The sequence below is a fragment of the Aquarana catesbeiana genome, linkage group LG01 (genome assembly GCF_042186555.1).
Source record: "Aquarana catesbeiana isolate 2022-GZ linkage group LG01, ASM4218655v1, whole genome shotgun sequence".
NCBI lineage: Eukaryota > Metazoa > Chordata > Amphibia > Anura > Ranidae > Aquarana > Aquarana catesbeiana.
In genome coordinates, this window is record NC_133324.1 from 973,570,339 (window position 1) to 973,714,517 (window position 144,179).

The following is a 144,179-nucleotide window of genomic DNA, read 5'->3' on the forward strand; positions in this document are numbered from 1 at the left end:
GTAGGTCAGTGTATGTAGGTCAGTGTATGTCAGGTAGGTCATTGTATGTAGGTCAGTGTGGGTCAGGTAGGTCAGTGTGGGTCGGTCAGTGTGGGTCAGGTAGGTCAGTGTATGTCAGGTAGGTCAGTGTAGGTCAGTGTATGTAGGTCAGTGTGGGTCAGGTAGGTCAGTGTATGTCAGGTAGATCAATGTATGTAGGTCAGTGTATGTCAGGTAGGTCAGTGTATGTAGGTCAGTGTATATCAGGTAGGTAGGTCAGTGTGTGCATCAGGTAGGTCAGTGTATGTCAGTAGGTCAGTGTATGTAGGTCAGTGTGGGTCAGGTAGGTCAGTGTGGGTCCGGTAGGTCAGTGTGGGTCAGGTAGGTCAGTGTATGTAGGTCAGTGTATGTCAGGTAGGTCAGTGTGGGTCAGATAGGTAGGTCAGTTTAGTGGTCAGCATTAATGGGCACTGGTAAGCCAGGCAGCAACCAGCAAGTCAGCCTACCCCCGCCACACAACCACACAACCCCTCCGCCCAATCAAAAAAACCCAGAGCCACTAGAGGCGCCCCCCTGTGCCGGCCTTGGACTTCGGGCTGAAGCCCCTGGTCTTTTGCCACCTAGCAACGCCCCTGCCGTCCTGTAATATGAAATAGTAAAGACAGTCAGTAATGATGAAGAGACAGCCGGACACAGGAGAGACCGTCCTGTAATATAGAATAATAGAGACAGTCAGTAATGATAGAGAGACAGATAGAGTTCCTTGCGTAGTCTGATATGTCTCGGGGGATGGGAACTCTTACCAGTATCTTCTCTCCTGACTTCTCTCTCTCCTCCTGTAATAAACATTCATCATTAGGAGGAACTCCGGACAAGCAGTAAACATATTCAGTAATAATGTGTATGCAGGAGTGCCGCCTCTTGCCAATCTTTATATATAAAATGGATTATGCAAAGTGGGGTGGGATTGGTCACGTTGGTCATTAGTCCTGATCCTGATCTGATGTAAAAGAACTCCAGGAGATAAAACTGCCAGCAGACCTGGCTTATTTATCCAAAATGTGACCAAAATGCAAATATTTGTGCAAATACTGTATTTATTATATCATCCCATTCAGTGAAAATCTGGTATACAGTTCTTGTACCCCCTGTAAAAAAAAAAATTACAAATTGCTGAACAGACCCATATGTATCAAAAAGTCACCTTTCTTCTTTGGTAGACTTATCTTATACTACTAAGAATCTCTGTACCAATTGTAACTGTCAATGTACTCATATGTGCAATCAGCTCCGCCCCTGAGGAGTCTTTTACCTGATACTCGAAGAAATATCAGCACTGACTGTAGAGTGACACACGTCACCAACAACACCATGAGCAGTGCAGGGACCAGACAACCACAGCTGGATGTTCCACGGGCCCCATGCTTTCTTCTGGATGATGTGAGGGCCACATGCCGAGAGATAAATGTTGTGGGAATAGTGCTAGAAGATTCTGGGGCTACATCATCATACACAGAAGATTCCCGGTTCATATGCTCATAAATTGGTGTTGTAAAGCTGGATCCAGAGACCACAACTTCACTGTCATATCCTGGAAATACACAGAGAACATACAGATGAAGGATGATTATAGGAAGAACGATGCACATGAGCAAAACACCAAGAGGACAGAGTCCAAAATTGTTCATTCCACTAAAATTGTTTCCTCAAGATCAGTAGGTTCAGCCAAAGTGTTTGAGGGTCCCAGAACTGCCCATTCTTCAGGGATGCATAGATTGTGTCATAGCATTTGATTCGGATGAGGGTGATTGGGTTGGGTAAGGAAATTTGGGTTAGGCAAGGATATCTCAGTTAGGTAAAGAGATATGTAGGCCTTGTTAAAATATTTGGACTGGGTAAAGATATGTGGGTTCAGTTGGGGTGATTAAGTTGGTTGAAGATGTATATATTGGATGAGGGATTTTGATGAGGATTGTGGGTTGTATAAACATGTTTTGATAGAGTGGGAGATTTGGTTTGGGAGCGACTTTTAGTTGGGTGAGGACATTTGGTGTGATGAACTGCTAGACAGCCTGACTGGGTGCCTCCACCAAGATACAGCTACTTCCACTCTGGAACCAGGAGACAGGTATTATAGCGGAAAATTGCTCCCAAGAACTAGATGACACTAGCTTAGGTGCAAACAGTAACTTACCTTATTGTAAATAGTCAGTAGGCAAGAGGCTACCTTGCAGTCCCCTCCAAAAGCCCCTGTCCTGGTTGGGTCGTCACATTTGGGTTTGGTAAGGATGTCTCAGTTAAGTAAAGATATTTAGGTTGGGTGAAAATGTTTGGACTGGGTGTAAACATTTGGGTCCAGTTGGGGTGATTAGGCTGGCTGAACATATACCGTATATCTTGGAAGAGAGATTTGATGAGGATTGTGGGTTGTGTAAGGGTGGTTTGCTTGAGTGGGGATTTGGTTTTGGAGTTGCTTTTAGATGGGTGAGGGGGCAATGTTTAGGTTGAGTGAGGATATTTGGGTTTTGTGAGAATGTTATGTAGGATGAACACATTTTGGGTTGAGATGATGTGTTTGTAGTAGAGGAAGTGTTTGGTGTAAGTGAAGGTTTTGGATTGGGCAATGGGTTAGGAATGAGTGAGGGGACTGGCTGAGAGATTTGGTTTAGCTTGGGTTTTTGATTGATTAACCGTTTCCCGACCGGATCACGTCTTTTTACTGGGGCAGAATGGCACCCCTGCACAAAACCCCGTACTAGTACGGACTCCCTTTAAGAGTAGAAGAATACATATCAGCCTAAACTGATGAAGAAATTTGTTTTAAGAAAAAAAAAAGTGACTATTTATTATAGCAAAAAGTAAAAAATATTGTTTTTTTTCAAAATTGCCACTCTTTTTTTGTTTATAGCGCAAACAATAAAAACTGCAGAAGTGATCAAATAATACCCAAAGAAAGCTCTATTTGTGGTAAAAAAGGACACAAATTTGGTTGGGGTGTAGCGTCGCACGACAACACAATTGTCAGTCAAAGAGATGCAGTGCTGTATCGCAAAAAAGTGCTCTGGTCAGGAAGGGGGTAAAATCTTCCGGGGATGAAGCGGTTAATAGGTTAATGAAAGTGTTTGGATTGGGAGATGATACATGGGATGGATAAGGGTCATTGGAATGGGTGAAGATGTTAGGAGGGTTAAGTATTCTTGGGCTGGAGAGGGTGTTTAGTTTTCGTTAATGGTTTAGAGTGAGTGAGGGATCTTAGTTGGATAAGGCATTTGGCTTAAGGGTATTTTTTTGAGTGGGTTGGGGGTAATAAAGGTATTTGTATTGCGTACAATGAAATGGGCAGCATGGTGGTTTTTGCATTTCGTGAGGGCATTTGGGATGGGAGAAGGTGTTTGGATTGGATGAAAGGTTTGGAATTAGTGAGGGGTGTTAGTTGGATGAGAGTGGATTGGATAAGTGGTTTCGCATGGGAGTGTTTTTTTTGCTTTTTTTTTTTGGCTTTTGGTTATGAAATATTGAGTGTGTTTGAGTTTAAGGTTGGAACTTGGATTACCTTACAAATACACTGAGGCCACTTAAAAAATTAGAGCTGTTTGCAATAACATTTCATTTGTAAATGTGTTTTGAGAAGTATACAAAAGGCAGAAGTATGTAAACCATATCACTCCTGCAGAGCTCAGTAGAACATTAGATTCATTATAGTGCAATACTCTATATAAAAACACAAATGTAACAAAATACCTCTCATACAATGTATTAAAAGATACAATGTGAGACATAACATAAACGATGTCTCAAGCTGTGGGTTGCTAATAACAAGAATATGTCCATTAAAGTGGATGTAAACCCGATTTTTTTTTTTATGTCATATTGTAGAGTATAAGATTTCCTATCATTTCAGCCCAGTCTTGCCACGCAGAGTTAATCCATCTCTGAGCAATCCTCTTTTATTGTTCAGTGAGATAATTCTTGACAAACTGAGAAAAACTTTGTCAAATACTCCCCCTTGCTGTGAGTGACAGTTGATTTACATATCTCGTGCACTAGCCTAAGTAAGGGACATGCAGTATTTTTTAATTCCCTCCCACTCCTTTCTTCTGCTGCTCTGCCGGGATTGGATGTTCCACATAATCTCAGCCCTGGCTGCAGACACTCCACTGGTCTGATGGGGGGGGTTTCTACTGGACACAGCTATATTATATATATATATATACTGTATATAGCTGTGTCCAGCAGCACTCCACCCCCCCCCCGTAAATGACATGTATAGCATTTCCATCCTTTCCTCCGCTCTCCATCCTGACAGAGCCCGCAGGAATGGAGGGGAGTAGGCAGACACAGCGGGCGGATGAGGACAGAAGGGGGGCCAGGGAAGAAGGGGAAGTGGTGGTGGTTGAGGAGGAGAACGGGTCAGGTGCTGGAGGTGGAGGACACAAGGGACAGTCGGGGGTGATTGGTGCAGCAGAGGGACAGCCGTGAGCACCGATCTCCCTGCATGGCGTTTGATCAGCCGCTTCTCCTTCTCTGCCTCCCGTGGCTTTCAGCAGAAAAGCCATTCAGGGGATCCATGCTCACAGCTGTCCCCACCACCCCGATCATCCCCGACTGTCACTGGACAGTGACACCTGACGTGACCGGAGCCATTAGCGCTCTTCTTCTCCTGTGCGCGCACTTGTCACTCCGGCCAGGAGCAAGTGTAAAGGTGGGCGGGGAATCTGGTGATGTCATGACTCCACCCACCGAGCACCGTACAACGGACCCGCCCACTAAATCCAGCGTTTTTGGGGGCTCTAAATAGCTAGAGGGGAGACATTTTAAAGGTAAGGATACATGCAGGAGGCATGTATATCCTTATAGATCACCACTATGGTAGTACTTTAAAAAAGATGAGAGTGGGTTTACATCCACTTTAAATCTTCCTAGACAGAAATGCATTCTTGTCTCCAGTGTTCCTCTTTCTATAAATAACTCCCCTATAAGAAGTGACAGTTTAAAGCGGTATTAAACCAAAAACGAAAAATGTCATCTATTGCGGCTTACCAATACATAGATGTGATGGCTGCATTTATCGCAATATAATAAATGTTTGCTTTTGGGTTGGATACAGCTTTAACAAAATTTCCTCCAATTTTCATTCAATAATTTTTATTGAAACATAATACAAAGAGAGAATGACTAGTAATACAAGATGTGACATAATTGCAGCTTAGACAAGTTTTGAGGGGAGCAGCTCGCTGCTCAGAAGGCAGCAATGATCAGTAGTAGTAGAGTAGGTATCATAGGTGAACTGGCCTATGGTTGAAGTCTTCTGTCATAATATGTGTGAGCCAAGGGTGCCAAACCTGGTGGAATTTGGACATTTTAGCCATTAGTCTCGCTGTTAGTTTTTCATTGATAAAGGTTGTATGAAGCCAATTTTTATCTGCTGTCATCGAGAGGGGGTCAGTTAGCCACACTTGTGCTATAGCTTGTTTAGCAGCTGTGAGCACATGGGTCATTAGTTGTTTTTTTAGTAGGCCTCAGCTGGGAGCATTGGGATTGAAGTGGTCAACGGAAGGGCTAAAATGTTGTATACCTTAGTCCAGGGGTAGGCAACCTCCGCCCTCCAGCTGTGGTGAAACTACAAATCCCATCATGCCTCTGCCTCTAGGAGTCGTGCCTGTGATTATCAGAGACCTGCAATGTCTCATGGGACTTGTAGTTTCACCCACAGCTGGAGGGACAAGGTTGCCTACCCCTGCCTTAGTCCATAGTCTTTGTACAACTGGACAGGTCCACCAGGTATGGAGGTATTTCCCCAGATCTGGACACCCTCGGAAGCAAGCTCTCGTATTTTCCAAGGTGAATTTTGAAATTTTAGTTGGGGTCAAATACCAATGGTGTAATATCTTGTAGTTCATTTCCAGGGCCATATCATTCTGAGAGCAAGACTTGGTGGTATCCCAGATCAAGGACCATTGCTCTTAGTCCAGTTGGATGGCAAGGTCTGACAGCCATTTGGACATGGTTGGGCCTGGATATTTTCGTCAGAAGCTAATTATACGGTAAGGAGCCCATACCCAGGGCATGGGGGTCATGTTTACATTTATGCGAGGGTAGTGCTGTCTGACGTGCTACAGACCGAATAAGTGACATAATGGTTTATCTGCAATAAATTAAATATCTCAGAATTAAGGGGGGTGTAAGTGTTTTGAAGAGTTTGAAATAACTTAACACCACCTGGTGTAAGAAGGGTGTGTAAGCGAGTGATCTTTCATTGTGATCATTGTTTAACAAGGGAAGGATTCTCAAAACCCAGTAGAAAGGATTTTGTACAAAATGAAAGCAGATAGGGGGATTTGTTTTGACCAGAGTACTTAAGATTATCCCAAAGGTTTAGAGAATGTAATGTAACAGGGTTGTGTATACAAGTTCTGTCCTTCTTAAGAAAATAAGGGAGATTATCTAAGCAGAGAACGGTGCAATCATCTGCCTCCAGTGAGACCCAAAGAGGGATTTCTGTGGTCACATGGTATTTGGGGAGGGAGAACAACTGAACAGCTTGGAAATATATATGAACTTCTAGGGTGCCTTGAGGTCTACTGTAAAAAAAGAGTGTAGCTAGCAAGTCCAGGATTGTGATGGCATAAGATGAATTGTATGATCTGGTTTTGTTGTATATGTGAAATGTGGGAGGGGACTTACAGAGGTAGGACCCAGTGGCGTAGCGTGGGGGGTGCAGGGGGTGCCGTGGCCCCTGGCGCGATATTTAGGGGGGCGCCAATATGTGTCACTGGCTGCCTCCTCCTAATTTCTAATTCTGTGTCCCCGGGCTCCGGCCGCCATGTTAAGTGTTCGGCGCCCTGTGATTGGGTGTATGGGGATCATGTGAGGCGTAGGGCTGGCCTGTCCTCGATCGCTCCTGAAGTCCCGCCTCCGCACATGACCCCCCATACGCCCAATCACAGGGTGCTGGATACTGAACATGGCAGCAAGCAGAGCGCAGGGGAGAGAAGAAACAACGTGAGCCGCCGCTGTGTTCTCCTCCTCATCCGGATCGATGAAGCCAGGATAAGAAGGTTAGTGAGAATCTTGTTACTGGCCGGGGGGGGGGCGAGAGAGAGAGACTGTAGGCAGGACAGTGTAGTGTAGTATAGTATGGAGGTCAGTGTAGTGGTCACTATGGGGGGCAGTGTAGTGGACAGTATAGTGTAGTATAGTATACTGGTTAGTATAGTGGTCAGTATAGTGTAGTTTAGTATAGTGGTCAGTGTAGTATGGTGGTCAGTGTAGTATAGTGGTCAGTGTAGTATGGTGGTCAGTGTAGTATGGTGGTCAGTGTAGTATGGTGGTCAGTGTAGTATAGTGGTCAGTGTAGTGTAGTTTAGTATGGAGGTCAGTGTAGTGTAGTGGACAGCGTAGTATGGTGGTCAGCGTAGTATGGTGGTCAGCGTAGTATGGTGGTCAGCGTAGTATGGGGGTCAGCGTAGTATGGGGGTCAGCGTAGTATGGTGGTCAGCCTAGTATGGTGGTCAGCGTAGTATGGTGGTCAGTGTAGTATGGTGGTCAGTGTAGTATAGTGGTCAGTGTAGTATAGTGGTCAGTATAGTGTAGTTTAGTATGGAGGTCAGTGTAGTGTAGTGGACAGTGTAGTATGGTGGTCAGTGTAGTATGGTGGTCAGTGTAGTATGGTGGTCAGTGTAGTATGGTGGTCAGTGTAGTATGGGGGTCAGTGTAGTATGGGGGTCAGTGTAGTATGGTGGTCAGTGTAGTATGGTGGTCAGTGTAGTATAGTGGTCAGTGTAGTATAGTGGTCAGTATAGTGTAGTTTAGTATGGAGGTCAGTGTAGTGTAGTGGACAGTGTAGTATGGTGGTCAGTGTAGTATGGTGGTCAGTGTAGTATGGGGGTCAGTGTAGTATGGGGGTCAGTGTAGTATGGTGGTCAGTGTAGTATGGTGGTCAGTGTAGTATAGTGGTCAGTGTAGTATAGTGGTCAGTATAGTGTAGTTTAGTATGGAGGTCAGTGTAGTGTAGTGGACAGTGTAGTATGGTGGTCAGTGTAGTAAAGTGGTCAGTATAGTGTAGTGTAGTGGACAGTGTAGTATGGTGGTCAGTGTAGTATAGTGGTCAGTGTAGTATGGTGGTCAGTGTAGTATGGTGGTCAGCGTAGTATAGTGGTCAGTATAGTGTAGTTTAGTATGGAGGTCAGTGCAGTGTAGTGGTCAGTGTAGTATGGTAGTCAGTGTAGTATGGTGGTTAGGATAGTGTAGTTTAGTATGGAGGTCAGTGTAGTGTAGTGGACAGTGTAGTATAGTGGTCAGTATAGTGTAGTTTAGTATGGAGGTCAGTGTAGTGTAGTGGTCAGTGTAGTTTGGTGGTCAGTGTAGTATGGTGGTCAGTGTAGTGTAGTATAGTGGACAGTGTAGTATGGTGGTCAGTATAGTGGACAGTGTAGTGGTTAGTGTAGTGGACAGTACAGTATGGTGGTCAGTGTAGTATAGTGGACAGTGTAGTATGGTGGTCAGTGTAGTGTAGTATAGTGGACAGTGTAGTATGGTGGTCAGTGTAGTGTAGTATAGTGGTCACTATAGTGGACAGTGTAGTATGGTGGTCAGTATAGTGTAGTATAGTGGTTAGTGTAGTGGACAGTACAGTATGGCGGTCAGTGTAGTATGGTGGTCAGTGTAGTATGGTGGACAGTGTAGTATAGTGGACAGTGTAGTATGGTGGTCAGTGTAGTATGGTGGTCAGTGTAGTGTAGTATAGTGGTCAGTGTAGTATAGTGGTCAGTGTAGTTTGGTGGTCAGTGTAGTATAGTGGTCAGTGTAGTATGGTATAGTGGACAGTGTAGTATGGTGGTCAGTATAGTGTAGTATAGTGGATAGTGTAGTATAGTGGTCAGTGTAGTATAGTGGTCAGTGTAATGTAGTATAATGGACAGTGTAGTATAGTGGTCAGTGTAGTATGGTGGTCAGTATAGTGTAGTGTGGTGGACAGTGTAGTATGGTGGTCAGTATAGTGTAGTATAGTGGACAGTGTAGTATGGTGGTTAAGTGTAGTGTAGTATAGTGGTCAGTGTAATGTAGTATAATGGACAGTGTAGTATAGTGGACAGTGTAGTATAGTGGTCAGTATAGTGGACAGTGTAGTATGGTGGTCAGTATAGTGGACAGTGTAGTATGGTGGTCAGTATAGTGGACAGTGTAGTGGTCAGTGTAGTCGTAAGTGTAATATAGTGGACAGTATTTGCAGGGACTCAGGGATAGCTAAAAGTCCACAGGTTAGGGGGGGGGGCGCAAATTACTTGCCTTGCTCCGGGTGCTGACAACCCATGCTACGCCACTGGTAGGACCTAGAAGAGATATAGTGGCTTCAGTTGATAGGTCATCCTAATTGCTGCAATACAGCCTAACCAAGATAGAGGGAAGGTGGACCAGATAATTAACAAATGTTTACATTATGAAAAAGTGGTGGGCAATTAGCTTGATGAAGAGTATCACATGAGGAGGTGAGATTAATTCCTAGGTAGGGGAGGCATTTCAGTTCCCATGAGTAGGGGAAAGAGACCACTAAATGTGGTGGTAAGGAAACATTCAAAATCTTGGATTTGGTGTGGTTGATATGGAGACCAGAGAGACTACTAAAGTGGGACAAAGGGGCTGAAAGGTTAGGGAGATGGACCATAGGGTTGGTGACAAACATTAAAATATCATCGGCTATTTGGTGGCACTACCACAGAAAACTACACCTGTTGATTTGATGGCAAAAAAGATCCAACGATAACTGCTGACATATTTGCACATGAAGATTGGTGATTTGAGCCCCAACTGCTTTAATAAATGTCCTCACTTTGTCTCCCCATCCCTCCCCAGGTTACCTGTTCTCTGAGCGCTCCTCCGTGCAGACTCGGCATCCTCCTCCATGGTGTTCCTGCTCTCATATGATGTTCTGTGGTCTCTCCAGCCAGAGGGGAAGAGGTAATGAGACCTGAGAGCTCCTCTGTGTCTGCAGACTGTGGTCAGACTTGTATGGGGACAGGAGGAACAACAGCATGATGTCTAATAGAGATGATGGGACTGATTTACAAAAAAGAAATGAAGAAGAGACGGAGGTTCACATGAGAGTGCAAACATGATCGCTGAATCCATCTATCTGATCATACAGGGATGCCCCATGTGTACGGAGGGGTTCTAGTTTACTGTTTGAGTAGAACATCCAAATAATGCTCCTTTGTGTCTTTTATCTCTATAAGGTCCTCTTACTCCTTATTCTACTAAGGAATGTGTCTACATTTTACATCGGGTCAGATGGGTCTTTTAATCCCAAGTTTGATACCTCTGTCATTCCTCTCACATCTGTATTTCACCGATTTCTAAAAGGGGTTTCCATAGTGTTTGGCAACTAGAATTACTATTCTTCACCCTTCCAGTTTTTACTACTGGAATTATGTTTTTCTCATTTATAAATCTTGGTGACATTTGCCTTCCTTTTACTCCAATCAGGGAGAAGAGAAGCGGGTAAGAAGAGTGTTACCATTCCCAAGGAAAGGGATGGGGGATGATGGGGCACAATTGCACCATCCACTGGTATTATCTGAGAAGATGTCACTGCTGGTGAGGGAGCTCGTTGATGCCACATCATGGAATGGAGGTGAGTATAGTTCCACTTCCACAACCCATTGCTTATTTTTGGTTCCCCCGTGTGTTTAGCAAAATGTGCAAAAAGGTGAGTTCTGTGTTGGCGGCATGAAGCCCTCTATTTTTTTTTTTTTAATTCTTTTTATTGTTTTGCAAAAAGGAAAAAACAAACACCAACAACCAGACGGGCAACGTACCCATCCTCGAATCTCCACGCAGGGCTATACATTTGTCTAACAAGTTCTACTACTACTACTCCCTTGAACTCCCTCCCCCCCCCCCTTAACCCGACCAACCGTCACGGCTGCAGTGTTAAATGTAGTATTTATACCCTGAACATATACAATTATATTGTCCTCTATGATACACAAAACCATCCCCACTATTATATATGAAACACATAACAGGAGATACTGACAGCTTCTATAGAATTAGGACCTCAAGGACTTATGGCTTCATCTCTCCCCCACCAGGCCTATTTCACAATGCCAATTCGCAAACCTACAGCATATTTGTTATTTAGCCTACCGTTACTGTTGAATCTAACCATGGTTGCCATACTTTTGAGAATTTCTTTGGGCAACCTCTGATTCTATATGTGGCCTTATATAAGGGTATGACCGAGTTGACCAAACCCTTCCAAAAGGAAAGTGTGGGGGCCGCTGCATTCTTCCACTTCAGAAGGATAGCTTTTTTACCATAAAATAGGCCTATATTCAACAGGGTGCGGTGTGCCAAGGATGGCACCACTTCCTCCACCAACCCAATGAGGCACACTCTGGGCGTCAAGGGCACTGGGGTACTAAGCACCTCCGTCAGACAGTCTGTAACCTCCCTCCAAAATGTATGTATTTCCGGACAGTCCCAAAAAATGTGTTTCGCATCTGCCTGGGGAAACCTACATCTCCAGCACTTTCCATCTGTGGATGGAAAAATTCGCAACAGCCGAGCTGGAGTTAGATAGATGCGGTGGAGAAATTTGAATTGGATTAGCCGATCACGAGCTGATACTAGGTTTGTAAATGGGTGATCCCACATATCCTCCCAATCCTCTCCTTGCAATTCCGGGACCTCTCTTTCCCATTTTTCCCTACATTTAACTACCCCACTCGGTGTTTCCTTGAATAGAGATTTATAAACAGTTGATAGTGGCTTGGCCAAGTCTTCATCTTTTAACATAAGCTCCAGTGAGGAAGGGAGATATTCCACCCTTCGATTCCTGAACTGCGCTCCAAAAGCATGGCGCAGCTGGAGGAATCGAAAAAAGGTAGAGTTTGGAAGGTCGTGTCTTGCCTTAAGCTGATCAAAAGGAAGCAGCTCTCCTTCTCTGACAATATCCTCCAGTTTCTTTACACCCCTACCAGACCACACAGCAGGATCTGGAATGGAGCAGAAATGCGGCAGATTTGGGTTAAACCATAGTGGTGCAGATGGTGTGACTCCCACATAACTAGGGGACACCATGGCAGTAGCCACCTCCCATGCTTTAATAGTGGCTCTCATATAAATAGTCATGGGTAACCCCGACCTTGGCCTTCTGTATAGTGCTAGACTTAAACTTTCATACGACCCTATATAGGCTGCTTCCAGAACATTAGCAGAGTCCCCATCCTCCGCCATCAGCCAGCGTCTGGCAAAAACCATTTGCCCTGCCAAGTAATATTTTTGCCAGTCTGGAAGTGCCAAACCTCCCCGTCCCCAAGGTTGTTGAAGGGACTTTAAACTTATCCTTGGTGCCCGTGGGTGCCATAAGAAGGACCCAATAATACCGTTGAGAGTGGAGTAAAAAGATTTCGGAATCCAAATGGGGGAATGGCGCAGAAAATACAGTATGACAGATAAAAATTTCATCTTTAATAGACTCACCCTCCCCATAAGAGACAATGGTAGCCTCTGCCATAGTTGAACTTTGTGTTTAAGTCTAGACACTAGGGGGAGAAGATTTAGTTTCATGTAGTCGTATATGTTATCCGTGACCTTAACCCCTAAATAGGTGATATTGGGAACCCATTGTAGCGGGAGGGTAATGTCTCTTACACCCTGTGCCCCATGTCCCAGTGGCAATATAGACGACTTGCCCCAATTCACTCTCAAGCCAGAGAAAGTTGCAAATCTATCAAGAATCTCAAGAGCAGCCTTTAAGGAAGGCCCCGGATCTCGGAGGAACAACAGCAAGTCGCCAGCGTAAAGTGCTACACACTCCCGAATTGTCCCCACCTGAATTCCACCTACGGCTTCAGATCTCCTTAGTGCCCTGGCTATAGGTTCCATCATCATTGCGAACACGAATGGGGAGAGTGGACACCCCTGTCTAGTGCCCCTGTTAATTTTAAAGAATTGTGAGGTTGACATTCCCAGCCTTATTGCCGTTCTGGGTTCACTGTATAACATTGCTAACCAACGACAGAACACGGGACCAAACCCCAGAGTTTTTAGCACTCTATGCATATACCCCCAATCGACTGTGTCAAAGGCCTTTTCAATGTCTATAGAGACAACAACCCTTGCTGGATACTCAGGTGCCTCCAACTGAATATGTGTAAATAGTCTTCTCAGGTTTGTGTCTGTTGACATACCAGGCATAAAACCTGTCTGATCAATATCAACTATTGTTGAGAGGACCTTTGCTACACGCATAGCTAAAATTTTTGCAAGAATCTTTAGATCCGTATTTAAAAGTGCTATGGGGCGATACGAGGAACATTGCAGAGGATCCTTTTCCGGCTTCAGAAGGAGCACCATATGTGCCTCCATCATGGATGCCGGCAAAGTACCCTGTTCGCAGCAGAAGGCAAAAAGCTTTGTCAACCTAGGGGCCACTTGGGATAAATATGACTTATAGAAGTCTGTCGGGAATCCATCCGGTCCCGGCGCCTTCTTAGGAGGAAATGCCAGAATGGCGGACTCAACCTCCAGTACAGAGATAGGTTCATCTAAGGATGCAGCATCAGCTTCTGATAATTTGGCCATATGGAGAGACTGTAATAATTCGTCCAACTCTTTAACATCATACTTTGGTATAGGAGAATACAATTTTGTGTAAAAACGTACAAATTCCTCTAGAATGCCTTCTGGTTCAGTTATGAGAGTCCCACCCTCACCTTTCACTACCGGAACACTAACCGGTGCCTTTTGGTCAGCAACCAGATTGGCCAGAAGCTTACCATTCTTATCACCTTCAGCAAAAATGATCTCCGCCCTCTGTTGAATTTCTTTACTAGCCATAGCTTTAAAATGTAAATCAAGCGAGCGTCTTGCTTCTAGAAGTGATAGATACCCCTGCTCTGAAGGTGAGTCCGCCTGTACCCGTGCCGCCTCCCTTTCTTTGGCGAGCAGAGCCTCTCCCTCAGATTTTTGATCTTTTCTTGCTGAGCTGATAGCAGAGATGCATTCCCCCCTAATCACTGTTTTGAAGGCATCCCATTCAATGATAGGGTTCACTGAACCTTCGTTACATTTCCAGTAAATTTCTACTGATTTTTGAACATGGGCACACACCTGTTCCTCCAGTAACCAGTCAGGTGATAGCTTCCAGGACCCTTTTTTAGATCCCGAAGGAAACTTCATAGTAAGTAGAAGAGGATTATGGTCAGAAACTCCCCCTGACAAGTACTCCGCTGCACACACGTACCTCAACAAGGTTGCATTCCCAAATGCTAAATCAATCCTTGCGGAGGACCTGTGCGCAGAGGACAAATGCGAGTAGGCCGTACCATCAGGGTTTTTCCACCTCCAAACCTCCGCCAACCCGGCCATATCTGCCCAGGAGCGTAAATCCACTGAGGCCGGTCTGGCGGCATTGGAGGAATCCAGTCACCCGTCCAGAATGGCATTATAGTCACCCATTATAAGAACTGGCAAGTGAAGAAACGGAGCCAGTGTTACCATAAAATCATACAGAAACCTCACCTGGAATGGAGGAGGCATGTATATATTTACCAATAGGAATTTATGACTAAGTATTTCTAAGGAAACCGCCACATACCGTCCCCCCGGATCTGTAACCACCTGGTGAATTGTACAAGCTATAGCTTTACTTATTAGTATCGATACTCCTCTTGCATAAGTGGAATAGGTAGCATGAATCGCCCTCTGTATCCATGGTTTTCGCAGGGACAGAATTTTACTGCCCTCTAGGTGAGTCTCCTGCAGGAGGACGATATGTGGCTTCACCTGTTTTAAGTATTGGAAAACGGTTGCTCTTTTAAATTTGCTGTTCAAGCCTCTGACATTCCATGAGAGAATACTTACTTTACTATCCATCTAAGGATGTCAAGAAATAGAAGATTTGAAATATAACATGTAGTTGAGCATTGGTTGGTTGAAAAGCCCTATATGAGGACATGTGTAACCTTAGATACATACATGCAGCGTTAATAAAGCAGCCGTGACAATGGTCTAACAATACCCCCCCTGCTATCATACCAGAAACCAAGGAACCTACAAAAAGGTTCCAACCAAAAAACAGGTAGAACAACCTTTCAGTCTCAATCTGAAACTGAAAAAGAAAATGAGAAAAAAGAAAAAGAAAAATAACAATTGTCCGGTATGCAGCTTGATCCCAAAAACACATAACCCTTGGAGAGTTCCACCTTGGAAAACGAAGGTTCGGCATCCGTTGAGTAAAGAAAAAATGTCCGTGCATTTCCAGAAGGACTCCGGCAGTAGTTCCAATAAGGGACAGCTTGCACCCGACCACCCGTGTAAAACAAATTGACGCTAGAGAAAACAAAAAAAAAAAAAAAAAAGAAAAAAAAAATTTTCAGGAAAAATCAATCAGGATCACAGCTGCAGTGAAAGTTCCATTCCCTTCTCATCTTGAAAGTCACAGGATCAGTTTGGGAAAACAGAAAAAGTAGACAGAGCATGTCTCTCTTTGGTATGCGAAAAGGACGTATCAATTATCAGGGGGTCACCCCCCCTCAGCTATCCACGTTTGCCATGTAGTCTCACTTCAGTTCAATCAGGAACATTAAATTGGACGATGATGAAATTCGAGAAAACTGACAGTGTTTGAATAATCATGGGTTTGCATCTAACCAATCACACGCCTCTTGTGGGGTATCAAAAAACTTTACAGAGCTTTTATATTGCACTCGGAGACGACTTGGGTATAGCATGCTGTATTTCAATTCTTTTTCTCTAAGCCTTCTCTTCACATCCGTGAAAGATCTACGCCTGCGTTGCGTTTCCGCCGAGAAATCTGGAAACAGCATAATTCTGGCATTTTCATACCTGAGATCCTGGTGCTTCCGTGCTTCAGCCAGTATCATGTCCCTGTCTTTATAATTTAGAAAGCGTACCAGGAACGGACGGGGAGGGGCTCCAGAAGGCCTGGTTCCCGTAGGGACTCTATGAGCCCTCTCTGCCACATACGTTGGTGGTAGGTCCTCCAGTGATAAAATTTGCTTGAAGAATTGTTCTGCAAATGTCGATGGGGATGACCCCTCCACCCCCTCAGGGAGCCCCACCACTCTTACATTATTTCTGCGTTGGCGGTCCTCAGCGTCGTCCGCTCTATGTTGCAGCGCCCTGACCATAGTTTTCAATTCATGTATCTGGGAGCCATGTGTATGGGTAGCATCCTCCACTTCGGATATACGGTCCTCCGCCGTTGTTAATCTGCCTGGAATTTTGTCAAGGTCATGGCGGATTAAATCACACCCTGATGCCAGGCAGTCTATGCGGTTGACCAGCTCAGACTTAGATGCGGCGATGGCTTCCAGAATAGGACCTGTGATTGCAGCAGTATCCAGTTCGATCTCCTGAGGCAGAAGGGGAGATGACTCCGGAGCCTGCTGTGAGAGAGACTCACGCTGCGCCATCTTCCCTGCCTGTGTCTTGGCGCGCTGTGTAGCCGACACAGGAAGTGTGATGATGTGGGAGGAGCCAGGCGCCATGCTTTCTCGGGACCGCAGCTGCCTCTGATCTAACGGCGGCTGCGAATGCTGTTTAGCCTGCTTCTTCTGGCTCGAGGATGGCATCGCTGCGTTCCCCTTCCTTTCCCCTTGATTTTGAGCCGTCAGGCGGCAAGAATTGGGTAGTTGATCGGGTACAATCAGGATAGTAGAACGGATACAAGCCAGAGCTCCTGGAGATCACGTCCTACCGCTTTCACATCCGGCCACGCCCCCAGCCCTCTATTTTTTTAAAGGGAAACTGATATTACATTTTTGTGGACCACATGCATTTTTTTTTTTTCGTGGGTTCCCCCTTGACATCCATACCAGACAACTTTTCAAGGATATGTGTGTAGTTTTGTGTTTGCTTTTTTTGGGTTCCCCTATTACAATCCATAGCAGACCCTCACCCAAGATATCGGCCTGATATAGATGCTGAGGGTAATCCCGGTATTTTTTTTACAAACAGAACAAAGTGACCGGAAAATATCATTTAGCAGCCGGCAATTCAATTTTTATTTTACTTAGTGAATATCACTTTTGCTGTAGTACATCGTACAGATGAGCCACTTCACAGGCAGGTTTAACACATCCCCCAGCAATGTTATTTAAACAAATTTTAGCATTTTTTTTATTTTTTTCCCTTTAAAGTGGTTGTACACCCCTGAAAATAAAAATTACCAAAGCATATTCTTCTATAGCAGGGGTGGACAAACTTTGGCCCTCCAGCTGTTGCAGAACTACAAGTCCCATCATCTCTGCTTCTGGGAGTCATGCATGTGACTGTTATAGGGCGTACACACGGTCGGACTTTGTTCGGACATTCCGACAACAAAATCCTAGGATTTTTTCCGATGGATGTTGGCTCAAATTTGTTTTGTCTACACACGGTCGCACAAAGTTGTCGGAAAATCCGATCGTTTTAAACGCGGTGACGTAAAACACGTACGTCTGCACTATAAACGGGGCAGTGGCCAATAGCTTTCATCTCTTTATTTATTCTGAGCATGCGTGGCACTTTGTCCGTCGGATTTGTGTACACACGATCGGAATTTCCAACAACGGATTTTGTTGTCGGGAAATTTTATCTCCTGCTCTCCAACTTTGTGTGTCGGAAAATCCGATGGAAAATGTCCGATGGAGCCCACACACGGTCGGAATTTCCGACAACACGCTCCGATCGGACATTTTCCATCGGAAAATCTGACTGTGTGTACGGGGCATTAGTCCTGCAAAGCATTATGGGACATGTATTTCTACAACAGCTGCAGTTGACAACCCCTGTTCTATAGTGTGTAATTACCTCAGTCCAAAGCACCTGGTGTGGTTCTTGTCTGATCTCTCTTCCCTCTTCTATTTGCGCAAGGCACTGGTGACAGGTTAAACTGACACCACAGAATTCCAGGATACAGTCCAACCCCCCTCCAACACACAGTAGGTGATTGACAGCCTCAGCTGTTCATGTTTCCCTAAAAGACTGTGTGAGGAGAGGGGTGTCAATTCCCTCCACTTAGGTCTCAGATTACACTCAGCTCCCTGCTCTATGCTGTGCAGTGTATGACATCAGATCATCACCCCCTGCCTTCTGGAGCTGAGAAATGCTGTGTATATCCTGTATTTTGAATAGATATAGAGAAGAGAGGGCTGCAGAACCAAGCGTTTGCAGAAAGTTGTATATCTGTGCACTGAACAGGATGGGAGAAATACAGACATTTATCTCTGAGATGAGCTGAGACTTTCCACCTTGTCTGTGTTTATTATTGACGTAGACACTTCATCTGGTGTCCAGTGGGGATTTAAATGACCCCCCCATTGGGAGGATATACAGATTAAACAGTTGGCCTTCCTTCAACACTACATTGTTAATATCATAGCAGATTTGTACTGTGATTTTTTTTTTAATTATTATATTCAGACCTACTCACTCTTGGCTGGATCATGACACCATCCTTCCATTCTTATCCCATCCCCCCTCTAACCTTATCTATCTTCCTCTCCTAAACCCTTCCTCCTTCTCCCCTCCCCTTCTCTTACCTCCTTTTCTGTTCTCTCCTGAACCCTCCCACCCTCACCCTTCCCCATTCTCTAACCTCCTCTCCCTTTCTTTCCTTTCTCTTTACTTAAAGTGAAGTTCCACCCAGAAATGGAACTTCCACTGATCCGGTTCCTCCCCCCTCACATTTGGCACTTTTCATGGGGGAGAGGGGGGCAGATACTTGTCAAATCCAGGTATTTGTTCAAACTTGCGGTGGACAGGCGTTGCAGATTCTGCAGTGAACTACGTCATGTCTGGCGCCTCCTCCTCCCCCCTGCTGTCTTCTGGGAGACACATAGATCTCAGAAGACAGCAGGGACCATTCGTACCGTGCAGCGCGACTCGCGATTGCGCAGTAGGAAACAGGCTGTGTGAAGCCGCGAGGCTTCACTTTCTGTTTCCCTTACTGAAGATGTCGGCGCCTGCACCCAGAGCCAAGGGACGGGTCGGCTTCGGGTGAGGACATCACGGGTGCCCTGGACAGGTAAGTGTCCTTATATTAAAAGTCAGCAGCTGAAGTATTTGTAGCTGCTGACTTTTAATTTTTTTTGGCAGGCGGAACTCCACTTTATGTTCTCTCTTTTCTTTTCTTGAACCTCCCCTCTTCTCCCTCCCCTCCCCTTTCTCTAACTTCCTCTCTCTTCCTTTCTTAAACCCCCTTACTCTTATCTGACCTTTTCTCCCTTCCTTTCTTGAATCCTTTCACCTTCTCCCTTCCACTTCTGTAACCTCCTCATCTTTCCTTTCCTGAACCCCTGTTCCTCCCCTCTTATTCCTACACCTTTTCTAACCTCCTCTCCTGAACCCACATCTCCTCTAAACCCCATTCTCTTTCTCTCTTGAACCCTCCCCTCCTCACCCTTCCTCTCAAACCTCCTCTTTCTTCCACCCCTGAACCTTCCCCTCCCTTCCCTTCCCCTAGCCTTCTCTTCTTTCCCCTCTTCTTCTTTTTACCCTCTCTAACCTCCTCTCCTGAACCTAACTTCCTTTTGCTTCCTCTCTTAAACCCTCAACTCCTTACCCTTCCTCTCTCTAACATTCTCTCCCTTCCTTTCTTGAACCTACCCCTATTCTCCTTTCTACTTGTCTAAACTCCTCTTCTTTCCTAACCTAAAATCTCATCTCCTCTCCCGTCCACCATCCTCTGAGGATCCCCATTCCAGTATAATCTATTACAAATAACTTCAGCACTGAGGAGACATCTGAGGACGGTGTGAGAAAAGTATCCTTACCTTTAATCTTCCAAGATTCAGTACACACATATTATTATCAATCATTTTATTACTTGACAAATACAGAAATAAACACGAAGGAGCAACAACTACGACTTCATCCATACTTTATATACAATTCAGAATAATTGCACAGAGATAAGAACATTTATAAAGCATTCCTCAGATCAGTGCGGTCACACAGGGTTCCTCAGATCAGTGCGGTCCCACAGGGTTCCTCAGATCAGTGCGGTCACACAGTGTTCCTCAGATCAGTGCGGTCCCACAGGGTTCCTCGGATCAGTGCGGTCACACAGGGTTCCTCAGATTAGTGCGGTCACACAGGGTTCCTCAGATCAGTACGGTCACACAGGGTTCCTCAGATCAGTGCGGTCACACAGGGTTCCTCAGATTAGTGCGGTCACACAGCGTTCCTCAGATCAGTGCGGTCACACAGGGTTCCTCAGATTAGTGCGGTCACACAGCGTTCCTCAGATCAATGCGGTCACACAGGGTTCCTCAGATCAGTGCGGTCACACAGGGTTCCTCAGATCAGTGCGGTCACACAGTGTTCCTCAGATCAGTGCGTTCACACAGAGTCTCTCTCACAGATATAGTTCAGTGCAGCATAACAGTTATCCAGTGTCAGAATAGATCCGAGCTTGGCACAGTTTCCTACCTCTTCAGTGAGAGTTCTAGACAGGAGACAAAATCTGGTGAGATCATTTCCACAGTCATTGTAGATGAGCAGTAATGGGGAGAGGAGAGATAGAGGAGAACATTGGACATATTATGTACAGAGGCCTATACTTATTTAGTTGGGTTGGTGCACACAGCGGCTGCCACACTAGAGGGTCTGGTGATCAATAGGGATGAGCCGAACACCCCCAGTTCGGTTTGTGGCAGAACATGCAAACAGACCAAAAATTAGTGCGAACATCGTTAAAGTCTATGGGACTCGAACTTGAAAAATCAAAAGTGCTCATTTTAAAGGCTAATATGTAAGGTATTGTCATAAAAAGTGTTTGGGGACCCGGGTCCTGCCCCAGGGGACATGTATAATGCAAAATACGTTTTAAAAATTGTAGTTTTTTCGGGAGCAGTGATTTTAATAATGCTTAAAGTGAAACAATAAAAGTGTAATATCCCTTTAAATATCGTACCTGGGGGGTGTCTATAGTATACTTGTAAAGTGGTGCGTGTTTCCCTTGTTTAGAACAGTCCCTGCACAAAATGTCATTTTTAAAACTGCTTGCAGCTGTAATGTAATGTTGCCCTACCCCAGCCCATTACCAGGCCCTTTTGGTCTGGTATGGATATTAGGGTGAATCCCGCACCCAAATGAAAAAAAAGGTGTGGGGCCCCCAGGCCCTATATACTCTAAACAACTGCAGTATAAAGGCAGTCCCCGGGTTACAAAAAAGATAGGGACTGTAGGTTTGTACTTAAGCTGAATCTGTTTGTAATTTGGAACAGGTACATTTTGTAAATGTAGCTGCAGCCAAAAAATCTATTTTTAAGCTTTTTGGAAAACATAGGGAAGGGTTATCACCCCTGTGACATTTGTTTTGCTGTCTGTGCTCCTCATCAGAAGATTTCACTTCACTTTCTGTTTCAATGACAAATGGATTTTGAAAATTTTGGGTTATTAGGGAAACAAGGATTGGTGATAAAGCATCAGTGGAGACACCTTTTTCCCATATTAACTCTTACAGGAGAGAATTTCCCTTCCTAGGGGTAGATTTCCTCTGACTTCCTGTTGTCTTCTTCCATTTCTAAGTAGGAGTCCTTTGTAAGTCAGATGTTTGAAAGTAGGGGACCGCCTGTATATACTATATGGCCTGCCCTATATACTCTGCGGAAAATTGGGCCTTAGGTGTTGGTGGTACCACAACACTGTAAGTCCTCACAGTTACTCTTGGTGGGTGCTGGAACGGGCCCTGGTGTTAAATATTATATCAAGAATTGTAATTACATGTCCCTGTTAAACAGGGGCAGAAAAATTGGGCCTTAGGCGGTGGTGGTGGTGCCCTGAACCGAAAATATTCTTAGAGAAGAGAGGGGCAAAAGGCTAACCTATGTTAAGGGGAGTGCCACATCCAATGATCAAGAGATAAACAGGGTTCCCCTAAATGGACTTTTAAAGCACTTAATTTGTATTGTGTGTGAAAAATATATAGCAAAGTATACAGAAAATTATAATAATAAACAAGTTTTATTTATAGAAACACATTTTAAAAAACAATTGTAACGAAACATTGATTCATCTAAACAGTGCATTTATATCGCCATAAAAAATACACAACGAAACCTCCTCACGCCCTCCTGATCACAGGTGTCCAATCACAGCCATCATGTAATGTAAACACAGCCGTTGCAAGGTGATCAGCTCTGATTCTCCTTACACAGAGCCTATTAGTGAGGAGAAGGAGAGTGGATCTGTGCTGCGAGCAAGGGATCAGTGTGTATGAGCTGTTTTTACAGCTTTTTACACACTGATCACCCAGCTGGTGTCCCCAAACAGTATCCTGTCACAGTGTCCCCAACACAGTGAAAAACACCAGTCACACATCTGTCCCAGTAAACATTTGTCTCACTGAACATCTGCCACATCTCTCTCACTGACTATCTGCCTGTGATCATCTGCCACATCTGTCCATGATCATCTGCCACATCTGTCCATCTGCCTGTGGTCATCAGCGCACATCTGCCCATGATCATCTGTGCACATCTGTCCATGATCATCTGCGCACATCTGGTGGACATATTCCATGATCATCTGGCACATCTGTCCATGATCATCTGTCACGTCTGTCCCTGATCATCTGCCACATCTGTCCATGATCATCTGCCACATCTGTCCATGATCATCTGCCACATCTGTCTTTAATATCTGGGGCACATCTGGCGCACATTTGTCCGTGGCCATCTGCCACATCTGTCCATGATCATCTGCACACATCTGGTGGACATCTGTCTGTGATCATCTGCCACATCTGTCTGTGGTCATCTGCCACATATAATTCCATTGTCATGATACTTTCAGAGCCTTCAAAAACGTGATAGGCACTCAGGAAATTAAATGTGTAATTTATGCCTTTAGAATGCCTGATAGTGCTACCTGGATGTTGGGCCTCTGTATGTGGCCAGGCTGTGGAAAAGTCTCACACATGTGGTATCGCCATACTCAGGAGGAGTAGTAGAATGTATTTTGGGGTGTCATTTTTGCTATGTACATCCTATGTGTTAGAAATATCTTAGAAATTGACATTTTTTTGTAAAAAAAAAAAATAACTTTTCATTTTCTTTCCACATTTTCCAAAAACTTGTGGAAAAAATTGACATGTTCAAAAGACACATTATGCCTAGTAGAATATACATTGGGATGTTTTCTTTCGAAAATATGGTCATTTTGTGGCTGTTTCCATTGTCCTGGTGCTCCAGTGGATAGGTAGTCAGGAAATTATATATGTAATGTATGCTTCTAGAATGCCTGATGGTTCACTCTGCATATTGGGGTTCTGTATGTGGCAAGGCTATGTAAAAGTCTCACACGTGGTATTGCCATACTCAGGAGGAGTAGCAGAATGTATTTTGGGGTGTAAAAGTTTATCTATGCCATGTGTGAGAAATAACTTGTTAATATGACAATTTTGTGGAAAACAAATTCTTAATTTTCCAAACTATTGTGGGCAAAAAATTGTAACTTCAAAAAACTCACTATGCCTCTAACTAAATACCTTGGACTGTCATCTTTACAAAGGGTCATTTAGGGGGGGGGTATTTGTACTGTCCTGACTAGGGATGAGCTTTGAGTTTGAGTCGTACTTATGTTCGACTCGAACATTGGCTGTTCGCAAGTTCGCCGAACAGCGAACAATTTGGGGTGTTCGCGGAAAATTCGAATGTCACAGAACACCCTTTAAAAGTCTATGGGAGAAATCAAAAGTGCTAATTTTAAAGGCTTATATGCAAGTTATTGTCATAAAAAGTGTTTGGGGACCCGGGTCCTGCCCCAGGGGACATGGATCAATGCAAAAAAAAGTTTTAAAAACGGCCGTTTTTTCAGGAGCAGTGATTTTAATAATGCTTAAAGTCAAACAATAAAAGTGTAATATCCCTTTAAATTTCGTACCTGGGGAGTGTCTATAGTATGCCTGTAAAGGGGCGCATGTTTCCTGTGTTTAGAACAGTCTGACAGCAAAATGACATTTCGAAGGAAAAATTCCATGTAAAACTACCCGCGGCTATTGCATTGCCGACAATACACATAGAAGTTCATTGATAAAACAGCATGGGAATTCAACACAGGGAAACCCCGAACCAAAATTAAAAAAAAAAATGACGTGGGAGTCCCCCCTAAATTCCATACCAGGCCCTTCAGGTCTGGTATGGATATTGAGGGGAACCCCGGCCAAAATTTTAAAAAAAATGACGTGGGGTTCCCCCTAAATTCCATACCAGACCCTTCAGGTCTGGTATGATTTTAAGGGAACCCCACGCCAAAAAAAAAAAAAAACGGCGTGGGGTCCCCCCAAAAATCCATACCAGACCCTTATCCAAGCACGCAACCTGGCAGACCACAGGAAAAGAGGGGGGATGAGAGTGCGCCCCCCCCTCCTGAACCGTACCAGGCCACATGCCCTCAACATTGGGAGGGTGCTTTGGGGTAGCCCCCCAAAACACCTTGTCCCCATGTTGATGAGGACAAGGGCCTCATCCCCACAACCCTGGCCGGTGGTTGTGGGGGTCTGCGGGCGGGGGGCTTATCGTAATCTGGAAGCCCCCTTTAACAAGGGAACCCCCAGATCCCGCCCCCCCCCTGTGTGAAATGGTAAGGGGGTACTTACCTCTACCATTTCACTAAAAAACTGTCAAAATGTTAAAAATGACAAGAGACAGTTTTTGACAATTCCTTTATTTAAATGCTTCTTCTTTCTTCTATCTTCCTTCATCTTCTTCTGGTTCTTCCTCCGGCGTTCTCGTCCAGCATCTCCTCCGCGGCGTCTTCTATCTTCTTCTCCTCGGGCCGCTCCGCACCCATGGCATGGGGGGAGGCTGCCGCTCTTCTCTTCTTCTTCATCCTTTTCTCTTCTTCCTTCTTCTCTTCTTCTCTTCTTCATTTTCTTCTCCGGGCTGTTCCGCATCCATGCTGGCATGGAGGGAGGCTCCCGCTGTGTGACGGCGTCTCCCCGTCTGACGGTTCTTAAATAACGGGGGCGGGGCCACCCGGTGACCCCGCCCCCCTCTGATGCACGGGACATGACAGGACTTCCCTGTGGCATTCCCCGTGACGTCACAGGGAAGTCCCGTCAAGTCACCGTGCGTCAGAGGGGGGCGGGGTCACCGAGTGGCCCGCCCCCCGTTATTTAAGAACCGTCAGACGAGGAGACTCCGTCACACAGCGGGAGCCTCCCTCCATGGCAGCATGGGTGCGGAGCGGCCCGGAGAAGAAAATGAAGAAGAAGGAAGAAGAGAAGAGGATGAAGAAGAAGATGAAGAGAAGAGCGGGAGCCTCCCCCCATGCCATGGGTGCGGAGCGGCCCAAGGAGAAGAAGATAAAAGATGCCACGGAGGAGATGCTGGACGAGAACGCCGGAGGAAGAACCAGAAGAGCCAGAAGAACCAGAAGAAGAAGATGAAGGAAGATAGAAGAAAGAAGCAGCCCCGCCCCCCGTTATTTAAGAACCGTCAGACGAGGAGACGCCGTCACACAGCTGGAGCCTCCCTCCATGCCAGCATGGATGCGGAGCAGCCTGGAGAAGAAAATGAAGAAGAGAAGAAGAGAAGAAGGAAGAAGAGAAAAGGATGAAGAAGAAGAGAAAAGCGGCAGCCTCCCCCCATGCCATGGGTGCGGAGTGGCCAAGGAGAAGAAGATAGAAGACGCCGTGGAGGAGATGCTGGACGAGAACGCCGGAGGAAGAACCAGAAGAAGATGAAGGAAGATAGAAGAAAGAAGAAGCATTTAAATAAAGGAATTGTCAAAAACTGTCTCTTGTCATTTTTAACATTTTTGACAGTTTTTTAGTGTAAGTACCCCCTTACCATTTCACACAGGGGGGGGCCGGGATCTGGGGGTTCCCTTGTTAAAGGGGGCTTCCAGATTACGATAAGCCCCCCGCCGCAGACCCCACAACCACCGGCCAGGGTTGTGGGGGATGAGGCCCTTGTCCTCATCAACATGGGGACAAGGTGTTTTGGGGGGCTACCCCAAAGCACCCTCCCAATGTTGAGGGCATGTGGCCTGGTACGGTTCAGGAGGGGGGGCCGCACTCTCGTCCCCCCCTCTTTTCCTGCGGCCTGCCAGGTTGCGTGCTCGGATAAGGGTCTGGTATGGATTTTTGGGGGACCCCACGCCGTTTTTTTTTTTTTTTTGGCGCGGGGTTCCCCTTAAAATATATACAAGACCTGAAGGGTCTGGTATGGAATTTAGGGGGTACCCCAAGTCATTTTTTTTAAATTTTGTCCGGGGTTCCCTTAATATCCATACCAGACCTGAAGGGCCTGGTATGGAATTTAGGGGGACTCCACGTCATTTTTTTTTTTATTTTGGTTCAGGGTTTCCCTGTGTTGAATTCCCATGCCGTTTTTATCAATGAACTTCTATGTGTATTGTCGGCAATGCAAAAGCCGTGGGTAGTTTTAAATGGAATTTTTCCTTTGAAATGTCATTTTGCTGTCAGACTGTTCTAAACACGGGAAACATGCACCCCTTTACAGGCATACTATAGACACCCCCCAGGTACGAAATTTAAAGGGATATTACACTTTTATTGTTTGACTTTAAGCATTATTAAAATCACTGCTCCTGAAAAAACGGCCGTTTTTAAAACTTTTTTTTGCATTGATCCATGTCCCTTGGGGCAGGAGCTAGGTCCCCAAAACACTTTTTATGACAATAACTTTCATATAAGCCTTTAAAATTAGCACTTTTGATTATTCATGTTCGTGTCCCATAGACTTTAACGGTGTTCGTGTGTTCGAGCAAACTTTTTTCCTGTTCGCATGTTCTGGTGCAAACCGAACAGGGGGGTGTTCGGCTCATCCCTAGTCGTGACATTTTAGGGCCTCAAGAAATTAGATTTTCAAAGATACGTAGCATAGCTTGTAGACTCTATAACTTTCACACAAACCTATTATCATACACTCATCAGGATTGTTTTCTACCAAAGACATGTAGCAGAATATATTCTGGCCTAAATTTATAACGAAATTAGATTTTATTGGATTTCTTTTAAAATAGAAAGTAGAAATATAGTTTTTTTTTTAAATGTTTGCTCTTTTTTCGCTTATATCACAAAAAATAGAAAACTTTATTTGTGTCAACATAATTATAAAAATGTCATATGGGTACAATGTAGCATGACTGAGTAATTGTCATTGAAAGCGCGAGAGCACAGAAAGCTGATAATTGGTCTGGGAAGAAAGGGGGTGAAAGTGCCCAGTATTGAGGTAGTTAAACACACTGTATACAGCTGGTTACTAAGGAGTGGGCTGGGAAGCCAGCTGCTGCATCTTTAACAACCTATGAGTCAACAGTTGTCAGTGGGGTTCCTCCCTGACAGCTGTATGTAAAAAAAAAAAAAATGGCCAGCAAATTAAATTAGGGGGAAAAAAAGGCATGGGATCCCCTCAAATCCATACTAGACCTGAAGGGAAACCTGAGGGGAACCGCACACTAAAATAAAAAAATGGAATGGGTCTTCCGAAAACCATACCAGACCCTTATCTGAGCATGCAGGTCAGGAAAGGGAGGGATGAGCAAGAACCTCCCCACCTAAACCATAACGGGATGCATGCTGTGGTTGAGAGGGTCCGCGGGTGGGGGACTTATCACAATCTGGAAGCCCCTTTAACAAGGTGGTCCCCAGATCCCACCCCCCCGTGTGAATGAGTATGGGGTACATTATACCCATACTCATTCACACAAAAAAGTTTAAATAAGAAAAAAAAAAACACAAGCACAGTTTTTGATGGGCGTCATGATATATGATGGATCTACATCAGGAGACATTGTTTTTTTATTTTTAATAAAAGAATGTCAAAAACTGTGTTTGTAAGTTTTTTCTTGATGATACTTTTTTGGTGAATGAGTAAGTGTATAATGTACTATCCTATACTCATTCACATGGGGGGTGGGATCTGGGGAACTCCTTGTTAAAGGGGGCTTCCAGATTCTGATAAACCCTCCGCCCGCAGAACCCACAACCACAGCCCAGGTGGGGGGAACCTCGCCATTTTTCTTATTTTGGTCATGGGGTTCCCCTCTAAATCCATACCAGACCCAAAGGTATAGATTTGAGGGGGGCCCATGCCATTTTATCCTGAATGTTTTTGCCAGCAATTTTTTTTTCATTCAGCTGTCAGCGGGGAACCCTGGTGACTGCTGATGACTCATTGGTTGTTAAGGACACGGCAGCCGGCTTCCCAGGCTTGCTCCTTAGCAACCAGCTATAGACAGTGTTTTTAAAGCAAAAGAAGACCCCACAAAGCACATAAAAATCCACATTAATATTGCAACAAGTGAGTTTTTGGTGCGACTGCATTGAAATCAATTACACACAAAACACAATCTGCTGCAGGGAAAAAAAACCCTGACCCTTTAAAAAAATGTATTGCTGCAAAACGCATAGATGCAAACTACATCCATAGGAAACCATGTTAAATAGACTGTAGTGCGTCTCTGCAAAATGCACCATAAAGTCTGAACCTAGGGTAAGAGTGCAGCCATAAGAGATCTATCATACCCCAACTTATTTATACTTATTAATGTTCAATAAAAATAAAAACCTGTTCTATCACCCAATCAGAGTGTGTGCAAATCTTTGTGGAGGAAGAGGAGGGAGGAGGAAGCCTGACATACAGAGATACTTCTACTGAAGATTTGGGGGGGTTTTCTGTTCAAGAGAAAAAAAAGTCCTGTGATACTTACTCCTCACTGCCATCTGTCCATTTTCCTTTCCACAAAACACCATCAGTTTTATATTTGGTTAATCCAACCCAGAATTCCTTTCCCTGTGATGGTCACCAGTCTCTGGATAAAACAATCAACACATTATTCAATTTATTCCTATCACGTTTCTGGACGTCTTTTGAGAACCAACAAATGCTATTCACCCCACACCCACCCGGTGACACCGGCACTGACCCGTATGGTCTCCTCCTTCACAGTGGCTAGTCTGGAGCCACGTTCTGTACAGTCTCTATAACTGTCTACATGGAATTTTTTGTTCTCAGAGAAGAAATAACATTTATCATTGATGGTGATCCAGAGATCCGGACATCTAGGAGACCGTCCTGTAATATGGAATATAGAGACAGTCAGTAATGATAGAGAGACAGCCAGACACAGGAGAGACCGTCCTGTAATATGGAATAATAGAGACAGTCAGTAATGATGAAAAGACAGCCGGACACAGGAGAGACCGTCCTGTAATATGGAATAATAGAGACAGTCAGTAATGATAGAGAGACAGCCGGACACAGGAGAGACCGTCCTGTAATATGGAATAATAGAGACAGTCAGTAATGATGAAGAGACAGCCGGACACAGGAGAGACCGTCCTGTAATATGGAATAATAGAGACAGTCAATAATAATAGAGAGACAGCCGGACACAGGAGAGACCGTCCTGTAATATGGAATAATAGAGACAGTCAGTAATGATGAAGAGACAGCCGGACACAGGAGAGACCGTCCTGTAATATGGAATAATAGAGACAGTCAATAATAATAGAGAGACAGCCGGACACAGGAGAGACCGTCCTGTAATATGGAATAATAGAGACAGTCAGTAATGATGAAGAGACAGCCAGACACAGGAGAGACCGTCCTGTAATATGGAATAATAGAGACAGTCAGTAATGATGAAGAGATAGCCGGACACAGGAGAGACCGTCCTGTAATATGGAATAATAGAGACAGTCAGTAATGATGAAGAGAAAGTCAGACACAGGAGAGACCGTCCTGTAATATGGAATAATAGAGATGGTCAGTAATGATGAAGAGACAGCCGAACACAGAAGAGACCATCCTGTAATATGGAATAATAGAGACAGTCAGTAATGATAGAGAGAAGAATTTCATATAGTGAGTCACCCAATAAAAGAGCATGTGCATTGTCTCTGTGTGAATGGGGCAAAGTAAAAAACAATGTTATTAGGCTATTTCCAGTGCTGGTTGAATGATGTACGTTGATTTAAAATGGAAAATACTGCCTTTGGCCACTAGATGGTGCTAATTATTATTCGTGCCCTCTAGTGTGCAAAATTATGTATTTTTTGCTATGCTATGCAAGCTTATACATTTTTATATACACCCCTTTGTGTTTACTGGTGTGTATCAGGATCGTCCAGCACTCCTGCTCCTCATTCCAGCATCCTGGTTTTGGCAATGGCATTCTCCTTGTCGGCCTGTCCACTTGCAAGGTGTTTGTTGTGTGTCGAGACCAAACCTGATTTAAGCCAGCCAAGCTTGCAGTCTCATGCTTGTGATAGAGAGTGATAGAGTGTGTAATATGCACTGGTTTGATTTCCCTGTGTATGACCTCGGATCAGATAATGACTATCCTCTGAACCTTGCCTGCCTTTTTTTTTTTACCTGGACTGTCATTGAACCACTCTGCCTGTCTGCAACCACAAGCACCTGTTAGGTTTGCTCAGTTCACGCCTGCCCTGGCGTGGTGACCAGACAGTATAGCATTGTGTATAAGTCCTGGGGGCAACTAAGTACCGGTAGGTCTGCTTTCCTTATGGGAAAAAGGGGCTGCTATAGGTGAAGAACACAGAAGCCAGCTATAGTGTCTGACCACCTGCGTTTGGGGTAAGTGCAACATTGTGGTTGTTCAATTAATTTGTGTGAAATAGCTTTACTTTATTTTTATTTTTTTAAAGTAAGGGGAAAACATTTCCTATTTTCTCTCCTAGACATTTGATAAGAGAAGTGATTGGCTTTCTTTGAGATTACAACAACTTTTGTCACCATACTTCTTCCTGTACCAATCAATGACAGAGGTGAAGCGTACAGCTCTAGAATAATTAATAATTAAGGAACACACCTATTTGGATAAACTATTGTTTGGTCATTTTTATAGTCACAGATTATATTTGAAATGCACAATTACTATTTCACGTAGAACAGTTTGGAAATTGCCCTATCGTGAAATGCTTACATATATGAACTGAATATTTTGATAAGGTAATAATTACTCAATAAAAATACAAATATTATGGCAGTACAAGTAGAAGGTATGTTTTTAGTTGAATCTTGGTGTCTTTGGTGTATTTCCTCTATAGAGGTGTAATATTTAAGCTTGAAACAACCCCTGAACCTCACATCTAGGAAGGCGCTTCTTCTACTAAGTACCGGTCACTGCTGTTCTCTCTCTGTGTGTAGGGTGATTGGTCTTGTCTCCACCCCCTCCTGTAGTTTCCTGCAGGAAGCCTGTAGTGGGTGGATCCTGTTGGGTCCCTCCCACAGCTCTGCTCTCTGCACAGTCCTATGTACAGTACAGCGATGATGTCATTGCTATTTATACAACATAATATTTGAGTTTGCAATGATATGGGGTCACAGAGTGGATTTATATCCTATGTGGCTATTGAGAGATATATTTTAATGGACGTTAAGAAGGGCATACACATTACCCGATGAGTCATTTGATCCGAATGTTTCTGATGGTCCATCGGGTGAAATTGGGTCATTTTTGCCTGGAATTTGAAGCAGAGACTTAATCCAAATCAACTCCATGCTGAATTACAAATGAAGACAGATGAGGCCAACATTTCAGCTACAGCCACCCAACATTTTACTGATCAGCACTTCTATAAAATGTATTTCTTTAAACACAGATACATTGTGTGTACTCACATGTCACCCCCAGAGATATGATGGTAATCAGGAGAATCAGACAGATGACGATCAGCACACCGACCAGAAGCTTCACATGTCTGCTCTCTGTAACTGAAAAGTAAAACTGTTATTATTAATATAATGTAATATTAATAATAATAATAATATAATACAGGAGTCATTCAGTGCCAACAGTTTAAAAAAATAGAGAGAACACAATTCAAGACAAGAGGGTTTGGAGGACACTGCTCCCGAGAGTAAGAGGTCTTGGGAGGAAGGAAGAGGACGGTTTGGATGATATTTTGAGATGAGGTTGGTGATGTAGCTCGGGGCAGAGTTGTGAATGACTTTGTATGTTGGTGTAAGCATTTTGAATTTTACAGTACATATTTAGCAAATGGAAGCCAGTGGTGGGATCAGCAGAGAGACCGTTCATATTTATCAACATGCATTCATCAGTTAATAAGCTTGTGCCTACAGCATCTGATTTTGACAGACCTATATGCAAGCTTTTGTGCCAAAACAGATCCAAAGAGCTGAAGAGATTCGAGTACTCACCTAGTAAAATTATAGATTTGCCTTTCCTTGTTCCCTGTCTTGGATGATCCCTCTGTTACATGTTTACTATAAAATTATTTCATATAAAAGAGGTAATTCAAAATGATATCATCAACCTAACGTGAGAAATAATAGAGGCTGTCCAGGAAAACCCAATCCTATTAAAAAACCCAGTATACTAAAAAAAACCTAATCCAATCTAATCCAAAAACTAAAAAACCCAATCCAATTAAAAAAAAATCAAAACACAAACTTAGTCAATTTTAGAATCCCAACCCAATAAAACTCCTTTCCAATTTAAAATCCAAATCTAATAAAAAAAAACAATCCTAGCGTTCCCTTTGATAGCTCAGCTGGTAGAGCTGAGGACTGTAGAGAAAAAACTAATTATAAAAACAATCCAATAAAGAATAAAAAATCAAAAACCCATTTCAGTCCAAAAACTCAATCCAATTAAAAAAATGTAATCCAATTTAAAATCCCAATCCAATCAAAAAAACAAATCCAATAAAAAAAAAAAATCTATTACAAATTATGCAAAAACCCAATTCAATTTTTTAACTGCTTGCAGACCGCCTCCTGTACATTTACGTCGGCAGAATGGCATGGACGCTGACTCCTGCCGCGAGCTCCGTGACCGTGCCCGTGGAACCCATGGACTTCATGCCCGCGATCATGTCATGGAGCTGAAGAACGGGGAGATGCCAATGTAAATACAGCATCTCCCTGTTCTGCCTAATGACAGGACACTGATCGTCTGCTCCCTCTCATCGGGAGCAGCGATAAGTGTCGTATCACTGCTAGACCCATCCCCCAGACAGTTAGAATCACTCCCTAGGACACACTTAACCCCTCCCCTGCTCCCTAGTGGTTAACCCCTTCACTACCAGTGACATTTTCACATTAATCGATGCAATTTTATAGCATTAACGCCAATGGTCCCAAAAATGTGTCTAAATTGTCCAATTTGTCCACCACAATGTCACAGTCATGATAAAAATTGCTGATCGCTGCCATTACTAGTAAAAAAAAATAAAATAATAAAAATGCCATAAAAGTATCACCTATTTTGTAGATGCTATAACGTTTGCGCAAAAAAATCAATAAACGCTTATTGTGATGTTTTTTTGCCAAAAATATGTCGAAGAATACATATCGGCCTAAACTCAGAAAAAAAATTATATTTTTTGGGGGGATATTTATTATAGCAAAAATTAAAAAAATTAAAAAACCGCAGAGGTGATCAAATACCACCAAAAGAAAGCTCTATTTGTGGGGAAAAAAAGAAGTCAATTTTGTTTGGGGGCAACGCTGCACGACTGCGCAATTGTCAGTTAAAGCGATGCAGTGCCGAATCATAAAAAGTGCTCTGGTCTTTGGCCAGCAAAATGGTCCGGGACTTAAGTGGTAAATAAAAAACAATTCAGTCTAAAAACTCCATCCAATCTAAAGGCCCAATCCTGTCAAAAAAAACGAATTCAATTGAAAAACCCTATCCGATACAAAAAACAATTAATTCCAAAAATCCATTTTAAAAAATTCAGTCCATAAACCCAGTGCCATCCAAATTGCAGCCCATTCAAAAATTCAATCCAACCTAAAAACCCGATCCAGTTTTAAAACCCAAATCAGTCCACAAACCCAATCCAGTCTATAAGCACAATCCAATCTAAAAACCCAATCCAATCCAAAAACCCAATCTAATTACAATCCCAGTCAATTAAAAAACCCAATCCAACTAAATCCACAATCCAAAAAAAAAAATCTATTTCAAAAACACAATCCAATCCAAAAACCCAACCCAAACCAATCCAATTTGGTCCAAAAACCCAATCCATTTAAAACCCCAATTTATCCCAAAAAGAAAACTTAAACAAATTCACAAACATAGTTCATTCCAAAAACCCAGTCCATTCCAAAAAAACAAACAATCCAATCCAATCCATTCTAAAAATCCAATCCTCTCCAGTAACCCAATCCATTCCAAAAACCTAAGTCATTCCAAAGTTCTATTTCATTCCAAAAACCCAATCCATTCCAAAATCTACACCATTCCAATCCTATCCAATCCAAAGCCCAGTACATTCCACTTAATTCTAAAAACCAAATCCACTTGAAAAACCTAATCCATTAAAAAAAATATATAGTTTAAAATTTAAATCCAGTTCAAAAATCCAATCCATTCCAAAATCTACTTCATTCCAAAATCCAATCAAATCCAAAGCCCAATACATTTAAATTGATCGATGCAGTCTAAAAACCGGATCCAATCTAAAAATCAAATTCAATCCAAAAATTAAATTTTATGTAAAAAATCTATTTAAAAAACCCAATCCATTACAAAAAACAATCCAATCTAAAAATCCAATCCAAAAACACAATTCATTCTAGAAACCCTATCGAATCAAAAAAAAAAATCCAATCCAAAAATCCAATCTATTTCATTCCAAAAACCTAATATGTTCCAGAAAACCCAATCCATTCCAAAACCTCAATTCTGTCCAAAAATCCAATCCATTCCAAAATCTACTTCCTTTCCAAAATCCATTTCAAAGCCCAATACATTCCAATTGATTGCTGCAGTCTAAAAACCTGATCCAAATCTAAAAATCAAATCCAATCCAAACATTACATTTTATATAAAGAAGTTCATTTAAAAACCAAATCCATTACAAAAAAACAATCCAATCCATTCCAAAAACACAATTCATTCTAGAAACCCAATCCATTAAAAAAGAAATAAAAATCCAATCCAATCCAAAAATCCAATCCACTCCAAAAACCCAATCCATTTCAGAAACATAATCCATTCCATTTCATTCCAAAGACCTAATATGTTCCAGAAAACCCAATCCATTCCAAAATCTAATCCATTCCAAAACCTCAATCCAGTCCAAAAATCCAATCCATTCCAAAATCTACTTCATTCCAAAATCCAATCCAAGTCAAAGCCCAATACATTCCAATTGATCTGATCAGGTTTTCAGACTGCATCAATCTAAAAATATATTCCAATCCAAAAATTCAATCCAAAAATCAAATTCTATATAAAGAAATCCATTTAAAGAATCCAATCCATTACAAAACACAACTCATTTTAGAAACCCAATCCACTGAAATAAAATAAAAAGTCCAATCCAAAAATGCAATCAATTCCAAAAACCCAATCCATTTAAAAAAATAATCCATTCCATTTCATTCCAAAAACCTAATATGTTCCAGAAAACCCAATCCATTCCAAAACCTGAATCCTGTCCAAAAATCCAAAAACCCATTCCAACATCCAATCTAATCCAAAGCCCAATACATTCCATATGATCAATGCAGCCTGAAAATCTGATCAAATACAAAACTCTAATCCAATACAAAAATCCAATCCAATACAAAAATCAAATTCTATTGAATTCTATTTAAAAAAAAAAAATCAAAAATCCAATCCAAAAACCAAATCCAATCAAAACATCCAATCAAATTAAAAAAAAAAAAAAAAAACACAACCCAATCCAAAATTGAATCCAATCGTAAAATCAAATCCATTCCAAAAATAAATTCCTATCCTCACAAATGTCCTCCAGATCACAATAGAGATACCGGAAAAGTCCCAGACAGCTACACAATATAAGAATCAAACAAAATACAGTACTTGCTCATAGGTTCCAGTAAATGTTACATGTAGCAACTATCATCCAGTTACCAATGACACAGTGCAATTATAAAAGTAAAAAAAGCAGAGCCACTTCCTAGCAGCTCTGGTCCCATCAACACATGCTGGGGATGTTTGCTTTTATGGCTTACACAGTGGTAGCTTCCACAAATTCAGCCACTGACTTGCCTCAAATTAATATAATAATAGATGGAGGAAATATGTAGCTTATCAGAAATTCAGTGTGGAATGATTGCCTCAGAAAGTTCTCACCAAGATATAGTCCATCAGCTACTTACTTACCACAAAATGACATCTTCCAGCTGGTTTTATCACTTGGTAAAAAAGCTGGTGGGGATCCTGGGTGACATCATTGACCATATATGTTGTCACCCAGCATCCCTGGAAAGTTTGTTGTCAATCAACACTTACAGTAGCTGGGGGCTGTAAGTTATGGCTGGAGAATTGATGGTAAAAAATATAATTGTGGCACAGGTCATCATGGCAGCAGGTACTCGGGATGTTGCCTATCATGATTGGCCTTGGACCTACATTGCTGGATGACATGATTGATGTTGGATTTATTTTTCATTAGATAAAGGAATTTCTCTATGGTGTCTGTGTGTTTATTTACATTATTTTTTGTGAATAAGTAACAAGTATGTACCCCATACTCATTCACGTACAGTGGAGGGTCAGATATCTGAGGTCCCCTTAATCTTTGCACCCCACCTGACAGGGCAACCTCCCAATGCTAAGGGAGTATGGCAAGAATAGTTTGAAGCATTGGGGGTTACACTCGCTGCCTCCCCTTTCCTGGCCAGTTAAGAGTATGGTATGGATTTTGAGATGGACCTCACACAAAAAAAAAGCCACGGGGTCCCAATAAAACCCATACCAAATGCTTACACAGGCTGGCCAGGAAATGGTAGTAGAGAGAACATGTGTCCCTCCTCTTCAACCAGCCGACATGTCCTCAACATTAACTTTCAGGGGTGGGGGGCACCAAGCCTCCATCTCCTGAAAGGCACATTGTCTTCATATTGATGGGAACAAGGACCTCGGCTCTACATTCCTGGCCTGGTGGATGTATGGGGTCTACAGGGAGGGGGTGTATCAGAATCTGGAAGAATTGGACTACTTTATTAAAGAAATATAAAGTGAGTGCTGCTCTCATTCCAAGAGGGACTAATGTGTCACATAAAAACCTCTGATTACATCATAAGCTGGATACACAAAGTCACCTAGTCTATGTCAGTTGTCTCCTTGTTTAGGTGAATGTCTCTCTAGTCTAATATGTCAATTGTCACCTTGTGTGAGGAATGTCTCTCTAGTCTGATATGTCAATTGTCACCTTGTGTGGGGAATGTCTCTCTAGTCTGATGTGTCAATTGTCACCTTGTGTGGGGAATGTCTCTCTAGTCTGATGTGTCAATTGTCACCTTGTGTGGGGAATGTTTCTCTAGTCTGATATGTCAATTGTCACCTTGTGTAGGGAATGTCTCTCTAGTCTGATATGTCAATTGTCACCTTGTGTGAGGAATGTCTCTCTGGTCTGATATGTCAATTGTCACCTTGTGTGGGGACCATCTCTCTGGTGTGATATGTCAATTGTCACCTTGTGTGAGGACCATCTCTCTGGTCTGATATGTCAATTGTCACCTTGTGTGGGGAATGTCTCTCTGGTCTGATATGTCAATTGTCACCTTGTGTGGGGACCATCTCTCTGGTGTGATATGTCAATTGTCACCTTGTGTGGTGACCATCTCTCTGGTGTGATATGTCAATTGTCACCTTGTGTGGGGGATGTCTCTCTGGTCTGATATGTCAATTGTCACCTTGTGTGAGGAATGTCTCTCTGGTCTGATATGTCAATTGTCACCTTGTATGAGGAATGTCTCTCTAGTCTGATATGTCAATTGTCACCTTGTGTGGGGAATGTCCCTCTAGTCTGATATTTCATACACAAGATGACAATTGACATATCAGACTAGAGACACATTCCATACACAAGGTGACAATTGACATGTCTCTTTAGTCTGATATGTCAATTGTTACCTTGTGTATGGAATGTCTATCTGGTGTAATATATCATTTGTCACCTTGTGTGGGGACAGTCCCTTGTCTGTAGACTCACCTTGTGTAAACAAACATTTCTTTGGTCTGATATGTCCATTTTCTGTAGACTTCCTTGAGTGGGGATGTGTTTCTGGTCTTATACAGTGAGGGAAAAAAGTATTTGCTCCTCTTCTGATTTTGTACGTTTGCCCACTGACAAAGAAATGATCAGTCTATAATTTTAATGGTCGTTTTTTTTTTTTAACAGTGAGATACAGAATGACAACAAAAATATCCAGAAAAATGCATTTCAAAAAAGCTATAAATTGATTTGCATTTTAATGAGTGAAATAAGTATTTGACCCCTTCACAAAACATGACTTAGTAGTTGATGGAGAGACCCTTGTTAGCAATCACAGAGGTCAGACGTTTCTTGTAGTTGGCCACCAGGTTTGCACACATCTCAGGAGGGATTTTGTCCCACTCCTCTTTGCAAATGAAAAAGGGAAGTTTGGGACTTTGTATGAAGCAATTGAGTAGTGGAGGTAGATTGCAATAAAAGCATATTTATTAGGTAGCATGAATTTGCATACAAAAAAATATAGATAAAAGAATGTTTCATATCATATATACATGAGAGACGTGCACAAAGGCTGAATATGCAAGAATGGGAAAATACATGCATAACATCATGTGGTCAAAACAATAAATACATATATGCATAAGAAATACATGTACATGCCAATAGCAGCAGGCCTACCACCGGCACATGCACCCACATGGTACATCTGTATCCACCAGATGGTATAAAAAACATCATATATTAAAAATAAGTAAATCTCAATCCGTATGGAGTAAGTAGCTGCGGCATCATATGAAGCTCTACGCGTTTCGTGGGTGTTCCCACTCGTCAGGAGCGGATGCGTCAGACATTTCTATAGTATAAAAAAAGGATTTAAGAACCGTACTTCTCAGAAAAGTTCAAAAATGTTGTTTCTATTAGTATGGGTGGTTGACCACTAACACTCACCAACCCAGGCATGGACCGCAAGGAGGAGTGATCGGAGCAGGGCCGGCCGAGACATAGCCTCAACGCGGGAGCTGAGGCGGCATAATACAAGGTTGCAGCATCGGATAGGATGAGAGCTTAAAGTATGAATGAGAGCTAATGTGGCCAAGAAAGTAGTGTATACTCAACGGAGCAAGGATATCTGGGAACAAGATTAAAATAAATATATGTATAATTGTAATATATTAATCATAGTGATGATATATAGTGGGGGATAGTGATAAAAGTAAATGAACCCAGTATAGCTCCATATAGGAGGTGTATGAATAATATGAAAAGGATAAAGAAGATACAAATGATGCCCAAAGATGTGCAAGTATCTGTGTATAAAAATGATGGAAATGAACATACAACAGATTGTGGTATCAATGCTAAAAGGAATGCCACGTGGAAACAAGGGCAAATGGTGTGAACAGAAAACAAATCCACCAAGAGAGAAAAAAAAAAAAAAAAAAAAAAGGAAAAGAAGATAAAGGTTGGAAAAGCAAAGGAGAACACCTACCCTAATGCTGCAACAAAACAACTCCCAGCAGGACGTGTAGCTGGTGTGTGGAAACCCCAAAGGGGAACTGATGAATTGGGCAGTTCACCTGAAAGGGGGATGTAATTATGCCGCCAACGCCACGCTAATGAGCCAATGGAGGCGAGGGAGCCGCACCTGAAGTGAGTGATATACTCAACAGCCGACGCGGAAATCTCACCATACCGGGACACAGGATGTTCTGGCTAGACACCGGCACCATGACCTCATTACTGACGTCACACGCACGGAGTGAAGCCGCCACGCACAGAGCGTGACAGGCGTGGCGCCGATGCGCAAAGCGGCAGATGCCCCGTTCTCCCAAACACACTGGGTGCAGGGGGAGGAGGGGGAGAGTCCAATGAGCGCATCGCAGCTCCCGCGATAGAGGTGGAGCCCAGCCATGTCCAAACATCGACCCATCCACCCACATCAGACCATGGGCAGGCAGAGGGAGTGTACATGGAACATGTGATTGGGGGCAGTCCATGTGGGTACATGAAACTTGGTGAAGAAACTGCTGCCTATAAAGAATGACATGTGCAAAACATGAAAACATAGATGTTAAATAAACAATCTAAATAAATCTTTGTATTGACAAAATTTAAACCTTAATGAAGGTACCCTATGAATGAGGGTGGGCCTCACACTGGGATGGCAGGGGAGCACTGCCACTCCAATTACTCAATTGCTTCCATCCCGGTATCTGTATGAGAAAATGGGGGGAGTTTGGGACTTTATATGAAGCACCATAAGTGCCTCCATCCCGCGGGACTTTAAATGAAGAACCCTAAGGTGCCTCCATCCCTGTAAATAAATGAAAAAGGGAAGTTTGGGACTTTGTATGAAGCAATTGAGTAGTGGAGGTAGATTGCAATAAAAGCATATTTATTAGGTAGCATGAATTTGCATACAAAAAAATATAGATAAAAGAATGTTTCATATCATATATACATGAGAGACGTGCACAAAGGCTGAATATGCAAGAATGGGAAAATACATGCATAACATCATGTGGTCAAAACAATAAATACATATATGCATAAGAAATACATGTACATGCCAATAGCAGCAGGCCTACCACCGGCACATGCACCCACATGGTACATCTGTATCCACCAGATGGTATAAAAAACATCATATATTAAAAATAAGTAAATCTCAATCCGTATGGAGTAAGTAGCTGCAGCATCATATAAAGCTCTACGCGTTTTGTGGGTGTTCCCACTCGTCAGGAGCGGATGCGTCAGACATTTCTATGGTATAAAAAAAGGATTTAAGAAACCGTACTTCTCAGAAAAGTTCAAAAATGTTGTTTCTATTAGTATGGGTGGTTGACCACTAACACTCACCAACCCAGGCATGGACCGCAAGGAGGAGTGATCGGAGCAGGGCCGGCCGAGACATAGCCTCAACGCGGGAGCTGAGGCGGCATAATACAGGGTTGCAGCATCGGATAGGATGAGAGCTTAAAGTATGAATGAGAGCTAATGTGGCCAAGAAAGTAGTGTATACTCAACGGAGCAAGGATATCTGGGAACAAGATTAAAATAAATATATGTATAATTGTAATATATTAATCATAGTGATGATATATAGTGGGGGATAGTGATAAAAGTAAATGAACCCAGTATAGCTCCATATAGGAGGTGTATGAATAATATGAAAAGGATAAAGAAGATACAAATGATGCCCAAAGATGTGCAAGTATCTGTGTATAAAAATGATGGAAATGAACATACAACAGATTGTGGTATCAATGCTGATAGGAATGCCACGTGGAAACAAGGGCAAATAGTGTGAACAGAAAACAAATCCACCAAGAGAGAAAAAGAAAAAAAAAAAAAAAGGAAAAGAAGATAAAGGTTGGAAAAGCAAAGGAGAACATGCTGCAACAAAACAACTCCCAGCAGGACGTGTAGCTGGTGTGTAGAAACCCCAAAGGGGAACTGATGAATTGGGCAGTTCACCTGAAAGGGGGATGTAATTATGCCGCCAACGCCACGCTAATGAGCCAATGGAGGCGAGGGAGCCGCACCTGAAGTGAGTGATATACTCAACAGCCGACGCGGAAATCTCACCATACCGGGACACAGGATGTTCTGGCTAGACGCCGGCGCCATGACCTCATTACTGACGTCACACGCACGGAGTGAAGCCGCCACGCACAGAGCGTGACAGGCATGGCGCCGATGCGCAAAGCGGCAGATGCCCCGTTCTCCCAAACACACTGGGTGCAGGGGGAGGAGGGGGAGAGTCCAATGAGCGCATCGCAGCTCCCGCGATAGAGGTGGAGCCCAGCCATGTCCAAACATCGACCCATCCACCCACATCAGACCATGGGCAGGCAGAGGGAGTGTACATGGAACATGTGATTGGGGGCAGTCCATGTGGGTACATGAAACTTGGTGAAGAAACTGCTGCCTATAAAGAATGACATGTGCAAACCATGAAAACATAGATGTTAAATAAACAATCTAAATAAATCTTTGTATTGACAAAATTTAAACCTTAATGAAGGTACCCTATGAATGAGGGTGGGCCTCACACTGGGATGGCAGGGGAGCACTGCCACTCCAATTACTCAATTGCTTCCATCCCGGTATCTGTATGAGAAAATGGGGGGAGTTTGGGACTTTATATGAAGCACCATAAGTGCCTCCATCCCGCGGGACTTTAAATGAAGCACCCTAAGGTGCCTCCATCCCTGTAAATAAATGAAAAGGGGAAGTTTGGGACTTTGTATGAAGCAATTGAGTAGTGGAGGTAGATTGCAATAAAAGCATATTTATTAGGTAGCATGAATTTGCATACAAAAAAATATAGATAAAAGAATGTTTCATATCATATATACATGAGAGACGTGCACAAAGGCTGAATATGCAAGAATGGGAAAATACATGCATAACATCATGTGGTCAAAACAATAAATACATATATGCATAAGAAATACATGTACATGCCAATAGCAGCAGGCCTACCACCGGCACATGCACCCACATGGTACATCTGTATCAGATATATTTATACCAGATGGTATAAAAAACATCATATATTAAAAATAAGTAAATCTCAATCCGTATGGAGTAAGTAGCTGCGGCATCATATAAATCTCTACGCGTTTCGTGGGTGTTCCCACTCGTCAGGAGCGGATGCGTCAGACATTTCTATGGTATAAAAAAAGGATTTAAGAAACTGTACTTCTCAGAAAAGTTCAAAAATGTTGTTTCTATTAGTATGGGTGGTTGACCACTAACACTCACCAACCCAGGCATGGACGAAACGCGTAGAGCTTTATATGATGCCGCAGCTACTTACTCCATACGGATTGAGATTTACTTATTTTTAATATATGATGTTTTTTATACCATCTGGTGGATACAGATGTACCATGTGGGTGCCTGCTGCTATTGGCATGTACATGTATTTCTTATGCATATATGTATTTATTGTTTTGACCACATGATGTTATGCATGTATTTTCCCATTCTTGCATATTCAGCCTTTGTGCACGTCTCTCATGTATATATGATATGAAACATTCTTTTATCTATATTTTTTTGTATGCAAATTCATGCTACCTAATAAATATGCTTTTATTGCAATCTACCTCCACTACTCAATTGCTTCATACAAAGTCCCAAACTTCCCTTTTTCATTTATTTACAGGGATGGAGGCACCTTAGGGTGCTTCATTTAAAGTCCCGCGGGATGGAGGCACTTATGGTGCTTCATATAAAGTCCCAAACTCCCCCCATTTTCTCATACTCCTCTTTGCAGATCCTTTTCAAGTCATTAGGGTTTCGAGGCTGATGTTTGGTAACTCGAACCTTCAGCTCCCTCCACATATTTTCCTTGGGATTAGGGTCTGGAGACTGTCTAGGCCACTCCAGGACCTTAATGTGCTTCCTCTTGAGCCCTTTGTTGCCTTGGCGATGTGTTTTGGGTCATTGTCATGCTGGAATACACATCCACGACTCATTTTCAATGCCCTTGCTGAGGGAAGAAGGTTCTCACCCAAGATTTGATGGTACATGGCCCGTCCATCGTCCCTTTGATTCGGTGAAGTTGTCCTGTCTTCTTAGCAGAAAAATACCTCCAAAGCATAATGTTTCCACCTCCATGTTTGATGGTGGGGATGGTGTTCTTGGGGTCATAGGCAGCATTCCTCCTCCTCCAAACACGGCGAGTTGAGTTGATTCCAAATAGTTCAATTTTGGTCTCATCTGACTACAACACTTTCACCCAGTTCTCCTCTGAATAATTCAGATGTTCATTAGAAAACTTCAGACTGTCCTGTACATGTGATTTCTTGAGCAGGGGGACATTGCGGGCGCTGCAGGATTTCAGTATTTCACAACATAGTGTGTTACCAATTGTTTTCTTGGTGACTTTGGTCCCAGCTGCCTTGAGCTCATTGACAAGATTCTCCCGTGTAGTTCTGGGCTGATTTCTCATCATTCTCATGATCATTGAAAATTCAAGAGATGAGATCTTGCATGGAGCCCCAGACCGAGGGAGACTGACAGTTATTTTGTGTTTCTTCCATTTGCGAATAATTGCACCAACTGTTGTCACCCTCTCACCAAGCTGCTTGGCGATGGTCTTGTAGCCCATTCCAGCCTTGTGTAGGTCTACAATCTTGTCCCTGACATCCTTGGACAGCTCTTTGGTCTCGGCCATGGTGGAGAGATTGGAATCTGATTGATTGCTTTTGTGGACAGGTGTCTTTTATACAGGTAAACAAGCTGAGATTAGGAGCACTTCCTTTAAGAGAGTGCTCCTAATCTCAGCTTATTACCTGTATAGAAGACACCTGGGAGACAGAAATCTTGCTGATTGATGGGGGATTAAATACTTATTTCACTCATTAAAATGAAAATCAATTTATAACTTTTTTGAAATGCGTTTTCTGTATATTTTTGTTGTTGTTCTGTCTCTCACTGTTAAAATAAACCGCCGATAAAATTATAGACTGACCATTTCTTTGTCAGTGGGCAAACGTACAAAATCAGCAGCTGATCAAATACTTTTTTTCCCTCACTGCATGTCAGTTGTCACCTTGTGTGGGAATGCTTCTCTGGTCTTGTATGTCATTTGTCACCTAGTATGAATGAAGGTCTTTTTATGTCCCTTTTCTGTAGACTCACCTTGTCTAAACAAAAGTATCTTTGGTCTGATATGTCCATTTTCTGTAGACGTGCGGAGCATATTAAGATCTTCATAGGCTGGAGGATGTTGTGAAAAGAAGGGAGACATATGAAGTGCGATTTATAGGAGAAATATGATAACATGCCACAGCAAGTATCATCTTTGGATGTAGTCAAAATGACTGAAGGGGCCTCTGTACACATTACTCTTCTATTACATGAATACAGTACTTTTATATTTCATTGTAGCCAGCTCTGCTGTTTGTTCTATTTCTCAGTCCCTAATAGTTTCCAACCTGCCATGCAACTTGACCTTGGGCTGCCTATAGATTGTCAGATGTCTAACCTGGCTACCCTATGCTGTTCACTGAGCTCTGAGCTAAAGCTAGCTAGAGAATCCCTGACGAGAAAAAAAAGCCAATACCAAAGGTAACAAAAGCTGCAAATAAACTCTATTTTAACAAAGATGCCTTATCAGGCAGCTGTCCTCCCCAAGTCCTTCCCCGCTTCTTTTTCAGATGGTATAGTCACAAACCTGCCTTTATGGAGAAACTCCACCATATTGTGTCACACTCTCCTGGCCTTAGGCCCTCTTTACCCATATTCCTAGCCTGGGGCCTGTTACCTAAACCAAGCCACAGGACGTGCTAGACCAAGGTCAGGGGTGGCAAGGTTTCTCCATCATTCCTCACTGATCACCTTGGAAGTTCAGGCCTCAAGAGCGCCCTCTCTCTCTCTTTCCTCACAGCACATCACTACATTATGCTGATCAGGGGTGTCTTTCTTCCATACCCCAACTCCACCAGGCCCCACCAACAGTGGGGCATATAAAAGGACACTAACTTCACCCACTACATCATCAAAGGAGGGGCAACAAATAAAAGGGCACTTACACCTGACAACACATAAACTGCAACAATTAAACTATAAGAACTCAGAAACACTTCCCTAATAGTCTCTGCTTCTGGTCTGGATGAAATACAGCAGCAGCTCCTGCATGGATGCTCATGTGGTCCAATTATGTCTCTACTTCCTGGAAACTCTCTTTTATAAGTGTAGCACGCTGTAGCTAGTGTGCTATGTAGTTGTAGTATAGGCAAATTGGTTTGGCTGAGAGCTAGGCCTGGGCTGAATCTGGGTCAGGGTTGAGTGATGCTGGGAGGCTGGATGACTCATCAGGTAGCTTTTCTGGTGCCTCTCCCTGTTCTGGAACCTTGGAGAAGCTTCCAGATGTAGTGGGTGGAAACCAGGAGGAGCTGCTTGGCATATTTATGAGGTCCTTGACCAATCCCCAGCAGAAAGGGGCTGGAAGAGGGTCTGTTTACCTCATATAAAAGCATGAGTCAGGTCAGTAGGGGGCAGTTGGGTGGGATATGGAGATGAAGTGCTGAGGAGGCTGTCGAGGGCCCTTGAAGGTGCCCCTAGTCTTTGGGGTAACCTCGGGCCTGGGGCTCGAGTGCTGGAAGGATCCCCCACAACACACGGAGAAACCCCTTTCTGATGGCACAGGAGAAAGGAGAGAGGACAGCAGGGACAGGTTAGCATGTCTGGGAGTTCTCCTGAGAAGTCAGCCGGGTGGCTAAGTGAGTGTAGGGACCTCTGTATACAGTACACTCATGGGGCAATGTCTAGAACAGTTTGGTTGAAGGGGCAGAACATTGCCTCAAATTATGTTACATAAAAGGATTTTAAAAATAATTTTGAATTGAGAAAATAAAAATACATTTATGCACTAACTATGTATAACACACTGCTTTCACCACAATGGCTCTGAGTGATGATGTGATATGACAACACACCCTGTCTTTACTCCATCAGCTCTAAGAGTAATCCCTACGCTGCCAACTTTCACCTCATTGGCTGATTCTCTCCTAAAGATGTATAAAGTGGTTAGTGTGCATCAGAATTTAGACATTGCTCCAACTGTAAAATTAACATTGAGTGGTTTACATTTGAACAACAGGTCCTCTTTAGTATTTAGGTGATGATATAATTCCCACCTTGTTGGGTCTTGGTGGTGGTTGTGTTGTCCTTTTGTGCTGACTTGTTCGGTTTATTGATAGGTATGTAAAGTAAATGGTTATCTTCTGCCTGTGTAGAGACTGGGATAACATGACATGTAAATATTCTATATAGAATATGACATCACACCCTCATACTGAACTTTATATTGGGGTAAAATGACATATAAACCTCCTGTACTGAATTCACACCTTTATACTGAGCTGCCTGCTCAGACATGAAAACTTCCCTTTTACTTCTAGGACAAAGTCCTCCAACACTGCTATCTTTGTGTGATTTGCATCCATATCAACATCCTTTATTTAGGAAAGGGGGACACTACGCAGATACTTTATGATGTAAAAATGTATTGATATACTCAAAATATCACAGCCAAAGGAATGGGTTGTATGATGGATGATAGTTTAACGTGAACTTTTAATCAGAGAAACATTAAGCTGCCATTGCTGACCAGTTGGCTTTGCTACTTTGAGTCACTGATCTACAACAAAAATACAGATGGGTATTGATGCCAGAGGGTCAGCTTGATGGCCAGGCAATTAGGATTTTGTTCCCATGTATTTCTATAATTGGAACTCCATCAGAATGTCTTTTTTTTTAGTTTTTCATGGGAGCAGAAGAGTTATGCCCCGTACACACGGTCGGACATTGATCGGACATTCCGACAATAAAATCCTAGGATTTTTTCTGACGGATGTTGGCTCAAACTTGTCTTGCATGCACACGGTCACACAAAGTTGTCGGAAAATCCGATCGTTCTGAATACGGTGACGTAAAACACGTACGTCGGGACTATAAACGGGGCAGTAGCCAATAGCTTTCATCTCTTTATTTATTCTGAGCATGCGTGGCACTTTGTCCGTTGGATTTGTGTACACACTATCGGAAATTCCGACAACGGATTTTGTGGTCGGAAAATTTTATAGCCTGCTCTCAAACTTTGTGTGTCGGAAAATCCGATGGAAAATGTGTGATGGAGCCCACACACGGTTGGAATTTCTGACAACAAGGTCCTATCACACATTTTCCGCCGGAAAATCTGACTGTGTGTACGGGGCATTAGTATGCCTGTTAGGTTCTTATTACTGGTATTTATTCTCCATTTTTTGCTTCTGGGACAAAAAAGAAAATGATGGGAAAACCAAAATGTTCCTGTTGTCATTAAAACCTGAATAGAGAGGAAATCATCAAATGTTGATTTCCTTACTGTGTTTCTCAGACAGAAAGTGAATCTTTCATCAACAGGTACAAAGAAGGAACACTGTTAGGAAGATGAGTGTTGTTCTGTTGGAGATGTCTATCCCTCAACCCACATTATTACATTCCATTGTATATGTTCATGTTATATTTATACAAAAGCGCTACCTTTCTCTGTCGTGGCAGGATTCTTGTTCTTCTCTTTCTTTAGTTTGTTAACCGATGTGTATGTGGGATCGGAGACATCTGGCTGTGGAGAGACTAAGATACCAACACACAATGAGGAACCACTAGCGATATATCACAGAACATCTAATTTTTGTTGGATAATTGAAAACTACAGTTCAAGAGGTCCAGCTACCTCAACAACCACCTAGTGAGGTACCCCATGGTGACCAACAATAATGGGCACACTTCCTCTGTCCAGTTGTGTGACTCCACCAGTGCTGTCAGAGGGGTCAGCAGCTGGCTAAGTGGTTAGTCTTTGAGGTAGCAGGAGCCTGTGGTACATTGCACCTATGATTAGAAGATCATGGGTGCAATGTCAAAGTCCTGCACACTCTCCCTCCAGCGCCCTTGCCTGTACCCATATAGGCTTTCAGTTACAAAGCTTGAGGCAATGTCAATGAACTACAAGGGTGCTCATCAGTGGGGAGAAGAACCCCAAACCAACGGTTATGGGGGGTTGAGGAGGGTAGGGTGGTTGCTGCATAGTGTCATGTTACATGTTATACCCTAAATACGGGTGTAACATGTTACTAATGATGAACTTATCTTTTAAGTTTTGGATGAAGTGGAGAAGGGGTTATCTATTTCTGTCGGTGGCCCCATTGGGGAGATTTTCATTCACTTCTTGAGAAGCAGGGGATAGGAAGACACACAGAGTTATAAAAAACATTTGGTAGACATTTTCCACATTCACTGCTCTACTGAAGATTAGGGATGAGCTTCGTGTTCGAGTCGAACCCATGTTCGACTCGAACATCGGCTGTTCGATCGTTCGCCGAATTGCGAACGTTATGGGCCGTTCGCGCTAAATTCGTGTGGCGCGTCACGGCCCATAATTCACTGCGGCATCGCAGTGCATTGCTGGCTGATGATTGGCCAAGCATGCACTATGACCCGCATGCTTGGCCAATCACAGCGCTGTCAGTAGAGAGAGCTGTAATTGGCCAAAGCCAGGGTGGCTTTGGCCAATTACGGCTCAGGGCATTTAGTACACACCCCACACTATATAAGGCCGCCTGCACGGCGGCCCTGTGTAGTGTGTGTTCCGGTGTGCTGAGAGATAGAGAGAGAGAGAGACAGTGTCATTTGATTTGAGTTAGATAGATTAGGCAGAACAGTCAGTCAGTTAGCTGCACTTACAGTGTATTGTGTATATATATGCATCCCAGGTGTTGCATATATATATATACACTGTATTCAGTTTAGCTAGATCCGTTCCTGTTATCTTCTATCTAGACTATTTACATTTAATGCAGTGCGTCCTGCTCACAGTGTTCAGCTAGATCCGTTCCTGTTATCTTCTAGACTATTTACATTTAGTGCAGTGCGTCCTGCTCACAGTGTTCAGCTAGATCCGTTCCTGCTATTTACATTTAGTGCAGTGCGTCCTGCTCACAGTGTTCAGCTAGATCCGTTCCTGTTAAATTCCTACTGACCGGCAGGCTTGTCTGGTTACAGTATATAAAGCTACCTGAAGAAAATTACAGGTGTTCTATTTGATCCTATTAGTACCACGGTCAGGCAGCTAGACTATTTACATTTAGTACAGTGTGTCCTGCTCACAGTGTTCAGCTAGATCCGTTCCTGTTAAATTCCTACTGACCGGCAGGCTTGTCTGGTTACAGTATATAAAGCTACCTGAAGAAAATTACAGGTGTTCTATTTGATCCTATTAGTACCACGGTCAGGCAGCTAGACTATTTACATTTAGTACAGTGTGTCCTGCTCACAGTGTTCAGCTAGATCCGTTCCTGTTATCTTCCTACTGACAGGCAGGCTTGTCTGGTTACAGTATATAAAGCTACCTGAAGAAAATTACAGGTGTTCTATTTGATCCTATTAGTACCACGGTCAGGCAGCTAGACTATTTACATTTAGTACAGTGTGTCCTGCTCACAGTGTTCAGCTAGATCCGTTCCTGTTAAATTCCTACTGACCGGCAGGCTTGTCTGGTTACAGTATATAAAGCTACCTGAAGAAAATTACAGGTGTTCTATTTGATCCTATTAGTACCACGGTCAGGCAGCTAGACTATTTACATTTAGTACAGTGTGTCCTGCTCACAGTGTTCAGCTAGATCCGTTCCTGTTATCTTCCTACTGACAGGCAGGCTTGTCTGGTTACAGTATATAAAGCTACCTGAAGAAAATTACAGGTGTTCTATTTGATCCTATTAGTACCACGGTCAGGCAGCTAGACTATTTACATTTAGTACAGTGCGTCCTGCTCACAGTGTACAGCTAGATCCGTTCCTGTTATCTTCCTACTGACAGGCAGGCTTGTCTGGTTACAGTATATAAAGCTACCTGAAGAAAATTACAGGTGTTCTATTTGATCCTATTAGTACCACGGTCAGGCAGCTAGACTATTTACATTTAGTACAGTGCGTCCTGCTCACAGTGTTCAGCTAGATCCGTTCCTGTTATCTTCCTACTGACAGGCAGGCTTGTCTGGTTACAGTATATAAAGCTACTTGAAGAAAATTACAGGTGTTCTATCCCAGCTTAGTGCAGCTACAGGCCATTAGTATGTCTGGAAGGCCAAGAAGGAGAGGCAGACAGTCACAAGCCAATAAGAGAGGGCAAGCAGGCTCTGTGTCTAGTGCTGGTCGTGGAGACGGTGCATCCTCATCAGCACGTGGCCATGGGACACGCTTGGCCTTTTTTTCGGCAGCTGGCCATGTTGAGCCGCAACATGCGGAAGACTTGGTCGAGTGGATGACCAAGCCGTCCTCATCCTCCTCATCCTCTCTCACCCATGCCCAGGGTGCTTTGTCTGGCAAAGCAGCGGCCTCTTCCCTCAGCTCAATGTCATCAGTGACTCCTTCCCTAGCTCCACCATGTCCTCATGAGGATTCCCTCGAACTGTTTGACCACAGTGTTGGGTACATGCTCCAGGAGGATGCCCAGCGTTTGGAAGGCTCTGATGACGATACTGAGCTCGATGAAGGCAGTAACATGAGCGCGGACAGAGGGGGTGCCCAAGAAGGACAGCAATCTGGCAGTCATGCTCCCCCTGCTGCAGCATACTGCCAGGTTTGCTCCAGTGATGAGGAGGGAGGGGATGATGAGGTCACTGACTCAACGTGGGTGCCTGATAGGAGAGAGGAGGAGGAGGAGGAGGAGGAGGAGGAGGAGGAGGAGGAGGAGGCGGCAGCACATCACCAACGAGGCAGGATGCCCTCCAGGGGCCAGCCTAAGGGCAGCACATTGACTGCATCACACCCCAAAGCTCCACATGTGCAGGGCGCTGCAGTCTCTGCGCGTTATTCAAAAAGTTCTTTGGTGTGGGCCTTTTTTGAGACGAGTGCATCAGATCGCACCGCTGCTATTTGCAACATATGTCTCAAGCGTATCTCGCGTGGCCAAAATATCTCCCGCTTGGGTACCACATGCTTGACCAGACATATGTTGACCTGCCATGCAGTTCGTTGGCAAGCGTATCTAAAAGACCCACACCAAAGAACAAAGAGGATCTCTCCTTGCTCCTCATCAGCTGAGATTTCCAACCCCACTAGACCTTCAGTCCTCTCTGAGACCTACAGTGAGAGGAATGAAGGTGTAGAATTAGGTGTGTCACAGCCAAGTACTTGTGGGCAATCTGCTTTTGGTACACCGACGTCAGATTGTACCAGGCAAATTTCCCTGCCCCAGCTGCTGCACCGCCGAAAGAAGTTTGCTCCCAGCCATCCACATGCCCAGCGGTTGAATGCTAGCTTGGCAAAATTGCTAGCACTTCAACTGCTGCCTTTTCAGTTGGTAGACTCTGCCCCCTTCCGTGAGTTTGTGGAATGTGCGGTTCCTCAGTGGCAGGTACCCAAACGCCACTTTTTCTCACGGAAGGCGATTCCGGCTCTCTACCGGCATGTGGAAGGCAATGTCCATGCCTCGCTGGACAGGGCGGTCAGCGGTAAGGTGCATATTACCGCTGACTCATGGTCCAGCAGGCATGGACAGGGACGTTACCTAAGTTTCACGGCGCATTGGGTGACTCTGCTGGCAGCTGGGAAGGATGCAGGACAAGGTGCAGTAGTGTTGGAGGTTGTTCCGCCACCACGCCTCCAAAATGCTGATTGTGACACACCTCTCTCCTCCACCCCCTCCTCTTCTTCTTCCTCCATGGCCTCTTCCTCGGAACCAGCGGTGCTCCGTAGGCGTTCAAGGGGCTACGCAAGTACGCAGGCCAAAAGATGCCATGCGGTGCTTGAGCTGGTGTGCTTGGGGGACAGGAGCCACACTGGGGCAGAGGTTCTGTCAGCTCTGCAGGGGCAGGTTCAGAGGTGGTTGACGCCACGCCAACTTAAGGCAGGAATGGTGGTTTGCGACAATGGCACCAACCTCCTCTCTGCCCTCCGACAGGGACAAATGACCCATGTGCCCTGTTTGGCTCACGTCCTTAACTTGGTGGTGCAGCGGTTCTTGGGCAGGTACCCGGGCTTACAGGATGTCCTGAGGCAGGCCAGGAAAGTCTGTGTGCATTTCCGCCGGTCATATAATGCCAGTGCTCGGCTGACGGACCTCCAAAAGGAGTTTAACCTGCCCAAGAACCGCCTAATCTGTGACATGCCCACCAGGTGGAACTCAACGTTGGCCATGCTGCAGCGGCTGCACACGCAGCAGAGGGCCATCAATGAGTACCTGTGCGACTATGGCACCAGGACAGGGTCAGGGGAGCTTGGTTTTTTTTCCCCACGCCAGTGGGCCATGATCAGGGATGCATGCACTGTCCTGTCACCATTCGAGGAGGCCACGAGGATGGTGAGCAGTGACAGTGCATGCATCAGTGACACTGTCCCCCTTGTCCACCTGTTGGAGCACACGCTGCGTGGAATAATGGACAGGGCACTTGAGGCAGAACAGAGGCAGGAAGAGGAGGACTTCCTTAGCTCTCAAGGCCCCCTTTATCCAGACAGTGTTCCTGCGTGCCCGCCGATCACACAGGAAGAGGACGAGGAGGAAGAGGAGGAGGAGGAAGATTGTGTCAGTATGGAGGTGGAGCCTGGCACTCAGCATCAGCAGCAGTCTTTAAGGGATCAGTCCCAAGAAACACATGGACTTGTACGTGGCTGGGAGGAGGTGGCTGCGGACCATGTCGTTCTTAGTGACCCAGAGGACTCCGGACCGAATGCCTCAGCAAACCTACGCTGCATGGCCTCCCTGATCCTGCAAAGCCTGCGTAAGGATCCTCGTATTCGTGGTATCAAGGAGAAGGACCAATACTGGCTGGCAACCCTCCTTGATCCACGTTACAAGGGTAAGGTTGCGGACCTTATCTTGCCATCGCAGAGGGAGCAGAGGATGAAACATCTTCGGGAGGCCTTGCAGAAAGGTCTGTGCAACGCGTTCCCAGAGACTGGGAGGTTACAAACTCCTGTTTCTGGACAACGTGTTGCTGAGGCTTCGGTCAGTCAAAGAAGGAGCGGTGGAGAAGGTGGCCGTCTGACCGATGCGTTCAGACAATTTTTTGGTCCGCAGCCCCAAGGTATGATCGGTTCCAGCAACCATCGCCAGCGTCTGTTTTACATGGTGCAGGAATACCTAGGGGCAAGATCAGACTTGGACACCTTTCCCACCGAAAATCCTCTGGGTTACTGGGTCTTGAGGATGGATCACTGGCCAGAGCTTGCACAGTATGCAATTGAGCTACTGGCCTGTCCTGCATCCAGCGTTCTTTCGGAACGCACATTCAGTGCTGCTGGAGGCGTGGTAACCGATCACAGGGTGCGTCTGTCCACCGACTCGGTCGATCGGCTGACCTTCATAAAAATGAATGAGTCTTGGATCACCACCAGCTACCAAGCACCTGATGCTGATGTAACCGAATAATTTTTTTTGAAATCTCAGATCCCTTCAAAGACTGCCTATGCTGATGCTGAGTGACTATCCCTGAGTAATTATCCTCTTCCTCCTCAATCATCACGCTGATAGCTTGTAAGAACATTTTTGGTTCTGGGCGCCACCACCAGTGCCTAAGGCACAATTTTTCAGCCCCTGTTTAACAGGGGCGTGTAATTACAATTTTTGATGTAATACTTTGCAGCAGGGCTCGTTCCTGCATTCCAACTAGAGTGTCTGTGAGGGGTTGCAGTGTTGTGGCACCAGCACCAGTGCCTAGGGCCCAATTTTTCTGCCCCTGTCTAACAGGGGCGTGTAATTACAATTTTTGATGCAATACTTTGCAGCAGGGCTCGTTCCTGCGTTCCAACTAGAGTGTCTGTGAGGGGTTGCAGTGTTGTGGCACCAGCACCAGTGCCTAAGGCCCAATTTTTCTGCCCCTGTCTAACAGGGGCGTGTAATTACAATTTTTGATGCAATACTTTGCAGTAGGGCTCGTTCCTGCGTTCCAACTAGAGTGTCTGTGAGGGGTTGCAGTGTTGTGGCACCAGCACCAGTGCCTAAGGCCCAATTTTTCTGCCCCTGTCTAACAGGGGCGTGTAATTACAATTTTTGAAGCAATCATTTGCAGCAGGGCTCGTTCCTGCGTTCCAACTAGAGTGTCTGTGAGGGGTTGCAGTGTTGTGGCACCAGCACCAGTGCCTAAGGCCCAATTTTTCTGCCCCTGTCTAACAGGGGCGTGTAATTACAATTTTTGAAGCAATAATTTGCAGCAGGGCTCGTTCCTGCGTTCCAACTAGAGTGTCTGTGAGGGGTTGCAGTGTTGTGGCACCAGCACCAGTGCCTAAGGCCTAATTTTTCAGCTGCTGTTCAACAGGGGCATGTAATTACAATTCTTGATCTAATATTTCACAGCAGGGCCCTGTGAGGGCTTACAGTGTTGTGGCCACAGCAACACCTAAGGCCCAAATTTCTGCTGAGTATATAGGGCAGGACCCTACTTTCAAACATCTAACTTACAAACGACTCCTACTTGCAAACGGAAGGAGACAACAGGAAGTGAGATGAAATCTACCCCTAGGAAGGGAAATTCTCTCCTGTAAGAGTTAATATGGGAAAACAAGTTCTCCTTTCCACTGATGCTTTCCAATCCTTGTTCCACAAAAAAACCCAAATTTTCAAAAAACATTTTTCATTGGGACAAAAAAGTGAGGTGAAATCTTCTGAAGAGGAGGAAAGACAGCAAAACAAATGTCACAGGGGTGATAACCCTTCCCTATGTTTTCCAAAAAGCTTAGAAAAGATTTTTTGGCTGGAGCTAAACACGTTAAAAATGTTCAAAATTACAAACAGATTCTACTTAACAACAAACCTACAGTCCCTGTCTTGTTTGCACCGCCTGTATACTGCTGTTCAGAGTATATAGGGCCTGGTGGCCCCACACCTTTCCTTATTTTAATTTGGGTGCGGGGTTCCCCTTAATATCCATACAAGACCCAAAGGGACTGGTAATGGACTGGGGGGTACCCATGCCGTTTGTCTCACTGATTTTCATCCATATTGCCATGACCCGACATGACATTAAACCCGCAAGCAGTTTTAAATGAGATTTTTTCCTTTAAAAATGACATTTGGTGCAGGGACTGTTCTAAACATGGGAAACACGCGTCACTTTACAGGCATACTATAGACACCCCCCAGGTACGATATTTAAAGGAATATTTCACTTTTTTTTTTTTACTTTAAGCATCATTAAAATCACTGCTCCCGAAAAAACGGCCGTTTTTAAAAGTTTTTTTTGCATTGATACATGTCCCCTGGGGTAGGACCCGGGTCCCCAAACCCTTTTTAGGACAATACCATGCAAATTAGCCTTTAAAATGAGCACTTTTGATTTCGAACGTTCGAGTCCCATAGACGTCAATGGGGTTCTAACGTTCGTGCGAACTTTCGGTCCGTTCGCGGGTTCTGGTGCGAACCGAACCGGGGGGTGTTCGGCTCATCCCTACTGAAGATGTTTTTTTGTTGTTGTCCATGTCCCAATTGCAGAGATTCTTCATCAATTCTTTTCCTTAAAGGAAGTCAGGGGAATTTTTCCCAGCAAGGACACAGAAGGTAATAAAAACTTGACAAAGGCTCTGAATCTCTCCAACTCCATCCAAACCAAAATAAAACAATTTGGCTGGAGTTGGGCAGCTTACCCAGTAAAAACGAATAACCACCACCACCACCAGTCTTCCTGAGTTCATGAATAGAAATCTTCCTCTGTTATGAGCTGCTGGGGTACATTGCAGTCTAAATCTTTTTTTCCATATTACAACCCAACTGTGTCTTAGTCATTAGGACATTATATAATAAATCGTCTATCTGTAGTATAAAAAATCTTCACTCCCAACTCTTTTTTCTACAAATCTTTTATTTATTAAAAGGCCAAAGATACACTGAATACAATATCCTTAATTATCATAAGAAAAAGATACAATGGTGTAGGGTGATATTAAACTACATAACATGACAAAGACAGGGTGTCCAAGTACACCTGAACCATCAATTATACCTATCTGAAACAACTAGCGTCTCCAAGTTAGAAAAACGTAATAATTGCAGTCCAACCCTTCCCCTGCTGGGACAGAGGGTATCTTACTTCTGAAGGTCTTCTTGGAACCCTGGACAGTTCCGTGGATCCCGTCCCCGTTTTCAAGTATAATAGAGGAGCAGAACAGTGTGGGCCTACGGGGGAGTATAGCCGGTCATATAGAAACAGAGAGAAAGGAAAAAGAAAGAGAAAGACGGGAGGGGGGGGGATGAAAGAGGGGGGATGGGTACGAAGATAGGGGGGGAGATGGAGGAGAATTGGGGCACATGGAGGCAGCGCAACCTCACATCTCGGGTTACGAGCACAAGCCTACTCGGTCGGTTGGCATCAGCGTACTTCTCCGATCTTCCATTAATCTATAATGAGGCTGATTTGGTGTGTCACCTTCCAAAAGGGCCCGACCCTCACCCGAGAAGATAAACATATTCCAAATGGACCATGTTTTGGTGAACTGTTCATTTTGATGACGGGCCGTTAGGATTAGATCCTCCATTTTTTTAATGTATTCCACCTTCCTAGCCACAGGCTAATGGTTGGATATTGTGTGGATTTTCAACATAAGGGAATGCATGACTTGGCAGCATCGAGTAAGTGACGGATCAATGATTTTTTGTAGGTCTTACGTGAAATGTTAGAGGCATGGAGTAGGAAGAAGGCTGGATCAGCCAAGATTGTGCGCTCAGTGAACTTCTGAATTGTGTGCTGTATGGTCTTACAGAAATGCTCCAAAATGGGGCATGTCCAGAAGATATGTAGGATCGTACCCCGATCACCCAGCCATCTCCAGCAGCGATCCGAGGTAGAGGGGGAAAATCTTTTGTATTTTTGTACCATCTAGTGACAATTTTGTAGTTAGTCTCCTGTGTCTTCGTACATATTGAAGATTTGTATGTGAAGTGAAGAATATTTTGTTTTTGATGTGTCGTGAAGGTACATTGGATGTCCCTTTCCTACGCATCGAGGCATTGCAGTTTATGGCCATCTGGTGGTGTAACCAACAGTTGATAAGCGGCAGATAAGGTATGTGACATGAAGCCCTCCTCTGAGCAGTAGGTCTCGTAAGTAGTTAAGTGTTGATCGGGATTACCAGGGGAGGTATTGGTTTGAGAAAATGACTAAGTTGGAGAGGTCTCCAATAATCCAAACAGATCGGTCCCTCTGGTTTCATCAGTTTGGTCACGGACAGCCATTTGCCGTTCACGAAGAAATGGGAAGCTTGAAAGTAACCAGAGCTCCTCAGGGAACAAAGATGGGATCCGTGTATCCAGGGGAAAACTTCGGGGTTCCCAATATTGGGTAAAGCGGGGAGTCAGTTGTCGCAAGGCAGGATCGTGTGAGGAGGGACGAGCAGGTTCGCGTGGTCGTGCCTATCAGGGGGTGGTTTTTCATGTCTCTTGGTAGTAAGATGTAGCACCAGGGAACTCTTTTTAGGGGTATGCTACACTGGGATTGTTCCAGTCGGGGCCATAATTTAGTGGACTGGTGACGGTTCCAATCAATAAGTCTGGCTAAATGAGATGCTTGGTGGTATTTACAGAGGTCTGGTATTTCTAGGCCTCCATACAATTTGGGTAGCATAAGTAGTCATCTGTTGAGTCTAGGCCTTTTATGTGCCCATATAAAGTCAAAAAACAGAGCTCTGGTCTGAACAAAATAACTAGAGGGGATTTGGATCGGGAGGGCTTGTAAGAGGTAGAGAAATTTAGGAAGAATGCACATCTTGAGGATATTGCATCTGCCGAACCATGAATGTAATCCCGTGTGCAAATGGGCGAGCGGAGCTCGCACCACTGCCAGCAGCGGGGGAAAATTCAGGTTAAATACCTGTGACATTTTGGGGGTAATGTATGTACCCAAATACTTCAGGGCAGTGTTCGTCCATTTAAATTTAAAGCTGGTTTGGAGAGAAGGTGCAAGGGTACTCCCACGCCCAAAGCTTCGGACTTTAATCTTCAAGTTCGAAAGACTACCATATGCTCTAAATTCTTGCAGAAGGTTTGGAAGGGAGATCACTAGATTAGTAAGTGAGAACAGCATGTCGTCCGCGTACGCAGCTATCTTCTGCTGTGAGTCTCCCATAATCACTCGTGATGTCTGGGTTGGCGCGTACAGTACGTAGGAATGGTTCCAGTGACAGGGCCAAAAGGAGTGCGGATAATGAACAACCCTGATGTGTTCCTTTCTTGATCTCAAAGGAATTTGACAGAACCCCATTGACACGGACACGAGCTGAGGGTTCAGCGTAAATCAGGTTTATCCAATGTAGCATGGTGTTGCCCAATCCTTTATGCTTCAGAACGGAAGACATGAATTGCCAGTTCACCCTGTCAAAGGCCTTCTCTGCTTCTGTACTTAGAAAGACACAGAGAGTCTTATTCTTATTGACCACGTGTAGGAGGTTTAATTGTGTTGTCCCTAGCCTCCCTGGTTGGGACAAATCCAACTTGATCTAAATGGATCAGGGATGGGAGATAAAGTTGGATCCTAGTGGACAGCAGTTTCGTAAAGATTTTGATATCCGTGTTGAGTAGTGACATTGGCCTAAAGTTTCCGCATGCATTAGGGTCCTTTCCTTCCTTGGGGATCACCGCGATGTGTGCCGAGAGAGTGTCGCAAGGGAATGTAGTGTCGGAACCCAATGAGTTGAAGAATTTGTGCATAAAGTTCCCGAGGGATGGCAGTAGAGTTTTATAATATTGAGCAGTCAGTCCATCTGGGCCCGGGGCTTTCCCTAGCTTAGTGGCCCCTATTGTAGGCTGTATCTCCTCTATGGTGATGGGTTTGTCAAGTAGTTCCCTTATTTCAGTGGACAGCTTGGGCATGTCAGATTTGGTCAAGTATTCCTCTATCTGGGATTGTGGGGGGAATGACGTCGGGAGGTTGTATAGCGACGCATAAAAGTCTTTAAATTCCCCTGCTATATTTTGTGGGAGAGTGATCTTCTGACCGGAGGGCGTTATAATATGCGGTATATAATTTGTGAGGACTTGTTCTCTCAGGGATCTGGCCAGAAGTTTACCACACTTGTTACCTGATTCATATAAGACCCGCCTGCAGATCTGTATTGCTGCTTTAGCTCGGAACTGCATTAAATCAGTGATTTTTTTGCATAATAGCAGGATCTCCACCTCCAAAGAGGGAGTTTGGGCATGTTTGTGTCGGGCTTCAGCTAGGGTCAAGTCATCAAGAAGCGATGCCATCTGTGCAGTGCTTTCCTCTTAATGCGTGACCCATGCTTCATTAGTACCCTGCGGATCACCCTCTTGTGGGCTTCCCAAACGATGCCCGGATTACTGTCAGGAGTGTCGTTGGTCCGAAAGTAACAGTCCAGTTCCTTAGCTACGTCCTTGAGTACCTCTTCTTCTTGCAGAAGACTTTCATTTAGTCTCCAAGTCTTGGACCTAGAGGTGAGGTTATCAGTCAGAGGCATAGTCAGACCACGTAGGACAGAGGCATAGTCAGACCACGTAATAGATCCAATCGAGGATGCATGGATTGCATTTAGTTTGGAGTGAGGGATTAGGAAGTAATCAATCCTCGAGTACAGTTTGTGTGGCATAGAATAAAAGGTGTAATCCCTTTCAGTCGGGTTGAGATGTCGCCATGCATCTACCAGTTGCGACCCTTGTGTAAAGACCGTGCAATGCGTTTCCGAGTGCCAGGTGTGATTGAGGAGTGTCCCAAAGGAGGTATCTTCAGAGGGAATTAGTAGGACATTAAGTCTCCCCCTAGTATCAGTTGGCCCCTAGAAAATTCAAGCAGTATGTCTAGCGTCTTGGTGATGAAATCATCCTGTTGACTGTTAGGAACGTAAAGATTCGCTAGGGTTACCTAAACGCCGCCAATCATGCCCCTAAGGAACAAATATTGTCCCTCCGAGTCGGTTTTGACATCCACACAATTCCAGGGAATTGTGCGTGAAATGAGTATGGATACGCCATGGGACTTAGCTGACCCATTCGTGGAGTGGTACACTGTCAGGAAGAATTTATTTTTCAGTATAGGGAGGTTGCCTCCTCTAAAATGCGTCTCTTGCACGAATGCTAGGTCAGTGTAAAGACGGCGCAGATCTTGCAGCAGCATGCGCCTCTTTTCAGGTACATTTAGGCCCTTCGCTTTTTATGGAGAGCACCCTCACTGCCTCCATGGCCTGGATTGTTGGGAAGGAGAAAAAGAAAATAGAAGGGCGGGGGGGATCTGGGGAGGGGAGTGGGAGGGGAAAGGAGAGGAGGTGATGGGGAAGGGATGAAGAGGGTAAATCTAGCGGGAGATAGAGAAAGGGATAGAGAGAAAGAGGTGGAAGAAGAGGTAATCAGGTCACACCAATAGGGTGTGAAAGTTGTAGTCTAAGAATGTAGCACTATGGTGCTAAGACGCTCGCCAGTTCAGAACTAGAAATTGAGCGCAGGCCTATGTGGGGTTGCGGAAAGAAACAGGCAGCAAGGGGGCTCACCGACCACCCCCCTCCATCCCGATTGTAGTGTAATATGAAAATATAGGGATAATGATGGCTAATATTCAATAGCAGGTACTATAAAATCTATAGGACCGGGTAAAAAGAAAGGAGGGAAGATAGGTATAGTCCCAGAGTTATGTTGTAACTATATAAAGCACACAGATAATACTCATTCGCATAGAAAAAACAATATTAGTAACTGTAACTGTAACACCCTCGAATACCAATCAAACAATGAACAAACAGTTATAACTATGTCCCCTCCATCCGGTATATGACCTATCCACCCGGGATATGACGACAGCTGCAGTACCAACCGTCCCCAGTCAGGCATGGGCCTGTCCTCTCACGAGGGACCCATCCCCCATCCTCCTCAGGTATAGGACGGGGATGTCTCAACCCCTAATTAATGTTCTCCCACGCAGCCTACACCGCAAAGTCGGCCCCTGCACCTCTGGCGGGTATCGCGTGGAGGACCACTACCTCTGATGTCTGTGGGCCATAGCACCCCCCCAAATCCACCCCACACCCTGGTAGTAGTATCATGTGAGAGCGCTCCCTCCAACAGTACATCTCCAGACAACCCACGGGGATGCCATGGGAGACGTCACACTCAGGGGGGGAGCCCGCACCCCCCCACCCGGCACACACCCAAACAACGTGTCCAGCACGACCCGGAAAAGGGGGGGGCAACACCCTGACCAAGGCAGACGGGATGGCAGGGCGGAGACATCATAAAGCAGCCGATAATAATAGCAGGTAGTTCTCAATAAAGATTAAAAAAAACACAAAATATCTGCAGAGCTTGTGCATCTACCACAAGAAACAGTTATGCATGTACAGTCTGGTATGATGGTATGCCATTGATATCTGGAAATCCGTAAGACATAGTGGAGTGCAGCATACCCCATGCAGGGTCGAGCAGGACGTGTGAGTGTCATAATAAATGGGTGCTGCAGAAGTTCCCCCCACTGTTGCCCGCATAGGTTTCCATAACTGGTCCAGCAAGAGCGGGGTCCCACATTGTAAAGTCTACGGACCAGGGACCCGCTAGGTCAGTAGGATCCGATAACAGCCAAAGATAAAAGGCATTGGGCAGAGGGGGGAGAGAACCCAGAAACCAGGGCAGGATGGTGTCAGCTGCAACGTGGGTGTCACCGGAGCTTCAGCATTGGGGAACAGTCAGAACAATCAAATGAGGGGTAAACAAAGTAGTCTATGTGCAGTCTTATAAAGGGACTGGTGTCAAACAGGGCGATCATGACTCATGTGTCTCTTCAGCTGAGGATGCCCGGGGTCCTTCTGGATCACTATTGGCGTGGAGGCTGATGATTCCGGTGAACGGAGGGACCCTGGTGGCCCGTGGGGTGAGAGATAATAGTGAGCCAGTTCGGAACCCAAAACAGTTCAACCCCCAGGAAGGCTAAGAGGTTGGGTAGATCGCCTGGAAGCGTAGGATGAAGGAGGTAGCCATATTGCAGAAGGTTACCACCAAGGGGTATCCCCAGCGGTAAGTGCAACCCTGTTGTCTGGCCAAATCCAAGATTGGTCTCAGCAGGGCCCTTCTCTGCAGCGTGGCTCTGGAAAGGTCCAGTAGGATCTTAATTGTGGTGCCGTCGAATTCCACATCTCCGTGTTCCCAAGCCTTGCGGAGGATGAGCTCCTTCTGGGTGTAGTAATGTATCCTGCAGAGCACATCTCAGGGGCCTGTCTGGATCCAATGGTTTAGGTGAGAGGGTTCTATGAACCCGATCCAGCTCTAGGGAAGGCGGAGAGATGCCCAGGACCTTCTGGAAAATGACCATTACTGTCGCCGCCAAGTCCTCCACCCCGGTGGCTTCAGGGAGGCCCCGCAGCCACAAGTTGTTGGGGCGGTTGTGGTCCTCCATGTCCTCTAAATGGATCTGCAGATCCACGGTCGTGGCTGCCTGGGACTCCTGGGAATGCTCCAGCACTGAAATCCAGTGTGTGAGGGAAGAGATCAAGGCCTCCCCGAAGTCCACTCAGTCCGTGAGTGCGTGCAACTCCTCCCTGACCTCCTGGATGTCCCGACTATGTGCATCCTCAATGTGGAGGATGAGGGTCTCAATGTCCGACTTGGTGGGGAGGGCCTGGAAGATGGCGTAGAGGTCAGCCATGTCTGTATGGAAGGCAGCTGGTATCTCTGAATAGGAATCTGAGGCGGTGGACGATGCAGGGGAACCAGGTAATTCCAGCGTGGCTTCCTCTGCCATGTAATGTGCATGTGGCGCTGTTACAATGGCGCCCAGCAATACTCTCTGTGAATCTCGGAAATATCGCTGGATACCACTCCGTGGGGTAAGTGATCAGTTGCCGCCGGCCGTCGATCTTGTCCTGTATCTTTTGGTAGTTACCACAGTCAACCGAATAGAGCCGTCAATTTAGCGGGATGGAACGAGGAGGCTAGGAGCTCTCAGAAAACACTTCCTCACTCGGCCATTGCTAAGCCATGCCCCCCTACTCCTAACTCTTTTTACACCAAATCAAGGCAAAGAGCTGTAATGGAGCAGAAAACACAACACGTCTCAGATCTTCTGAACTTGGCTCTATGCTTTGATGTTGTGGTTGAACAAACAAGAAGTGATGAGTTTTATACTAAAAATAGATACATTTCTAGTTATTGAATCATTAGGTATTCTAGATCTTTCTCAAGGGTCTCAGGTAAGGGAACATCAAGACCGGTTTGTAGAGTAATGCCAGAACCGTGTGATCAGCAATGATAAATCTCTGTTGCCAATCCTAGCGCATGAATAAAGCTGGCCATAGATGGCTCAAATGTCAAACAATTCCCTGCTGTGTCAGAACCAAGGCAGCCAGGTGGAAAACTGTCACCTGAACATCGACTGCACTCAATCATATGAGGTCAATGTTCAGGTGTTTATACAGTATATATATATATATAGGACTAAATGAGAGAACTTTAAATGTGAATGGCTAGTGTATGATTGGTATTACAGACATACACAGGTTGTCCTGCTGTCCTTTCCTTCTGAAAATGCAGGTTGCCTAGCCATCATGCCAATTCTCTGGATTCACTTCTTCTGAATCTAGCAGTTTGAGGAAGCATGACGCAAGTGAAATCAAACTGAAGTCAAAATTTGTGATTTGCATACTTGTTCTGTGTCAGTGACTCAGAAAGCATTGGTGTCAAAGTTTCCTGGAACCAGCATTTTTAAAAGAAATCATTTTCTCCTTGCAGGCTTCTGTTCATTTCAGTTTTAGCAATACAAACTTGAAGATGGGCACAGATCAGAAGGCCCAGGAGAGTTGGAGGTTTTATAAATCTGGATAATATCTGAATTTTTTTTTCTGGTTTATGGAGACGTGGCCCAGTATAACTCTTCTGTACCAAGGATTGAAAAACTCTCCTGAAGAACTCAAGCCATCAGTACCTGTAGGATCAGATAATTATTGTAGCTACTTAGCTGGACTACTAATCCCCAGACAGAAGTATCCCATACAGTATGTTATATGTGCCAGAAAGGACAGAGGTCCTATATGTTCCAATTCCCGAGGGACCTGACAACACAAAGGCACTCCATAACTTTGTAGCATCCTCCAAAATAGGTTGCTAGGTTAAAGTAAAGTAAAGTTTGTTCTTTTGGTTTCTCTGTAATCAGTGGAGCAGTTTGTGATTGCTTTGGGCTGTTCTGGGTTTCAATGGCTGCATGTTGGATTGCTTCACCCTGCCTTCTGGAGAATATTTATGTTATCTCAGCCAGTGGCGGAATTATAGGGGTTGCTGAGATTGCAATGGCGACCGGGCCCCTTGCTGCAGGGGGCCCTTGAGGGCCCCCGTACTCTTTGATAGGAGGAACGGCAGGGGCAGCTGAGACTGAGCTCCCCGATCATTAGCCGAACTGTAATCGGCACTGACTGTGCAGGGAGCTCATCAAAGTGAAAGCACAGTGTGTGCTGTGCTCTTCGTCTCCCCCTACAGTGCAGTACCCGGCAGGAAGAGCTAAGGTCTGCCGTTTTTTATAAGACTACTGTATGTGTGTTTATATGTGTGCATGTATGTGTGTGTGTGTGTATGTATGCACGTGTGTGTGCATATGTATGTGTGTGTGCATGTATGTATGTATGTATGTGAGTGTGCATGTATGTATGTATGTGAGTGTGCATGTATGTATGTATGTATGTGTGTGTGTGTGCATGTATGTATGTATGTATGTATGTGAGTGTGCATGTACAGTATGTGCATGTGTTTATCAGTGGTGGTGCGTCCATAAGGGTGCACAGGCGCCACCCCCTCTCTCTAGCCACCCCCTCCCGATATGACCAATGGATAGATTCATGCATAGCACCGCTGCCACCCCCATATTTAGGTGTCCGGCCCCTTTTCAGGCACCGAGCACCTGAATTACAGCGGCGGGGGGTGTTTTGAAGCACCTTATTAGAGCCATAGGCTCTAAAAGGCTTCAAAATAGGTGAACTGCGAGTACCATGCTTGGCACTCACAGGTCACCCAGGTGTGTTAGAAAAGAGCATTAATATTCACTTTCCTAACACTGAACCGCCTTTCCGCCTATCAGGTGTGCGGATCTGTTACCCGTCACCTGATTGGCTGAAACGATAGCCACAGCTATTTGACGCCTATCAGGAGGAGAGGATGGGAGATGAGGACGGCAGGAGACGCATGGAGGACCCCGCTGGTGGCCGTCACCTGCTGCCCCACCGAGACAGGGTAAGTGCTGGGCAGACTGCGAGTGGGCAGGGATTCACAGTGGCAGCATTCGATGGCACAGTTGCAGCATTTGATGGCACACTGGCAGCATTTAATGGGCACGCTGGCAGCATTTAATGGGCACAGTGGCAGCATTTGATGGGCACGCTGGCAGTATTTAATGGGCACAGTGGTGGCATTTGATGGGCAAAGTGGCGGCATTTGATGGCACAGTGGCAGCATTTGATGGGCACAGTGGCGACATTTGATGGCACAGTGGTGGCGTTTGATGGCACAGTGGCTGCAATTGATGGGCACAGTGGCTGCAATTGATGGGCACAGTGGCTGCAATTGATGGTTTTTTTTCTAAATTTCTCAGTTTTCTTGCGACTCCCTAAAAATTTTGAGCACCAGCCACCACTGGTTTATATGTTTGTGCATATGTGCATTCATATATATATGTGTGTGTTTTTTATATATGTGTGTGTGTTTATACATGTGTGTGTTTACTAGGGATGAGCCGAACACCCCCCTGTTCGGTTCGCACCAGAACATGCGAACAGGAAAAAAATTCGTTCGAACACGCGAACACCGTTAAAGTCTATGGGACACGAACATGAATAATCAAAAGTGCTAATTTTAAAGGCTAATATGCAAGTTATTGTCAATAAAAGTGTTTGGGGACCTGGGTCCTGCCCCAGGGGACATGGATCAATGCAAAAAAAAGTTTTAAAAACGGCCGTTTTTTCAGGAGCAGTGATTTTAAAAATGCTTAAAGTCAAACAATAAAAGTGTAATATCCCTTTAAATTTCATACCTGGGGGGTGTCTATAGTATGCCTGTAAAGGGGCGCATGTTTCCCGTGTTTAGAACAGTCTGACAGCAAAATGACATTTTGAAGGAAAAAACTCATTTAAAACTACCGCGGCTATTGCATTGCCGACAATACACATAGAAGTTCATTGATAAAAACGGCATGGGAATTCCCCACAGGGCAACCCCGAACCAAAATTAAAAAAAAAAAATGATGTGGGGGTCCCCCTAAATTCCATACAAGGCCCTTCAGGTCTGGTATGGATATTAAGGGGAACCCCAGCCAAAATTTAAAAAAAAAATTGACGTGGGGTTCCCCCTAAATTCCATACCAGACCCTTCAGGTCTGGTATGGATTTTAAGGGGAACCCCGCGCCAAAAAAAAAAAAAAAAAACGGCGTGGGGTCCCCCTAAAAATCCATACCAGACCCTTATCCGAGCACGCAACCTGGCAGGCCGCAGGAAAAGAGGGGGGGACGAGAGTGCGGCCCCCCCCCCCCTCCTGAACCGTACCAGGCCACATGCCCTCAACATTGGGAGGGTGCTTTGGGGTAGCCCCCCAAAGCACCTTGTCCCCATGTTGATGAAGACAAGGGCCTCATCCTCACAACCGTGGCCGGTGGTTGTGGGGGTCTGCGGGCGGGGGGCTTATCGGAATCTGGAAGCCCCCTTTACCAAGGGGACCCCCAGATCCCGCCCCCCCCCTGTGTGAAATGGTAAGGGGTTACTTACCCCTACCATTTCACTAAAAAACTGTCAAAAATGTTAAAAATGACAAGAGACAGTTTTTGACAATTCCTTTATTTAAATGCTTCTTCTTTCTTCCTTCATCTTCTTCTTCTTCTGGTTCTTCTGGCTCTTCTGGTTCTTCCTCCGGCGTTCTCGTCCAGCATCTCCTCCGCGGCGTCTTCTATCTTCTTCTCCTCGGGCCGCTCCGCACCCATGGCATGAGGGGGGAGGCTCCCGCTCTTCTCTTCATCTTCTTCTTCATCTTCATCTTCTTCTTCATCTTCTTCTTCTTCTTCTTCTTCTCTTCTTCATCTCTTCTTCCTTCTTCATTTCTTCTGCGGGCCGCTCCGCATCCATGCATGGAGGGAGGCTCCCGCTGTGTGACGGCGTCTCTTCGTCTGACGGTTCTTAAATAACGGGGGGCGGGGCCACCCGGTGACCCCGCCCCCCTCTGACGCACGGGACATGACGGGACTTCCCTGTGGCATTCCCCGTGACGTCACAGGGAAGTCCCGTCAATTCACCGTGCGTCAGAGGGGGGGCGGGGTCACCGGATGGCCCCGCCCCCCGTTATTTAAGAACCGTCAGACGAAGAGACGCCGTCACACAGCGGGAGCCTCCCTCCATGCATGGATGCGGAGCGGCCCGCAGAAGAAATGAAGAAGGAAGAAGAGATGAAGAAGAGAAGAAGAAGAAGAAGAAGAAGATGAAGAAGAAGATGAAGATGAAGAAGAAGATGAAGAGAAGAGCGGGAGCCTCCCCCCTCATGCCATGGGTGCGGAGCGGCCCGAGGAGAAGAAGATAGAAGACGCCGCGGAGGAGATGCTGGACGAGAACGCCGGAGGAAGAACCAGAAGAGCCAGAAGAACCAGAAGAAGAAGAAGATGAAGGAAGAAAGAAGAAGCATTTAAATAAAGGAATTGTCAAAAACTGTCTCTTGTCATTTTTAACATTTTTGACAGTTTTTTAGTGAAATGGTAGGGGTAAGTAACCCCTTACCATTTCACACAGGGGGGGGGCCGGGATCTGGGGGTCCCCTTGGTAAAGGGGGCTTCCAGATTCCGATAAGCCCCCCGCCCGCAGACCCCCACAACCACCGGCCACGGTTGTGGGGATGAGGCCCTTGTCTTCATCAACATGGGGACAAGGTGCTTTGGGGGGCTACCCCAAAGCACCCTCCCAATGTTGAGGGCATGTGGCCTGGTACGGTTCAGGAGGGGGGGGGGGCCGCACTCTCGTCCCCCCCTCTTTTCCTGCGGCCTGCCAGGTTGCGTGCTCGGATAAGGGTCTGGTATGGATTTTTAGGGGGACCCCACGCCGTTTTTTTTTTTTTTTTTTGGCGCGGGGTTCCCCTTAAAATCCATACCAGACCTGAAGGGTCTGGTATGGAATTTAGGGGGAACCCCACGTCAATTTTTTTTTTAAATTTTGGCTGGGGTTCCCCTTAATATCCATACCAGACCCGAAGGGCCTTGTATGGAATTTAGGGGGACCCCCACATCATTTTTTTTTTTTAATTTTGGTTCGGGGTTGCCCTGTGGGGAATTCCCATGCCGTTTTTATCAATGAACTTCTATGTGTATTGTCGGCAATGCAATAGCCGCGGTAGTTTTAAATGAGTTTTTTCCTTCAAAATGTCATTTTGCTGTCAGACTGTTCTAAACACGGGAAACATGCGCCCCTTTACAGGCATACTATAGACACCCCCCAGGTACGAAATTTAAAGGGATATTACACTTTTATTGTTTGACTTTAAGCATTAATAAAATCACTGCTCCTGAAAAAACGTCCGTTTTTAAAACTTTTTTTTGCATTGATCCATGTCCCCTGGGGCAGGACCCAGGTCCCCAAACACTTTTTATGACAATAACTTGCATATAAGCCTTTAAAATTAGCACTTTTGATTTCTCCCATAGACTTTTAAAGGGTGTTCCGCGGCATTCGAATTTGCCGCGAACACCCCAAATTGTTCGCTGTTCGGCGAACTTGCGAACAGCCAATGTTCGAGTAGAACATGAGTTCGACTCGAACTCGAAGCTCATCCCTAGTGTTTACATATATGTATGCACATTTTAGGTATACGCTTTTAATCCTGACCCCCTATATGTGTACAATCAGAACTGATTTTTTTATTTTTTTTGCTTGTTCATAGTACCAGCAAAAAAATGCTGTTCCTCCGAAAACCGATCCATGATTAGTTTGCTTTTCAGAGGCATTTGACAGCTGGTAAAGAGGCAATATGTTGCCTACTGACCGCCTGTTTGTTTTAACCCCTTAAATGCATCATCACTATCCCACAACTGCATGCAATGCACACAGTTGCAGGGTGGTTGCAGTGCAGCCCCATTCACCTAGGGGTGCACTTCAAGGGTGCCCTGACTGGAAAAAGATTGAGAAACACCGACCTTGAGGAACCCATCTCTCCATTTTCCTCCTGCAGCCGCTGAATGTCTGTGGGAGGGAGAGGAGGAGAAGCGGGGGTGAATGGAGAAATTGGTTACTTTATATGCAGCCACCCACTTGTGACCAGGCCCTGTTGTTCTGCCATCGGGCTCAGAGAAAAGAGCCCTGTCTGGGGGTCAGGGGGGCCCTTCATGGTTTCTTGCATTTGGGCCCTGAAGGTTCTAGTTACGCCACTGATCTCAGCCAATCTTCGGGGAAGGGTGCTCAGATGGTAGCTGGGAGTGATCATAAATAGCCAGAAGCCTGGAGCTACCCTAATGCCGCGTACACAGGAGTGGACTTTTTGACTGGACTGGTCCGATGGTCTATCCGAGGGACTTTCGGTGGACTTCCGACGGACTTTCCTAACGAACTAACTTGCCTACACATGATCACACCCGACGGATTCGTACGTGATTACATACGACCGGACTAAAATAAGGAAGTTGATAGCCAGTAGCCAATAGCTGCCCTAGCGTCGATTTTAGTCCGTCGGACTAGCATACAGACGAGCAGATTTTTCGCCCAGACTCCAGTCCATCGGAAAGGTTTGAAACATGATTTATTTCTAGGTCCGTCTGACTTTTGGGAAAAAAAAGTCCGCTGGAGCCCGCACACGATCGAATTATCCGACGGAGTCCGGTTCCGCCAGACCAAGTCTGCCGGAAAGTCTGCTCGTGTGTACACGGCATTAGAAGCTCCTAGCCTGGAGGGCTACTACCCTCCCAGGCATCCCAGCTGAGATTTACCTGAGCTCATCAAGGTCCCACCTATGCTAAAGCTGGGGGGATCTACTTGCTAAGATCCTCAGAAGCTCAACAAGAGGGTTTTCACCTAGGATCTGATCTGGACAGTCCACTAAGGAAATGTCTGCTTGACAATGAAGGGAGGTAACCAAATACCCAAGGACTTGTAAGCACAGGCCGGAGTGCAGGATCTGGGCAAGTGTTGCTGCTTTTAACCTCCTGGTGCACTATTGTTAAGTCTTGCCTGGCCTGGAACATTGCTTATAGTGTCCCAGTGCTGTTATCGTAAAAGAAACTGTTCTAAGAGGTAGCTGCAGAATGAAGAGTGTCCTCCTATTACTGTTCAGTGTTTTGGAGTATCCCACAGCTAGCAGCCCTATCCAAGTTGTTTACCAATAAATACAGAATAAGGCAACTCCTGGACTATTCATTTAGCCAGAAGAGTGAATGCTGTTGTGTGCTTTGCTGCTGCTACACTAGTGATGGAGAAACCTGTGACATATCAATGGGTCCTTTCGGGGGTTAGGACTACAACTTTATATACCTGCTGATATTATGTGATATTTCAGACATTTCAGATATTTGTTATTGAGGATGAAGTCCTAACATGGAACCAGTGTGTGGTTAGCAGAGGTACCTAGTAAATAAAAAAGGTGGGCACAGGTGCGCATGCGCGGGACTCCCGAGGAGACGCTCTAATCGAGAGCTCCGCACCGCTCCGGCCCTTCTCCTCCCCCAGAGCTATCAGATCGAGCGGAACCGGCACCAGACTTTCCCCGGGACTCACCGAACCTCCCCAGCTCATCATTACATGCCGAGCGGAACAAAAAAGAGCGAGGTGAGCCGACAACTGCTATTCAATCAGGCGGCCCCTGACCCGTCCAAGATGGCGACCGCTACTTCACAGAGGGACAGCATGGATACCACAGACCACTCTTCCCTCACCCAGCAGAGCGCTGACATACTGGCGGCAACAGTAAGTCTCAGCACCGCTCAAGGATCCCCCCCGGCTAACACAGACTCCCTCCACATTAAGTCCCGGGGTGACATTATACTCCCTCCCAGGCTCCAGGCTCCCTTAGGCCTAACAGGGCCCGCCCATCCCCCAGCCTCACAGCAGCCTCAGCCCCAGGACATGCAGCTCTTGCTACAGAGCTTTTCAGACATGCTGGCAGCAGGATTAGCTCAGAATGCCACCCAGATTACAGCCACCATTAAGGCTGACCTACAAAACTTGGGCTCCCGGATAGATGCAATTGAGCAGGTGGTGGACAACACTGCTGCACGCACAAACCAGAACACGGCTTGTATTCAATCGCTTCAAGACCAGCTAGATACTGCTCTATCCAAAATAGACGATTTGGAGAACAGAAATAGACGTTACAATTTCCGTATTCGTGGGATACCCGAAACAATTACGGATATACCAAAAACCGTCCAATCATTCATCAAAGACCTCATACCAGACATCCAAAACCACAGTCTTGAACTGGACAGAGCGCACAGAGCCCTCCAGCTTCCCCGCCAAGATGGCCTCCCGAGGGACATCGTGGTCAAGACACATTATTACGGCGTGAAGGAGGAAGTTATGAGAAGATCTCGCAACATAGAGAACCTGTCATTTCAAGGGCATAAGATTCAAATCTTTGCTGACATTTCGCCAGCTACGGTACAAAAGAGAAGAGCGCTCAAGCCATTGCTGGTAATACTGGCCCAAAATTCCATCAAATATCGCTGGTCGTTCCCCTTTCGCCTTCAATTCCATTACAAAGATGTTCCCTACCAATTCTCCAACTTCCAAGATGGGGAGCATTTGCTCCTGCAACTAGGCCTGATCTCACAATCCCTGGAATCCCTGCACGGAACACCCACCCCGGGGTCTTCCAAGAGACCCCCCCCGGGCAGCCCCCTTACTCCACTATGGAACAAGCAGCTACCAAAGCGGCATCGGGACTCTCGCTCCACAAGATGAACACCCTTCCTCAAGCCGGAATTGGACTCTCTTCTTCCGAACTACCTGCTGGACTGAGGACAACGTGTATTCTTCAGAATAAGGACATCCCTATACCAAACACACCGCTGTCCTCCTTTCCTGCCAGCTAATGCCCACAACTGGGCCCCCCCGTGCCCTAACAATGGCTACTGGGGCTCCCAGTCCGGGCTAAAACGTATCCTCTTGACGAGGAGATATACATAAAGGCATTGCCAGGTGGACAATACTATGGCTACCCTTGTTAAAACCTAAAAGGGGGAAAAGGGGAGAGGGGAGGAAGGAGGGATGAAAAGGGGGGAAAAAAAAAGGAAAAAAAAAAAAAAAAGAAAATCGCATTATTTTTCTTTTGGATTTCTCCTTTTTTCTCCCCTCTCCCCTCCCCCTGCATTTATTACCCCACCCCCTCCCCAATGTTATTGCACTATTAATCCCGGTCTCCCCCCCCCGTTTTCTCTTTTTTCTTTTTTTGTACCTAAGATCTTATAGCCGACACGCAATTTAAATTGCTCTCTCTCCTGGTGACCGTTCCCATAAATTTTTTATTCTTCAACCACCTTGCTTTGGGGGATCCAGACGGCCGGAGCGGCCCTGCATGCCACCCTCTCTGTTGTGACTTGAGGGGACTCTGTACCCCCCCGGTGACATCAGGTAGACAACCCATATTGAGGTTGCCCCCTCCCCTTTTTTTCTCCGGACTCCTCCGTTTAGAGGAATCCGGACTAGGACTAGTAACACTAGTCCGAGTTTTCATTATAGCCTTTAATCACTTGATCCTAGTTTGATCTCACTTATTGTTGATTTTGCACTTAATGCTTGAAGTATTTTTATACCTGATTAATCTTATTGTCCTACATTTCTTTCTCTCCTTCTTTCTCTCTCATTTTGCCTCTCTCTCCCCTCCTTTGTCTTCCCCCCACCCCTCCCCCTCTTTTCCACACTCCCTCCAGGAATCCTCGAGGAACATAACTACAGACCCAGCCTTCAGGAAAACTGATGGATCCATTCCTCTTCGAGTCCAGTTCCATTTCCGGGCGGTCCTGGTAAGCTCCATATGCCTCATATCGCTCCGCACCCCCTACACCCATGGCTGACCCTAATACCCAGGCACACTCGTTAAAAATAGCTTCGCATAATGTTCAGGGACTCAACTCCCCCTCTAAACGCCGCAAGGCATTTCAAAGCTACCACGCTAGGGGCCTCGATGTTGTCCTACTTCAGGAAACCCATTTCCCAGCCAGTTATAATCCCACCTTTCTGCACCGTACCTTCCCGACTTTTTTCCTGGCGAATGCCGACACCAAAAAAAGGGGTGTCGCCATTCTCCTGTCCAAAAATACTCCCTTTACACTTACACACACGAGACCCAGAGGGCAGGTATATTTTAATAAAAGGAACGATAGGGGGTATTCTATACTCCATTATCTCCTATTACGCCCCTAACCAACGACAGGCAACGTTCTTCACTTCTATGCTTTCGATTCTAGCCCCTCACTTGGAAGGCAGGGTGATCATGGGCGGTGACTCTAACATCGCTTTTGATCAACTGCTCGACAAGTCTTCTCAGGGGAGAGCTCGTCTTAAAAACCCACCCACTCAAAGCCTCAAAATAGCCCGCCTTCTACATGATATGGGCCTGATAGACGTCTGGAGGGAACTGAACCCCAAGGCAAACGACTACACCCATTTCTCGGCTCCACACAACACCTATGCCAGAATTGATCATATATTCCTCCCAAATTCAGATATTCACACAGCATCCAAGGCCTCCATACAGGAAGTCCCATGGTCAGACCACTCCTTAGTGACACTTAAAATCTCATGCTCTCTTTCTCCCTCTGGGCCTCCACAATGGCGCATAAGTAAATCCCTACTAGCTAACCCCGTCCACTGCATAATTCTAGAAAAAGATATTAAGGAATTCTTTCGTATTAATGATACGGAGGACGTTTCTCCTAGTGTGCTCTGGGGTGCTCACAAGGCAGTCCTCAGAGGGAAAATGATCCAAATGGCGTCTAAACTCAAAAGGGAAAGGAAAGCGGATATTCTGCAAATGGAAAGGGAATTCCAATCCCTCAGTAAGTCCCATAAAGCTAACCCATCTTCCTCAACCCTGTCCAAGCTAGAAGCAGCCCGAGTAGCACTTAATATGGCCCTTACATCTAATGCAGACAAGCATCTTGAATGGCTCAGCGGCAGATTTTATATCCAGGCAAATAAAATAGGCCCCCAGCTGGCTGCTAAATTATCCCCCAAAATTAAAACATTCTCACTTCCCAAGATCAGAACCCATTCGGGGACTCTCACCCAAAATCCCCAAAAAATCTTGGAAACCTTCCAGGACTTTTATTCTAAGCTATACTCAGCCCCTGTCCCTAACAACTCAAACAACTCAGACTGTATCGATTCCTTCTTGAATGACCTCGATATTCCCACAATTTCGGACTCCCATAGGTCCATTATGGAATCCCCCTTCAGGGTGGAGGAAATTCAGGAAGTAATAAAGAACCTCAAAAAAGACTCAGCCCCTGGCCCTGACAGCTTTTCTGCACACTACTACAAAGCTTTTTCGGTTGTCCTCTCTCCTTATCTGGCCCGCCTTTTTAATTCTCTTCGCGCGGGGTCCCCCTTGGAACCTTCAGCCAACCTGGCATACGTATCAGTAATCCCCAAACCGGGCAAAGACCCTAGCGACGTAAGCAATTACAGACCAATCTCATTGATAAACAATGATTTAAAAATTATGACGAAAATTCTAACTAATAGACTGGCTTCCTTCATAGCTAACTATATCCACAAGGACCAGGTGGGGTTTATCCCCGGAAGACAGGGGCCGGACCAGATTAGGAGAGCGGTAGATTTAATTTCCCTCATGCAATCGTCATGGGATGGAGGGCCCTCTCAGCCAGGATATGTCCTATCGATAGATCTCCAAAAGGCCTTCGACACGGTCACCTGGCCATACCTCTTTACTGTATTGCGGAAATGGGGTTTTGGTCCGGAATTTATTACTACTATATCCTCCCTCTATTCCTCCCCTAAAGCACATATCAAAATACAAGGCCATCTCTCCGAAGAATTTTGTATACTAAAAGGGACTAGACAAGGCTGCCCTCTCTCACCGATTCTATTCGCAATAGCGATAGAAACCTTGGCTCTGGCCATAAGACAAAACCCTAACATTCACGGAGTGCAATGTGGCCAAAAAATCCATAAATGCGCACTATCCCCCCTCATTTCCACCCCTAACATTCTCAAACTACTTAACTCATTTGGCTGCATATCGGGACTTAAGGTCAACATGACCAAATCAATGGCGCTGAATATCTCCTCCCCACATGAGCTGGTGGAGAGGCTCAAGACTCATTTCCCCTTCACTTGGTGTGACTCAGCCCTACCATACTTAGGAGTTTCCTTATCAGCAAAAATAGATCGGCTCTATCACCACAATTACCCTCCAATGATCAAGAAACTTTCAGAAGATCTCTTGCATTGGGCCCGCTATAAAATGTCCTGGCTAGGTAGAATTAACTCAGTCAAAATGACTTTACTCCCTAAAATCCTGTATCTCTTCCGCTCCCTACCTATTCCCATTCGAAAACACACACTAGACAAACTCCAGGCTTTAATGACCAGATTTATCTGGGGGGGAAGGGACACCGTTTTTCTAAGCAGATACTATACCGACCCAAGAAGAAAGGAGGACTAGGCCTACCTAATTTATGGTGGTATTATCAGGCGGCACAACTCTGCCAATTCTCAGCTATATATTCTAAAGGCCCTAAGCCTGACTGGGTTGATATTGAACGCCAGGCCACTCCTAACCACACTCTGGACTTCCTAGCTTGGAGACCACAAAAAGATAGACCCCCGATCCTTTCCCCATCCTTGTCTCATTCCATGGCCCTGTGTGACACACTTTATAAGAAACATTACATCACTTCCGAATGGTCACCCCTGGCACACATTTTTCACAATCCTCAATTTCAACCGGGTATGAACATCGAGGCCTTTAGGTGGTGGCTCGACAAGGGCCTTTACAGAATTGGACAATTTTTCATTAACTCCGGTCCCATATCGCTTAAGTACTGCATCTCTAAATTGGAGATGCCAACATCAGAGACCTTCCGTTACTATCAACTTTCACATTTCTTACGAGGGATCTGGAAAAGCTCGTCAACCCCACTATCGGTTACCCCATACGAATTCTGGTGCTCCTCAGCCATGGGTGTAAGGGGTGTAATCTCCCTTATATACTCCGCACTAGCGGAACCCCGGGAGAAAGCGAATTATATGCTGCAATGGGAGCGGGATCTGCAACTCGATTGGGACATGGACACCTGGCATACTTGTGTTTCCCGTTCCTTTAAGGGCATGCTCAGCTCCTCTCTGATGGAAGCAGATCTCAAAGTCATAACCAGGTGGTACCTGGTACCAACCCGAATCACTAAATTCTACCCAAACTCTTCGCCCCTCTGCTTCAGAGGTTGTGGCCATGTAGGTTCTATACTTCACACGTTTTGGGAATGTCCCAAAATTAGAGGGTTTTGGAATGGAATATTTCATCTCATACGCAAAACCACAGGATATGCAATCCAACAAAACCCCACAATAGCTTTGCTAAATTACCACATCCCGAAGGTACCTAGACTGTCACGATCTCTGATTCACTTCATTCTGCTTGGGGCCAAGATTACGTTGGCTCATGCCTGGAAAAAACCTTCGGTTTCCCTTCGCCAGGCCAAACAAAAAATTTCCTGGATTATGACACAGGAAAAGGTCTCGAGCAGAATTTTAGACACCTCTGATAAATTCAGACTGATTTGGGAGCCCTGGGCCCGCTTTCTGGGTCTACCACCTCTAACTTGAATCAGTACATGGGCTGGGAGCCCCCCGGGTTCAGGTCGGATCCAGGTCTGCCCCCTTCTCCGCGAGGATTCCTGACCCTAACCTTCTCACTCCCTCTCTCTTCCCTCCCCACCTTTTTCCCCTATTCTTCTTCCTTCTTTCTCTTTAACCCTAATGTCTTATGTCTAAACTCAATCTAATTAAGTTGAGCAAAGGTTGAGCATAGAGTACCTGGCAGAAACCCCCTTAACTGTATATTTTTCCTTAATAGACATATTAAGGCTATACAATTTAAAAAGGGGATAATTCACATTATAGTGACCCAGCAGGTGCCTCCTCTAAGTTTTGGGGTTAGTCCCCTGTAGAAGTGATACTTTCTATTTTGTTACAGTTAGGCTCATAATCTGTTTTTTATTCCTTCTTTGAAACGATAGAGCTCTCATTGGTTCAACCATGGGCGGTCCGTGAGCTCAGGACAGGTTCAGAGAAAGCCATTAGGCTCTCCTGGGTTCCCTCTGGGTGGGTCCGCGTACAGCAGGTTCCCAATCGGGGTGCGCGGCCGACCCTGGAGGAACTCTGGTACCCGCGAACTATAGGTTCCCTGACCTGATCTCTGGCAGCCTTACACTAGGAGATAGAATTTTGAATGTTGACCTTGAGTCCTCATATGTCTACACTCCTCTCTTGTTCTTGAATCAAGAGGAGGTACATGTACATCTTGACACTATTGTAACTTACATTGCTTTGTATCTCCTGGTGGTCTATGCCAGTTTGATAATTTTGTACTGTTATTTATTTTTCAATAAACAGTATTTAAAACTTAAAAAAAAAAAAATAAAAAATAAAAAAGGTGCTCCCAAATGGATTCCTAAGAAAGTTTACTTTTACTATCAACAGATACTGACCTTCCTGAAGAATCCCCTTGGAAGCACATTTTTTACTTAACTCCTTCAATACTGGACACTTTTACCCCCTTCCTGCCCAGGACAATTTTCAGCTCTCAGCTCTGTCAACACTTTGAATGACAATTGCGCGGTCATGAAACACTGTACTCATATATGACATTTCTATAATTTTTTTTAACACAAATACTGATTTCTTTTGGTTTTATTTAATCACCACTGGGATTTATTTTTTGATAAATAAATGAAAAACAATGAAATTTAAAAAACAAACAGGTTTTTCTTCAGTTCAGTTATACAATTTTGCAAGTAAATAATCTTTCTTCGTGAATTTAGGTCAAAATGTATTCTGCTACATTTCTTTGGTGAAAATATCCCAAATTAGTGTATATTATTAAAGTGATTGTTATTTAAAAAAAATAAAAAATGAGCCTTTACAAACATACCATACTTACCTCCACTGTGCAGCTCGTTTTGCACAGAGTGGCCCCGATCGTCCTCTTCTGGGGTCCCCCAGCAGCTCCTCACTGCATCAGATAACCCCCTAGGAGAAGCGCACCACCGGGGGGGTTACCTTGCGGTTACTGTGCATCCATAAACACGAATGCCGGACTCGGCCCCGCCCCCGGCGCCCGCGTCATTGGATTTGATAGACAATAGTGGGAGCCAATGGCTGCGCTGCTATCAATCTATCCAATCAAGAGACCCGGGACACCATGGAGAATGGGACAGTGCGTCCCCGGCAAGGGAAATACGGGGCTCAGGTAAGTAAAATGGGGGGCTGGGGGGCCGGTCACTGCCAGGTGTTTTTTCACCTTAATGCATAGGATGCATTAAGGTGAAAAAACATGAGGGTTTACAACCCCAGTAAGTCTGTAGGAGAGCTATAGAGTCCACAAACTATGGGATATATCTCTAAAAATTGATCAATCCCGGTGTACTCATTTCTCAAGGCCCTAAAATGCCAGGACAGTACAAATACCCCTCAAATGACCCCTTTTTGGAAAGTAGACAGTCCAAGGTATTTACTAAGAGGCATGGGGAGTTTTATGAAGTTGTAATTTTTTGTCTGAAGTTTTTTGAAAATTAAGAAATAAAAAAAAATTAAAAAATAAACAAATAAATAAATGTATATATATTTAATTTTCTTATTCATTTTTTTTTCTTTTTATTAAGATTTTTTCTCTAACAAACTGTGACCAGAGCAATACAGTGTTACCATAGTAACACCGTACTACTCGGTGCTACTCTTTACTACTCTGTACTACTCTGGGGAAGTGATCAGGATTTTTAATTTTTTTTTGCACATTATGATTGCTTATATTCTGTACCAATGAATTTCATTGGTATATGCAACCATTTTTACTGAATGAAACTAGTTCATTCAATGTCTCTTGTTGTATTTAGCTGTGATTAGCCAAAGCTAATCAGATGGTGCAGATGGGCTGTGATTGGTCCTGTCAGTACCATGTGATCACTGTGACCAATCACAGCTAGGGATGAGCTTCGAGTTCGAGTCGAACTCATGTTCTACTCGAACATTGGCTGTTCGCAAGTTCGCCGAACAGCGAACAATTTGGGGTGTTCGCGGCAAATTCGAATGCCGCTGAACACCCTTTAAAAGTCTATGGGAGAAATCAAAAGTGCTAATTTTAAAGGCTTATATGCAAGTTATTGTCATAAAAAGTGTTTGGGGACCCGGGTCCTGCCCCAGGGGACATGGATCAATGCAAAAAAAAGTTTTAAAAACGGACGTTTTTTCAGGAGCAGTGATTTTATTAATGCTTAAAGTCAAACAATAAAAGTGTAATATCCCTTTAAATTTCGTACCTGGGGGGTGTCTATAGTATGCCTGTAAAGGGGCACATGTTTCCTGTGTTTAGAACAGTCTGACAGCAAAATGACATTTTGAAGGAAAAAACTCATTTAAAACTACCCGCGGCTATTGCATTGCCGACAATACACATAGAAGTTCATTGATAAAAACGGCATGGGAATTCCCCAAAGGGGAACCCCGAACCAAAATTAAAAAAAAAAAATGATGTGGGGGTCCCCCTAAATTCCATACAAGGCCCTTCGGGTCTGGTATGGATATTAAGGGGAACCCCAGCCAAAATTTAAAAAAAAAATTGACGTGGGGTTCCCCCTAAATTCCATACCAGACCCTTCAGGTCTGGTATGGATTTTAAGGGGAACCCCGCGCCAAAAAAAAAAAAAAAAAACGGCGTGGGGTCCCCCTAAAAATCCATACCAGACCCTTATCCGAGCACGCAACCTGGCAGGCCGCAGGAAAAGAGGGGGGGACGAGAGTGCGGCCCCCCCCCCTCCTGAACCGTACCAGGCCACATGCCCTCAACATTGGGAGGGTGCTTTGGGGTAGCCCCCCAAAGCACCTTGTCCCCATGTTGATGAAGACAAGGGCCTCATCCCCACAACCGTGGCCGGTGGTTGTGGGGGTCTGCGGGCGGGGGGCTTATCGGAATCTGGAAGCCCCCTTTACCAAGGGGACCCCCAGATCCCGGCCCCCCCCCCTGTGTGAAATGGTAAGGGGTTACTTACCCCTACCATTTCACTAAAAAACTGTCAAAAATGTTAAAAATGACAAGAGACAGTTTTTGACAATTCCTTTATTTAAATGCTTCTTCTTTCTTCCTTCATCTTCTTCTTCTTCTGGTTCTTCTGGCTCTTCTGGTTCTTCCTCCGGCGTTCTCGTCCAGCATCTCCTCCGCGGCGTCTTCTATCTTCTTCTCCTCGGGCCGCTCCGCACCCATGGCATGAGGGGGGAGGCTCCCGCTCTTCTCTTCATCTTCTTCTTCATCTTCATCTTCTTCTTCATCTTCTTCTTCTTCTTCATCTTCTTCTTCTTCTTCTTCATCTTCTTCTTCATCTTCTTCTTCTTCTTCTTCTTCTTCTTCTCTTCTTCATCTCTTCTTCCTTCTTCATTTCTTCTGCGGGCCGCTCCGCATCCATGCATGGAGGGAGGCTCCCGCTGTGTGACGGCGTCTCTTCGTCTGACGGTTCTTAAATAACGGGGGGCGGGGCCATCCGGTGACCCCGCCCCCCTCTGACGCACGGTGAATTGACGGGACTTCCCTGTGACGTCACGGGGAATGCCACAGGGAAGTCCCGTCATGTCCCGTGCGTCAGAGGGGGGCGGGGTCACCGGGTGGCCCCGCCCCCGTTATTTAAGAACCGTCAGACGAAGAGACGCCGTCACACAGCGGGAGCCTCCCTCCATGCATGGATGCGGAGCGGCCCGCAGAAGAAATGAAGAAGGAAGAAGAGATGAAGAAGAGAAGAAGAAGAAGAAGAAGAAGATGAAGAAGAAGATGAAGATGAAGAAGAAGATGAAGAGAAGAGCGGGAGCCTCCCCCCTCATGCCATGGGTGCGGAGCGGCCCGAGGAGAAGAAGATAGAAGACGCCGCGGAGGAGATGCTGGACGAGAACGCCGGAGGAAGAACCAGAAGAGCCAGAAGAACCAGAAGAAGAAGAAGATGAAGGAAGAAAGAAGAAGCATTTAAATAAAGGAATTGTCAAAAACTGTCTCTTGTCATTTTTAACATTTTTGACAGTTTTTTAGTGAAATGGTAGGGGTAAGTAACCCCTTACCATTTCACACAGGGGGGGGGGCCGGGATCTGGGGGTCCCCTTGGTAAAGGGGGCTTCCAGATTCCGATAAGCCCCCCGCCCGCAGACCCCCACAACCACCGGCCACGGTTGTGGGGATGAGGCCCTTGTCTTCATCAACATGGGGACAAGGTGCTTTGGGGGGCTACCCCAAAGCACCCTCCCAATGTTGAGGGCATGTGGCCTGGTACGGTTCAGGAGGGGGGGGGGCCGCACTCTCGTCCCCCCCTCTTTTCCTGCGGCCTGCCAGGTTGCGTGCTCGGATAAGGGTCTGGTATGGATTTTTAGGGGGACCCCACGCCGTTTTTTTTTTTTTTTTTTTTGGCGCGGGGTTCCCCTTAAAATCCATACCAGACCTGAAGGGTCTGGTATGGAATTTAGGGGGAACCCCACGTCAATTTTTTTTTAAAATTTTGGCTGGGGTTCCCCTTAATATCCATACCAGACCTGAAGGGCCTTGTATGGAATTTAGGGGGACTCCCACATCATTTTTTTTTTTTAATTTTGGTTCGGGGTTGCCCTGTGGGGAATTCCCATGCCATTTTTATCAATGAACTTCTATGTGTATTGTCGGCAATGCAATAGCCGCGGTAGTTTTAAATGAGTTTTTTCCTTCAAAATGTCATTTTGCTGTCAGACTGTTCTAAACACGGGAAACATGCGCCCCTTTACAGGCATACTATAGACACCAATGTAAAAGGGTGTACTTACAGGCCTAAAAATACACCACTCAGCGCCAAGGGCCCTAGCAGTACCAGAGCAGTAATGAATGTGAAACAAACAGGGAACAAAATAAATAAGTGAAATGACACTGAAATATTAAGTGACAAAAAGTCTCAGATAAGACTAGGCAGAGAAGCAGCCGTTTAAAATTACAAAGACATCATCATAAATCGTGACATACCAAAATCAGCAAAGTGATCATAGTAACACACTAAAAACAGCGCTAGTGTTGAGCTAAACGGATAATGTGGCCAACTACACATGCAGAAAAAGTCCTTCAAGAGAGAAGAGCAGTAAAAATGATGGTTCAGATAGTGTTCATAGGTGATCAAAAGTAGAAAAGTTCAGCGTGCACCTTCCACCGATCCATCCACTTCCCCCCTGTGAGAACACACTCCCCTCAGGGGGTTAAACTCACCAGAGCCTAGTAATAGTAAGCATCCAAGAAAAGGTAAATCCAAGCCACCAGCCACTGTCTGCTACCCTCCAGAGGAATCCAAGATGGTCAAGGCTCATATATCACCAAACAACAAAAGATAAAGCGCACATAGCGTAATCCTGTTTATTATATATATAGCCCTTCACATCACATAAAGATCCCCCCTTCAAACATTATACGTACATTATAAAAGCAATCAAAAGAGCATATCACAAGGAAGCATTTAGACACAGCACTTCACCGTAATCGACTCCAGCCGGTTCCGCTTTCCAGGCACCAATTTCTGACTTCCTGGTTGCAGTACAGACTGTGGTGGAGCGCAATCGTCACTTCCGGCGTCGTGTAGGCCACGCTCTGACGCGTTTCGTCATATCCTCAATATGACGAAACGCGTCAGGGCGTGGCCTACACGACGCCGGAAGTGACGATTGCGCTCCACCACAGTCTGTACTGCAACCAGGAAGTCAGAAATTGGTGCCTGGAAAGCGGAACCGGCTGGAGTCGATTACGGTGAAGTGCTGTGTCTAAATGCTTCCTTGTGATATGCTCTTTTGATTGCTTTTATAATGTACGTATAATGTTTGAAGGGGGGATCTTTATGTGATGTGAAGGGCTATATATATAATAAACAGGATTACGCTATGTGCGCTTTATCTTTTGTTGTTTGGTGATATATGAGCCTTGACCATCTTGGATTCCTCTGGAGGGTAGCAGACAGTGGCTGGTGGCTTGGATTTACCTTTTCTTGGATGCTTACTATTACTAGGCTCTGGTGAGTTTAACCCCCTGAGGGGAGTGTGTTCTCACAGGGGGGAAGTGGATGGATCGGTGGAAGGTGCACGCTGAACTTTTCTACTTTTGATCACCTATGAACACTATCTGAACCATCATTTTTACTGCTCTTCTCTCTTGAAGGACTTTTTCTGCATGTGTAGTTGGCCACATTATCCGTTTAGCTCAACACTAGCGCTGTTTTTAGTGTGTTACTATGATCACTTTGCTGATTTTGGTATGTCACGATTTATGATGATACTATAGACACCCCCCAGGTATGAAATTTAAAGGGATATTACACTTTTATTGTTTGACTTTAAGCATTATTAAAATCACTGCTCCTGAAAAAACGGCCGTTTTTAAAACTTTTTTTTGCATTGATCCATGTCCCCTGGGGCAGGACCCAGGTCCCCAAACACTTTTATTGACAATAACTTGCATATTAGCCTTTAAAATTAGCACTTTTGATTATTCATGTTCGTGTCCCATAGACTTTAACGGTGTTCGCGTGTTCGAACGAATTTTTTTCCTGTTCGCATGTTCTGGTGCGAACCGAACAGGGGGGTGTTCGGCTCATCCCTAATCACAGCTATTGTAGCAACACAATTGTATACAATGGATGGCATAAAAGGAAGCCATCCATTGTTTACAGTTGTCACGTGATCCTCTGTGATTGGTCACAGCGATCACATGACACTGGCAGTTGGCCGGTGCAGTGATCAGTCATTGGCTGTGTCCAGACACAGCCAGTGACAGATGACACCATTGCACAGCCCTGCAGTATTGTTAGAGGCTCACTCTGGGAGGACGTCATATAAATTCCTCCCAGAACAACAATGCTCCCGCCCGGCTGTCGTTGTACTATAGGCTGGGCAGGAAGGTGCTAATGGGTGCCTCTGCTGACCACAGATTAGTTCCATGTTATGCGTCTCATCCTCTACCATTTTTCACTGGATGTGATCAGAGGCTAGCACAGTGCAAGAATCTCCAGAAGACCTCAATGGTCATCGAGTGCAACAACCCCCACTCTGCATGGAGACAGTCATACTATCCACATGTGCTAAAAGGGTTGCTTGACTCTAGGGCAGTGGTTCTCACCTCCTGTCCTCAGGACGCACTAACAGGCCAGATTTTAAGTATTACCTTGGGGGAGATGCAGACTAGAATACTGCAATCACTGAGCAGCAATTGATATCACCTGTGATGTATTTCAGCTATCTTGCAAACCTGGCCTGTTAGTGGGTCCTGAGGACAGGAGTTGAGAACCACTGCTTTAGGACGAGTATCCAGCAACCTTATAAATGTGAGTATACAAAGAGTCTACAATACTTTCCATATATGTACAACTGAACACTACTCTTAGAAGGATCTCTCTCGTGGCTTCACATTTCTCCTTTTCTCCTTCTCTCTACTCATCTGGAGAACAATTGACTCATTTCAGATATTTGCACCTGACTTATTCTACAAAAGGGAATGAACCTGCACCACGTAGAGAATAGAAGAATGGAGACCTCACCTTGCTGGGTCAGGTTAGATTTTGTCTTCTTCTTCTTTCCTTCTGGCTTGTTCTTCACAGCCGCATATGTGACCTCTTCTTCATTCTGCACAGAGCCTGAAAGGATAAAGAAGAAAGGAACCAATTTCATATTTTACCATCATTCACCCATTTCCCCCAACCTAGGAACTGAACTACAGTATGTCAACAGCCATTATAGGGTAACAAGACTTATTGTACAGCCTCCCCTGTCCAATAGTGTGTCAGCTTTAGCAGTGACCGTTTACAGGACAGCGCTGTCACCATATCTTTTTTTATCTATGTCTGTCTTGTCTGTGCTGAGCTGGCCTGTGGTTTTCTATTATCGTATTCATTCTGCTCCCTCTCCATTGTCCTCCATGTATGATCTATTATTATTATCTGAAAATTAGATTTCTTTGATTCCCAATGGAAGCCAACAAAATCAATAAATCTTTCAAACCATGAAATGTATTTATTACACATCATACTATTTGTATTATTTTCATTTTACAATCCTATGGAACTCCCTACCAGTGGTAATTTTGTTGATTAAATTATTTGAGTCGACTCAACTAACGCTATTTTAGTGGACTAAAATATGACTAAAACTAAAACCATTCACATGACAAAAATTGCTCCCTACCCCAAATTGTCTATCTTCTACTCTGTCCACTTTTAGGTGATCCCTGAAAACCTTTCTCTAAAGAGAAGCTTACCCTGCCTCCACCTAACAACTGTACTTTCATTTTTTTTCCATCAGCCCATCCCCCCATGGCTATTACCTTTCATATCACTTGACCCTACCTCCTAGATTGTAAGCTCTAATGATCAGGGCCCTCTGACTCCTCCTGTATTGAATTGTATTGTAACTGCACTGTCTGCCCTCATGTTGTAAAGCTTTGCACAAACTGTTGGTGCTATATAAATCTTGTATAATAATAATAATAATAATATTAAAAAGACTCAAAATAATATTAGAATGACTGTGGTGGTCAAGGTGCATACAGAGTGCTAGGGATAGCTTTGGCTAAGTGGGGGATGGAGACTTACTGCTGGGTGCCATGGTACTGTCAGGATCGGAAATGAGGACTCATTGTTGAGGTGGTGTTGGCCATACTTCTGTTATCAAACTCAGCTAACACTACAGTATCTGTCTTTCCCAGCACCTATGCAGTCATCATTTGCCTTATTGAGCTATGCACTTGTTCCTCATCAATTTGATTTACCCCTTTTTTTTAGAATCCTTATCTAGTGTTCCTTGGCTTGGTATTGGCCTCATATTGTTATTGCCTGCCTTGGTCATGGTCTTTTGCTGATTCTATGCTTTTGGCTGACTACCAGGAAGATCCTTCTACACTCATTGGTGTCCTTGGCTCTGCTCAGCTTTCTTACTATAACTATTTGAGAGTTCTACACCTTGTGATTGTCTGGCAGAAAATTAATCCTTACCATTAGAGGATCTGAAGAAAGTTGGGTGCTTTAGGGTTCTGAGGGTTCGGCCCTCTCTGCACATTCCAAGATTTAATGTGTTAAAGCATAAACATGAATTCCTCCATTTGATGTTGGTCACCATCCCATATCATAAAAAAGTCATCAATGTACCTGAGCCTCGATCTCATGGGGGAAGGGTGCTGACCGGGCACTTTAGACTATGGTTTTAACCCCTTCCCACCAACCCTACGCATTTATTCAGCTTCACGGGAAGTGGGTCTATTTCCGTGGAACCGCATATATGCATATCTCTCTTTGTGCTGGAAGAGCACCACACAGCGTGCCCCCAGCACAGAGACCAGGCTCTCGCCAAGAGCCATGGGTCTCTTACTAATGATCAGGACCCAGGACTCCCAGTTCCAGGTCATCTGATCACTGTGATAGCCTCCGATTGCCTATCATAGTGATCAGTCACTGTGAGCCCACCCCTGTGTTAACTTCCTCTTCTGAATGAAGAGGAATATACATCTTTTTCATCTTGCAGGAGAAGAAGATACACAAACAAGCATAGGCGTGTACAGGGGTGTGTGCTAGGTGTGCCTGGGCACACCCTAGTCACACTATGTTCAGTTACGATTCCCCCTACTGCCTGGGCTGGCTCACCCCCTGTTGGCCCTCCCGCCCTGCAGTGCTGCTCTGCTAGCTTCCCTCTTCTCCCCCCCGGCTGCTGTGGGGGATGTTTCAGGTTGAAAAATTTGTAATTTACCAGCACCTTCCTCTTCTAAATGAAGACAGTGGACACACTCGCTCACTGTGTCCATTCATAACTGAAACATAGTAAACTCTGTTATATATATATATAAATTAATTAAAAAGAAAAAAAGGAAGAAAATATAAAGAAACAAAAATAAAGAAAAAAAACAAGATCAAGGTTTGCCACAGTTAGGGTCAAGGTTAGAGTCAAAGGTTACGGTCTGCATATTTTGGGTAGAATTAAGAAAAAAATGTTAATTAGTATCAGTGTCAGTGTGTTTTAGGCAGGATAAAAAAAACAAAATGCACATAAATTATTTCTGCGATGTACTATAGGTACAAACAACAACTAACACACTTTTGTAGTATTTTTGCTGTGATCGTCAGGAGCAGGAGAATTTATTTTTAGTTGGGTCTTTGGTGATATATTATGGTGAAGCAAAAAAATTACAGCTAAAATAAAAAAAAAAAAAAAAAAGATTCTCTTTACTAATTTGGATCACTTTTCCTTTGATAATAAAATATTAGGAGATATCTGTTACCATTTACCACCAAATGAGAGGCCAAGCTGTCCTAAAAAAAACACGGTATAATCCGCCCAGATACACAAAGTAGTTGTGACAATATATACAATTTTACTAATATCAAAGTTGCAAAATTGTGCTTAGGCATTAACATTTGTTTTATCCTTAGGCAGAAAGAGGTTAAATTATGCGGTTTTGGATCCATAAAGCGTTGTGCTATGCTGGGTAAGTCTATGAATATTGTTGATGATTTCTTGAAATGTAAGAAGTAGAATTTGAAAATTAAGTGTGCTTCATCTATTGTTCATATTACAGATACTAACCTTCTATCTCCTGAGGAAGTGGGAGTTTCTCCTGAGGAAGTGGACTGCTGGTTGCAGAGAGACTTCCCATTACTGATCATACATGAATATTACCTCAATGTTATTGAGGATATGACATATTATAACTGTAATAGATCTAAAGGGCAAAAATTGAGGCTGAGTAATTACAGTCTTGGTGCAGAAATTTATGGTGGAAAGAGATGGCATGTATAATTTAGATATTTTCAGAGGATGAAATAATAAAACCAATAACAATGTTACCAGTTTATGCCATTATGATCATATGAGTAACTAAATCTCATGAAAAGTTTCCAGTATTGGTCAATTGGTTATATTTGGCCAATTTGTGTCCAGTTTTTTTTTGTACTGATGCATCGGATTATAGTAGCTGAATAGGTAATCATGACCACGATAAGGTACAGATGGATCAGGTGGGAGGATGGTCATAGATGGGCCAAGGGACGGAAGTCAGGTCAGAACTAGATAAATAAAAATGCAAACTAGTCTGAATGCATGGAGGGAGGTCAGGGCAAACAGCAGTGAATTAGGAAACTAGGGACAAGCTGGATGGGTTACCATGACCACAATGGAGGTAAATATGGACCAGGTTGAAGGATAGTCATACTGTATATGAGTCAGGGGACAGAAGTCAGGAGGTCAGAACCAGGAAAAAAAGAGAGAAGTGAGGAGCAGCATGACTTCAAGGTGGTCATGGCACGCAGCAGTAATTCTGGAAACGAGGGACAAGCTGGATCGGTGACCATGACCACAATGAGGTAAAGATGGACCAGGTTGAAGGATGGTCATATATGGGTCAGGGGACAGAAGTCAGGAGGTCAGAGCCAAGATAAAAAGAGCAATGAGGAGCAGCATGACTTCGCAGTGGTCAGGACACTTAGCAGTGAATCAGGAAACCAGCAACAAGCTGGATAGGTTACCATGACAACAATTAGGTAAAGATGGACCAGGTGTAAGGATGGGCATAGATGGGTTTAGGGGACAAAAGTCAGGAGGTCAGCACCAGTCAAAGAAAAAGGAGAAATGAGGAGAAGCATGAGTTCATGGTGGTCATGGCATGCAGCAGTGAAACCAGGGACAAGCGGAGATAAGCTAGATGAAAAATTGATGATCAGTGGATAAGCTGACTGCACCCCAGAAGCAACAAATGAAATGACAGCTCCAGAGACTTTGCAGAGACTTGGAAGGGATAAAGTCTCCAATCCTGGTTTTGGCACCAACCAACACACGGATTGGGCAGTGCTTTTATTAGAGATATGACTATGGTTCATGGCTCTACCACAATGGACAGAGGAGGTCCCTGCCCAGGAGTCAGGAGGGCTCCCCATAGGAGACAGGTGGGAGCCAGTGTAGCTTGGAGCTGCTAGGTGTGTACATTGAGTTTGTGGGAGATGATTGAGGGAGACTGAAAAGGGCCTAAGCATTGAGGTCACAGCCATGGTGCTGACAGTGTAAGCCAGGAGACTAATGAGTATTTGTTGAAAAGCCTTTGCAAGGTCAACCACATGTGTTGAACTGGAACTTTGTGTTAATAACATTGGGTCAGTATAGAAAACTGTGAGAGCAAAGAAAAAGAAAAACTCGAGTTTTGTACTCATTGTGAAGATTTTCAATATTGAAGGAAAGGATGTTGGCTTTGCTGTGCCCTTTCAGACTGGGGGAGAGGGTGGATCTGCCTTCATTATTACCACTTTAGAATCTCTGTTTTACAATAGGAAAAACAGAACCCTCTGCATCCCCTGAGGTTTCTTATGGGTCTATTTATAAAAAAAAATTGCTTTGCGAATGTCTCATCATTCACGCAAATGTCACAAATAATACCCATAATATTTGTAGTATGTGTGCCAGTTTCTATTTTTTTTTCTTTTTGCCAGGCGAATGTAACACCCCCAACATTCAGTCCTAAGAGGAAAATATCCATAAGAACATTCAACCATAAGAGTTACAGAACATTCACCAATGGAGAAAATAGGTTAACACTATAGGCTAAGAACATTCCACCGGTGGGTAAATATTGAGGGAGATCTGAGCACAGTCCATGGTGAATCCTGTGTGCACAGCCGAACAAAGACTGAAGTGAACAATTTACCATAGATAATATTGCCACTGCTAAATGTGACAGATTCCTGCTCAGGGCTCCTGGTTGTCAGGGTGGGGTCACTCGCTGGCATCCTAACAACCAGTGAACTCATCCCTACCTGGCACATTCAGCTGTGAGCCAGAAATTCTAACTGAATGAGGTGTGAATGTAAAAACACAGTGGGTATAGTGTAAAAAAAAAAGCCACTGGGTCCCCCCCAAAAAAAATCACACCGGGCCCTTTAGGTCTGGTATGGATATTAAGGACAACTCCCCACAAAAATCAAGAAAAAAAGTCTGGGGTTCCCCCAACAGTCCCTATCTGACCCTTAACCCCTTGACACCAGGCGCATGCAAATATGCGACCTCTGGGCGGGTGGGCCTTGGCACTGAGCTGCCGCATATTTGCATGAATTAGTGTAAATACCTCTGCGCCCCGTGCAGGCTCCTGGCACAGTTACTGGTGGCTAATGGAAAGCCCCCGATCGCTACTTGCGATTGGGAGCTTTACGCTCATGTGACCACTGCGACAGCCAATCACAGCGGTCCCAAGATCATAAACCCAATCAGGGTGCAGTATGGGCTGGTTGTTTAGGAGCTGGCCGTGGCGTCCTTATCAACCGATGAGTCATCAGCTGTCAATGGGTTTCTCCGCTGACAGCTGAAAAAAAAGAACAAATTCTGGTTAAAAAAAAAACTGTGTAAGGTCTCCCCCAAAATTCATACCAGGCCCTTATCCAGACATGCAGTCTGGCAGGTCAGAAAAGGGGGGGGGATGAGCGAGCGCCCCCTTCATGAACCATACCAGGCCACATGCCCTCAACATGGGGGTGCTTTGGGGTGGGGGCTCTGCCCCTTCTGTTGATGGGGACAAGGGCCTCATCCCCACAACCGTGGCCAGTGGTTGTGGGGGTCTTATCAAAATCTGGATGCCCCCTTTAACAAGGGGGACCCCAGATCCCGCGCCTCCTCCATGTGAATGAGTATGGGGTACATAGTACCCCTACCCATTCACCAAAAAAGCATCAAAAAGTAATAAAAACAAACACAGTTTTTGACAATTCCTTTATCAAAAAATTAAAAAACCGTGTCCCTGACATAAGTCCATTATCAATCACACCGCCCGCCAACCCGAACAAATGAAAAAAACAAAAACGCTCCCGCTGTCTATGAAGGCTGGCCGCCTACTGCACTCTCTGCCATTTGACAAATCTTATATAGGTAAGGGGCGGGCCACCTAACTATGTCACCTGGTGGCACCGCCCCCTTGTGATGTTGCCGACCCAGCATGCACCGATCCGTGATGTCAGAAGGGGGTGATGCCACCAGGTGACATAGCCAGGTGGCCCCGCTCCTTACCTATATAAGAACTGTCAAACGGTGGAGCCTGCAGTAGGCGGCCAGCCTTCATAGGATGCGGGAGCATTTTAGTTTTTTTATTTGTTTGGGTTGGAGGGCGGTGTGATTGACGATGGATTTACATCTAGGGACACTGTTAGTTTTTGACAATTTTTTTATTAAGAAAGAATTCTTACCTACAGTATATATGTCACCTGGTGGCACCACCCCCTTCTGACATCATGAACCTGTGCATGCTGGGTCGGCAATGTCACAAGGGGGCGGTGCCACCAGGTGACATAGCCAGGTGGCCCCGCCCCTTAAATATATAAGAACTCTCAAATGGCGGAGACTGCAGTAGGCGGCCAGCCTTCATAGACAGCGGGAGCATTTTTGTTTTTTTATTTTTTGGGCGGCGTGATTGACGTTGGATTTACATCCGGGGACACTTTTTTTTTTAAATAAAGAATTTTTCAAAAACTACCTATGGTTTTATTACTTTTTGACACTTTTATGGTGAATGGGTAGGGGTACTGTGCACCCCATAGTCATTCACATAGGGGGGGGACCAGGGATCTGGGGGACCCCTTATTAAAGGGGGTTTCCAGATTATGATAAGCCCCCCGCCCGCAGACCTCCACAACCACCGGCCACGGTTGAAAGTGTCCCTGTGTGAGAATTAGGGGCCATTCATGCTATTATGGTGCACTAGTGATTGTACGTTAATGCATCAAATAAGGTCCATGTAGTATGTCTGGAAGCAGAGCCCCATGCTGCAATGCTAGTCTGTCAGCAGGATTTGTTGGGTTGCCATCACCACAGTCACCCCAACACATGGTATGTGCACTGCGGCAATGTGCGCTGCAACACACCAATGTCAGCAAAGTGTACTGATCTGCAATTCAGAATGAACAGCACCGCATTGCACCAACGCATATACCATGCACAACATATAGTAAGTAGTGTGACTGCAACCAACAGTGTGATTGAGCCCTAAATTTCCTTTATAGGTCTACAGAGAGTATTCTAAGAAGCTGATATTCCACATTATGGAAGGCAGACACACAATAGATTTATAGAACAAAGTTACAATTCTACAGCAGAATCTGTTACAATGTATCTAGAGTATAGTGTATATAATAGGGCTGAACCAACTAATCGATTAATCGACAACTAATCGATTATGAAATTAATCGATTACTATTTTCATAATCGAATAATCGGCCAGTAACATAATGGGGTTAAAAAAAGCTAAAATGAGTCCTTTATAGTACAAAAAGAGCAAATCACTACTGTAAATATTACTTTCACAGTTCTACAGTAAAAAAAAAAAAAAATGTACCCCTTACATTAGTGATTATCTGCATTTTTTAATACTATAAAGGGCTAATTTTAGTTTTTTTTTTTAACCCCATTATATTACTAAACATTTTAGACCTGGTTCACATCTATGTGTGTTTTTTGGTGCTTTTTGCAGAAACGCACTACAGTTCATTTACATGGTTTCCTATGGGACACGTTCACATCTATGCTTTTTTCAACCGCTGCGTATTTGGAAAGGGTCAAGGACTTTAACGCAAAACAGTGCTTTTTTGGTTTACTGTAATATACTTCAATGGAGAGGCTGCAGAAGAGCATGTAATGTGTTTTTGCAGCAATTTGTGTTTTTTTTTAATCTGCTCAATGACAAATTGTCCAAAAAAAAAAAATGCAAAAACGCAAATCTCAGCAAAATCACGTGCGCAAAAATCACAACGCACAGCAAAAAGCACTGCAGAAACAGATCAAAAGCAAACTGCATAGATGTGTACCGAGCCTTATGCTGGCCACACCAATCAATTTTCAGACGAGAATATTCAGACGAAAAATCTTTGTACGTTCGCTGAATGAAAGAATGTTGTTTGAAATTTTCACTTGTTTTCAACATTCTGTTTTTAAAACTAATGTACATTTCTGAATGAAAACCACATCCACTGTCTGAAAATTCCTTTAACCAAGAAGTTTTCTATTATTTCCAAATTTTCCCGTCACTATGGTTGAAAATGAACGTCGATTTTACCCCACTGATTAGGAAATCGAACGAACGTTCTTAAAATTACATTTTTTTTTTTTTTAAGGAAGACATTTGTTTTTTTTAAAATAAAAAAATGTGATCTCTGAGTCTGATGACAGTTACCAGATTCACCCTTTAATAGTATATACAGTATATCTCCTCTAATAGTATATACAGTATATCTCTCCTCTAATAGTATATACAGTATATCTCTCCTCTAATAGTATATACAGTATATCTCCTCTAATAGTATATACAGTATATCTCCTCTAATAGTATATACAGTATATCTCTCCTCTAATAGTATATACAGTATATCTCTCCTCTAATAGTATATACAGTATATATCTCCTCTAATAGTATATACAGTATATCTCTCCTCTAATAGTATATACAGTATATCTCTCTCCTCCAATAGTATATACAGTATATATCTCCTCTAATAGTATATACAGTATATCTCTCCTCTAATAGTATATACAGTATATCTCTCCTCTAATAGTATATACAGTATATCTATCTCCTCTAATAGTATATACAGTATATCTCTCTCCTCTAATAGTATATACAGTATATCTCTCTCCTCTAATAGTATATACAGTATATCTCTCCTCTAATAGTATATACAGTATATCTCTCTCCTCTAATAGTATATACAGTATATATCTCTCCTCTAATAGTATATACAGTATATCTCCTCTAATAGTATATACAGTATATCTCTCCTCTAATAGTATATACAGTATATCTCTCTCCTCCAATAGTATATAAGTATATATCTCCTCTAATAGTATATACAGTATATCTCTCCTCTAATAGTATATACAGTATATCTCTCCTCTAATAGTATATACAGTATATCTCTCTCCTCTAATAGTATATACAGTATATCTCTCCTCTAATAGTATATACAGTATATATCTCCTCTAATAGTATATACAGTATATCTCTCTCCTCTAATAGTATATACAGTATATCTCTCTCCTCTAATAGTATATACAGTATATCTCTCTCCTCTAATAGTATATACAGTATATCTCTCCTCTAATAGTATATACAGTATATCTCTCTCCTCTAATAGTATATACAGTATATATCTCTCCTCTAATAGTATATACAGTATATCTCCTCTAATAGTATATACAATATATCTCTCTCCTCTAATAGTATATACAGTATATCTCTCCTCTAATAGTATAAACAGTATATCTCTCTCCTCTAATAGTATATCTCTCTCCTCTAATAGTATATACAGTATATCTCCTCTAATAGTATACACAGTATATCTCTCCTCTAATAGTATATACAGTATATCTCTCCTCTAATAGTATATACAGTATATCTCTCTCCTCTAATAGTATATACAGTATATCTCTCTCCTCTAATAGTATATACAGTATATATCTTCCCTCTAATAGTATATACAGTATATCTCTTCTAATAGTATATACAGTATATCTCTTCTAATAGTATATACAGTATATCTCCCCTCTAATAGTATATACAGTATATCTCATCTTTTATTGTCAGAGTGGATTAGATATTTTGCTCCCTAACCATATAGTTGGTTATTTATATTTACCACTGCATAGAGATATTTAAGAATAAATTGCCTTTTTTAAAAACTTTACATATTAACTAAATTATACACCACACTTTTTTTTTGAAGGTTATTAACCAATTAATCGAAACAATAATCGGCCAACTAATCGATTATGAAAATTGCTGCCCTAGTATATAATATAATGTATATGTATCTAAAACTTATTTTATCAGCAAAGGGAAAGAGAAGAAAAATGATCAAGAAAATGAGTAAAGCCGAAGACAGAAAAGAAATGACTATGATGTGTGATCTCACTTATTACCATTTACAGGAACACCAGTCTACTGTATATAAGCCAGATCATTTGTGAAGGTGTCAGGAACACCCCAACTGACAGGAAGCTGATAACTAAGTGGTGAACCGAATCTCACTGTACAAACAAAACCCACTGTATTCACTGCTAAAGGCTCCGTGGACATCAGAGGACACCTTGTTTGATGACAGCTCAGACAGTATTTATTGCACATTGTGTATATTTCCAAGCTGGCTGATGGACATTTGGACTGATATCAGTTTCTGATCTATTATGAGTCATATAAAGCTCCAGATGGTGAACCAAATAATCATTTCTGCCCAATTCCATCTACTGTCTATGGACAGCTCTATCCTCATAATGTTGGAGATCATATGGACTCCATGGTACTTCTTATGCCGCGTACACATGAGCGGACTTTACGGCAGACTTTGTCCAGTGGACTTTTCAACAGACTTTACGACGGACTTTCCGAATGAACGGACTTGCCAACACACGATCAACCAAAGTCTGACGGATTCGTACGTGATGACGTACGCCCGGACTAAAACACGGAAGTTCATAGCCAGTAGCCAATAGCTGCCCTAGCGTCGTTTTTTGTCTGTCGGACTAGCATACAGACGAGCGGACTTTTCGACCAGACTCGAGTCCGTCGAAAAGATTTGAAACATGTTTCATTTCTAGGTCCGTCGACCTAGGCGAAAAAGTCTGCTGGAGCCCACACACGATCTAATTGTCCGACAGACTATGGTCCGCCGAACCAAGTATGCCGTAAAGTCCGGTCGTGTGTACACGGCATTACTGGAAATGATCTGTTGATCACCAATGAACTGATCAATTAATTCACATAGAAAAGAATTCAAGTCAGCTCACATTTCTAATCTTTCTGACACTATGCTGTTCTTCTTCCTATGGAGTGGTCAGTGTTCTGTAGTCCAGGAAGAATCTGATAGGTAGGACCCCCCATGTCCTTCTTACCTGATAATATTCGGGAGTTGTGCTTATTGGTGAAGGTCATCTCGGAGTAGGTGATGGTGTCCCCCATGTTTGCTGTGTGTGATCAGCTCTGATCTCTGCGGAAAAGTGAGATTGTATATGGGAAGTTACCCCCAGTATAAGGAAGTGACAGATGTGCTGTGTGTAGAACGCTGGGTGTCCCAGTCCCTGGACCTCCCAGTGATGGGACCTGTGCCAATCTGAGCTCTGACTCACCGCCACATCTACAGACTACACTTCTCCACTCTCTGTGGCATCATCTTTTACTCCATCTACAATAACAATGGAAACAGGACTGTTTAGCAAAAGGGTCTATTAGGCTTTGTGCATGCTCTGTGTGCCCACCATCAGTGCCTACTCTCTGTGTCCACTCCTGTGCCACCCTATGTGCCTGCTATCTATGCTGTTCTATTCCTGCTCTCTCTGCCACTCTATTCTTTCTCTCTTTCCTACTCAGTATGCCACCCACTGTGCCTGCTCTCTGTACCACTCACTGTGCCCACTCTTTTGCTGCTCACTCTGCCTGTTCTCTGTGCCATTCATTGCCTGCTCTATGTGATCAATGTGTCTGCTTTTACTGACACTCACTGTGCCACACATTTGGCCTGTTCTCTGTGCCACACACTGTGCCTGTTCTCTGTGCCACACACTGTGCCTGTTCTCTGTGCCACACACTGTGCCTGTTTTCTGTGCCTTCTCACTGTGTCACACACTGTGCCTGTTCTCTGTGCCATTCACTGTGCCTGCTCTTTGTGCCACTTACTATGCCTGTTCTTTCTGCCACTGTGTGCCTGCTCTCTGTGCCACTCACTGTGCCTGCTCTCTGTGCCACTCACTGTGCCTCTTCTCTGTGCCACTCACTGTGCCACTCTCTGTGCCACTCACTGTGCCTCTTCTCTGTGCCACTCACTGTGCCTCTTCTCTGTGCCATTCCCTGTGTCTCTTCTCTGTGCCACTTCTCTGTGCCACTCACTGTGCCTCTTCTCTGTGCCACTCTCTGTGCCACTCACTGTGCCTCTTCTCTGTGCCCATCACTGTGCCTGCTCTCTGTGCCACTCCCTGTGTCTCTTCTCTGTGCCACTCACGGTTCCTGCTCTCTGTGCCACTTCCTGTGCCTCTTCTATGTGCCACACACACTGTGCCTCTTCTCTGTGCCACACACACTGTGCCTCTTCTCTGTGCCACACACTCGGTTCCTCTTCTCTGTGCCTCTTCTCTGTGTCACTCACTGTGCCTCTTCTCTGTGCCACTCACTGTGCCTCTTCTCTTTGCCACTCACTGTGCCTCTTCTCTGTGCCACTCAGTGTGCCACTCACTGTGCCTCCTCTCTGTGCCACTCACCGTGTCTCTTCTCTGTGCCACTCACTGTGCCACTCTCCATGCCTATTCTCTGTGCCACTCACTGTGCCTCTTCTCTGTGCCTCTTCTCTGTGCCACTCACTGTGCCTTTTCTCTGTGCCACTCACTGTGCCTCCTCTCTGTGCCACTTACTGTGCCTCTTCTCTGTGCTACTCACTGTGCCACTCACCGTGCCTATTCTCTGTGCCACTCACTGTGCCTCTTCTCTGTGCCACTCACTGTGCCTCTTCTCTGTGCCACTCACTGTGCCTGCTCTCTGTGCCACTCACTGTGCCTCTTGTCTGTGCCACTCACCGTGCCTGCTCTCTGTGCCACACACACTGTGCCTTATCTCTGTGCCACTCACACTGTGCCTCTTCTATGTGCTACACACACTGTGCCTCTTCTCTGTGCCACATACACTGTGCCTCTTCTCTGTGCCACACATGTTGTGCCTCTTCTCTGTGCCACTCACTGTGCCTCCTCCCTGTGTCACTCACTGTGCCTCTTCTCTGCGCCACTCACTGTGCCTCTTCTCTGCGCCAAATACTGTGCCTCTTCTCTGCACCACACACTGTGCCTCTTCTCTGCACCACACACTGTGCCTCTTCTCTGCACCACACACTGTGCCTCTTCTCTGTGCCACACACTGTGCCTGCTCTCTGTGCCACTCACTGTGCTTCTTATCTGTGCCACACACGCTGTGCCTCTTCTCTGTGCCGCACATGCTGTGCCTCTTCTCTGTGCCACACACTGTGCCTGCTCTCTGTGCCACTCACTGTGCCTCTTATCTGTGCCACACGCGCTGTGCCTCTTCTCTGTGCCGCACATGCTGTGCCTCTTCTCTGTGCCACTCACTGTGCCTCTTCTCTGTGCCACTCACTGTGCCTCTTCTCTGTGCCACTTCTCTGTGCCACTCACTGTGACTCTTCTCTGTGCCACTCACTGTGACTCTTGTCTGCGCCACTCACTGTGCTTGCTCTATGTGCCACTCACTGTGCCACTCACTGTGCTTGCTTTATGTGCCACTCACTGTGCCACTCACTGTGCTTGCTCTATGTGCCACTTACAGTGCCTTATACCTGTGTCACTCACTATGCCTTTTCTAAGTGTCACTCACTGTGCCTCTCCTCTGTGCCACTCACTGTGCCTCTTCTCTGTGCCACTCACTGTGCCTCTTGTCTGTGCCACTCACCATGCCTGCTCTCTGTGCCACACACACTGTGCCTTATCTCTGTGCCACTCACACTGTGCCTCTTCTATGTGCTACACACACTGTGCCTCTTCTCTTTGCCACATACACTGTGCCTCTTCTCTGTGCCACACACGCTGTGCCTCTTCTCTGTGCCACTCACTGTGCCTCTTCTCTGCGCCACTCACTGTGCCTCTTCTCTGCGCCACTCACTGTGCCTCTTCTCTGCGCCAAATACTGTGCCTCTTCTCTGCACCACACACTGTGCCTCTTCTCTGCACCACACACTGTGCCTCTTCTCTGCACCACACACTGTGCCTCTTCTCTGCATCACACACAGTGCCTCTTCTCTGTACCACACACTGTGCCTGCTCTCTGTGCCACTCACTGTGCTTCTTATCTGTGCCACACACGCTGTGCCTCTTCTCTGTGCCGCACATGCTGTGCCTCTTCTCTGTGCCACACACTGTGCCTGCTCTCTGTGCCACTCACTGTGCCTCTTATCTGTGCCACACGCGCTGTGCCTCTTCTCTGTGCCACACATGCTGTGCCTCTTCTCTGTGCCACTCACTGTGCCTCTTCTCTGTGCCACTCACTGTGCCTCTTCTCTGTGCCACTTCTCTGTGCCACTCACTGTGACTCTTCTCTGTGCCACTCACTGTGCCTCTTCTCTGTGCCACTCACTGTGCCACTTCTGTGCGCCACACACTGTGCCTCTTCTCTGCGCCACACACTGTGCCTCTTCTCTGCGCCACATACTGTGCCTGCTCTCTGTGCCACTCTATGTGATTCTCACTGTACTTACTCTCTGTACCACTCTATTACTGCTCTCTGTGGTGCTCACTGTGCCCACTCTTTGTGCCACTCACTCTACCTGTTCTCTGTGGCACTCACTGTGCCTCTTCTCCGTGCCACTCACTCTGCCTGTTCTTTGTACTATTTGCAATGCCGGCTCTCTGTGATATTCACTGTGCCCACTTTGTGCCACTCACTGTACCTGCCCACTGTGCCCTTTCTCTGTGCCTTTCCTTGTGCTACTTCCTGTGCCCTGCGGTGATGTGGGGGTCTGTGGAAGGAACAACAACAGCAATGATCAGCGAGGACACACCTGAAAATGTTGAAAAGCATTGTGACGAGGCCTGGCCACGGGGAAAATGGCTGGAAAAAGGACACAGGGTTCAAAACAAAACCAAAGAAAATTCCCACCTCAACTCGCCAGCCAATCTGCTACCAACCACATTTACAGAGTGCGGGACTCTGGCGTATTGATTTTGAGCAGAAAATCCAGTTTTTTACATCTTTCTCCAGATTTTGGTATTCCTGGATTTGGCTGTGAAGTTTGGAGATTTCAAAGTGCCATGGGAGGGAAGAAATCGCCAACCCAGTGTCCAGGCTTTGCTGAAGACCAGCAGGGTGTGTGTCCAGGATCACACCTTATAATGAAGGACTGGGAATACCTCTGGGCACCATCCAGGAGGGAGGTGGGCTCCCGTTTTGGAGATGGGGCTCCACATATGAGCTAGGAGGAATCACTGTGTGCTGACAAAAGGGCCTCACCTTAGGAGCCGGTATTGCCGAGTACAATGAAAGGCCAATGGGGTGAGGGAACCATTACTATGAGCAGTGGTGCTGCTGAAGTGAGAGCCAGGTGTCTTGGTATTTCTGTTATCTGTTTTTGCTGCGTACAACCAAAACCCTTGCATAGGCAAGTTTGTAGACTTTTCCTTCATCTATTTTAATACAAGTGTGATAAAAAGCCCTTAAAAACAAAGTGTGGATTTTACCAGAAAGCACATCTACCACGAAGCCAACCATCCCCCATATCACCGTAGATGAACCCGGAACTGTGCAGAAGGAAGACTGCCCCTCCACCCACCAGAAAGGTAAGTGTCTTCTTACACAGGGTGGCAGCGGGGTGTCTCTAATGCTGGGCTCCAGAACACACTTCAAATGTTTACTGCAAACATTTCATACTTGTCAAAGCATCTGCAATTCTGTCCATCCTGTCCCGATATATACACAGCTCTACCAGACTGCAGAGCCAGATCAGTGACCTGACTTTTCTCTACTATATATACAAATATATGCCAGCGCTCAGGAACATTGATAATGCAGTCAAAAAATGCAGTTAAACATACAGTAAACTTGGGGTAAGAGTAAGGCTATAGTTGCTGGAGATTATAAAAGAGCCATAGCAATAGTCTCTGTGGTAAAAAGCTGTAATTATGAAACTGGATTGTCTCTATGCAAAGACCAGCGCTGAGGGCAAGCTTTTCCGGGTGAGCCGAAGTCAGCTCTCTAGATCGACATGTGAAAGAAACAGAAGAAAAGCGGCTCTGAGTGCAGGTATTTAATGGTAACAATTTGCAAGTTATCCACACTTACAGTGAAGAAGGGAGAAAACAGCTACGAAGGGGAACAGCTCCTGGATCAGTCCCAGCGTCCATGGTGTAGATACAGCGGAATGACTCCGAAGGGATGGCCGCGGTTCCCCGCACGGGGAAGACAAGCAGCTGAGCTGGAAGGACGTCCTGTAATCCAGCAAAGCGCTCGTGGACGTGTGACGTCACCAGAGTACAGAGGACCACAACGCGTTTCAGAGCATGCGCGAAGCTCCCACTGGGCATGCGCCCTCCTGTTCTCCCTACACTTGAAAAAGGAGCGCGCATGCCCAGTGGGAGCTTCGCGCATGCTCTAAAACGCATTGTGGTCCTCTGCACTCTGGTGACGTCACACGTCCACGAGCGCCTTGCTTGTCTTCTCCGTGCGGGGAACCGCGGCCATCCCTTCTGGGTCATTCCGCTGTATCTACACCATGGACGCTGGGACTGATCCAGGAGCTGTTCCCCTTCGTAGCTGTTTTCTCCCTACTTCACTGTAAGTGTGGATAACTTGCAAATTGTTAACATTAAATACCTGCACTCAGAGGTGATTTTCTTCTATTTCTTTGACTTGTCTCTACTGCAGTTGTTTCTAACTTGTAGCCCACAGTCCGGATGTGGCCCTTGGATTGCCTTTATCTGGCCCTCGGGGCACTATTGAATCCATTGACACCAATGATGGGGCACTATTCCTTCCACTGACACCAATGATGGGGCACTATTCCTCCCACTGACACCAATGATGGGACACTATTCCTCCCACTGACACCAATGATGGGGCACTATTCCTTCCACTGACACCAATGATGGGGCACTATTCCTCCCACTGACACCAATTATGGGGCACTATTTCTCCCACTGATACCAATGAGGGGGCACTATTCTGCCCACTGATACCAATGAGGGGGCACTATTCCTGCCACTGACACCAATGATGGGCACTATTTCTCCCACTGATACCAATGATGGGGCACTATTCTGCCCACTGATACCAATGAGGGGGCACTATTCCTCCCACTGACACCAATGATGGGGCACAATTCCTCCCACTGACACCAATGATGGGGCACTATTCCTCCCACTGATACCAATGATGGAGCACTTTTCCTTCCACTGACACTAATGATGGGGCACTATTCCTCCCACTGACAGCAATGATGGGGTACTATTCCTCCAACTGACACCAATGATGGGGCACTGTTCCTCCCACTGACACCAATGATGGGGCACTGTTTTTCCCACTGACACCAATGATGGGGCACTGTTTTTCCCACTGACACCAATGATGGGGCACTATTCCTCCCACTGACACCAATGATGGGGCACTAGTCCTCCCACTGACACCAATGATGGGGCACTATTCCTCCCATTGATACCAATGATGGGGCACTATTCCTCTCACTGACACCAATTATGGGACACTATTCCTCCCACTGTTATCCAATGATGGGGCACTATTCCTCCCATTGATACCAATGATGGGGCACTATTCCTCCCACTGACACCAATGATGGGACACTATCCCATCCACTGACACCATTGATGGGGCACAATTCCATCCACTGACACCAATGGTGATGGATTATTCAATCCATTGACACCAATGATGGGGCACCATCCCATCCACTGACACCAATGATGGGGCACCATTCTATCCACTGACACCGATGATGGGGCACCGTTCCATCCACTGACACCAATGGTGATGCATTATTCAATCCATTGACACCAATGATGGGGCACCATCTCATCCACTGACACCAATGATGGGGCACCATTCCATCCACTGACATCAATGGGTCACTATTCTTCCTATTAAAACCAATGATGGGGCATTGTTTTCTCCCAGTGACCCCCGGAACATTTTCTACTCCCACAGTCCGGCCCCCCTAAAGCCTGAAGGACAGTAAACTGGTCTGTTGTTTAGAAGGTTTGGAGACCCCTGCTCTCCTGCAGGTAATACAAACTGATCACCTCCCTGCCTCCAGTCTGTGACTGCACAATAGAATAGCAGCAAACGACCCATGAGGTCATCTCTCTGCTCTCCAAGTCTATCAGAATGCTCCCTGTCAGCACATGGGTATGCAGGACACTTGATTGGCCCTAAGTACAGTCCCTCTCTCTCCCAGTCTGAGCTCTGCTTTATAGGAGGTTATAGAAAGTTTGCATTAAGACAAACTTGGTGTTTTCTTTATTATTGGTTGCATTTAAATGACATTTAATGATTTTTCATGAATATATACTGTCACTGGATTTACTGATGTTCTTAGTACTGCCTGGAGTCCAAGGAGGGGGGAAGGAGAACGTAATGCGTTCAACACCACCCTGGAATATGATTGGACGGTGTGTTCATAAATAACCAGATATGACGATCGAACTCGTAAAGGATCCAATGGGACTATTGGAATCCGGTTTGATCCCGGGATTATTCCATCCATCTGATGTTTCTCCTCTCGGTGGAATAAATTGGCCCTATGATGAGAATGGAGGGGGGATGGGGTCTGTTTTGTCTCTGTCAGAATTTGGAGAAGTTGGTCATGTGTCTCTCAGTCTGGAAAATATTCTGAAGGATATTTCTGTAAAAACAGGTTCTGAGATGTTTTATTTCCTCTTCCATTATTACTGGGAGGAAACCATCACAGGAGGGATCAAGACACCGACACCTTTCTTCTAATGTTATGAAATCTGCCAGGAGTGACATTGACCTTCTAGGAGAAAGAGACTGACTACCGGGAAAATGGTCAGCATGAGGGGAATCTACTGACACATGGTGGAGTCCAGTCCTGGCCATGACTGGGCAAACTGGAAGGTTTATTTATTAAATCAGTAGGATGGGTAACATGCAGTAACAAAGCAACCAATCAAACATCCGCTTATGGAATGATAAAAGATGAATAGGGATTGGCCGGGATCCTGGATTGCTGATTTTCGGTTGAAGAAAGAAACCCCTCAGTGACTCCCATGTTCTGCTCTTGGTGTGCAGACTTTGATGGTCATCATTTCTTGCTTATGGCTATGGTCTCAAAGGTCATTCTGTCTCATGATCCACCACCCCTCTCAATGAGAGCTCACTATCCCATGATCCACCCCTCACCCAATGAGAGCACACTATCCCATGATCCACCTCCCTCCCAATGAGAGCACACTATCCCATGATCCACCCCTCTCCCAATGAGAGCTCACTATCCCATGATCCACCCCCTCCCAATGAGAGCTAACTATCCCATGATCCACCCCCCTCCCAATGAGAGCACACTATCCCATGATCCACCTCCCTCCCAATGAGAGCTCACTATCCCATGATCCACCCCCCTCCCAATGAGAGCTCACTATCCCATGATCCACCCCCTCCCAATGAGAGCACACTATCCCATGATCCACCCCCTCCCAATGAGAGCACACTATCCCATGATCCACAGCCCCTCCCAAGGAGAGCGCACTATCCCATGATCCACCCCCTCCCAATGAGAGCACACTATCCCATGATCCACCCCTCTCCCAATGGGAGCACACCATCCCATGATTCGCCCCTCTCCCATGTTCCATCCCTCTCCCAATGAGAGCACACTATCACATGATCCACCCCCTCCCAATGAGAGCTCACTATCCCATGATCCACCCCCTCCCAATGAGAGCACACTATCCCATGATCCACCCCTCACCCAATGAGAGCACACTATCCCATGATCCACCCCCCTCCCAATGAGAGCACACTATCCCATGATCCACCCCCTCCCAATGAGAGCTCACTATCCCATGATCCACAGCCCCTCCCAATGAGAGCTCACTATCCCATGATCCAAAGCCCCTCCCAATGAGAGCTCACTATCCCATGATCCACCCCCTCCCAATGAGAGCACACTATCACATGATCCACCCCCTCCCAATGAGAGCTCACTATCCCATGATCCACCCCCTCCCAATGAGAGCACACTATCCCATGATCCACCCCCTCCCAATGAGAGCACACTATCCCATGATCCACAGCCCCTCCCAAGGAGAGCGCACTATCCCATGATCCACCCCCTCCCAATGAGAGCACACTATCCCATGATCCACCCCTCTCCCAATGGGAGCACACCATCCCATGATTCGCCCCTCTCCCATGTTCCATCCCTCTCCCAATGAGAGCACACTATCACATGATCCACCCCCTCCCAATGAGAGCTTACTATCCCATGATCCACCCCCTCCCAATGAGAGCACACTATCCCATGATCCACCCCTCACCCAATGAGAGCACACTATCCCATGATCCACCCCCTCCCAATGAGAGCTCACTATCCCATGATCCACAGCCCCTCCCAATGAGAGCTCACTATCCCATGATCCAAAGCCCCTCCCAATGAGAGCTCACTATCCCATGATCCACCCCCTCTCAATGAGAGCTCACTATCCCATGATTCACCCCCTCCCAATGAGAGCTCACTATCCCATGATCCACCCCCTCCCAATGAGAGCTCACTATCCCATGATCCACCTCTCTCCCCAGGGGAGCACACTATCCCATGATCCACCCCCTCCCAATGGGAGCTCACAATCCATGATCCACCCCTCTCCCCAGGGGAACACACTATCCCATGATCCACCCCTCTCCCCACGGGAGCACACTATCCCATGCCCCACCCCTCTCCCAATGGGAGCACACCATCCCATGATTCGCCCCTCTCACATGTTCCATCCCTCTCCCAATGAGAGCACACTATCCCATGATCCACCCCCTTCCCCAGAAGAGCACACTATCCCATGATCCAGCCCTCTCCCAATGGGAGCACACTATCCCATGATCCACCCCTCTCCCAATGGGAGCACACTATCCCAAGATCCACCCCTCTCCCAATGGGAGCACACTATCCCATGATCCACCCCTCTCCCAATGAGAGCTTACTATACCATGATCCACCATCCCTCCCAATGAGAGCTCACTATCCCATGATCCACCACCCCTCCCAATGGGAGCTCACTATCCTATGATCTACCACCCCTCCCAATGGGAGCTCACTATCCCATGATCCACCCCTCTCCCAATGGTAGCTCACTATCCCATGATCCACCCCCCTCCCAATGGGAGCACACTATCCCATGATCCACCACCCCTCCCAATGGGAGCTCCACCCGCCTCCCAATGAGAGCTCACTATCCCATGATCCACCCCTCTCCCAATGGGAGCTCACTATCCCATGATCCACCCTCCTCCCAATGCCAGAACACTATCTCATGATCCACCCCCCTACCCAATGGGAGTTCACTATCCCATGCTCCACCCCCCTCCCAATGAGAGCTCACTATCCCATGATCCACCACCCCTCCCAATGGGAGCTCGCTATTCCATGCTCCACCCCCTCCCAATGGGAGCACACTATCCCATGATCCACCCCCCTTCCCAGGGGAGCACACTATCCCATGATCCACTCCTCTCCCAATGGGAGCTCACTATCCCATGATCCACCCCTCTCCCGATGGGAGCACACTATCCCATGATCTACCCCTCTCCCAATGGGAGCACACTATCCCATGATCCATCCCTCTCGCAATGGGAGCACACTATCCCACAATCCACCCCTCTCCCAATGGTGCACACTATCTTATGATCACCCCCCTGCCAATGGGAGCTCACTATCCCATGATCCACCCCCCTCCCAATTAGAGCACACTATCCCATGATCCACCACCCCTCCCAATGGAAGCTCACTATCCCAGGATCCACCCCTCTCCCAATGGGACCTCACTATTCCATGATCCACCCCTCTCCCAATGGGAGCACACTATCCCATGATCCACCCCTCTCCCAATGGGAGCACACTTACCCATGATCCACCCCTCTCCCAATGGTGCACACTATCCTATGATCCTCCCTCCCAATGGGAGCTCACTATCCCATGATCCACCCCTCTCCCAATGGTGCACTCTATCCTATGATCCCCCCTCCCAATGGGAGCATACTATCCAATGATCCACCGCTCTCACCAGAGGAGCACACTGTCCCGTTATGAACCCTCCATCCCAGCAGAGAACACTATTCCATGATCCACCCCCCCAAGGGAGCACACAATCCCATGATCCACAGCCCCTCCCAATGAGGACACACTATCCCATGATCCACCCCCTTCCAATGGGAGCACACTATCCCATGATCCACCCCTCTCCCAATGAGAGCACACTATCCCATGCTCCACCCCTTTCCCCGGGGGAGCATACTATCCCATGATCGACCCATTGGGAGAGGGGTGAATCATGGGATAGTGAGCTCTCATTGGGAGAGGAGGGTGGATCATGGGATCGTGAGCTCCAATTGGGAGAGGGGTGGATCGTGGGATAGTATGCTCCCCTGGGGTAGGGGGTGGATCATGGGCTCACTATCCCATGATCCACCCCCTACCCCAGGGGAGCATACTATCCCACGATCCACCCCTCTCCCAATGGGAGCTCACTATCCCATGATCCACCCCCCTCTCCCAATGAGAGCTCACTATCCCATGATTCACCCCTCTCCCAATGGTGCACACTATCCTATGATCCACCCCCTTCCCCAGGGGAGCATACTATCCCATTATCCACTGCTCTCACCAGGTGAGCACACTATACCATTATGAACCCTCCATCCCAGCAGAGTACACTATTCCATGATCCACCCCCCCCAGGGGAGCACACTATGCCATGACCTACCCACTCTCATGACCCACCACACAGTCTCCAGAATTCCACCCATCTCTTCAGGGAAGCTCACTTTCCAACACTCCTCCCTCTCTCTAGAAGAACACCCTCTCTATGACTATGATTTTTAGCCCAGGGGAGAACACTCTCTATCCACTTGCGGACCGCCTAACTGGGAGTTTATTTCATGTTTTTAGTGAATACAAATATCAACATTTTCTGCAGTCACCGCTCAGTCCAATAAAAGTGATCTGAGCAGCTGATTACCTGCTGGATGACTTTTAGAAGTGTAAGGAGGGGTACCCCCCCACTGCTTTTTGGTGGTTCTCAGGCTTACCTGGCTCACCGGGAAGCCCGAGAACTGATCTGGCGGTTGCGGCAGCTGGCCATAGAGATTAACAAAGGAAAGATAGCCTATGCTCATCTTTATGACCTAGGAGGCCTGGAGCGACATCATGACGTCACTTCTGTTCTGATTCTCAGCCAATGTAAACAATACATTTTTTTTTATCTTAAGCTTTCAATTGTAGAGAGGACCCAACATCTCTCCATAAAGAGGACATGTCATGCCTTATTTTTATCACAAGGTATTTGAGACTGAGCTACTTCAGCATGATTTCAAAGCTGCTGGTCAGTGCAATTTCATGTGCAACTTCATGCACAGATGTCTATGCAAGATGCACATGAAATCAACAACAAAAAAGTACAGGAACCTTTTTCATAAAAGGTGAAAGCTGGAGTCACACCAATTTGAACGGTTCCATAGGCACAAATAAGGTGCGACTTGTCATGCGACTATCCTCCATTTTTTTTTAATCGTAGTTGTTTTCTCCTAACCAGTTGGTCATACTTGACTCTCTCTGCTCAACTATCAGAAGTCCAGCCTGGTATCCTACCATGCATTGGTTCTCACAGTGCTTGATTAACACGAAGCTCTAATGCCCCCACCGGTCGTGTACACACGACCGGTTTAGCCGCCGTAATAAACTCCAAAAGTTTCTCCGACATAACTTAGATGGAATTCCATTCAAGTGGTCTTGCCTACACAGGGTCAACCCAAAGTCTGAACAAAGTCTGACCGTCCAGAACGCGGTGACGTACAACACTTACAACGGGACTAGAAAAAGGAAGTTTGATAGCTTCCGTCTCGTACTTGCTTCAGAGCATGCATCGTTTTTGGTCCATCGGACCAGCATACAGACGATCGGTTTTCCCAATAGGAATTGGGTCTGTTGGAAAGATTTAGAACATGTTCTATCTCTAGGTCCATCAGATTTTTCGAAAAGAAAAGTCAGATGAGGCCTTCAAACGATCGGTATATACGACGAAAAGCTTCCGTCTGACTTTTTCTGTCGGACATTCCGCTCGTGTGTACACGGCATTAGAGCTCCTTAGATCTCCCAATGCATGCCCTTCAATTATGAGGCTTGTTATCATTTCCCAAGAATTACTATGTAGTATTGTTTGTTCTTCTCAAGCTTATGCCTCTGTATATATATGCAACTGCAGACCTAGCCTTGTACAATTGATGTATATAACTGCTGTAAATTTACTGATATGTTTTGGTTGTCAGACGTTGACTTGTTCTGTTATTTCCATTTTGGATGTTGCATCTGAACTTCCTTTAACTTGTCTGTTATATTCCTGATGCCTTTTTCCTCCTCAATAAACAAATTTAACAAGAAATGAATGTTTATAAACATTGATCAGACAGGAGATAGAGAGATACAAAGTAACATTGAGACTTTGTATCTCTCTATCTCCAGTCTGATCAATGATTATAAACAATGTTTGTTACTTTGTATCTCTCTATCTCCTGTCTGATCAATGTTTATAAACAATGTAATCCACTTCAGCTCTCACAACTGTTCACCCCTTAGGACCAGAGCAATTTTCAAATTTCTGCTATGAGCCTGTTTACTCTGTAATCATTTTGTCATTACTTAAGATAACAAATAGATAGATAGATAGATAGATAGATAGATAGATAGATAGATAGATAGATAGATAGATAGATAGATAGATAGATTTAAGAACAAACACAGATTTCTTTTTATGAATATTGTCCTGCAACAATATATTTTTTGTTTGTAATCCTTAGACAATTAAATATAATACGACTTTAGCGGCAGATGTAGACGGTCGCATCTCTCTCCTGCTCCGCCGAGAATCCGGACAAAACATCCTACAGAACTCTATTACAGGTCCATCTCGAACCCCCTGTGGATCGGAACTGATCAGGCTACGATCGCGACCCGTACCGCTGCTATACCTGCACGAATTCTGCCATGACAAGGAAAAATAAAGAAGCCAGAAGCCTCATGGAGGAGCTCAGCCAAGATGGCGCCTGGGCACAGAGATCTTCCAAAGAGAAATATAAAGAGGCCGCACAGAAACTTCTGTATGGAGGTAAATTACCCAAAGACCCTCAGACATCCTCATCTGCACAAGGAGAAGCTGTGGGAGGCCAGTCTGAAACAGATGACACAGCCCCACTGGAGGATGTCGATGGATTGTCTCAGGCCTGGGACACAGTGAGTACCCCCAGAGATGTGTTCACAGGGCGGCAGAATGCATCTCCTGTTACAGATGAGACAGAGCCCACTTTAAGGGATATATTGTCAGCAGTGACATCATGTAATATGTCCATCACTGCTATGGCTGATGAACTTAAGGGGGTGAAAGCTGAAATATCGTTTGTGCGCCATGATATGCAAAAGCTGAGGGAGCGTACTTCCGCCATAGAGGGGAGAATAAGCACAATGGAAGATGAAATGACCCCCATGCAAAGAGATCTACAATACAATTGTCATCTCACGGATCAGCATGCAGCACGTTTAGACGACCTAGAAAATCGCATGAGACGTAATAATGTGCGTGCTATAGGTATTCCTGAGCGAGCTGAGGGCAAGGATCCTGTCTCCTTCATTGAGCAATGGCTGATAACTACTTTTGGCAAAGAGGCCTTCTCCCCACTTTTTGCTGTAGAAAGGGCGCATAGGGTGCCAGCACGTCCCCTGCCACCGGGTAATCACCCACGTCCATTTCTTTTCAAGTTACTTAACTACAAAGATAGAGACGCTATCCTGTCTAAGGCTAGAACCATGAGTGGCAGCCTGGCTATCGACAACTCCAAGATCTCTCTGTTTCCAGATTTCTCTGCAGAGCTGCAAAAACATCGTGCTAAATTTATTGAGGTGAAAAGGAGGCTCCGGGAATTAAGTGTACAGTATGCAATGTTATATCCTGCGCGCCTCAGGGTAACAGCTCTGGGAGCAACACACTTCTTTGACCGCCCGGAGATGGCTGTACAGTGGCTGGACCGAGAGGAACGTGCAATTAAGGCAGCTAAATCGCAACGTCAAGCACCGGTCTGAACATAGAATGACTTTTCTGATGTCAACTAAGAGATTCATTATTTTTCAATGACTTTTCTTCAGGAAGCTCTGATCGCAGGTTTAGAGTACGTTGATCCCTCTGGAATGGCTGCAATTCCGGGGGGGGGGGGGGGAATCCTTTTTTATTTTTTTATTATTTTTTTTCTTTCTGCTCCGTTACCCCTAGTCAAGGCGGGTTGCAAAAAGGAGAACACTGGAAACATAATTACGCGGTACATCCCACGTAGTATGCAGAGGTGAAACCCCCTCCACTATCTTAACGGGAGTTTCCACTGCCCTCCCCCATCCATGGCTAAGCTATGGAGACTATACACTCAGAGGCCCGTTTGGCCAGGAGTCATGTTGGCTCTAACAGTTTATTTTTGTTTCTTACAAAACTTACGTTATACCACCGGATGTTGCTTTAGCCCACCAGAAATTACACGAAGGACCAACCCCATCACGAACTGTAAGGTCGCCCTGTGTGTGTTCACATGTACTTATGGTAAAATTGGTTTAGCAAATGCAGCTTCTTTATGTCCATATACTGAGTTAACACGAATGTTGGAGGGGGATTGTACGGCAAATGTGTGGTTATTATTCTTACTGATAGATAGACTTCCTTATGGCGGTTAAATTTAAATTTAAATTTATGTCCTAGAACGTTTGAGGACTGAGCAACCCAATAAAAAGAGTGGCGGTTCTTAGACACCTTAAATCTGTGGGGGCTGGAGTTGTGTGCCTACAGGAAACGCATTTTTCTCCAGATCCGGCGCCCAGTTTCAGCCCTCGCATATATAATATTCAATTCCACTCGACTTATACAGCATACTCCAGAGGAGTCAGCATTCTGATTCGCCAGGATGTAGAGTTTAAATGCATACGTAAAATTATAGACCCAGGAGGGAGATATGTGTTCTTATTATGTAAAATATTTGGTTTTTCATGTATTATAGCGGGAATATATATACCACCGCCGTTTTCGGCAGGGGTCCTCAGGTGTCTAGCGGGGTTTATGGCTCAATTTCCTGACACTCCGCTCCTAGCATTAGGAGACTTCAACAATTACTTAATGTATCAATGGGACAAGCTTCCAGCCCCCACTAACATACCGTTGGGAGGTGGGGGGTTTACACCCTTTGCCAGGCTACTTGGGGAACTTGGACTGACAGACATATGGCGGCAAGGTCACCCACGGTCACCCAAATTCTCATGCCACTCAGCATCACATGGGGGACTGTCCAGAATAGATCTGGGTCTCTGCAATCTTGCAATGCTGCCATTGGTGGCAGGGTCAGATTATAGTGACAGACATATTTCAGATCACTCCTCATTTTGGGTGACTATTCTGCTCCCCGACACAGAGAAAAGGACAGGGTGGAAGTTAAACCCTTTCTGGCTTTCACTGTTCCCAGAACAGGACCCCATACAGGTCCCATTACAACTTTTTTTTAAGGACAACCTGGGTAGTACTACGCGCAGTATAGTATGGGATGCGGCAAAAGCATATTTACGTGGCCAATTTATCAGAACAATAAATCGTATTAAAACAGACACTAAGGCATGGGAAACACTGGTAAGAGAAAAGGTCACTGAGACTGAGGATAGATTTATAGCTGACCCTAATGAAGATACAAAAAGAGCGTGGTTGGGAGCTCAGTCCATGTCCACCCAATTGGCGTTACAACTGGCCGAAAACAAACGTTTTTTCCTACAGCAGAGCCATTTTGAGGAGGGTGAGGTGACTGGGCACATGCTAGCTGTGATGGCGCGTGCGCAGCGGCCCTCCTCCCTGATTTCGGCCATTTGTGACGAACAGGGATCCCCTCAATACCAAACCGCAAACATATTACAAATTTTTAAGTCATTTTATGCCTCCCTCTACACCTCTCAGGTACAACCCACAGGGGCACAGATAGTTGATTTTTTAGAACGGTGTGAGCTGCCTCGCTTGTCAGCCTCGGATGCTAATATGCTTAATGCGCAACTGACTGAGGAAGAATTGTCTATCGCTCTAAAACAGTCGCATAACAATAAATCTCCAGGAATAGATGGTCTCCCATCCGAGGTATATAAGCGATATGCAGATACATTGCTCCCTGAATTATTAAAAGTATACAATGAAGGATTAAGAGAAGGTAAACTTCCTGATTCCATGAATGAAGCGATTATTATCGTACTGTTGAAACCAGACAAGAATGCAACATCACCAGACTCATACAGACCCATATCCTTGCTTACAGCGGATGTGAAGCTGTTGGCTAGGATATTGGCAACCAGACTAGCTAAGGTTGTACACAAACTAGTGCATAGGGATCAATCAGGATTCATTCCAACCAGATCCACGGCCCAAAATATTAGGAGGCTCTTTCTGAACCTACAGATCCCTGTGGATAACCCCGACAATAGAGCAATATTCTCGTTGGACGCAGCTAAGGCCTTCGACAGCGTCGAGTGGCCTTACTTGTGGAAGGTACTTGAACATATGGGTTTGGGGGCAACATTTATTAAATGGGTCCAACTGTTATACGCAGCGCCCTCGGCTAGGATTAGAATTAATGGAGAACTGTCAGAACCATTTTCCTTGTTTCGAGGCACTAGGCAGGGGTGCCCTCTGTCGCCCCTGCTGTTTGCCTTGGCCCTGGAACCTCTGGCAGCAAAGATAAGGGGGGACCCAAACATAACAGGATTCAAACGAAATACGGGCACAGATGTCGTCTCCATGTATGCGGATGATACTTTACTGTACTTGGGAGACACACAGGATACATTAAAGCATGTTATGTCCCTCATTAAAGAATTTGGAAACCTGTCAGGCTTTTCCATTAACTGGAATAAGTCAGTGTTGATGCCGGTAGATCCCATAACTGAACCATTACCACAGGGAGCTGAGATGATACAAATAGTGCCAGCCTTTCGTTACTTAGGTATACAGATATCCCCAAACCCATCCCAATATATAAACCTCAACCTGGTCCCTTTACTTAGTAAATTCCATGAAAAATGCACGTCCTGGTGCAAACTGCCACTCTCAGTGGTAGGAAGAATTAATTTGATAAAAATGGTATGGGCACCGCAGCTCTTGTATATATTTAACAACTCCCCGGTTTGGATCCCTAGAAAGTGGTTTGACAGGATAGATTCCCAATTCAGGGAACTGATCTGGAGCAAAAAGACAGCAAGGATTAGCTTAAAGACACTACAGTTTAGAAAAGATGAGGGCGGGTTGGCAGTTCCTCACTCCAGGGCCTATTACCTAGCATCCCAGCTCCAGCAACTGGGGGGCTGGGGGGTGACAGATCTAGCGGACCCTATCCGCAGACTACTAGCTGTACAGGATGAGAGTGTGACGGCTCTGGAATGCCTGGAGGTGGGCTACATGCACCTTAACCCTGAAGCCCCTACAGTGAGAATGCCTAAAACATTATGGGCTCACACGAAAAAAATAGTGGGGATCAGAGGTTTCATAGCGCATACACCATATGGCATAATACCAACTAAAAAGAGTTATTAAAGTTAAAAGGATTTAGAAACTGGGAACTGTTAGGAATCCGATACCTGTCTCAACTGTATAATGGTCCAAATCTTAAATCCTTCATGGAAATGCAGGTGGAATTTAATATTCCACGAACCAATTTCTTCAAATATCTGCAGTTGCGACACGCGATACAAACGCAATCGCAGCGTACTCCATTACATCTGACCGACCACACACTGATACAGGGGATCTTCTTGGAAGACAATAAGAAAGAAATGATTTCCAGAGCATATAACATACTTCTTAATGCCATGCAGGACCCATCTGGCCTTCCTTGTAGGTGAGGCTGGGAGGAGGACATAGGGAACATAGACGGGGAGACGTGGAACCTGTGTCTATCCTCTGTACCCTTAGTCTCAGTGTCCGCATCCCAAAAGCTATCGCACCTATATTTACTGCACAGGGTTTACAGGACTCCGGTTAGGTTGCACAAATGGGGGATTAGAGAGACCCCATTATGTCCGAAATGTGAGGGTGCCCACGGGGACCTAATCCATATGATATGGAGATGCCCAAACTTTTTCGTTACTGGAAGGAAGTCCTAGACACAATATCACAGGTTTATATGTTCAATATTCCACGAGAGCCAGTAGTGTGTTTATTAGGAGCATTGGATGAGGAGGCTCTAACCCCTTCGGCACATACAGCGGTCCTTCGACTATTATACATTGCACGTAAACTCATTGCTCAACTATGGATCACTCCCAGAGTACCCACTAGAAAACAATGGGTGGATCAGGTGAACAAATTACTGATCAGGGAGAAACTAACATACCAACACAGAAAAGTCCCACGCAAGTTCTACTCATTATGGCAGGCTTGGCTAGATGTTCCGGGTTTGGCACCACATCAGCTGATCAAAGATAGGCTTTTACAAATGTAAGATTTTAACTGCATTGGCAATGAGGTAGCCAAATATTTAGCAAAAAGAAAATGTGTGATTCCAGGGGAAGCAACATGCCATGGTGGGCTGAGGCAACTTCTATGATGTTTTGTTACCCCATGCCCTTAGGGTGATGGGGAAGCTTGAGTAAGAAAAAACCAAAAAAAAAAAAAAAAAATATATAATACGACTAAACAAAAGGCACTTTTTCTTATTTAAACAGTGTTAGTTTAAAAATAAATAGTATTACTGCACATAAAAAGTGTACATTTTATTCTGTAATGTGTTCTGTTTAAAACAACAGTGCAAAGTTATTTACAAATGATTTTTACAAATTAATTTTGCACTTTTTTTCAGTGTGATATGTGTAAATATATGTAAAATAAATAAATAAATAAATATATTGTATTATATTTGAAAAAAAACATCAGAGAAACATTTAATTAAAAAACAAACTTTGTTTTACTTGTCAGGTTACATTAACTGACTTCATCTTCAGATGGAAGTTCATCCCTTTGATCTGCAGATTAATAAACAGGAAGATACACAATGAAACAATGTTTCATTGTATATTTCTGTATTCACGGCTGAGCTATGTTGTTGATAAACATTGCCAGACTGTTTTTTTTTATAGCTCTTGCTGCCGAGACCTGCTCTGTATACTCGGAAATGCAGGGGGATGGGGGACATGGGGGATCCCGGCAGCAGCGCAGAAGGACTGGACATACGCTCTGTGTACAATGATGATAATTTTTTGGAGGTGTGTAGCATGCCCAGAGTCTGAAACTGGTTATTTTATATCCCTATCTCCTGTATCAATGTTTATAAACAATGTTACTTTATATCTCTCTATCTCCTGTATGATCAATGTTTATAAACAATGTTACTTTATATCTCTCTATCTCCTGTATGGTCAATGTTTATAAACAATGTTAATTTGTATCTCTCTATCTCCTGTCACGGAATGTTCCCCACTCCACTTGAGTGCTTCTGTCAGTATACCACTTCCTCCCAGTCTGGATATAGATATCAGATATTCCAACCGCTCACAAAGCACAAAACAAGGCGAGACTTGCTTCACTGCTAACATGGACTGTTTTATTATCACACATGGACACACCAGATAAAATAACTCAGAGACTCTTTCCCCCCACCCTTGGAAAACAGGGCGGGTTAAACTGTCCAATAACAATGGACACACAGGTCAGGTGTGTTCAATCTTCTCCTCAGTAAACAGTCTTATCAGCAGGGGGGCTGCTGGAGGAATCTCCCCTGCCTTCATAGAGATACACTTCCCAAATAATCACAGTAAAGAGTCCACAACAGAATGAGACAATATACAATATATACATATATACAAGATTGAGTCTGATTAGTATAGATCAGACTGGATTTCTCATTCACCTCACAAAGAGTATTGTTCCCTTGAAAATCCAGGGCCCATAATCAAAAAGCAAGAGGCTTGCATTCAGTCCTCTCCAAAAGCCTCTGTCCCGACTAGGTCTGTCACACTGTCTGATCAATGTTTATAAACAATATTGCATTGTATCTCTCTATCTCCTGTCTGATCAATGTTTATAAACAATGTTACTTTGTATCTCTCTATCTACTGTCTGATCAATGTTTATAAACCATGTTACTTTGTATCTCTCTATCTTGCCAGTAAGTGCAAAGGCGGAGCAGCGGCAGGTCTGAAGGAAAAGATATCCAAGGTTCATAACTGGTTATAATTGTGTGTGTACTGGTATGAACCCCGCTTTTTAAGGTTGGACCAGGTAATTGTTTACACTTTTGTTTCAATAACATTGTATATTGTGTGTATGTGAGAAGAAGAAATCTATTCAGGAATATAAAATGTGCGGGAGAGGGGAAGGTGAGTTTATTCATGGCCATGGTTATTTTATCTTTAACGGAGATAAACAAAACTTGGTGCTATAACTTTGCTCTGGATATTTCACCATCTCGGTGAAATGCGTTGGGAAAGCAGGACATTTGGTTCTCTGAAGCACTGTGTATTTGTCAGAAACCATGAAATCAGCGAGACAGAAGTCCAGTTAAATCACACTTGTTTAATAATAAAAGTAAATAGAACAAACGTAGTCAAAACATAGCCAAAGTTCAGGAACCAGAACGAATAGTCAGCCAAGCCAGAAGTCAGGGAACAATGTAGTGGAACAGCAAGCAGGATCCGGAGCAAGAAGGAATGTCAGCCAAGCAAGTCTTTAAACAGGAACACAGGAAATAGTCTCTGTGATGTTGACCAAGGTGAAGGCAGAGCTCCTCTGGGCTGGATGACTTAAGTAGGCAGGACTAACGAGCAGGATATCATGAACAGCTGAGTAACTGTGGAGAGAGATAGGAGCTGGCAATTAGCCAACAGCTGAGCGGCCAGCTCAGAGAAGAAAGGGCTGAGCCCAGCCCTGACAGTGTTCTAAACAATGGCCATATTTTTTTTTTCATATTACTTGTTTCTGCCCTTTTTGGTTCTTTGTTGCCTCTCAGTGATGCTGATCTCCTGCAGACTTATTCGGCAACTTCCTGCCTATATGTAGGAAGAAGCAGCTTTGCCTCATTGCTTTGGTCCGGCTTCCTGATAGTAACAACAATGGGCCATGTCTTCCCAATGTGTTTCAGCACCACCACTTGTATCCAGCAGGGGGTGTATGTGACAACACAGGAGGGCAAATACTATACAGGGACAGAGTGCTGTCACCATATACCAGGAAGTGCCTGAACAAGGACTGTAGCAGAGAATACACCTTCATTTATTTTCATTCAACCCTAAGGCTGAACAAAAAATAAATGACAGATCCCTGCATCCCTATGAGCGATGTGCAGGAATCTCTCCTGCTGCGCTTTTGTATTCATGTGGGAGGGAATCCTGTGACCCCTGTATCCACTGGACACAGCAGATCACTGGAAACAGTGATGATTGGTCATAGCGATCACATGACAACAACCTGTCATAACTAGGGTTCCCTTCAAGAACAGCTTGCTTACTGTTGTGACGTGTGATTGACTCATAGCAATCACATGGTACTTGCCTACCTGTACCACGTGATTAGCTGTAGTCAATAATAAATCACAACCAAAAGCAAGCTGTTCATGAATTAACCCATTCATGACAGCTAAAGCTATTGCTTATACAATGATCTTCACTGTACAAGCAATAGGAGTGTAAAAAAAAATAAAAAAGTCCCTGATCACCCTCCCCCAAAGTAGTACATTGCCACTCTGATGATGCATGTAACAAAAAAAATATATAAAAAAATGTTTAGTGTTTTTTTTTTTTTTTTATACTGTCATCAGTATGTAAAAAAAAAAAAAATACATCAGTATGTAAAAAATGGTGACAGTATGTAACAAAAAAATATATATATATATTTTTTTTAATTCCTTTATTTTCCAAAATATTGTGACAAAAAATGACAACTTCAAAACCTAGCATACCTCTTATTAAATATCTCCGACTGGTTACTTTCCAAAAAGGGGGTAATTTGGGGGGGGGGGGGGTTGTTTTGTCCTGGCATTCAGAGATTGGCCATCATTACATCAGAATTGATTCATTTTCAAATATATATGCCGTAATTTGTAGATGCTATATCTTTCACACAAACCAATATACATATACAGTTGTGTGAAAAAAGTATTTGCCCCCTTTCTGATTTTTAATTTTTTTTTTCATATTTGCAATACTTAAATGACTCAGATCATCAGACTCATTTTATTATTAACCAAAGATAACCCGAGTAAATATAAAATGCAGTTTTTAAATGATGGTTTCATTTATTAAGGTAAAAAAGCTGTCCAAACCTGCCTGGCTTTATGGGAAAAAGTAATTGCCCCCTAAACCTAATACCTGGTTGTGTCACCCTTGGCGGTAACAACTGCAATCAAGCGTTTGCAATAAATGAGTCTTTAACATTGCTGTGGAGAAATTTTGACCCACTCTTCTTTGCAGAATTGTTTTAATTCAGCCACATTGGAGGGTTTTCCAGCATGAACGGCCTGTCTAAGGTCATGATACAGCATCTCAATTGGATTTAAGTCCGGACTTTGACTAGGCCACTCCAAAACCTAAATTTTGCTTTGTTTGAACCATTTTGGAGATGGGCTTGCTGTTGTGTTTTGGATCATTGTCCTGCTGTATAACCCAAGTGCACTTGAGCTTGAGGTCACGAACTGCCTGGACATTCTCCTTTAGGATCTTCTGGTAGAGCTCAGAATTCATGGTTCCATCAATTATGGTAAGTCGTCCAGGTCCTGAAACTGCAAGGCAGCCCCAGACCATCACGCTACCACCACCATGTCTGACTGTTGGTATGATGTTCTTGTTATGAAATGCTGTATTAGTTTTATGCCAGATGCGATGGGACACCCACCTTCCTAAAAGTTAAATTTTTGTCTCATCAGTCCACAGAATATTTGCCTAAAAGTCTTGGGGATAATCAAGATTTTTTTGGTAAATGTGAGATGAGCCTTTGTGTTCTTTTTGGTCAGCAGTGGCTTTGGCCTTGGAACTCTCCCATGGACGCCATTTTTGTCCAGTCTCTTTCTTATTGTTGAATCATGAACACTGTTCTTACCTGAGGAAAGTGAGGCCTGAAGTTCTTTAGATGTTGTTCTGGGTTCTTTTATGACCTTCTGGATGAGTCGTTGTCATGCACTTGGAGTAATTTTTGTAGGCACTCCTGGGAAGAGTCACCACTGTTCCAAGTTATCTCCGTTTGTGGAGAATGGCTCTGCCCGTGGTTCACTGGAGTTCCAAAGCCTTTGAAATGGCTTTGAAACCCTTCCTAGGCCGATACATGTACAATACTTTGTTTCTAATCTGTTCTTGAATTTTTTTAGATTGTGGCATGATGTGTGGCTTTTTGTGATCTGTTAGCGTGCTTCACTTTGTCAGACAGCTTCTATTTATGTAATTTCTTGATTCAACAGGTCTGGCAGTAATCAGGCCTGAGTGCGGCAAGTGAAATTTAACTCTTGTGGTAAATCACAGTTCATTCATGATTCAGCATGGGAGGGGGCAATTACTTTTTCACATAGGGCCAGGCAGGTTTGAATAACTTTTTTCCCTTAATAAATGAAATAATAATTTAAAACTGTATCTTGGATTTACTCGGGTTATCTTTGTGTAATATTAAAATTTGTTTGATCTGAATCATTTAAGTGTGAGTATATATATATATATATATATATATATATATATATATATATATATATATTTATTGGGAATTTTTTTATCAGACATGTAGCAGAATGCTGTACATTTTGGCCAAAATTTATGAAGAAAGTAGATTTATTTTTTCGATATGCCTTATAACAGAAAGTAGAAAATATTGTTTTTTGTTTTTTTCTGGTATTTTTTTCATTTATATAGCAAAAAATATAAAAATCCAGTGTTGATAAAACACTACCAAAAGAAAGCTCTTTTTGTGTGAAAAAAATTATCTAAATTTCATTTGGTTACAGTGTTGCATAACTGTGCAATTGCCAGTTACACCATATGACGGCGGGACGAGGCTGCTGTTGTTCTGGGCGGAAGTCATATGACGTGATCGCCCTCCCGAGCCACTAGGGGGCGCGCGCGTGTGCCCGCTGCATCGCTCGGGACCCGGTGCGCATGCCCGGTGGCCGCGATGTCCGCCGGGCACCCGCAATTGCCGGGTAACAGAGCAGGACCGTGGATCTGTGCATGTAAACACAGATCCACGTCCTGTCAGAGAGGAGAGGAGACCGATAGTGTGTCCCTTGTACATAGGGACACCAATCGGTCTCCTCCCCTAGTGAGTCCCCTCCTACCACAGTTAGAATCACCTCCCTAGATCATACATTAACCCCTCAATCCCCCCCTAGTGTTAACCTCTTCCCTGCCAGTCACATTTACACAGTAATCAATGCATTTTTATAGCACGGATCGCTGTATAAATGTGAATGGTCCCAAAAATGTGTCAAAAGTGTCCGATATGTCCGTTGCAATATCACAGTCACAATAAAAATCGCAGATCGTCGCCATTACTAGTAAAAAATAAATAAATAAAAATGCTATAAAACTATCCCGTATTTTGTAGACGCTATAACTTTTGCGCAAACCAATCAATATACGCTTATCACGATTTTTTTTTTTTACCAAAAATATGTAGAAGAATACGTATCGACCTAAACTGAGGAAAAAATTTGTTAAAAAAAAAAAAATTGGCTATTTATTATAGCAAAAAGTAAAAAATATTGTTTTTTTCAAAATTGTCCCAATTCTTTTGTTTATAACACAATAAATAAAAACCGCAGAGGTGATCAAATACCACCAAAAGAAAGCTCTATTTGTGGGGAAAAACACCCCCCGGTTCGGTTTGCACCTGAACCTGCGAACAGACCGAAAATTTGCACGAACGTTAGAACCCCATTGAAGTCTATGAGACTCGAACGTTCGAAATCAAAAGTGCTCATTTTAAAGGCTAATATGCATGGTATTGTCCTAAAAAGTGTTTTAAAAATGGCCGTTTTTTCGGGAGCAGTGATTTTAATAATGCTTAAAGTGAAAAAAAAGTGAAATTCTCCTTTAAATATTGTACCTGGGGGGTGTCTATAGTATGCCTGTAAAGTGGCGCGTGTTTCCCGTGCTTAGAACAGTCCCTGCACAAAATGTCATTTTTAAAGTAATAAAAGTCATTTAAAATTGCTTACAGCTTTAATGTAATGTTGGGTCCTGGTAATATGGAAGAAAATCACTGAGACAAACGGCATGGGTACCCCCCAGTCCATTACCAAGCCCTTTGGGTCTTGTATGGATATTAAGGGGAACCCCGCACCCAAATTAATAAAAGGAAAGGTGTGGGGCCACCATGCCCTATATACTCTGAACAGCAGTAAACAGGCGGTGCAAACAAGACAGGGACTGTAGGTTTGTTGTTAAGTAGAATCTGTTTGGTCATCCACTTGACCAAGTCTTCCACATGTTTTTTGGCCAGCTGCCGAAAAAAAAGGCCAAGCGTGTCCCACTGCCACGTGCTGATGAGGATGCACCGTGTCCACGACCAGCACTGTTGCCTCTAGACACAGAGCCTGCTTGCCCTCTTTTATTGGCTTGTGACTGTCTGCCTCTTCTTGTTGGCCTTCCAGACATACTAATGGCCTGCAGTGAGATGTAGCTGCACTAAGCTGGGATATATATATATATATATATATATATATATATATACCGTATTTATCGGCGCACGCACTTTTTTCCCCTTAAAATCAGGGGAAAGTCGCAGGTGCGTGTTTGTACGCCGATCCCCTGCGATCCCGAGCTGTCACAATTTCAAAAATGCCGACCGCGATTTGAAAATGGCGCCGCCTGCGCCGAAATACACAGAGCTGGTCCTCGACTCTTTCCGGCGGCTCTCGTTTACTTTCGGCTCCACTCGTAGTCCCGAGCGGAGCTATCCGAACCTACTCGGCTAGGTTCGGATAGCTCCGCTCGGGACTACGAGTGGAGCCGAAAGTGAACGAGAGCCGCCGGAAAGAGCCGAGGACCGGCTCTGTGTATTTTGGCGCCGGCGGCGCCATTTTCAAATCGCGGTCGGCGATTTTGAAGCCCAGGATGGCAGGGACAGGGGATCGAAGGCTGCGCTGGGGCAAGGCTGCACTGGGGAAGGCTGCACTGGGGAAGGCTGCACTGACAAGGCTGCACTGGGGAAGGCTGCACTGGGAAAGGCTGCACTGACAAGGCTGCACTGGGGAAGGCTGCACTGGGGAAGGCTGCACTGACAAGGCTGCACTGACAAGGCTGCACTGACATGGCTGCACTGACAAGGCTGCACTGACAAGGCTGCACTGGGGAAGGCTGCACTGACAAGGCTGCACTGACATGGCTGCACTGGGGCAAGGCTGCACTGAGAAGGCTGCAATGATGGGCATTTAAATGTAAGTTTTTTTCCCTTCAACTTCCCTCCTAAAAGTTTTTTTTTCCTTAAAATTCCCTCCTAAATTGGGGTGCGTGTTATACGCCGGTGCGTGTTATACGCCGATAAATACGGTATATATATATATATATATATATATATATATATATATATATATATATACTGATACTGCAGCTAGCAAAATCAACTGCCTGCCTGTAGTATTATTTGTATGAGAACACCACCAATCTTCTACAGGTAGCTTTAGCTGAACACTGTGCAGAGGTTGCACTACACTAACGTTTAAATAATGTAGCTGCCTGCGGTAGTGATAGGATCAGAAAAACACCACCAATCTTCTACAGGTATCTTTAGCTGAACACTGTGCAGAGGTCACACTACACTAACTTGTAGCTTTAGCTGAACACTGTGCAGAGGTCGCACTACACTAACTTGTAAATAATGTAGCTGCCTGCAATAGTGATAAGATCAGAAAAACACCACCAATCTTCTACAGGTAGCTTTAGCTGAACACTGTGCAGAGCACGCACTACACTAACTGTAAATACTGTAGCTGCCTGACTGTGGTACTAATAGGATCAGAAGAACACCAGCAATTTTCTTCAGGTAGCTGTAAATACTGTAACAACACCTGCCTGCCTGTCAGTAGGAAGAGAATAACAAGAACTAGCTAAACTGAATACAGTGTATATATATGTGTACAACACCTGGGATGCATATATATACACAATACAATGTAAGTGCAGCTAACTCACTGACTGTCCTGCCTAATCTATCTAACTTAAATCAAATGACACTGTCTCTCTGTCTCTCTCTCTCTACCTCTCTATCTGAACACCGGAACACACTACACAGGGCCGCTGTGCAGGCGGCCTTATATAGTGTGGGGTGTGTACTAAACCCTGTGAGCCATAATTGGCCAAAGCCACCCTAGTGCTAGCCCTACTGCTAATGGAAGCCCTAACCCTAATAGTGACCCTGACAGTAACCGTAGTGCTAGCTTTACAACTAATGGAACCCCCAACCATAGTTTTAGCTTTACAACTAGGGTTGCACCGATACTAGTATCAGTATCGGTGCAGATACCGAGTATTTGCACAAGTATCGGTACTCGTGCAAATGCATGATACCTGAAACCGATACTTTCAGGCTTGGCTCTTTGAGCTGTCAGTGGGTCCCCCCTGTGTTAAAGAAGTCCGGTAATTGGAGCTGTCAAAAAAAAAGCGGCCGGCAATGTTTATTACCAACATTGCTCAGCTCTGAAACACTAAAATAAAAAGAAACATTGTTTATTTTTGTATATTTCCATTTCTTCATCTGCAGATCAAAGGGATGAACAAATGTTCCTCTGTTTAACCCCTTATTAACCCTTCATTTACTCTAATCAGCCTTAATTAACTCCCTATTCTCCTTCATTTAATTATTACTTTCCTGCTTTTTCTCTTTTGTTCACGTCTATTTTAAAAACATTAAACAATTAAAACGTTTTTTTTGTTTGCTTTGTTAGTGAATATTTTTACACATATATATTAACATATATTTACACATTTCACATTGAAAAAGCGCTAAATTAAAAAAATCTATTTATTTCATTTGTAAATAACTTTTCAATGCTTTGTACCATTGCTGACAGCTGAAACAAAACAGCTGCGGTAGGTATCGATAATTGGTATCGGTGAGTACTAAAAAAAAAAGTATTGGTACTCGTACTCCTTGTAAAAAAAAATGGTATCGGTGCATCTCTATTTACAACTAATGAAAGCCCTAAACCTAGTGCTAGTCTTACCACTAATGGAAGCCCTAACGCCAGTGCTAACCTTATAGTTGACCCTAACAGTAATCCCAGTGCTAGCCCTACTGCTAATGGAAGCCCTAACCCTAATAGTAACCCTGACAGTAACTCTAGTGCTCGCCTTACCACTAATGTAAGCTCTAACCCTAATGGTAACCCTAAAAGTAACCCTAGAGCTATTCCTAACACTAATGGAAGCCCTAACCCTAATAGTGATCCTAACAGTAACCCTAGTGCTAACCTTACACTTAATGGAAGCCCTAGTGCTAGCCTTACCATTAAGAAAAGCCAGAATCTTAGTGCTAACCCTAACCTTAAAGTTAACCCTGACAATAACCCTAGTGCTAGCCCTACTGCTAATAGAAGCACTAACCCTAATATTGACCCTGAGAGTAACTCTAGTGGTTGCCTTACTTAATGTAAGCTCTAACCTTAATGGTGACCCTAAAAAATACCCTAGAGCTAGCCTAAGCCCTAACCCTAATTTGTGATGCTAACAGTAATTCCAGTGCTAGCCCTACTGCTAATGTAAGCCCTTACCCCAATATTGACCCTGACAGTAACTCTAGTGCTCACCCTACCACTAATGTAAGCTCTAACTCTAAGGATGACCCTAACAGTAATCCCAGTGCTAGCCCTACTGCTAATGGAAGCCCTAACCCTAATAGTGACCCTGACAGTAACCCTAGTGGTCGCCTTACCACAAATGTAAGCTCTAAACCTAATTGTGATCCTAAAGGTAACCATAGTGATAACCTCACAACTAATGGAAGCCCTGACCGTAGTGCTAGCTTTACAACTAATGGAAGCCCCAACCGTAGTTCCAGATTTACAACTAATGGAAGCCCTAACCCTAGTGCTAGCCTTACCACTAATGGAAGCCCTAACCCCAGTGCTAACCCTAACCTTAAAGTTAACCCTAACAATAACCCTAGTGCTAGCCCTACTGCTAATGGTAGCCCTAACCCTAATAGTGACCCTGACAGTAACCCTAGTGGTCGTCTTACCACAAATGTAAGCTCTAACCCTAAAGGTAACCATAGTGATATCCTTACAACTAATGGAAGCCCTAACCCCAGTGCTAGCCTTATCACTAATGGAAGCCCTAACCCCAGTGCTAGTCTTACCACTAATGGAAACCACAACCCTAGTGCTAGCCTTACCACTAATGGAAACCATAACCCTAGTGCTAGCTTTACCACTAATGGAAGCTCTAACCCTAATTCATGATCCTAAAAGTAACCCTAGTGCAAGCCCTACTGCTAATGGAAGCCCTAATCCTAATATTGACCCTGACAGTAACTCTAGTGCTCACCTTACCACTAATGTAAGCTCTAGCCCTAATCATGATCCTAGAGGTAACCCTAGTAATAGCCTTACAACTAATGGAAGCCCTAACCCCAGTGCTAGCTTTATCACTAATGGAAGCCCTAACCCCAGTGCTAGTCTTACCACTAATGGAAACCACAACCCTAGTGCTGGCCTTACCACTAATGGAAACCATAACCCTAGTGTTAGCCATACCACTAATGGTAGCCCTTAACCCTAGTGCTAACCCTAACCTTAAAGCTAACCCTAACAGTAAACCTACTGCTAGTCCTAACAGTACTGGGAGCTCTAACCACATTGCTACCTTAACCCTAATGGTAACCCTAACAATAAAGAAAGCCCTATTGGTTTCCCTAAGACCAATGGTAACCCTAACCCTAGTGCTAACCCTGTTGGTAACCCTAAGCCTTTAATTAAAAACAAAGCCATTTAATCACTATGTCACCAATGACAAATAACAAGGGTGAGGGAAAAAAGAGGGAAATTAATTAGAGGAAAATAATCTCTTTATCTGTAGGTACAGTAATTCAGACTGTAGACAGATCTCTGGGGTTGATCCGACCTGGGTGGAGGAGATGAAAGATTTCCAAAGCTAAAAAAAGAGTTGTAGCCCTTCGATTCATTGTTAGAGTTGAGCAAACATTTACTCCCCATTTGTAGATTGTGCTGTGTATCTAAAAGGGCTTTGTAACCAACATGCATTTCTACCATGCTTTTAGTATCATAAGAGATTTATAAGCAAATATATATTGGAGTGCAGTTCAGGAAGGGCAGGGTGATACCTTGTAGCTAACAAAGGTTTATGATGGAAAGAATGCAGGTGAGTATGCCCCAAGGGAGAGCTGGGGAGTTTAGGCAGATCTGTAGCATTCACAAGACAATGTAGGCAAGAGACTAGAGTCTGGGACATGCCCAGCCAGTAGAAAAAATATAAACTTAAAAAAATAAAATAAAACCATCATGCCGTCCTTTTAAAGTTTCAAAAGCAAATTGTCAGGGGCATCTCCCACATTCCCCTTCACCAGATTCCCATGAAGATGAATTCAGCTATAAATGACTATTATCTCATCATCAATATTAGACATCAAATGTTTACTGCAGATACAGTGAGGGAAAAAAGTGTTTGATCCCCTGCTGATTTTGTAGGTTTGCCCACTGACAAAGAAATGATAAATCTATAATTTTAATGGTCGGTTTATTTTAACAGTGAGAGACAGAATAACAACAGCAAAAAATCCAAAAAACGCATTTAAAAAAAGTTATACAGTGATTTGCATTTTAATGAATGAAATAAGTATTTGATCCCCTATCAATCAGCAAGATGTATGGCTCCCAGGTGTCTTCTATACAGCTAACGAGCTAAGATTAGGAGCACTCTCTTAACCACTTCAGCCCCGGAAGGATTTACCCCCTTCCTGACCAGAGCACTTTTTACAATTCGGCACTGCGTCGCTTTAACTGCTAATTGCGCGGTCATGCAATGCTCTACCCAAACGAAATTTGCGTCCTTTTCTTCCCACAAATAGAGCTTTCTTTTGATGGTATTTGATCACCTCTGCCGTTTTTATTTTTTGCGCTATAAACGGAAAAAGACTGAAAATTTTGAAAAAAAATGATATTTTCTACTTTTTGTTATAAAAAAAATCCAATAAACTAAATTTTAGTCATACATTTAGGCCAAAATGTATTCGGCCACATGTCTTTGGTAAAAAAAATGTCAATAAGCGTATATTTATTGGTTTGCGCAAAAGTTATAGCGTCTACAAACTAGGGTACATTTTCTGGAATTTACACAGCTTTTAGTTTATGACTGCCTATGTCATTTCTTGAGGTGCTAAAATGGCAGGGCAGTACAAACCCCCCCCAAATGACCCCATTTTGGAAAGTAGACACCCCAAGGAAATTGCTGAGAGGCATGTTGAACCCATTGAATATTTATTTTTTTTGTCCCAAGTGATTGAATAATGACAAAAAAAAAAAAAAAAAAAAAAAATTTACAAAAAGTTGTCACTAAATGATATATTGCTCACATAGGCCATGGGCATATGTGGAATTGCACCCCAAAATACATTCAGCTGCTTCTCCTGAGTACGGGGATACCACATGTGTGGCACTTTTTGGGAGCCTAGCCGCGTACGGGGCCCCGAAAACCCAGCACCACCTTCAGGATTTCTAAGGGCATACATTTTTGATTTCACTCCTCACTACCTATCACAGTTTTGACGGCCATAAAATGCCCAGATGGCACAAAACCCCCCCAAATGACCCCATTTTGGAAAGTAGACACCCCAAGCTATTTGCTGAGAGGCATGGTGAGTATTTTGCAGCTCTCATTTGTTTTTGAAAATGAAGAAAGACCAGAAAAAAATTTTTTTTTTTTTCTTTTTTCAATTTTCAAAACCTTGTGACAAAAAGTGAGGTCTGCAAAATACTCACTATACCTCTCAGCAAATAGCTTGGGGTGTCTACTTTCCAAAATGGGGTCATTTGGGGGGGTTTTGTGCCACCTGGGCTTTCCATGGCCTCCGAAACTGTGATAGGCAGTGAAGAGTGAAATCAAAAATTTACGGCCTTAGAAAGCCTGAAGGCGGTGCTTGGTTTTCGGGGTCCCGTACGCGGCTAGGCTCCCAAAAAGTCCCACACATGTGGTATCCCCGTACTCAGGAGAAGCAACAGAATTTATTTTGGGGTGTAATTTCACAAATCCCCATGGCGTGTTTGAGCAATATAACATTTAGTGACAACTTTGTGCAAAAAAAAAAAAAAATTTGTCTCTTTCCCGCAACTTGTGTCACAATATAAAATATTCCATGGACTCGACATGCCTCTCAGCAAATAGCTTGGGGTGTCTACTTTCCAAAATGGGGTCATTTGGGGGGGTTTTGAACTGTCCTGGCATTTTATGCACAACATTTAGAAGCTTACGTCACACATCACCCACTCTTCTAACCACTTGAAGACAAAGCCTTTTCTGACACTTTTTGATTACATGAAAAAATTATTTTTTTTTGCAAGAAAATTACTTTGAACCCCCAAACATTATATATTATTTTAAAGCAAATGCCCTACAGATTAAAATGGTGGGTGTTTCATTTTTTTTTTTCACACAGTAATTGCGCAGCGATTTTTCAAACGCATTTTTTGTGGAAAAAACACACTTTTTTAAATTTTAATGCACTAAAACACACTATATTGCCCAAATGTTTGATGAAATAAAAAAGATGATCTTAGGCCGAGTACATGGATACCAAACATGACATGCTTTACAATTGCGCACAAACGTGCAGTGGCAACAAAATTAATACATTTTTAAAAGCCTTTAAAAGCCTTTACAGGTTACCACTTTAGATTTACAGAGGAAGTCTACTGCTAAAATTACTGCCCTCGATCTGACCTTTGCGGTGATACCTCACATGCATGGTGCAATTGCTGTTTACATTTGACGCCAGACCGACGCTTGCGTTCGCCTAAGCGCGAGAGCAGGGGGGACAGGGGTGCTTTTTTTTTTTTTTCTTTATTATTTTTTTGCTTTTTTATCTTATTTTTAAACTGTTCCTTTCATATTTTTTTTTAAATCATTTTTATTGTTATCTCAGGGAATGTAAATATCCCCTATGATAGCAATAGGTAGTGACAGGTACTCTTTTTTGAAAAAATTGGGGTCTATTAGACCCTAGATTTCTCCTCTGCCCTCAAAGCATCTGACCACACCAAGATCGGTGTGATAAAATGCTTTCCCAATTTCCCAATGGCGCTGTTTACATCCGGCGAAATCTAAGTCCTAAAATGCTCGTAGCTTCCGGTTTCTTAGGCCATAGAGATGTTTGGAGCCACTCTGGTCTCTGATCAGCTCTATGGTCAGCTGGCTGAATCACCGGCTGCATTCTCAGGTTCCCTGTTGAGACAGGAGAGCCAGAGAAAAACACGGAAGACGGTGGGGGGGGGCATTCCCTCCCACTGCTTGTAAAAGCAGTCTAGAGGCTAATTAGCCACTAGGATTGCTTTTACATGAAAGCCGACCGCTGGCTGAAAAGAATGATACCAAGATGATACCTAAACCTGCAGGCATCATTCTGGTATAACCACTCAAAGTCGTGAATGGCGTACCTGAAGACAAAAAAATGGTTAACAATAAAGCACAGTAAACGGTAAAGTATAAAAAATTGCATACCTGAAAAGCAAACATGATAAAACATAATAACAATAAAACATTGCAGAATAGAATACAGTAAAAAAGAGCAGAACACCAGAGAGAGAATAGAGAGAGAGAGAACAATAAAACGACAACTATTTTTTTTTATTTTTGTTTGTGTTTTTTTTTTTTTTTTTACACTTTTTTTTTGTAACTGTAACTTTTATAACTGTAACCGGTTCCAGGTTCGGGTCTCTCAAAATGCGATGGCATCTTGGGAGACCCTGTGAAAGTGTGTCCTAGTCTGTGCAATGCTGTACCCTACGCTAATACTCAACTAGTGAATGGTAGCGTTCAAAACATTCACCAATGCAAAGACCAGGATTGTCAGGACAGGAGGGACAATAATAGCGGGTGTCACGTCTATATACGCGCTTGCTGCAGACACATCTTTTTTGGGGGGGTTCGTTGGGTAGGGGTACTCGGGAGGACATATAAATGCCTCTCATGCAGCCGACTGCATTTGGTTGGGGATGTGAATGGGGGAAATACGGGCGCTGCAGAAGTGGTGGGTTCCCAATTAGGATTGGCGAATGCAGCAGGAAGGGCACTATGGGCACGACGGGCCTGTGTTTGTCTTCTTGGTGGCAGCGGGACACTACTTGTGCTTGCCACCTCACCAGCTTGAACTGCACTTATGGGACTCGCCACGTCACCAAGTGTTACTGCAGTGCTGGTATGACTACGACTGGGGTGTACTAGGCCGCTGGCGCTTGCCAGTTCACCAAAACGCTACAAAAAAAAGTGACAGTGATCGATCGATACTGCACTTGGGTGGGCTGGGCCGGGCGGAGGGGCAAAACGCAGGTGCTAGCAGGTATCTGGGCTGATCCCACTAACACTGCATTTTTGGGAACCCTAAACTGCTGGGGACACTAGTATAGATCTGATCGGATCAGATATTGATCCGATCAGATACTATACCACTAAGGGAGGTGTACGGTGCGTGCGTGGGTGTTAGTGGTACTGGCGCTAATCTGACGCTGCTTGGGGCTGGTGCTTGCCAGTTCACCAAAATGCTACCAAAAAAACTGTTAGCGATCGCAGGGATCAGGCCTGACTCTGCGAACGCTGCAGTTATGCGTTTAGTGTTTTGTAAGTGACAGTGATCGATCGATACTGCACTTGGGTGGGCTGGGCGGAGGGGCAAAACGCAGGTGCTAGCAGGTATCTGGGCTGATCCCGCTAACACTGCGTTTTTGGGAACCCTAAACTGCTGGGGACGCTAGTATAGATCTGATCGGATCAGATATTGATGTGTTCAGATACTATACCACTAAGGGAGGTGTACGGTGCGTGTACGGTGCGTGCGTGGGTGTTCGCGGTACTGGCGCTAATCTGACGCTGCCTGGGGCGACGCATATCACCGCCGGGCGATCAGGGGGCTAAACCTTTATTCGGTAATAAACGGCGGGTGCCCTGACACTAAAAAAAATAAACGAACTAACCAGCGTCACCCATAACAGTTATACGGTGATCAGTGGTGAAAGGGTTAACTAGGGGGCAATCAAGGGGTTAAAACATTTATTAGGTAGTATATGGGGGTCCCTGTCGCTATAAAACGCTGACAGCGAACCTAAATATTTACGTTCCTAACTAGCGTCACCAGCGACACTAATACAGCGATCAGAAAAATGATCGCTTAGCGACACTGGTGACAGGGGGTGATCAAGGGGTTAAAACTTTATTAGGGGGGGTTAGGGGGGTACCCTAGACCTACAGGGGGGTAATACTCACTGTCCTACCACTGCTAACTGTCACAAACTGACACCATGCAGTAATCAGGAAAAAAACAAAACAAAACAAAAAAACCTGCTTGCTGTCAGTTTGTGACAGGGGGGGGGTGATTGGGGGGGGATCGGGGGGCGATCGGGGGGGGATCGGGGGTGTTTAGTGTGCCTGGCATGTTCTACTGTGTTGTGTGTGTGTTGGTGCACTTACATGTCTTCTCTCCTCGGTGCTGGAACGGAAACTGGCCAGCCGAGGAGAGATGACATCACATCCTCTGCCTCTGTGTACTATACAGAGGCAGGGGATGTTTCTCATTGGCTGGGAGCGATCGCGAGGGGGGGGCCACGATCGGATGGTCTCCCCCTCGTCTCTCAACTCTCCCAGCCAAACGCCGACCGCCGATGGCACCGGGGGGGGTCCGATCGGACCCCCCGCCCGCGGGAAGGCAATCACGTACCAGGTACGTGATTTTGCCTGCCCGTGCCGCTCTGCTCACGTATATATGCGTGAGGCGGTCGGCAAGTGGTTAAAGGAAGTGCTGCTAATCTCAGCTTGTTACCTGTATAAAAGATAACTCCCCACATAAGCAATAAATCAATCAGATTCCAATCTCGCCACCATGGCCAAGACCAAAAAGCTGTCCAAGGATCTCAGGGACAAGACTGTAGACCTACAAAAGGCTGGAATGGGCTACAAGACCATCGCCAAGCAGGTTGGTGAGAGGGTGACAACAGTGTGGTGTGATTATTCGCAAATGTAAAAAACACAAAATAACGGTCAATCTCCCTCGGTCTGGGGCTCCATTCAAGATCTCACCTCGTGGAGTTTTAACGATCATGAGAACAGTGAGGAATCAGCCCAGATCTACACAGGAGAATCTTGTCAATGGTCTCAAGGCAGCTGGGACCATAGTCACCAAGAAATCAATTGGTAACACACTATGCCATAAAGGACTGAAATCCTGCAGCGCCCGCAAGGTCCCCCCTGCTCAAGAACACATGTGTAAAGGCCCATCTGAAGTTTGCTAATGAACATCTGAATGATTTAAAGGAGAACTGGGTGAAAGTGTTGTGGTCAGATGAGTTCAAAATCAAGCTCTTTGGCATCAACTCAACTCGCAGAGTTTGGAGGAGAAGGAATGCTGCCTATGACCCCAAGAACACCATCCCCACCTTCAAACATGGAGGTGGAAACATTATGCTGTGGGGGGTTTTTCTGCTAAGGGACAGGAGAACTTCACTGAATAAAAGGGACAATGTACCATCAAATCTTGGATGAGAACCTCCTTCCCTCAGTCGGGGCATTGAAAATGGGTCGTGGATGAGTATTGCAGCATGACAATGACTCAAAACACACAGCCAAGACAGCAAAGGAGTGGCTCAAGAAGAAGCACATTAAGGTCCTGGAGTGGCCTAGTCAGTCTACAGACCTTAAGCCCATAAAAAAATATGTGACGGGAGCTGAAGGTTCACGTTACCAAACATCAGCCTCGAAACCTTAATGACTTGGAGAGGATCTGCAAAGAAGAGTGGGACAAAATCCCTCCTGAGATGTGTGCAAACCTGGTGGCCAACTACAAGAAACATCTGACCTCTGTGATTGCCAACAAGGGTTTTGCCACCAACTACTAAGTCATGTTTTGCGAAGGGGTCAAATACTTATTTCACTCATTAAAATGCAAATCAATTTATAACTTTATTGAAATGTGTTCTTATGGTTTTTTGTTTGTTGTTATTCTGTCTCTCACTGTTATAATAAACCGACCATTAAAATTATAGACTGATCATTTCTTTGTCAGTGGGGCAAGCGTACAAAATCAGCAGCCGATCAAATACTTTTTCCCCTCACTGTATAGCAAGGTTTTCATAGGGACCTTGTGTATCCAGTTTATTAAAACATTTATGGCACGTTCATATAAATCATCTTACATCTATCAATGATATCTGTGTCTTCTCTGCCATCTAGTGGAGTTTAAGCTTATTTCTTGTATTTTTTTTAGTAGAGGTTCAGCTCATGTCTTCAATAGGAAAGATATTTTATATATTGCAACATTGAAAGCTACAAAAGTTTGCCCTTGGGACTTTAAATGAGATGCAGGACGCTCAATGGTAAAAGAAAGATTGCAGATTTATTGTTACGTCCAATGTCGGCAGTAAAGCACAAACAATTAATATATTGTCAAGAGATCTGTAGTGTTATACATGATATGCTATATACTGGTGCAAAAGCAATAGAGGGCCACAAAAGGGGCCCATACTTACAAATCTGTTGAAAGCGAGATCATGCTCATATTCCATTGGCCTCCACTAGAAATGATCTCTCTTTCAACAGATTTGTAAGTATGGGGCCCCTTTTGTGGCCCTCTATTGCTTTTGCACCAGTACAGCATTATCTCTTATTTTTACTGTATATCACAAACTGTTTTACTCCATAGTGTAGTGTCCATACAATCCAGCTATCACGGACGGGAGATGCTGATCTGGAGATACTAACAGGCATATTTACTGCCTTTTTCTGGTGAGTGGGGACCCAGGAGGGGAGCACGAAGAGTCACTTAAAAACCATCACCACAACTGTTTACAAGTTCAGCATACCACATTGGATGGACTTTATGTGATTGCACTTTATATATCTTTGTACTTTATATGGGCACTGAGCACCTTGTTTTGTGTTGTTAAGTTATATCATGATATTGTATATGTTGATATAGGTTTACTCAATATTGTATTGGTTTGAGTTTAAGGAGCAGCGCTGAGTTTAATTTCATTTTGCATAGTTGTATCTTTGATCTTAAAAACTACAGGATAATGGTGTTGTGGTACCTTGCCCAAAAAAAAAAAAAAAGAAAAAAAAAAGCATAATAATATTATTCTAGATATCACTAGAAAAAAAGCCTTTGAAAAAAATTTGTTTGCAATAACTCCATCAGTATCACCAGCAAAGCAGCTTCATTATTATCCCATTAAAGAAGAAGAGAATTGTGCGCTGCATTTCGAGACTTCATAATGTGCCATGTCACGAATGTTAATTCTCCATTACGAACACTAGTTTACAAGACCGACCGCTTCTGGCTCGTCCTTGCTTCCAAGCATGCGTGTTTGTACTTTGGACTTTTGTCCGATGGACTTGTGTACACACGCTCGGAAAATCCGACAACAGACATTTGTCCGTGGAAAATTTTAAAACCTGCCATCCAATATTTGTCAGTGGAAAATCCGACAACAATTGTCCGATGAAGCGTACAAACGGTCGGATTTTCCGCCAACAGCCTGTCATCATCACAATTCCCATCAGAAAATCAGATCGTGTGTACGAGGTTTCAGTCACACAGAACAGTAATAGCACACATTCTGTTCACAGCCAGAATAGCTATCACTAGCCATTGGAAATCTCCTTCCTTTCCTAAAGTCATAGCTCGGTTAAACGTGAACTTCCAGCATGAAAAAAACTATTAGCTTTCAAAGAATTTAAAATGTATGCATTCTTTAAATCCTGGAAGCCATGGCTGATTCACCCTAAGGCCTCTGCATGCCTTACAATGTAATATTGCTTATTATTAAGGGATGAGTACCTATTATTCTATCTTGTGTTTAAACTGTATGATGTTCTATTTTTGGATGTATATGCTTCTTTTCTTGTACTGCTTATTCCCAAGTTAAGAAATAATTCTGGTGTTCTTATGGTCTTGTTTTTTAGATGTGTTGGTTGGTCATATGGCCCCTACCCTGACACAGTTTGCTCCTATCTGGGGTGTCGGGGGTGGCATGAGACACTGATCACCACCTAATACCTGTTAACTGGAATTGACTCCTATTGTTCATTTTCACTTATTTTTTTCCCCTTTGTTGTTTTGTCTTGGACCAGGGATCTCCAAACTACGGCCCTCCAGCTTTTGTGAACTACACGTTCCATGAGGCATTGTAAAACTCTGATAGTCACAGACATGACTAGGCATGATGGGAATTGTAGTTCCTGAACAACTGGAGGGCCATAGTTTGGAGACCCCTAGTCTGGACCATACCACTTTGCAATGTATCCTACCGTGTATCAACATAGAGTGTACATTGTTCTCTTATTTTTCCTGATAAACTTCAAAAAAAAATGGTTTAATAATAAAAACATCACTATTGAAGTTTGTGGTCTGGTCAGTTTTGAGTCAAGCAAATTTATATCCAAATTCTCAAGAGGAGTTAAGAAGATTTCCATTACTATAACAAGGAATGAAGGGGACAATGCAGTTGGTGGTGTTTTGTTCCGGCTGATCGTTGTCAGGATATTTTAGGCCAGAGAGGTGCTCTTCAATCCATGTCTCCAATATTCTGTAAAAGAAGAGTCAAAAATTGGAGCATGTGTCTGAGATGGCAGCATTCAAATAGAGAAATGAGCTCTTGTGGAAATCTCTGCAGCAATAAATTACTCATTCATACCAAGACAGTCCATTGCAGTGCATGAATGCATCTCAAAATAGAAATGCACCTGTCATGTTCCTGGGCCAGGTTCAGAGACCAGTAGCTATAGCCAGGGCCGTCTTTAAGGCAGGGCAAAAGGGGCAGCTGCCTTGGGCCCTGTCATTTTTGTGGGGCCCAAAGCAGCTGCCTCATACTTGCCAACTATCCTGGTTTAAATTACCTTGTCCCTTGAAGTTTTAGTCCTGTGCTGTGTCCCAATATCTCAGTGTGAAGTGCTGCTACTAATGCTGCCCAGCTCTGCCCTATTATTATGTACAGATGACTCACCTGCAGACCCTGTGTTTACATGTAAATAACCGTCATTCATATGTAAATAGTGGCGGCCAGCAGCATTGATATGTAAATAAAGGCAGCATTTATATGTATATCATGCCCCCCTGAGGTCATATCCACTATCACCTATATTGAATGCTGCCCACTGGGGAGATAAAGGGACATGCTTGAAAGTCTTGCCTGCAACTGTGGTCATTAAGCCTACCATCAGACTGTTCTGCAAAGGTAAGCAAATTGTTGGGGTGCACAGAGGTAGGCAGAGAAGGAATTACAGTTTGGGGTGCACAGGTGAGCAAGGAGGGGATGTATAGAGGTAAGGAAGGTGGATGCAAAGATGAGCAGAGGGGGCAGGTAGAGTTGGAGGGGGGAGGGTTGGAGTGGAGAGGATGGGGGAGGTTTGGGGTGCAGAGGTTCATGGGTTTTAGGATGCAAAGGTGTACTAACAGAGTGGATAAGGATGTAAGTAGCATAGTATTCATTTCAATGGGTTGCTCTATGTGCTAGAAATGCGGAAAAAATCACTAACCCTTTTGCAAAATCACACGGTGCCAAGGCACATGTCAGCAGATGTGTGAGGGTGTCATTAGCAATTGATGGCACTGCTGTGTATCTGCTAAAGGGCAGCATATTTCTGTGGTGTCAGGAAAGCCGTTTTGCATGCGTTCCCAACACACTCAAATGTGAACACAGGCTAAATGACTCAGTTACACTGGCGGTCAGTGTAAATCTTCTCATTATATTGGGGTTTGCTGTAGAATCCTTTCATTCACACTAGTGGCCAGGGTGAATGTTCACCTTACATTAGTGGTCATTGTAAATCCCTCCCTACATTGGTGGTTACTGTGAATGCTTCTATTATATTAGTGGTCAGTGTAAACCCCTATTACATTGGTGGTCAGTGTTGAAACTCCTCTTTATATTGGTAGTCAGTAAAAAAAATCAGCATTGCCATTGATCACACACTCCCCCTAGCACTGCCACTGATCCCAGGAGTCCTAGGATCCCTAGGAGTTTTCTGTCTATTGATGGGTCCGCTCGCTTCCCCAGTCCATGGTGTGCAGACAGTGAGGAGAGGATGTGCCGTAACCTCTAGCAACCAATCATTGAGCAGTATTACTGTATAGTAATCTCTAGCAACCAATCAAGCAGAAACTATGTGCTGTAACCTCTAGCAACTAATCAGTGAGCTGTAATGTGTGCTGTAACCTCTAGCAACCAGTCAGTTAGCTGTAATAATATGCTGTAACCTCTGGCAACCAATTGCAATCCCTGCCTGATCTGATACAGTAAACCGATTTTGAGTCTAGCTGCTATTTATTGTATGTCTCAGAGCAGGCGGAGAGTGAAATTGCATGGGGGGCCCAAGACAATTTTTGCCCAGGGTCCAATCAATATTAAAGACGGCCCTGGCTATAGCAAAGGAGAGATTTCCACTAATCAGCAGGATAAGTACACAAGCAGATCACCTTGGCTCATCCGAGATACAGGGTCCCCTCGGATAGGTCTTGGACGGACCAAGTCAGTCCCCAGCTAGGTTTTGGATATAACAACAATTAGATCGCTCCTTTATAATTTCCCGCTCTTTTCCTGTCCTTTGGAACAACTGGGTACACCAATATCTTCCCTCTAGCTGGTATTCACCAGAGCCCCTGATGGTGGAGATTGGTTTTGCTGCATGTTAGTACCAGGTTGCGGTCTTCAGGATCACCCCACCAGGAGGTGAACATGCAGAGGTCTTGGTAGCAGGTGTAGCAGGTAGGGATCAAGCAGAAGCGCATGCAGTAACAAGCAAAGGGTCTCTAACAAATGGCTGTAGGTTGGGATCAAGCTGAACCATAGTCAAGATACAAGCCAAGGACTGTAATGAATGGTAGTGAAGATATGGACGGAAAGTGTTTTGTGGCTTTTGTGGCTTTAACCAATAAAATCAATTGATAAGTGTTTAAATGTGAAATCTCTGCGCTGGTCTAAATGATGAAACAGCTGCTACTCAAGACTAGGAATAAAGTAAAAAAAAAATGTATTGTTATATATGGAGCGCTATTTCCTTTGTTAAACCATATAAAATGTGCCAATATATAATTTATAAAGTGATCATTGTGCATAAGATAATACTTGATGCAAATGTGCTTCAATATAATGAAAATTAATAAAGTGACTGATGCATAAACCACAATATAAAAACAGGGCTTAAAAAAGTGCAAAATGAATAAACATTCAATAAACTTATTAGAAATAATGAGTGCCTTTTGTGACTCTTATTTGTAACACACAAAATTCATATAGTGAATAGATGCAGCACATGTGGAATCTCATTCAGGCAATCTCCTGCATATGTCTTCTTTGCTTTCAATCGCCGAGGATTCATTTATTTAAACTTACTAGTATACAGAAAATAAATTTATATTAATCAAATACTATCAAATATGAAGTAGTTGGTAAACCTTTAAAAGCAATGATGTTACCAATTAGATACAAAGTAAGTAATACAAGAAAAGAATATTGTTACAATAGACATACAAATGCTATCAGTATATTAGGACAACTTGCAGAACAGAAAAAAGTTACAGAAAAGAAAAGAGAAACAAAAAATAATACTGATACATTATGCAGACGTCCTGGTCTTCTGACTGCCTGGGCTCACAGAGAAGGGAATCAATGGGAGCTTTGATTTTATATTACCCCTCTACCCACCCCACCAATCGCCCCTCTGGAATACTTTCATTGGTCCAGGAAGGGTATTGAATTCTGATTGGCTGTAATTCAAGCCTTATTGGCTACCATGCCTCTCACACAAGATATCCGGTGACCTCCATGTCTTCAGCATGTTCACGTTCGTTAGCCTATCTCCTGACATAAACAGTCAGCCCACTTTGCACCCCAAAGCCACATAAGCTTTGGAGCAAGGAGTCTGGATAAACCCCACACCTACATTCCACAACCTTCCAACAGCAAAGGGTACACTTAATTGCCCTGTATATAATTTAGCTATTGAAGGCACAAGCAGATGCTTTTATCTATTGGGAAACAGTAACATAAACTCTTGTAAGCACAAACCAGCCACATATCTCATAATAGCATAAAATATATTAAGTACATCATTTTCCTGTATAAATATATATATATTTGAATGGGCATGGCGATTTCTTACATTCTCCCTCTCAGGAACAAATCCTGAAATAGAGAGTCCTCACAATGATTCCCTTGAAGCCCCTTGATATAAATATGAATTTCAATATTTCCACATCAAAAGCAAGAGTAAAAGGAGCTCTACATTGGCTGGAGAACAGCACAATAATTTGGCAAACAGAAAGTGAAAAGGCATTGTTTAAATCAGGAAGTTCATGGGAGGAGCAAAGGGTTTGAAGGTTCAAGAAAAACAAGGTGCAAGGCAAGGTTGTCTAAGGAATCAGACAGGGAGCTGTCCAGCATCTCAAATGGTGGTTCAGCAAGAGGAGTCACCACCAGACACAGCACAGGTTGTGGGTTCAGATCCCTGTCCTGACAACATCATTTGTTCCTATACAAGAGGCTACCTGCTCTCCATTAGGATTTGCAATCTCAGCAGAGGGGAGTCATCCAGCATTGACTTCTTCATGTCTCTGGGGTGCCATGGGACCAAAAGTCACAAAGGAAACTGTTGCTGAAACATAACTTTCAGAAACCACTGGCCACTCTTTTACATTTTCTTTAGACTACAGAAAAATGTTTCTATCACAAAGTGGCCGGTTGGTTGTTTTCACCACACAGGCCGAAGATTCCCAGTTCCCTCCTATGTGTTACAAATTACACATCTGCTAAACAAGCCTTTCCAATTTAACAGAAAGTTGATCTATGCCTAAAAGCATTTTGTTTGCTAAACCCACATATTTCATAGGCAATTGTCGTCTTTTTTTTTCACCCCCTTTCATCATTTTATGTATCCGAGTACTGGTGTACTCCTCCAGCCTCTTTCACCCACTTCCTGCCCACATGTACTGGCTCCACCTTTGGATGTACATCATTGTCTGGACCAGATTTCTTAGATTAAGAGGGAAAAAATGTTTTACAGCACCACATCCAAGTTAAATCAAGATAAAGAAATCCCCACCTCATAGTTGGTCCTGTAGGGGTCCCCTGTGCTTGCCCCCCCGGAAGTTTCTTAGTGTTGGATGTCCCCTTTATTTTTTCCTCCACCTGAGAGAGTGTTTAGGTGGAATATGCAACTCTAGGGAGTGGAAAAAGGCTTGATGATTATTACACCTTGAAGCAACGCTGGGACAAGGTCATCTAGAGCGCAGGGCAAACATATCAATAAAAGGCGCCCCCCAAGATGTGTAAGCATTAGGTGTGAGTAGGGATGAGCTTCGTGTTCGAGTCGAACCCATGTTCGACTCGAACATCGGCTGTTCGATCGTTCGCCGAATTGCGAACGTTATGGGCCGTTCGCGCTAAATTCGTGTGGCGCGTCACGGCCCATAATTCACTGCGGCATCGCAGTGCATTGCTGGCTGTTGATTGGCCAAGCATGCACTATGACCCGCATGCTTGGCCAATCACAGCGCTGTCAGTAGAGAGAGCTGTAATTGGCCAAAGCCAGGGTGGCTTTGGCCAATTATGGCTCAGGGGATTTAGTACACACCCCACACTATATAAGGCCGCCTGCACGGCGGCCCTGTGTAGTGTGTGTTCCCGTGTGCTGAGAGATAGAGAGAGAGAGAGACAGTGTCATTTGATTTGAGTTAGATAGATTAGGCAGAACAGTCAGTCAGTTAGCTGCACTTACAGTGTATTGTGTATATATATGCATCCCAGGTGTTGCATATATATATATACACTGTATTCAGTTTAGCTAGATCCGTTCCTGTTATCTTCTATCTAGACTATTTACATTTAATGCAGTGCGTCCTGCTCACAGTGTTCAGCTAGATCCGTTCCTGCTATTTACATTTAGTGCAGTGCGTCCTGCTCACAGTGTTCAGCTAGATCCGTTCCTGTTATCTTCTAGACTATTTACATTTAGTGCAGTGCGTCCTGCTCACAGTGTTCAGCTAGATCCGTTCCTGCAATTTACATTTAGTGCAGTGCGTCCTGCTCACAGTGTTCAGCTAGATCCGTTCCTGCTATTTACATTTAGTGCAGTGCGTCCTGCTCACAGTGTTCAGCTAGATCCGTTCCTGCTATTTACATTTAGTGCAGTGCGTCCTGCTCACAGTGTTCAGCTAGATCCGTTCCTGCTATTTACATTTAGTGCAGTGCGTCCTGCTCACAGTGTTCAGCTAGATCCGTTCCTGTTATCTTCTAGACTATTTACATTTAGTGCAGTGCGTCCTGCTCACAGTGTTCAGCTAGATCCGTTCCTGCAATTTACATTTAGTGCAGTGCGTCCTGCTCACAGTGTTCAGCTAGATCCGTTCCTGCTTTTTACATTTAGTGCAGTGCGTCCTGCTCACAGTGTTCAGCTAGATCCGTTCCTGCTATTTACATTTAGTGCAGTGCGTCCTGCTCACAGTGTTCAGCTAGATCCGTTCCTGCTATTTACATTTAGTGCAGTGCGTCCTGCTCACAGTGTTCAGCTAGATCCGTTCCTGCTATTTACATTTAGTGCAGTGCGTCCTGCGCACAGTGTTCAGCTAGAGCGTTCCTGCTATTTACATTTAGTGCAGTGCGTCCTGCTCACAGTGTTCAGCTAGATCCGTTCCTGTTATCTTCTAGACTATTTACATTTAGTGCAGTGCGTCCTGCTCACAGTGTTCAGCTAGATCCGTTCCTGTTATCTTCTAGACTATTTACATTTAGTGCAGTGCGTCCTGCTCACAGTGTTCAGCTAGATCCGTTCCTGCTATTTACATTTAGTGCAGTGCGTCCTGCTCACAGTGTTCAGCTAGATCCGTTCCTGTTAAATTCCTACTGACCGGCAGGCTTGTCTGGTTACAGTATATAAAGCTACCTGAAGAAAATTACAGGTGTTCTATTTGATCCTATTAGTACCACGGTCAGGCAGCTAGACTATTTACATTTAGTACAGTGCGTCCTGCTCACAGTGTTCAGCTAGATCCGTTCCTGTTATCTTCCTACTGACAGGCAGGCTTGTCTGGTTACAGTATATAAAGCTACCTGAAGAAAATTACAGGTGTTCTATTTGATCCTATTAGTACCACGGTCAGGCAGCTAGACTATTTACATTTAGTACAGTGCGTCCTGCTCACAGTGTACAGCTAGATCCGTTCCTGTTATCTTCCTACTGACAGGCAGGCTTGTCTGGTTACAGTATATAAAGCTACCTGAAGAAAATTACAGGTGTTCTATTTGATCCTATTAGTACCACGGTCAGGCAGCTAGACTATTTACATTTAGTACAGTGCGTCCTGCTCACAGTGTACAGCTAGATCCGTTCCTGTTATCTTCCTACTGACAGGCAGGCTTGTCTGGTTACAGTATATAAAGCTACCTGAAGAAAATTACAGGTGTTCTATTTGATCCTATTAGTACCACGGTCAGGCAGCTAGACTATTTACATTTAGTACAGTGCGTCCTGCTCACAGTGTTCAGCTAGATCCGTTCCTGTTATCTTCCTACTGACAGGCAGGCTTGTCTGGTTACAGTATATAAA

General features: G+C 44.5%; 1 protein-coding gene across 1 annotated transcript; it reads right to left on the reverse strand.

The window, feature by feature from the left end:
- Window positions 1-28,851: 28,851 nt before the first annotated feature.
- On the reverse strand, window positions 28,852-96,657 carry LOC141128865 (uncharacterized). The gene is made up of 8 exons (XM_073616461.1): window positions 96,514-96,657; window positions 85,161-85,256; window positions 47,978-48,070; window positions 46,591-46,692; window positions 44,591-44,668; window positions 31,611-31,703; window positions 31,388-31,450; window positions 28,852-29,039 (listed from the first exon to the last, which is right to left on the reverse strand). Exons 1-8 carry the CDS (start codon window positions 96,578-96,580, stop codon window positions 28,852-28,854), a joined length of 780 nt encoding a protein of 259 aa, XP_073472562.1. The 5' UTR covers window positions 96,581-96,657.
- Window positions 96,658-144,179: the final 47,522 nt, after the last annotated feature.

Bases quoted from the DNA above. Each gene is read 5' to 3' on its own strand.
- LOC141128865 (XM_073616461.1), bottom strand. From the start codon at position 96,580: ATGGGGGACACCATCACCTACTCCGAGATGACCTTCACCAATAAGCAC. The intron at 46,693-47,977 runs GTAGCGCTTTTG...ATGTTATCCCAG, and splicing joins TCCTGCCACGACAGAGAAAG to TCTCTACACAGGCAGAAGAT. The intron at 31,704-44,590 runs GTGAGTCTACAG...TTTACTTTTCAG, and splicing joins GATACTTTTGTTTAGACAAG to TTACAGAGAGCAGACATGTG.